We start from the raw sequence: 144,179 nt of genomic DNA, 5'->3' as shown, positions 1-144,179 counted from the left end.
CAATCTGACAAGGCTATATACTATGATTCTAACTTTAGATTTCTACAATGGGAAATAATTGGTAGAAATTATTTCTAAAAAAGACAAAACTATGGGGAAAGAAAGAAAGAAAGAAAGAAAGAAAGAAAGAAAGAAAGAAAAAGTCAGTAGTTTCCAATGGTTAGGAGGGAAGAAGAAGAACCCAGAAGATTTTTAGGAAAGTGAAAATACTCTCTGTGATACTACATAGGTGAATACATGTAATTATACATCTGTCAAAAACCATAGAATATAGAACACAAAGAATGAAATCTAATTTAAACTACAGACTTGGATGATCATGAAATGTCAATGTAGTCTCATCAGTTATAACAAATGTACCACTTTATAGTGGGATTTTAATAGTGGGGGAGGCTCTGAATGTGTGGGGTTGGGAGGTATATGGCAACTCTGTCTTTTTTTCACTTGATTTTTCTGTGAACCTAAAACTTCTAAAAATAAAGTCTATTAAAAAAAAAAACTAGATCCAAACTAAATGAAGTACTAGCTGTCTATACCTAACTCTCTACTGTGATTCTCTTTAATATGGACTATTGATAAGAAAGTCATAATCACTAATGTATTCAATATATGATTTCTGCCTAACCAAATGGTGATTGATGTGTGTGAATGAAATAAAAATGCTTTAAAAAAGAGAGAGAGAGAGAGAGAGAAGGAAGCAAACTGTAAAACAGACTCATATAGAGAAAACAGACTGAAGATAGCTGGAGGGCAGGTGGGTAGAGGGATGGGCTAAATGGGTGATAGGTTTTAGGGAGGGCACTTGTAATGAGTACCGGATATTAAATGTAAGTGATGAATCACTAAATTCTACTTCTGAAACTAATATTACATTATATGTTTACTAACTGGAATTTAAATAAAATTCAAACAAAAAAAAAATAAGGTAAATGCATTTTAGATATACAGTGTTCCAAAATAACTAGTCACCATGAAAATAAAATAATCTAATATACCTGTAAGTCACACATTTTAATCTTTTTAAATGTTTATTTATTTATTTTTGAGAGAGAGACAGAGAGACAGAGAGATTGAAAGGCAGGGAGAGAGGGAGACAAGAGAATCCCACGCAGGCTCCACACTGTCAGCACAGAACCTGATGCAGGGCTCGAACTCGCAAACCATAAGATCATGACCTGAGCTGGAATCAAGAGTTGGGTGCTTGGCCAACTGAGCCACCCAGGCAACTCCACACACATTTTAATTTTGATAAAGAGAAATACAGAGCCAATCTGTTATTGTTCGTATTTTCATGGATTGATGACAGATTTTTTTTCTCCTATATTGACTTTTATTCCTAGTTTGTGTTGGGTTTTGTCCACTTTCATAATTTTCCTCTGGAATATATGATTAATATTTTGTTATCCATACGCTTCTTCTATATCTGTTATTTATTGTTATTGGTCCATTATGCCAATAAAAAGTAATTGACATTTTGGCTTGTTTTTCCATGCGTGTTTACTATTATTTACTTCTCTCTCACTGCTTCCATTTTTTTTTTTTTTTCGTTTTTGGCTCTGCAATCTGAATAAGTATATTCAGTATTCTCAAACCTTTCCCTTCTTTCCTCCCTCTCTCTCTCTCTCTTTTTCTTTCTGTCTCCTATTACAATGGCTCGAGTAATTCTGTGTCATCTGTCCAAAGAAGAAAATTATAAATCATTGTATTTAGAGGACTCTAGTGTAATGGAGGAGTCCTACCCAATTATGCTATTTGGTCCAATCAACTAACGAGTTTGTACACTCTACTAGAACTTCTGATTAGCTTCTTAGGGAAACAAATAAAAGTGGACAGACAAGGGTAATCAGCTGTCTAGGAAATATCTCTAATTTAAAAAAAAAAAGAGAGAATAAAGCTAATAAGTATGAACAATGGAATTCTAAGTAAATAGATTTAATTTAGAAAAGAAAATTTCAAATAAATTTAATAATATTATTAATTGATAAGAGAATATGTTGACCATATACAGAACATCAGTGATATTCTAATAGCAAGAAAGAGAATCAAAAAGAATTAGAAATTAAGAACAGGGCAGCAAAACTAAAAAAATTAATAGAGTGAGGACTTTTTCCAAGAAGGAATTGATAAACCTTTCCATATTCTACCTCTAAGTACAAAAGAAATTCTGGATATTACCTAAAAGACAATATAAGAAACTACTAACAGGCAGGCAGAAGATGGCAAGGAATCTTATGCCCCAAAAGTCAATATGGTCGTACTTTTCTGGGTTTCTTTTTGCCCCCTACATTCCAGGATTAATACGGAAGAAAGTGGAAACACAGAATTGGGAACAAACTAACAAAAATATAAAAGCCCCAACAAAAGCCAACGGATCTAGGAAAGGGCAGTACAGCATATTTTTAAGAATAACTTTTAAGAATAACTTCTCTAACCAGCTAAATACCGCTTGAAGTAAACTGTCTCTTTGCTCATAGCCATACCAGCAAAGCCCAAGGAGGTAGCCCAGATTTCCACCCCTCCAGGCTGTAACAAGGAACCCCGATCCCTTCACCTCCAAGTGTAGTGTCAGTGAAGGTAGAGTGGAGAGCTGAAACTTTTGTTCCCACTGGGCTATAACAAGATTCTGAGGTACTGGTAGAGACCCTGTGGAAGCCCAGATTGCCACCCACATCTAGTAGTAAGGAAGGGTACTTCCCTTTCCCTCTGGGGTCATGTCAGAGGGGCCTGAAGAATGTCCCCTCACCATTACCCAGGACAGGAGTAAGGAGGCCACTTCTCCCCCTGACTCCTACCTACAGTGTCAATGAAGTCATGTGGACAGCTATAATGAGGCACTCGTACCCTTTCCAGTCAGGGAACTGCCAGAGAGTCTGGCCTACTGGTAAGCCAGAACTCTTACCCCACTGAGAAATAATGAGGACCCTCTTCTTAAGGTGTCAGTAAAGGCCAAGTGAGTAAACCAGGCTTTTAGTCCCACTTGGCAGGAGTAAGGTAGTGGCCTCTGCCTGAGGGGTGACAGAGAGACCAGGTAAAACAGAAAGTTTAAATAAGATCCAGTGTCTTATAACATAATACCCAAATGTCCAGATTTCAATTAAAAACTATTTATCAGACCAGGAACCAGGAAGGTTTCAAACTCTATGAAAAAAATACAATCAATTACATATGAACACTAAGATGACAATAAGATTAGAATTATCTGACAAGAATTTAAAGCAGCCAATCATAAAAATGCTTTGGTGAGCATTTATGAACATGCTGGAAACAAATGAAAAAATAGAAAGTCTCAGTGAAGAACTATATGATATAAAGGAGAACAAAATGAAAGTAAAATAACCAAAAAATAAAATAAATGAAATTTTAAAAATCTCAAAAGATGGGTTCAACAGCAAAATGAAGAAAACCGAATAAATAATTAGTAAATTGGAAACTATAACAGGAAATTATCCAATCCGAACCACACAGATAAAAATAGAGGGAAAAAATGAATACAGATATAGGGATCTGTGAAACTGTAATGAAAGACCTAATATTTGTGTCACTGAAATCCCAGAAGAAGGGCAAAAAGAGGACAGGGTTGATAAATAAGGTCCTGAATAAATCAAGGCTAAAAGCTTCCTGAATTTGGCAAGAAATGCAAACCTACAGATTTAAGAAGTAAGCAAACCCCAAACAGGGTGAACCCAAAGAAATCCATCATAGTCAAACTTCTAAAAACCAAAATAAAAGGTCTTAAAAGTGGCAAAATGGAAAAGACATCTGATGTATAGAGGAGTAGCATTTCAAATAACAGCAGATTCTTCTTTAGAACTATGGAGAAAGAATCATCAGAGACAGAGAAGTAAGTGACAGAACATCTTTCAAGTGCTGAAAAAGAAAAGCTAACGAATAGATATTTTAGAAAGAAAGAACAGAGACTAGCAAGACAATAGTAACTTGATTAAATAACTGAGATGTTTATAATTACAATACAGAAGGAAATGTTTGAAACTTTAAAAAGCTCTGAGTAGCTGGGACAGTGAATGTAAAAATATTAACATCAGGCATAACAGGGTGAAACGTAGAACACAGGGATGAAAGGAAATTCTAAATCCTTCTACAAAAAGAAAAGAAGTTTAATATGTCAATGATCAAACATTAGGAAGGCATGGAATTTTCAATACCTGTTTTCAGCATCTATGCCTGAAACAAGTAGTTGTCATTCATTAAATATTTTTAAATAAACAAACAAAAAAATTATGTAAGAATAATAAGCTCACTCAGAAATTAGCCTTCTTAAAAGTGCAATTTTTAATTTTTTTAATGTTTATTCACTTTTGAGAGACAGAGACAGAGAGCATGTGGGGGACAGGCAGAGAAAGAGAGACACACAGAATCCAAAGCAGTCTCTAGGCTCTGAGCTGTCAGCACAGAGCCCGATGCGGGGCTAAAACTCCTGGACCATGAGATCATGACCTGAGCCAAAGTCGTAGGCTTAACTGACTGAGCCACCTAGGCGCCCCTTGAAAGTACAATTTTTAAAGACCATTAACCTAAAGTATTGTAGAGTGCAAATATTTTATAATCTATTTTTAAATATGGAAATTAGTATTGCAAATAAGCAATGAATTATCTTCTACTTTGTAAACAATTAGGTGTTTGCTTATTTGTCAGAAATAATGCAAATTTGAATATTAAAAAGGCAATAGGTATGGTGAAAAATTACTATGACATTTACCCTAGGCAAACAAAAGTATAAAAGAATTTAACACTATTAAAATCAGATAGACAATCAACTGTAAGACAGTTATTAGAAAAACAAAAATCTATCATTTGGAGATAAATGTCATGTCCTAAGGAAACAAGAAATACACAATGGCTGAACGTAGTTTATTTTGACTTTGTAATTAGTCTTGGGAGCCAAAATTAATGGATTACACTGAAGAAGCCCAAACAACTGCTTAGTCTTAGAGGACTAAACATAATTGATAATTCACAGAGCAAATTTAGGCCAAAAGGCAAAGAACAGAAGTACAAGTGTAAGTGATACAGCAATACATTAACGTTTTCTTATTTTACATTTATTGTTGCAATGATAATATTATTGGCTACAGTTCATTTATTGCACAGGAAACGTACTCATTTAATGAGAAAATAGCACTGAAAATGACTTTATTTAACATTGTTTAAAAGATAGAACAAAATGAATAGAGAATTTTCCTTTTTTTTAAGTTTATTTATTTTGAGAAAGAGCAGGTGTGCATAAGCAGAGGAGGGACAGAGAGAGAGAGAGAGAGGGAGAGAGAGAATCCCAAGCAGGCTCCCTGCTGTTCATGGAGCCTGAGGCGGGACTCGAACTCATGAACCGTGAGATCATGACCTACGCCAAAACCAAGAGTCGGATGGTTAACTGATTGAGCCACCCAAGCACTCCTGAATAGAAAATTTTCTTACTATGATATTATTTATCTAGTCTTTTTGCTAATTTTCCATTCAAGAATATCTAGTGTTGCTTTAAACATACATGTATACATACACACACAACAGATTAACTTATTGAACAATACAATTGAATTGTTGAGAAAATATTTCCAAATTACATATATATAATAAAGAGCTAATATCCAAAATATATAAAGAACTCACACAACTCAGTAGTGAAAAAGAAACAGCCTGATTTTAAAATGAGCAGAGTATCTGAGTAGGCATTTTTCCAAAGATCTACAGATGGCCAATAGGCACATGAAAAGATGCTCAACAGCACTAATCATCAGAGAAATGTAAATCAAAACCATAATGAGATATCATCTCACAGCTGTTAGAATGGCTATTATCAAAAGACAAGAAATAACAAGTGTTGGTAAGGCTATGAAAGAAAAGTAAACCCTTGTGTACTGTTGGTGGAAATGTAAATTGGTGCAGCCACTATGGAAAACAGTTCAGGGGTTCCTCAAAAAATTAAAAATAGAACTGCCATGGGGCGCCTGGGATTGAGCTTCCAACTTCAGCTCAGGTCATGACCTCGCAGTTTGTGAGTTTGAGCCCTGCTTCAGGCTCTGTGCTGACAGCTCAGAGGCTGGAGCCTGCTTTGGATTCTGTGTCTCCCTCTCTCTCTCTCTCTCTCTGCTCCTCTCCCACTCGTTCTCTCTCTCTCTCTCTCTCTCTCTCTCTCTCTCTCTCTCTCTCTCAAAAAACAAACAAACAAAAAAGAAAATAGAACTACCGTATGTCCTAGCAATTCCACTTCTGGGTATATATCTAAAGACATTGAAAATACTGATTTGAAAAGATATATGCAACCCCATATTCATTGCAGCATAGTAGCCAAGATGTGGAAATACAACTTAAGTACCCATGATTGGATAAATTGATAAAGAAATTGTGTGTGTATGTAACACACATGCATATATAAATGCATATACATATATACACATACATATATATACACAAAATGAAATACTATTCAGCTATACAAAAGAATGAAACCCTGCCACTTATGACAACAGGGATGGCTCTCAAGGGCATTATGCTGATTGAAAAAAGTTAGAGAAAGACAAACACTATATGATATTTTTTATATGTGGAATGAAAAAAAAAAAAAAAGCTCATAGCTACATAGACCCAGATTGGTGGTTCTCAGAAGCAGGGGGTGGGAGATAGAAAAAGAAAATCTTGTATATCTTTGGCGAAAAAAAGAAAAGAAAGAAAAGAAAAAAAAACAGCATAGCATTTCTTCCTCTGCTTTAATTTTTTCACTAATTGATCCTTGAATGTGAAAAAGTTATCTATTGATTTATCAAATGATTTTAATCATGAAAATTTTAAATGAAACATAAGGTCAACAATCCGTATTTATATTTAACTTTCATTTTCATTAATTTAAAAAAAAGAATACTTGATGGTACTTTAAACACAGACATAAATGTACACAGACATGCACACATCAACGGATCAGTTTACCGAACGGGGCAATTGCCATATTCCTACCCTTACCTCTTTTCTTTCACTAGAGCAAAACATACAAAAAGAAACCTGTAAGTAATGCTTAAAAAGTAAATAGTAGTGTATCTTTAAAGTGATTGTCCTGGGAATATTGATTCTGGGTATAAATGGGGGAAAAAAAGAGTAATAATACATTTTTGATGCCAATACTGCAACAGTCAACAAGATATACCGCATGCTCTTTAGTTTCAAAAAGTTTTTTATGTCTTTTTTTCCATGTGATGGTCAATGGACTTAGCTGGCATAGCTCAGAGCAGCAGGGATTCACATTTGAAACCACATTGTGGACAGCCTAGAAATCAAGCTTGCTTGGGCAAACTTGCCTATGAAGGAATTCACCCTAAGGACAAAGTAAGTAGAATCTCACAAATCTGGTTCACGGTCGTTATGTCAAAGTTGAAAACAAGGGTAATTCTAAATATCCGAAAGTATCCATTGTCTCCAAGTTTGTTCTCTAGGTAAGTTCTCATGGACTTATATTTTAGTCACAATGTAAAAAATCCAGCTAAATGGAAATAAAAGAAGTAAATAAAGATTTGGCACATTGAGTGTTGATGCATCAGCACTATTGATATTAATATATTCATAACCCGGGAAAGATATCTAAACTCAGGACATCAGCAGCAAACAGCTGCATCACTATCTTAAATGGATATTCATGGCACTGCTGCCATTGTTAACAGCGACTTTGGCAGCATGAAAGAATGATTCTGCTTTTATGGCCTCACACAGAAGACATAAGAAGTGACAGACATACAGGTATTTCCACGTTTTGGAAGTTTGTTACACCACTTCGCTTTAATGGGAGACCTAATTTGTACCTGTTTTTGCTAACTGAAAGAAATCTGAAGAGGACTTTTGATTTTATGAAAAAGACTGAAAAGCAAAAATTGTATTCTGTGTTTGTTTCATAACAAGCCCTTATAGAGGCCGTGAACACCCAAGCTACAAGAGCGGCCCCTCCAGGCTCCTTCCCTGGAAACTACACTCAGTATCTCAGCATCAAGTGCCTATCTTTGGACTGTTTCAGTTGAATATCTCGATTTATTTTGTGCATCTGTTAGCAAGAGGTGTCCTAAGGTATCAGAAAAGTCTAAGATTGTTTTGGGGGTTTGATAACACTAAATTTTTTTTTTCATATAAATTAATGGTAATTGCTTCTTCACTCTGTTATTTTGGCTTATGGAAGTTTTCATAGGAACGCTCTACTTTTAGATAGCAGGAGAAATCTGTAATATGGCAGGTAAGAAAACTAGATCATGAAGCACAGTTGAGTTTTAGCTACACATTTCCAAGAACAATTTGTAATAGTATCTCCTAACTGATATATCCTAGACACACGTAGTGAAAAGTTTAAGAAACGTGGACCCTACCATCATGACTTACCACTCTGTATAGTGGAGAGGTATTGTCAGGATTTGTTACTTGGTTCATTAAATAGGAGCAATAGTTAACAACTTTACTCGGAAAACAATTTTTTTTTCATGTTTTCTTGAGCAGTCAGCAAAAAAGCACAATTCTGCTACCCAAAGTGTACTCAAATATCAGAAAAAAACTTCAATACGTAGGAATTGTAAACTGGCCAAGATAACCACAGAGGAGTGCTCACTCAAATAAAATCATATCTAAATGACTCTATCATGATGATATTGTTACCCAGTGTAAAAAGCATTCATTTTTATGTTTTATTCATTTTTTATTTTATTTTTGGGGTGGTTGTGGGGAGAATGACAATATATTGTGTGAGACCAGCCAAGTTCCAGAATTTTAGGGATATAATCACAAAATAAAACATTAGTAACTAAGCATATATAGATATACTCTATTTCCCATAATGTTCTCATGCAGTAAGGAATTTCAAATCTGTTTAGTACTACACAGCTATGAATATTTCAGTTTTCAAAATCTTTGAATTATGATTATCATCAACTCTGTTCTGTTAACACAAGAAATGGCCATATAACTGTGACCTTTTAAGAATAACCTTGGCTTCCATCCTACTTACTCCCAATTTATCACATACATACATACAACAGCTTACTTTTTGTTAAATGTCCCCATCCTTGCCAGTGTTAACTTAGCAATCATAGATATTTCCTTAAGCATCTTTCTAAATGACTAATGCTAGACCACTAAAGACAAGAAAATATTGAACTGCACATATTCATATTATTTTTACCTGAGCTAAATTATTAATCATACCTTAAAAGTTTCATCATTCCCAAAGTCTCTGCTACTCATATAGTTATTTGTGCTAATTTATGCTTATTTTCTTTATATTATGTGAGTGAATTAACAAAATAACAGAATATTAAAACATTTAATCATCCATCTTTCTTTTAAAATAGATTCACAGAGTTTTGGTGTTATATGAAGCAGGATTGTTCTTTATTCAGGTGTTCATATAAAATGTATGTTGAAAACATATGCATTAGTTTTTACTGGCATCTCTTTGGCAAGAGATAAATTAGCAAGTATATATGGATAGACTTTAGAAATTATGGACTATTTCATGTACAAAGTGTTGATCTTACTCATATCTCTATTTGCAAGGAAAGATTAGAAATTTTGCTCTTTAATCTCCAAAATCAAATGCAGTAAAATCACAAGGAAACTTGTGCAACATTGACAAACTTCATCATTTTAGAAATTAGATAAAAATACCTTAACAAATTTCATCAGAAATTTGATCTATATTTGGGTGGTACTTGTTTTTTAAATTTCTGACAGGAAGCTCATAACCACTTTCTACTCTTAATCATAACATGCCCAATCTTTTAAATGCCAGACTAGGTTTCAATGAACCACATCAAAATAAAATGGCATTACTTTGAATTCTGACCCTAAGGAAATGCCCTTAAAATGTGATTTTAGGAGCTTCCCCTCATTAGTTTAATGAATGCTACTGCACTTTGTCTCAGTTGACTCTTTTCATAAATAACTCTTGCCCAGCTTAATCCTTTCTTCAAAAATTTTCAGGCAGTTAGTGGTTTTAACTCCTATTTTTGTCACTGATGATTAGTACATACTGCTGAGCTTAGCCAATTAAGCAATGATATATTTTCATGAATCACTAATTTCAATCAGAGCACATGCTAAAGGAAAACCTTATTTTTTAATATACTTCATTAGACCACAAAGTAATCCATTTCAATATCTAAGTTTTGGGACTTTCCCATATATAGTAAAAAGTTGGCTGTTGGTATGTTTATTCCTTTATATCAATTTCAAAAGATTTTGATTAAAAAATTCCATTTTCTCCTATCTTCTCAAAAACCATAATACATTTTATCATGCTCAAATTCAATACATGACACATTGTGTTGGAAAACATTAAAAGTTTCACACAATGCAAATATCTTAAAAAAAAAAATCTAAACATCCTTGGAATGAAGCTTTCCAGAAGTGGCTTTTGAAAGAAAGGACTACATTTTATTGTTACTAATTTACTCAATAAGATTAAGACAAACAGGGGTGGCTCAGTTGGTTGAGCATCTGACTGTTGATTTGGGTTCAGGTCACTATCTCCTGGTTGGTGAGATTAAGCACCACGATGGGCTTTGCACTGAAGGTTAGGAGCCTGCTTGGGATTCTCTCTCTCCCTCTCTCTCTCTCTGCCCCTCTTTCTCTCTCTCTGCACATTCTCTTTCTCTCTCTCAAAATAAATAAATACACATTAAAAAAAAAAAAGAACAAACACTTTGTGTGGAAATTGAGTGTACCAAAAACAAAGAGTATGGACTGGTAAAGGATTTAAGGTGACATGTAAGGCAGAAATAAAGAACTTCAAGTTCAAATAGCATGAATACAAGAAGAGTTTGGATATTGAGGGAAAAATAAAATATATGTAGGTAGAGACTGGTAAGCAAGTTATAGTTGGTAGATATTAGGCCAGTTGAATCTCACTGATCATGGTAAGTAGTTTAATTTTTTTCTTTTAATTCAATGAAAATTCATTGAACAGGATAGTGACATAAATCATTTTACATTCTAAAAATATTTTAGGGGATATTTAAATGTAACTATTTTTCTGTGATTCAAAATATTTTGTTTTAGACACAATTATTCTGGGAAATGACGCATAGAACTACCTCAGGAGAAATGTTAAGACCACCTGGATGAGTTAAGAGTTTGGAAAAATGGCAAGCATAGGGACAGCAAACAAACAAACAAACAAAAACAACCAAGCTAAATAAAAAAAACACCCAACCACAACAACAAAACCTGAAACTCTACTACAATACATCAGAAATGAGATAATGACAAATGATACTTTGGCCTATGATGGTTGCACTAGAAATGGGTATAAATCGATAGATTTAAAATGTATTTTTAAAGTAATGCTAAAGGATTTGTTAGTAGGTTGAATCTGGAAATGAGAAAACACTCAAGTATGACTCATAAACTTTTGTTGTGAGCAACCGTGTGGTGACACTTACGAGGTATTCTTTCCATACATTCCATATATTACTTGACATTTCTTTCAATAAAAATAGAACAGAGAAAATAAAAGTTTGGGAGAACAAACGTGATAATTTATTTTATTTTTCTGTATTCTAAAATGATCAGAACCAGAACAACATGATCTGATATGATGATATTCAGATTCAGTTTATTCAGGTGGAATTTACCATATCTGAATTAGCACATTTGAGCTAGCTAGAAAACAAGTAAGTGTGTCTATATACAACTGATATAAATCTGTCAAGTTTTTTCAGTCACACATTCAATTATTTTATATTGAGCATCCAGCAATCATGTGGTTCTTTCCATTACTTCCTGAATGTGTAGCACTCTAAGAAACTTGCAAATGCCTTTAGATTATTATTTTTCCATGTTTCCAAATAGGGAGAAATCACAGGTGCCAAGATGTATTTAATTTTAAATGGGGAATCACAAGGGAGAAATGAGAGCTGCTACTTGGAGAAAGAAAAGAAATCAATTATAAAGTTAAATGTTAATGCATTTAGTTGGAGGAGACAGAGGCAAGTCAGAGATGAGGAAGGAAATGCAAGGAGATTTTTATTTTTATTATTTTTTTATTTCTCAACTTTTTATTTCTTTTATTTTTTTATCTTATTTTTTATTTTTTTAAATTTACATCCAAGTTAGTTAGCATATAGTGAAGCAATGATTTCAGGAGTAGATTCTTTAATGCCCCTTACCCATTTCGCCCATCCCCCTTCCCACAACTCTTCCAGCAACCCTCAGTTTGTTCTCCATATTTATGAGTCTCCTCTGTTTAATGCAAGGAGATTTTTAAAGAGCATAGGGATGGACAGTTAGCAGAAGTCAGGTTTCACACACAAAAAGATGCAGACTGTAATGATGAGGTGCCAAAATGACAGGTGTGACAGGCACAAATTGGTAATGGAGATATTTACAGAGGTGCACTACAGCTGTCGGCAAAATTTTGAAATAGGCCAAGTTAGTTTTCAGTGCCCTCTCACCTCCCTTCCAGCATCCCTCAATCCGACTTGAAGCATTCAGTGTCCTCACACTGACCTCTTGATTTTTATGCTTTCCCTGTTCCTGTGTCCATGAAAGTCAGCGATTTTTGGTCAACACTCCATAACTGATACAGTAAATTTACCTCACTTCTGTTACATTCATTCAGGTCCCCACCCCTTCATGACAAACTAATTCAGGAAAGTATATCCATTGTTGCTAATGGCTAGATGTGTTAGCAATCTAAATGTCTTGTTTGTATATGGCTTCACATATTCAGAGACAAAATAATAACTGGTCCTAAAGATGACGATTAAAGCAGGATATGGGAACAGAATGTCAATCTAGCAGGTAAGATTATCTGTAGCAGATTGGCTTTTTGGAGAATGCAGAAATTATATCAGCTAGATGTTTGCTGAGTATACATGTACATAACAGTAACCAATAAAATATCATCCTACCCCATTGTGTGTCCAACTAAGAACAATTTGTCAAAAAAGTATAAGTTCTACTTTCTCAATAGTCTATCAGTGGTAAAATGAATTAATAAAAAACACAACAAGAGAAAGGATTAGTAGAAATTTTCTTAATGAAATAATCAGAGTATATTCAGAACTTTTAAGAAAAGCTTCATTTGTATTAATCCAAATGTAACATTTTGGTAAGAATCGTATTTTACACTGAAACTGTTTATTTTATAACATGTATTTACCAAGCAAGCATATAATTCCAAGTTTATTTTCTCCAAACTATTGTAACATAATAAACCAGCACTGAGACACATACACATAATTGAATAAATAAAATAAAATTGTATGTCAATGCTTTACAGAATAACACATAATGTTGTGCTAAAAAATACTGTAAATATTATTTCTGTGCAAATCAAAATATAATTTAATCACACCTTTAAAGATGCATTGCATATGGGTTTCAATATAGTATTGAAGAAAACAGACACTATTTAAATAAGTAAATAAAATTTTTATTAACTATTTTAAAATAGAATAAATATGTTAAATATTTCACAAACTATAATGACAAAGTCAACATAACCATTATCTACATTAGCCATGTATCAATAAAATTCTTATTTTTAAATCCTAATAATTTAGCTTTGAAATTGAATTGCCCAATTAATTTGAATTCTCTATTATTTCACTGGCTTTACAAAATATAAAGCTATAGTACATATTGAGTCCCACTGTTTCGGAAACTGTTTCTTACAAAATTTAATGTATCATTCAGATAAGCATTTATGTAAGTCTCAGTGATCTATTTAGAATAAACAGAAAACAGGGGGTGGGGGAGAGAGAGAAAGCAGGAGCTTGTGTAGTGGCAGAAAGTGTGTGATATAATTTGCAAAGGAGATAAAATACTCCTTAAAGTAGTGTGTGATCTAGATAAGCATATTTCCAACCAGAGTGTTGAATGTACCACCAACTTTCTTCTTGACAATTATAGCAAAATGCGAGAGAATGGTGTTTAAAAAGAAAAAGAATTGTTGAACATAAGGGAACAACGATCTCTGGATTGAAGATAGCCAGACTCTCCAGGTGGCAAAACACGTTAAATTTAGGCATGTCATCTGGGCAGAACCAAATCCAACACATATTCAGGAAAAAACCAGTGTATTAATTTCCTAGTTCTGCTGTAACAAGTTATCACAAACGTGGAGGTTTTAAACAATACAAATATAGTATCCTACATTTTGGAGGTCAGAGGTACAAAATGGATCTTACAGGACTGAAATCATGGTGTCACCAAAGCTGTATTTCTTCTGGAGACTCTAGGAGAGAATCAGTCCCTTGCCTTTTTTAGCATCAAGAGCTGTCCACAGTCCTTTCTCATGGCCACATCACTCTGACCTCTGGTTATGTCATCACATCCCCTTTTCTGAATCTGACTCTTCTGGATATTTTATAAAGACCTTTGTAATTACACGAGGCCCACCCAGATAATCCATTGATAATCTCCCTATCTCAAAATGTTTCATTTAATCACATCTGTAAAGTCCCTTTTGCCATGTAAAGTAACATATTCACAGGTATCAGGGACTGAGACAAGGACATTTTTGCAGGTTATTATTCTGTTGTCTATTAATAAACAGTCTAATAATAAAACCAAGGATCTGCCCATAAATCCTTTCTTAAAACCTCAGGCACACCTAGGGCAGTCCCTCAAACCATTCATATGCCAATTAATAGCTTCCAAGAATGCAAGGCAGTGTTGCTCAGCAGCCTAAACAGAAGCACATGCAAAAAAGTATTTGTCTCAAAGTGATTTGCAAGTGTGGCCTTTGTTTAGCGAATTTAACCCAGTAACACTCATAGAAGACCCAAAAGAGCTTAAAAAGAATTGCACTATACTGCCAGCTTGAATTGAAAAAGACAAGACAGAATCAGATAAAAAATGTCCTACCAACAATAAAGAAGGGTTTCCTTTTCTCCATATCCTCACCAACACTTGATGTATCTTGTTTTCTTGATGATAGCCATTCTGACATGTATGAAGTGATATTTCACTGTGGTTTGATTTACATTTCCCTGACTATTATTGATATTGAACATCTTTTCATGTACCTGTTGGCCTTTTGGGTGTCTTCTTTGAAAAATGTCTATTCAGTTCCTCTGTCCATTTTTAAATTCAATTATTTGTTTTGTTGTTGTTGTTATTGAATTATATTAGATCTTAATATATTTTGGATGTTAAGTTGTTATCCAAAATATGGTGTGCAAATATTTTCTTCCATTCTGTAGGTTGTCTTTTCATTTTGTTGATTTTTTTGGCTATGTAAAAGCTTTTTAATTTGATATAGCCATATCTCTACATTTGTTGGTTTTGCTTTGTTGCTTGGTTGTGTGTGTGTGTGTGTGTGTGTGTGTGTGTGTGCATGTGATGTCCAAAAAATAATTTCCAAGACCAATATCAAGGAGGCTCTTCTTTATATTTTCTTCTAGTTTAATAAACAATATGCAGCTTCCTCAAAAAGTTAAAAATAGAACTATCATATGATTCAGCAATCCCACTTCTGTGTGTTTATCCAATGGAAATTAAAACAGGGTGTTTAAAAGATATCTGCACTCCCATATCTTCCACAGCATCATTCACAATAGTCAAGATATGGAAACAATTTAAGTGTGTATCAATGGATGAATGGATAAAGAAGATGTGAGATAGATACACACACAATGGAATATTATTCAGCTATGATAAAGAAGGAAATCCTTCTTTATTTGCACATTTTTGACATGTACAAAAATATGGAGGGACTTTGAGGGCATTATGTCACACAAAGTTATTATGTGATGTAATTGAAGTGTTAGCTATTGCAGTGGTGATAATCATTCTGCAATATATAAATGCACCAAATCAATGTGTTGCATGCCTTAAACTTATACAATGTTATATGTCAATTATATCTCAATTTAAAAAAAAAAGAAAAAATTCTATAGGAAACCAAAAATTCTGTAGGCAATAAGAAAGCGAAGAAATCCCTTCAGCAGCAAACATGGGCTATATTTCATGAAAAAGGAGAAATTGCTCAGAGGACGGTTCCTAGGGCCACAGTATATCATTCTCAAACTTTTGAGCCCTAATCTAGAAATAGGTAACATGTGTCATTTGGAATTCAGAAAGGAACCGTGAGTGCCATCTTTTTCCCATTCCCCTGCTTTATTAATAAGAAGGCCTATGGTAGTAATTCTATGCCTACCCCAATATTGTATGTTGAATTTATGAGGGATGGGATGGAGTGGAGCAAATAACTTGTGTCCTTAGGTAACAAGTCCTCAAATCAAGAGAACTTCCATTCCAAGGACCATACCTGAGATGTCTCACCCATGCCTGAAGCTGATTTCAAAGGCAGGATCCTGTATTTGAATGGATAATAAAAATGAACGTGGGGGCGCCTGGGTGGCTAAGTCGGTTAAGCGTCCGACTTCGGCTCAGGTCATGATCTCTCAGTCCGTGAGTTTGAGCCCCGCGTCCAGCTCTGTGCTGACAGCTCAGAGCCTGGAGCCTGTTTCAGATTCTGTGTCTCCCTCTCTCTGACCCTCCCCTGTTCATGCTCTGTCTCTCCCTGTCTCAAAAATAAATAAAAAACTTTAAAAAATTGTTTTTAAAAATGAATGTGAATTTGGGGAGTCTTTGGAAAAAACAGGTGGATTTTGCATGAGGAGTGGGCATGTAGACATGAATCATTGCGAGGCCAAAGGATAGACTGACCTTACCATTCTCCAATGAGTCTCACATCTTTGTATTTACATGTTTGGGTTGTTCCTTCCCTCATTGAACAAGACGGATTTGTGGATCAATTAGATATTGTGGACATGATGTTATGTGACTTTTGAGTATAGGTCCAAAAATACATTAAAACTTCTGCCTTTAGCTCTCGTATCACTCTGGGAGAAGCCATCCAACATGTCATAAGGACACTGAGGCAGCTCTGTGCAGAGGCCACTTGTGGAGGAACTGGGACCTCTCATCAACAACCAACACCATCTTGCCAACCAGATACATGAGTAAACTTTGTCACGGATTTTCTAGCCCCAGGTTAATCCTTCAGAAGACTGCAGCCCTCTTTAATGTCAGTGAGCAGCAGACCCAACCCAATGGAATTAACTGCTCAGACAAGATGCTTTAGGCTTGCAAAAGTTATGAGGTATAATAAATATTTATCATTATCTAAGTCACTCGTTTTGGGATACTTTGCTACACAGCCATAAATAACTGATACAAGCAGTTTTGTCTCAATATGAAAAAGTGTAACTTTAGTTTCCATTATGTTTTTCACATGCATATAAGTAAGCAATTCCATTCTATTTTCCCCATACCAGAGATATAACTTATACCAGAAAACTTATATATGGTGCAATAATTTCTTCTGACTTTAGCAGTCCACCACAAAAATCTCCTTATTTCATACATGTCAGGATATGTAATGACCAGTTTCATGTCCTTGCTTTATACAAAGCTTCAGTTTCAGAAAAACAGTTGGTTTTGATATATAGTCAACTTCAGTTCTATTTTCTTTTATCCAAATAAAACGTTCAGTTCTAGTAACCACATCCTCCAGCAGGCGACTCGGTGAATTTCTGTAGTATGCACCTGTAGCTAGGGGATAACTAGCCTCCACTAACTCTCAAGTGTCTGTCAGAGAAAAATAGCAAGAAGAAAGCCACTCAGCTGCACACATGTGTATATTTCTTGAAGATGGAGAAATTACTCAGAGACCAGGTATAAGAGCTACAGTGTATCATTTCCAGATTTTGAGCCTTAATCAACGAACTGGCATTTTCAAAATGCCGCCTTCGGAGATTTCTCATCCTTTTTATTGTTGCAGTACGCCTGAACTGAACTGTACTCTGCCACTTAAGAAACCTGAGCTTATCATGTTTTTTAACAGTTGATAGGTGCTTCACTGATGATAATAGTAACCGCGACTTCTATTACTTTCAATTTTATCCATTGAGTATGTCTAGGAAAAGTTGAGGTAATAGAAGCGTTGGTGGAATGATGTAGGATTCAAGAGATTTCACTGACATAAAATTTCAGAAACCATCATATTATTTGCTTCAAGGTATATCATTTTAAAACATTTATAACGTGCTTATATTATTTGCTTTGTAGGCAAATGCCAGGAATTAGAATGAGTACAAAGAATTTCAATATATGAAAACAGGATTTGAAAGGTAGTGGTGGAATTTATATGAAAATGAATTTTTATTGTCTGCATATTGCACAAATGTCTATATAATATGCTAATTAAGGAGGCTTTCAAGGCAACAAACTATGAATAATGTCAATTTTCCTTTCTTTTTAAAGACTCAATTATGTCACAAAAAAAAACATGAAGAAAAAGTAGAATTTTCTCCTGTAGTTACTATGAAAATTAAGAATTCAGTTTGTAACCTAATGTTAAAGTAAAATTTTAAATAAGAAAGGTAAAACTAGTTAGTTGGGCCCACAGAAGCCTCGTATCCATCAGTAAGTTATTTCACAGTCCAAAGTTTTGCCCTACATCGTTTAGACACTGAATTTTCTCACAAACTAAGAATATTTCTGTTCCTTAGGGAGGGATTTGCTTTTAAAAAATATTCTGAATTGACATATAAGTCATATGCCAAATTATCCATATTCAAGAACTGCAAAGTTATAACTTCAAAGGAAATCTGGACACAAGTTTTTCTGCTGGAAAATTTTCTCTTTGTGGGTATCTTCATGGGCAGTCAATTTGCAAACAAACATTTATTTGGGGAGAGTAGAATCTGAGTAAATAGAGAATGTAGAATACTCTGAAATTTTAATATCATCAAGCTTACAAACTCTAAGGCATCCATCTGGAAAATCAGAATATATTTCCCACAGCAAGCAAAAAGGTCACATTGTTGGGCCAGTACATATTTTGGGCACACATTTTGTACTGACAAATTTAGTGTTCTTTCTTCTGTCATTATTGAGTAGGAAATTGAGATCATTCTGTGCACTCAATGTTGTATCTGGAATCAGAATTATTGGGTAGCAAATGATTAACATAAATTTTTTAAAAATCTCTAAATACTGATCAACATTTTCTTGACATTTAGTCTTTTAGAGATCAAATCTGAATATAATTTGATATGGTTTTTCTGTTTCATAAGTAAGCTGATAGTTTTTGCATGGTAGTGTATTGGTAATGTTTTTCTTTTATCATTGTAACTCAAAATGTAATGCATGATTCCCTTTTCACTAATTTTGTCTAAATTTGGTAAGCACTTTAAGGATAGCATCCCAGTAATTTGTCAGATCAGGAAATCATCTTTCTTCTGTTATGTTTGATTTTTTTCTTTATGCTATGAAGCGAATTATATGAGTTTGTGCCTCTTTTTTTTTCTTTATCCACAATGCCAACCATCGCATTTTTAGAAAGTTTGTGTTACTGGCCTTACACCTGATATTCTAGGAGAAATTCTCAAAATGTCCTGAGAATCACTGCTGCAATTTTTCTCAGTGTATTCTTCCCAACCTCCTAAGTGAATGGATCATAATTTTGCTATTACATATTCAATTACCTGTTAGTTTCTCCACTTTCACTGGAATGCTTGCATCTCAATAGGATGTTATAAATCTTTGGTCTGCTATCATTCTTCCAGATGTTGCTTTATGACTTCTCACTTTATTTTCATAGAGGTGATACTTCCTTGTACCTTTTTAAGAACATAAATTTAAAGTCTCTATTTTTTCCTTTATTTGATGAACTTCCATCAGCTTTTCCTACAAGTCTATAATCTAATACTGCTTTTCTCTTATTTTTCAAAATATATTCTACATTTTGGATTTTTAATATTGTTCTGCTTACGTATCTTGGATAGAATATAGGTCCAAACAGACCCAATGTTTGCCAAGGAAAAAAAAATGGGGCCATTCCTCTGCTATTGCCACCATTTATCTGTTGCTTATAGCATCCTGCTCTCCAATCTACAGCCTGAGATGAATGAATACATCTCTTAACATGAAGCCTGACATCTTTAGTACCTTTGCTCAGGACAAATCTCCTAGACCGGGCTGCTATTGCTTCACTAAGGCCTGCCTTTTAGATATTTTAATTTGAAAATATATTGCCCTATGGCTCCTTTGGATTTTGTTTTTCCTTATAAATCTTATGTGGCGCAACTACAGCTCCCAGAAGAAAACCTTGGCCAGCAGTACCTACTCAACTTTCTGACAGATGGAATATAAGTGAAGAAGTCTCAGAAAGCTTTTTTGGAAAGGTATAAACTGATAAAGATGAAACTGTACTGTACTTCTAGTTATCCAAGTTTTCTAGTAGGTAAAATAAGGCATCTCTAAACCAGCAAGGGGGCAGGTCTGAGCCTTTGTTAGCTACTTCCAGGAAAACCATACTTTCCTGATAGTGTTACATCTATGAGTCACTAGTTACGTTTCTTAATGTCCCTACTTGTTTTTACCCAGTGAAACGTCTCCGATTTTAGAAATAGGTTGGTCAAAGCCTTAGTTTTCACTGACTTAATTGTATTTTTCAGTCGTTGTTTTTCCTGACAGACAGGTATTTTAGTGGGATATTAAGAGAGAACATACAAGGAACTCATAAAAATATTTTGCAATCCACTGATTAAGCTCCATTTCCTGAAAACTTCACTAGCACTAGGATTCTTACGGTATTTGACTAATCCATTTTCTTTGTTTCCTATTAGCTGACAAGATTTCATTGATATAACTTTCCCCCCAAAATAGGCAGCACCAGTATTTCTAAATAGTTAATTTAGTAAGTAACTTTCAAAGTGGGATCAAAAGCTGAAGGGTCTGTTTAACAAAGTTTATACCAGAGATATGTATTTATCTAGAAAAAATGCATTAGTCATGAGCCAATTACCAAGGCTTAAAGTTGAAGTGCCCATAAAATTCAATGTATTGGGAATCACATCTACAATATTCTGTAATACTTCTGATCAGCTTATATTCAATATTTTTAATATTTTCATATATTACGACCATCCATGCACTTTAAAAGACAGCAATGAATTTAAGTCACTGTTTTGTTCACTAATGTATTCCCAGACTAGAAATGTGCTCAGTAGATATTCAGTGAGAGAATAATTCTACAGACCACATGGACTAAAAGACAAATTCATTCCAATGAGGTCGGTGGTAGACAAAAGCGATTTGCTGACTGATAGATGATTCTAAGTTGCTTCTGGGTAGACCTAAAGTGGAAACTATTTTCATAAAACACTAAGGCATTATTTACCCTTTCTTCACTGTGCTAACATTTACACCAATGATACAAAAGCAATGGTGGGTGAAATTTCTGGCAATGACACCAAACTTTACTCATAGTTATTACATCTTCAAAGTCATCCACTTGCAGGAGAATAAAATGCCAGTTTCAAGTTTGAATGTCCTTGATGAAAAACATTGTGTCATTAATTTTATTCAATTTAGACAACTAAAAACATATCTTCTTAAATATCTTATATGATAAAATGGGGAAAATATATAAACTTTTTTCTTTGTAACATCACTGTTGTTGAAATGACTGACAAACAAATTGGTTATTCAGGTTTGATATTATAGAATATGGTAAATTAAAATATAGCAATAATATCAAAATGTGTCAACAATTAATGAAAATAAAAGAAAATATAGGACAATACCCAAATATAAAAATATAATATGGTATATGCTAAATAAAAAATTTCATGTAAATCATTTTAAATATCTGCTTAACCACATATAAGAAGGCTCTTTGTCATTTTTTTTTTAATTTGGAAAAAATTTAAGGTCTATGTTAGAAGTCTGTTTATCAAAATTATGGAATGTTAAAACTTAAAATATATACAGCCCTATCTAATGAAAATGTAGTTATTTGCTTCTTGATAAAGAAAGAGTAATAAAAAATATTTACTAACAAATGCAAATTACAGAACAGAGTGCGTTGTGATGTCAGTAATATATCAACACAAAATCATGGGAAAAATATCTGAAAAAGTTTATACGAAATAATAGGACTGCTCAACCATGTGTGGTTGGATTTAGGGTGATGGATTTTTTTTTTCTTTTGTTTTCCTCATCTGTGTTCCTTGATTTATTTTTTAATATAATGACTGACTGTGCCTTGGTTAATAAGTATGTAGGGTGAACAGAAGAGTATATATATATATATATATATATATATATATATATATATATAATTTCAGTGTCTGGTCTCCTCAATCTTGTGACTCTTAGTCCATTAGAGAAAGGACGTGGCAATAAAAATTTTGGAAACTTTTTTGGTAGATCTTGATGTGCTCACTGAAAACCTTCATTGGACTCTGCTTTTTGGGGCTTCATTTTAATCACATGATTAGCTAATGTTTTAATTGGCAAAAACAATTTTCTTCATTTCCTGGGAGAGTAGTCATCCATATGACTATCCATATTAATGAATGGAAGAATGGCACTCATAAAGACAGATCAGCTAATCAACCAGTAGGAGTTTTCTTAATGCTTATTAGGTGTTCATTACTTTGCCGTGAAAACATTGTTTTTCTGAAATCCAAGAGGAGGCATGCCCTAAGGTTGCTGAAAATTACTTGTGTTGCTAAGTGTTTGACAGAATACAATATGAAAGGATGTCAAACAGCTACTTCTCCCTGATGAACATTCTGTTTTAAAGGTAATGTGATCTGCAATGCTTATTTTCCTTAAGTTGTACATTAGTGTACATTAAATAATCGAATTTCTGCCACTTGCTAAAATAATTGCTATGACTTTAGGTATTTCTTAAGAAAATGCATTGTTCTGTAGGAGAACCATGTTGCTTAAGGCACATTTATTCAGATGTTGTCTCCTCTTAGATAAGTCTAGCTATGTTCTGAAAAGAGAAATAAGGTATTCACTCAGCCAACATGCAACTAGCAATAAAGCAATTGTAAAGAAAATTTACAAAAGTATATATTACTTCTTTAAATGAAATTTGCTTTTTCAGTGTCACTGCCCAGAAGACCTTCAGACGACATTCAGACAACATATGATTTACAGACGTGTACCTGAAAGTTTACTTGACCTACTTCTGGTTATGGATTTGCACATCCTGACAAGGAATGAAGAACCATGTTGCTGCTGAGAGATACTATGGCTCAAGTGATTGATACCCCTTAAACCAAATAACGAGAAATACATTCAGACAGTGGGCAGCATGACTGAAATTGAGGTGACCTCATCTTTATATTTATGGCCAACCATCCAAATCTACCTAACCCAACATGATTTTCCAAAGTATTCCAAAAAACTATGGATATTTTGCAAGTGAGGCTGGAGTCATTACATTAAAGCCATGTAAGTGGGTAGACAGGGTGCCCTAAAACCTCTCCTTTGTCCTTTATTCTTTTAAAAATCATAGAGTTAGTTTGGAGTGGTTAAAATTACAATATCTGTTTTTGCCTTCAACATAGAAACTGTGCACCTGTGACTGTGATCTAGTTTGGGCGATTAAGAGCTGGCTTGGGTCAGTAAAGGTTAAGACAGACAAATATATTTTTTGCGGCAAGTAGTACTTTCCTAGCAAGAGGCAAGGAAAAGGCTGAATGACATATAAAATGTTCAGCAATTATGTGAACTATAACCCTTCACAGTCAGAAACTACAATGACAAGCTTTCATATCCCGAGGGCTTGTCTCACTCAAGAGGAAGGTAGTGAGCAGACATGTCAAAATTAGAGTTCAGTTAATTAGGTGACAACCATTTGTCTAATTAGGAAGCATATCTCGAGAGCAATGGATATAGAAATGGGAATAGAAGAAAGGTGATTTTTCCTATTTAAAGGTAAATTTATTATCTGAGAAAAAGACATTCTCAAGAAAAATAAAACTATGCAATTGCAATGTAGATGCAAGAACAATAGTTAAGAAATTAAGAGTGCTTTTAAATAGCAATGCTGACCACTGGAACCTCTTTAACTAGTAAGGAGTACATAGGACAAGTACACAGGATATAAAACAAGAGGATTTAAAAAAATCATTTCTTAATATAGTGAAGTCAAGAAAGGCAGCATAATGTGGCAGAAAGTGCAAAATCTTTTTTTTTTTTTTTGGAAAGAGCAAAATCTGAAAGTCAAGAAACCAGTATGCCGTTATTTTAGGCTGTGCCACTACCTCATTTTGAATATTTAGCCCAGAATTTCTTTTTGAGCTTCAATTTTTTTCTCTACAGCATTAGATGGTAGGAGTAGATAACTTCATAGCCTCTGAGATTACTTTTTTTATTTTTTATGGATGCCTGTTTTTGTCACTAAAATAAGAATGTTTTTTCTCTGATTAAGCTATTATTAAGTCAGATCACTTTGGAATTCTTTAGATGAGAGAACTTTTTCTTTAAAGTGTGTATACCATAGACCTCCAGTTTGAGAAGAAAATGAAAAATCAAGGCAGTCCCCAAAACAAGCATATTTTTCACAGGAACACTAAGATCTCCTTAAGCTTTTAAATTCAGTTTAGACCCTCCTTCTTACAAACAATACTAATGGAAACACATGTATTTTGTGTTTAAACTTCTAGTAATCATTACATGGAAGAGTATGAGTAAAAATAGGCCACAAACTACATTTACCTGGTACCTAACATTTCTATGTGTCATATTAAAAAATAATTGGACAATTGGATTAGGAGATAAAAAGCTAAATAATGGCTTTCTTCTAAATTTGAGGGCTTATAAAAATCCTTCAAAAATAGGTTGATTACATCAAAACACTAAAGGAGAAAGCAGGAAAAGACCTCTCTGACCTCAGCCGTAGCAATCTCTTACTTGACACATCCCCAAAGGCAAGGGAATTAAAACCAAAAATGAACTATTGGGACATCATGAAGATAACAAGCTTCTGCACAGCAAAGGAAACAATCAACAAAACTAAAAGGCAACCAACGGAATGGGAAAAGACATTTGCAAATGACATATCGGACAAAGGGCTAGTATCCAAAATCTATAAAGAGCTCACCAAACTCCACACCCAAAAAACAAATAATCCAGTGAAGAAATGGGCAGAAAACATCAATAGACACTTCTCTAAAGAAGATATCCAGATGGCCAACAGGCACATGAAAAGATGCTCAACATCGCTCCTCATCAGGGAAATACAAATCAAAACCACACTCAGATATCACCTCACGCCAGTCAGAGTGGCCAAAATGAACAAATCAGGAGACTATAGATGCTGGAGAGGATGTGGAGAAACGGGAACCCTCTTGCACTGTTGGTGGGAATGCAAACTGGTGCAGCCACTCTGGAAAGCAGTGTGGAGGTTCCTCAAAAAATTAAAAATAGACCTACCTTATGACCCAGCAGTAGCACTGCTAGGATTTACCCAAGGGATACAGGAGTACTGATGCATAGGGGCACTTGTACCCCAATGTTTATAGCAGCACTCTCAACAATAGCCAAATTGTGGAAAAAGCCTAAATGCCCATCAACTGATGAATGGATAAAGAAATTGTGGTTTATATACACAATGGAGTACTACGTGGCAATGAGAAAGAATGAAATATAGTCCTTTGTAGCAACGTGGATGGAACTGGAGAGTGTTATGCTAAGTGAAATAAGCCATTCGGAGAAAGACAGATACCATATGTTTTCACTCTTATGTGGATCCTGAGAAACTTAACAGAAACCCATGGGGGAGGGGAAGGGAAAAGAAAGAAAAAAAAAAGAGGTTAGAGAGGGAGAGAGAGCCAAAGCATAAGGGACTCTTAAAAACTGAGAACAAACTGAGGGTCGATGAGGGGGTGGGAGGGAGGGGAGGGTACGTGATGGGCATCGAAGAGGGCATCTTTTGGGATGAGCACTGGGTGTTGTATGGAAACTAATTTGACAATAAATTTCATATAATAAAAAAAGACACAAACTTCCAGTCATAAACTAAATAAATACACTATAGAATGTACATCATTGTGAGCATAATTAATAAAAGCGTATTGCAGATTTGAAAAAAAATAGGTTGATTAGAGAATGAGCAACTTCTCAAGTAATTATGAGTATCTAACATTTAATTTATATGATACTCTAACATATTTTCTGAAGAAAAGTTACTTATCATATGCTTTATCATAAAATATAAAAATTACCATAAGTATAAAAAGTATTATAAACTCCAACTAATAAACTGTTATGATTATACTTAAAGCTAAATTAATTAATTCAAATATGCTTCTTGAAATACTCCCATTGTTATAAGAAGAATTTTAATGTCTATGTATCAGATAAAAAAATAGAGTCAAGAGACAATTTGTTACACTTGAGGGATATCTTAACGTCAAATTTGAAGTAGTTTTGTGTCATTATCAAGAATTTAGTCAGGGCACCTGGATGGCTCAATCAGTTAAGCATCAGACTTCAGCTCAGGTCATGATCTCATGGTTTGTGAGTTCGAGCCCCACGTCAGGCCCTGTGCAGACAGCTCAGAGCCTGGACCCTGCTTTGGATTCTGTGTCTCCCTCTCTCTCTACCCCTCCCCCACTCGTGCTCTGTCTCTCTCTCAAAAATAAATAAACATTAAAAAAAATTAAAAAAATAATTTAGTCTCTGGAGTCATATTGGCTTAATTTAAGTCTCAGCTCTAATATTTACTATTTTGTGATCTTAGATTAATTATATAGCCTAACTGCCTTGGTTTCCTCAAGATAATAGTAATAGCATATAACTCTATTATTCTGCAACAAAGTACAACAAACTGGGTGGCTTAAAACAAGATTCATTTGTTGCCTCATAGTTCTGGAGGTACAAGTCCAAATTGTAGGTATTAGCAGGATCATGCTCCCTCTGAAAGTACAAAAGAAGGATCTGGTGCAGGACTTTCTATTCAATTCCTGTAGTTCCTTATCTATGGCACAAAACTGTAATCTGCCCATGTTGTTCTCCCGGTGTGTGTGGTCTCTTCACATGGTGATTTTTTATGAGACCATCAGTCATCATTGGATTAGGGGCCCATCCTGTTCCACAATGACCTGATCTAGACCTGACTAGATACCGCAACAACCTATTTCCAAATAAGGTCACATTCTGAGGCAATGAGGGTTAAAACTTCAAGCCATGAATTTATGAGAGGGTTGCAACACAACCCAGAATGAACTCATGGGGATGTTATAATCATAAAATGGTAATGTATAAATATATACACATTTATATAGAACATTGGCATATGGAAAGCACCCAGCTGAAAATATGAGCAGGCCTCTACTTCTAATGGGGAACCAGAAATCAATTATGGTACCCAAGTAAGGAAACATTAAGAGAGAAACATCTGTTTCTCTTAATATCTATGAATCATCATCTTAATCTGCATCACCATTTTTTTTTACCTACACTACACTTCTTGCTATCTCTCTACTTTTATCTACACAGTTTCCCATACAAAAAGCAATGTGAGTAATATTTTTTTAGTAGGCTTCTTATGCCCATTGTGGAGCCCAATGCAGGGCCTGAGCTCAAGACCTGAACTGAGATCAAGAGTCAGATACTTAACTAACTGAGCCACCCCAGCACCCTGAGAGTAATATTTTTTAAAACCTAAATCAAATCATGACCACTCCACTACATAAACTCATGCAATGGTTCTTGCCACACTAAGAAAACAATCAAGTTTTCTACCACGTTCTACATGTCCTTCATGAATGATCTTTATATTGTGTCACCTACTTTATCTCAAATTTTTACTAACAGTATGCTAACTTCATCTCTGTGACTCAGAAATGCTCTTGGTAACTCAAGCACGTCTCAGCTGCAACTTTACTTGCATGCTTTTATTCCAGTCTTTGCACAGCTGATTTTCAACTCTTAGATTTCAGTTCAAAGGCCCAATTTAATAAGCATTGTTCTTAGAGTCATAGAATTAGCAATAGATAACATTTATTGACTGCTTATTATTACTCTAGTGGCTCTACATGCTCTATTTTAATTAAATCTCAGTACAACACCATAGGTTACATTCTGTTATTGTTGCCATTTTACTGATGATAAAGCTGAGGCTTCGTTAAGGTTATTAATTTAACCAAGTTCCATTATACTTCCTATACTTAAACCCAGATTTTCTGAAGCAAAGCTTGTGTTGTATTAGTGACTATTAGATACTAATTCTTAGTTATAAGGAGAAAGTTAATTTGGTATTTCCTAATTGAACAAAATGCCAGAGATTCTGAAAAACTGGTACAGAATGCGCAAATCATAGAAGTTTAGGGCTAAGTGTAGGAATAGACAATTTTACATACCTCAGTAATTTTAGAGGTATTTTATTTAAAAGAATGCAATAGCATCCATAATTAAGAAAAACATCAAGAAAAGGTTTTCATTAGTAAATTCTTTCCACAATGGCATACAATAGTGTAATTTAAGAAAAATGCCTATGTCTATATAAACACTAAATTTGGGGCTTAAAGGAAAATGTTCAGATACTTGATAGTTACTCCATTCCCTGATTTCAAAAAAAAACAAAAAAGAGTGAATAAAATGTTTGCCAGTTCACGATCAAACTTGCTTTCTTAAGTGTGTTTTCCTCTAAAAATCATTCACATGACATGGCTTACATGATAGCATCTTGTGAGAAATACAAATGTTAGGAAGAGGAAACCCAAATCCATATTCAACATTTGCAACTGAACGTAATACAAGGGTTGTGTGTTGTTGTGTTTTTTTAAGGCATAATGATGTAATTAACATTTAATTTTCTAAAAGAATACACATCAAGATAATAATTTGTCCTGCAATGTATAGTAAAGACAGATATCTAATTATGGCTAATATAGAAGTAGAATTTTAAAGTACCGAGTAGCACAAGTGTGTAGGAAGTATGATGAAAGACTTTACTTTTCCTAACATAACCTGCTTAAAATCCAAGGATCAGAACTTATCCCACAGTATGCCATCTTAACCACACCAAATATCTTTCAAATTTGTAGCCAGAATCATATTGATAAAACCGGCTTAACTTCTGAGTTCCCCAATTTCATAGGAATCTAAGGTAAATGAGGAAGGGTGCATTAACTTCTGTTTATGCATTCCTTCTAATCAGATTATATTATTTAATTTTATTTCAGAATTTATCCTCTTATCCTTGAGAATATAGATAAACTTATTTTATTTTGCAACATTTGTAATGCCAAAATATGACTCTTTCTAAGGAATATAATCATTAGAAGCTATGTTTGGTCCCAATGAAATTTCCTGGTAACTTTCCTACTAGACATGATCATAGCCTTGGTTTTTGTTAGAAATATGTCTTTATTTTATTGTTGTTATTGCCATTTGGCAATTCTTGGAAAAGCTACAAAGCTCATGTCTTACCACATAGGTGCTGACCGTGTAAACATGGATCTACACCAGCTCAGACTGCTGTTGTTATTAGCACAGCTGAAATAGTAATACCCTGAGTTTTCAACTGAAATAACAAACCTTTATGAATATATTTATGGCCAAAGATTCCATTGCAGATTTTGTTTTCTCTTGGTCCTTCTCAGCAACCTTATTATAATAGGGTAGCAGTGACCTTTTTTTAGATTAAAGTCATCAAGGAGTTGAAGCTTGAGACAATTTTACAATCTCTTAAAATGGGAAATCTTCCTTTTACTGAAAAGCCCCATGGGCAAATCATAGGAAACAAATGCAATTCTGAAAACTACTTCATTGATGAGATTTTAATGATAATGTGTGATGTCTCTTTGAAGGGAGTTAATCAGCATATCCACTCATTTTGTGAAAGTCAGAGGGGGAAGAACAGAACAAGAGACACCAACCATAGCAGATAGTCCAGCTTCCAGTTCCAGAGAGTGTCATAAGGGACTAAAAAGAATGAGATTATGAAAATGGTAATGTTATAATGGAAAAAAAATCACTTCTGTTAATGGCATGTAATAGCATCCTTACAGATCTAAGTAAGTAGACAAGAGGTGGGTTATAAAGTAAACTGAATTCTAACATGTTCTATTACCCCTATGATCTTTTCAACAGTGCTGGAGTCGTAATAAAAAATTAGTACAGAAGGCCTTGGGGAACAGTCATGCCCACACTTTGCAACTTGAAATTTATCCACCTCTATACTTCCTTCTTGGTGAGGACCAAGGAAGTACAACTGAATAAAACTAAGCATAGCATCAAAGATTGTATAGCTAAATCACAAAAGAAGTACATTCTGAACTGGATGATGCCAGTTGGGAAAAAAATATTCATGGCCTGTAGAATTGTCTAAACTGAAACTTTTTCATGAAATAACCATGTATTAATCAAATTTAAACATCTCAGATAGGCAGCAGAATACTATTCCTTCTCGTCAATGTTTCAAAAAAAACTATCAAATGATAATACACCCATTCAGAACTAGAATGCAGCTTTCTTCAACATGGCTGAAATTCAAGGAGGAAAACTTAGGTTCATACTGATATTTAGAAATACATTTATACTGTATAATTAAAATTAATCAGTTCCTCTTCTAACACAGCAATTGAAGGCAAGGTGAGCTCAATTAGAATACAGTGATTGTTGAAAGAGTAATTTACTATGCACAATCCACATTGTGGATATTATAGTGCCAAATACAAATTTTATTAAATATTGTTGAGTGATGTTGTCTACCATAGGCAAAAGATCCACTTCCATAAGTGGAAAATCACTCATAGTCTTCTGTCAATGTCTTTGTTATCAATGTTTGGTTTAGAAAAAAAGCAAAGGTCTAGCTTGTTGTCAAGAGACAGTTTTATTTTCTGAGGCAAATCACTTAACCTCTTTAAACTCAAACATCCTCATAAAATGCAAGGGTTGTCTAGTTGAACTCTACAGCTGTGCCAGCTATGAAGGACTCTGAAATAAATAAATCAGATGTTGCCCTTATGCTATTCACAGACTGGGGAATGGCAGAAATGTAGACATTTGCAATCCACTGTACGGTCTAAGCTAAAAAGTGTAAGCAAAGAGTTTGAGAGCAAAGAGGCATAATAATGCAGAGCATGTGACCTAGGTGCTTCCCAATAAAAAGGATTAGTGATATTTTTGCCACTTAGGACAAATTTGATTATAAATTGGCCACACGTTTCAAAATTTTTGCAATGAAAATTTGAAATAGCTCTCTTCAGCAGTAGTTTTCTCAAATACGCACACTAATATTCTAAATGTGACCATTACACTATATCTTTACAGGCATAGCATGTAGGTATAGGAATACCAGTTAAACAGTTGGTCAGTCCTATCTTAGTTTAATAATTAGGGAGTGAAACCATTATACAGATAGTTCCTTAAAATGACTTTATTATTGTGGATTAAAAATCTGGGTTTTGTCAAGTATTTCTGGGTTTAAAAAGATAGAAAATGTGCTTAACTTTATAATCAAAAGAATATCAAAAAATAATGACAGTTAAGTCAGTTTGTAAATGGGGGTCATGATTTGAACTTGTAGAAAGGAAGTAAAACGTGATCCAAAAGGGAATTGTGAGTACAGCTAGGAACAGAGTGAGGGAATATACAAAAGCATTGACTTTGTACTGGGCCAGTGGCCATCAAGGAATTATATAAGTGAATCCATGAAACCAAGACATGATGCCCCCATAGAAATAATTTAATAAATTATAATTAAACCAGAGTTTATATTGTAGCTGCAACTTAAAATTATACCCCCAAACACAAGCACACAACAATATCAAATACTGTAATTCAAGGCCTCATTAACTTAAGAGCCTCTAATAAAAGTTTTAAGGATTTTCTTCCCAGCATCACTAGCTCCAAAAGCAAGTTTAAATGTAAATAATTAGCACTGTGGTAGGTTTCAGTTTGATATAGTGAAGATGGTAGGACATCTAAACATTGGGTGCTAGCGTTAGCAGTATTGATTTAAAAATAACTTTAATTTGGGAGGCGCCTGGATGGCTGAGTCGGTTAAGCGCCCGACTTCAGGTGGACTTCAGGCCATGATCTCGCCATTCCCGAGTTTGAGCCCCGCATTGGGCTTTGTGCTGACAACTCAGAGCCTAGAGCCTACTCTTCTGTGTCTCTCTCTCTGCCCCTCCCCCCTCACACTCTGTCTCTCTCAAAAATAAATAAACATTAAAAAAAGTTAAATAACTTTAATTTTTACCTGTTTGGAAATACTGATAGACTACCATTCCAAGTACTATTTTGGTGATCTGATATATAGTCTAAGAGGCACTTATTTGTTTTCTATATGAAAAATACTGTGAATTGGACCAAAGAACTAAGGATCCTCATCAGAATTGCATTCTCAACACCAAAAAGGGAAACATTCTGATTCCACTTAATTGTTTCTTCATCCTCATTCAGTGCCTACCTTTCATGTTAACTGTACCTTTGACATCATCTTTGACAAAAGAATGAAAAGACTTTAATAAGGATAATCCCTGAGGGATTTAACCTTGGGAAATGGGGCTACCTGCTTTCACCTATTCAGATTGAGCATGCCCGTGTCCTTCCGTGCAAGGGGATGATATACATTTGTTAAAAGAAGCCACATAAGACTGTAACAATTTAAACACAGGCCCAATGACAGGAAGTTTATTACAGTTGATAGGGAGAGGTAAAACACCAGAAAAGACAGGTGTTTTAGAAAATAATCTCCAAGGCAGCAGTCAAGCCAGAATATGATAACCTCCCTGCTGAAGGCCATAAAAGTCAAGCAAGCACCCTCTAGATGCAATCTCGGCACAGGGACCTGCCAAAAACTGCAAAAAGGTGCAGCTGACAAGTGTGCTTGGTGCTCTGTGCAGGTTTGCTCAGTAGAACTTAGAAATTCAAAATAGTGGGGCACCTGGGTGGCTCAGCTGGTTGAGCATCTGACCTCGGCTCAGATCATGATCTCGCGGTCAGTGAGTTTGAGCCCTGCGTTGGGCTCTGTGCTGACAGCTCAGAGCCTGGAGCCTGCTTCAGATTCTGTGTCTCCCCCTCTCTCTTCCCCTCCTGTGCTCATGCTCTGTCTCTCTCTGTCTCTCAATAGTAAGTAAATGTTAAAAGAAAATTTAAAAAAAGAAAGAAATTCAAAACGGTGAATAGAAAAGAATGGTTGTGTGTGTGTGTGTGCCACTATTTTAGGACTGATTGTTACAAGTTAGAGAAAGAGGCACTGAACACTCTTCGGTTCACATATCAGCAAGTGATTCATCTAGTTGGGGATGTAGAAGTAAATCGTTCATACCAAAACAGAATAATTAAAAATTAGGAAAATTAAAAAGTGAGTCAGAACAAAGAAACAACTGTCCACTTTAAAACTCTAGTTTAGGTCAGGCATTCCAGTAATCTGTCTCTGTCTATATATACATATATTTATTACACATGTATGGCTATGTGTATGTGCATATACATACACATAAATGCAAGTATAACAGGCAACTGACAAGTACAATATATGCGTGGCATATATATGCATATACATGTATGCATATATATGGCATATGTATGTTTACACACACACACACACACACACACACACTCACATACAAAACAAGTGTGTCTGTACTCATAGTAGCCATACTGTCTTATTTTAAGATAAGAACAACCAGAATATATATTAAAGAGGAATCAATTTTTATTTCAGATTCTCACAACCAATAAAATATTGATTTTTTCATATCTCCTGACCTTATTGCTTCAATATCATTTAGCAAACTTGCTTATTTTGTGTGATTTGCAATTGTCTACGTGCTTTTCCGATCTCCCATGGAGATAGGAACTGTAAATTCCTCAGATACCACTTAATTTTATTCACCTCTGCATCTCACATGTCTTGCTTAATTCTTTGGGAAGAGTGGGTTCTGGTAAATTCTTCTCATACTCCAAGTTGGTCACATGCTGAAACACAAAAAAAACTTTCCTGCTGTATTAGTTTCCTAGGGCTTCCCATAGCATAGTATCACAAACTGGTTGGCTTAAAACTCAGGATTTTATTTTCTCTGGGTCCTAGAAGTCTGAAATCAGGTGTCAGCAGGGGGGCCATGCTCCCTCTGAAGCTTCCAAGGAAGAACATTCCTTGCCGCTTGAGCTTGTAGGAGCCCCGGGGAATTCCTTAGTCTGTGGTAGCACCACTCCAATCTCTGCTTCTGTCCTCACACAGCCTTCTTCCTGGTGTATCCATGTCTTTAACTTTCTTATAAGGACACAGGTCATTGCATTTAATGTGACTCTAGGGGCACGTGGGTGGCCCAACCAGTTAAGTGTCCGACTTCAGGTCATGATCTCACGGTTCGTGGGTTTGAGCCCCACATTGGGTTCAGTGCTGACAGCTCAGAGCCTGGAATCTGCTTCCAAATCTGTGTCTCCCTCTTTCTCTGCCCCTCTCCCACTCATGTTTTCTCTCTTAAAAATAATAAATGTTAAAAAAATAAAGTCACCTTAAATCCAGGATGATTCAATGTCCAGATGAGGTCACATTCTAAGGTTCTAGGTAAGCATGAATTTTAGGAGGACACTATTTAACCCACTACACCTGTAAATCAGACATTTCTATTTTAATGTCAATAAATTCACCATTTCTTCATCCAACAAATATTTATTGAGCTTACTATTTATTGAGTTACTGGTTTACCAGTGAACCAAACAGATAATTCTCCGCTCTCAAGCTGCTACTCACATTTTAGTAAAGTGGAGGGAGGAATAGCAAATATAGATAGGCAGACAGAAGGGTGGATACATATACGGGGAGGTATACAGATAGAAACAGAGCAATAGAAGTAGAGCTAGAGATAGAGAGGTGACGAGTATAGTGAAGAAACACAGTAAGATAAGGAAAATAAATGTTGCATCATTAAGGTTCTACTTCCTTGATTTGTGTTGGCAAAATCTACATAAGCCTTTAAGTAATATTTTGAAGTGGAGTCAATTTAACCTAGTATTACTGTAACTTAAATGGCTCCTCAAAATGAATTATATCATTCTCAGAGGACCCTTCTGTGCAATGACTTATGGTAAATATAGAGTTATAATTTTTAATATTTATTTTTGAGGAAAGAAAGATTTCACCATGCTATTTTTAATGGTGGTCTGTGAAAACTAATAGATATAAGGGTTTTAGCTTATTTGTTTTGATGAAGAGACAGAGAACATTAAGCAGGCTCCACACCCAGCATGAAGCCCTACTTGGGGCTTGATCTCATCACTGTGAGATCATGACTTGAGCTGAAATCAAGAGATGGAGACTTAACCAACTGAACCACTCAGGCGCACCTAGACCTCAGGTTTTTAAAGAAATGTAGTTTAAAAACAGAGTCATTGACTAACAGTGGTAGAGAAAAGTCACAGATTTGCATTTTAATAACTATGATGAGATTCAGCTTCCTTACTTGAAAATGGGGACAGAATGGACCCTTCAGTAGACGGTTGAGAGGATTCAACCAGATAGTGTATGTGGGGGTAGCCACCTAGCACATTATCTGGAACATACTGGGTTCTAAACAAACATTAGTGGAACATAAATACCTCTTCACTCTTTCTCTTAATATTCATCATAAAAATGTAATACAACCTTTGTTATCATATAGCTATTGGATGTTTCTTGTAATTGAACTGAATGTATATCTTTGCCTCATCTATAATAAGAGCTATTATTAAGAAAACCTAAAAGAGTTCAGCAAAATTGCATTCTCTGTTAAAGAGGACTTTCCAGACCCTCTTTTAAATTATTTTAACCTATTGAATTCAAATCTTCCTTTTAACTAATGGTATTCATCTATGAGTTAAACATACTGCAAGCTAAATTGTTTTAATGCAGTAGACAGTTTTACCCTATCTCCAGGAAGTTAATTCACCATACAAATGCCATGCACTGCCTCTTCTGATAGTTGCAAGCAAATGGATCCTGAGTAACATCCTCAGTAGTGCCCCCATACTATGATAAGTAGCTTGCTTATGAATAATGTGAGTAATCAGAAGAAGCAGCTGCATTAATTTAAGGATGGGGGATGGTGCCATTCTACCTTTAAAACTGTATCAGTCTTTTAGACTGAACAACTGCTTTTGATTAAGAGTGAATATTTCTCTCCCATCTCTGAAGTGATTTTTGCTCTAATCAAACTGATGCCAATTCTTTTATTTTTAATTCAAGTCTAGGTATTCCTCTACTTACTGTCAAGAGATTTAGATGAAGTATCTGTTCCTTTTGACAGAACAAACCTGTAAGAGTCCTTGCCTTAGTTTGTCATGCAGTATTTAATAATTCCCTCCTTGAATTCAGAATTTCTTGAAATGGGCTGAAATCTAAAAATATTCCTGGCAGAAGCAGTTATACCAGACATCTTAATTATTATGTTTCCAAGGAAATGACAGACTATGTAAGGGAAGCTGACATGTCTCCCCGCAGCTATGTGCTTTTTATATTGGAACTTGAGGCTATTATAAATTACCTAGGCCAGAGACTGGCATGAGCACAAAGCCTCAGATACAAACCAGCTGCCACATAATGAAGCTGGTGTTAACCCCTTCAGATTTCCCTTTTCTGCCTTGTGGTACACTAGCCAAATAAATATAGCACCTCCACGAACATACAGATTTCTCAAACGGCAGGAAAAATATTTCATTGTCTCATTTTCCCCTTTTTCTTGAACGCTTGCTGTTTATTGTCCGTCCCACTGTTGGAATCATTCCTGAGGATCAAATTGAACAGGAAGGTGGAGTAAACTGGAGGTGAAGAGGTTGGGATCTGAGGAGGGCAGGAGGTAGGCAGTTGTTCTGTAGGGCTGATGCTCTTGACATCTATTGTTTGATTGGAGTCCCTGTCCACTCTGCGGAATGCCATGTTTCCACATCAGGAAAGGAACTTGATCTTTGCCCCTGCTGCCTCCTCATTAGGGGGGAGGAGAGAAGCACATGGGCTATCTTTAAGTTAAGCAGCTGACAAAACAGCGCTGCACAGTAAACTGAACACAGCAAACATGTTAAACTGTTTCCTGTCGGGAAGGTATTTTGAACTGTACTGCCATACTCTTTAGCTTGCTTCTTGAATTTGGGCCACGTTACTATTATTCCATTGCTAAAATCCTCAGCCAAGCCTAAGTCCTGCTGCTAACAATTGAAAAGGCAACAATTAACAAAATTGTCATTCTCCACATACAGAGAAGTATCACATGGGGCCTGATTAACTTTGTAAGTGTTCTTAAGTTTCTAGGATTATGTGGCTGATATATTTCATTAATAAAATGAAAATACCGCTATGTATTTTTTTACAAATATATTTGCAAAATGCTTTGTTATCTACAGAGAGAAAACAATGTACCACTAGAAATGCTAAAAGACTTTGGAGATCGCAGGAAATGGGCTAGAGCTTGGTTTTGGATCTAACACTTCCTTTCTATATTGCCTTGGATATGTTTTAATGTCTATTTTTTTTTTCAGGAAAAACAGTAAGACACACAAAAAATTTAAAACAAACCAAAAATCCAGATATGGTATGCCCTGCCAACTTCATCCTGCAGTTGCAAAAATCAAATGAGAGGAAAAATGTGACAGTGGTTGAAAGATTGTACATTTTTATCAGCATTTCATGGGCTTTCTTTCATTGTTAGAAATTGCTCTGGGAACACAAATCAGCAAACACTGTATGGATGAAATAATGAGTGGTGTGATTTTGGTAACGAGTGCCTACTTGATAAATCCAGTGGAGAAGGACCTTCATTCACAATCGAGTATCTTGTCAGTCTCTCATTACAAATAAAACCAAGGGAAATCCATCAGGATACTGACAGAGGCTGTTAGTAGGGACTCCTGCTTATAGACAGCTGAGTCCGATTGAAGCGTTTATAGAAGTGCAGCCTCTACACTGCTTCTTTATTAGTTATTCCAGAAGATTTTCCAAAGAATTTATATTTAACTTCATTTATGTTATTTTTATAGGTAGTTTATCTTAACATAAACCTTAGAAATAAGGTAATATTATTTTCAAATAAGATCATTAACAATAATTATACAAATATGAAATTATAATCAAGAATATTTCTGGGGTACCTGGGTGGTTCAGTTGGTTAAGCACCTGACTTCGGTTTAGGTCATGATCTTGTGGTTCGTGAGTTCAAGCCCCGCATTGGGCTCCGTGTTGACAGCTTGAAGCCTGGAGCCTGCTTCAGATTGTGTCTCCTTCCCTCTCTGAACCTCCCCCACTGGTTGGTTCGTTCTCTCTCTCTCTCTCTCTCTCTCAAAAAATAACATTTAAAAAAATTTTTAAAAGAGTATTTCTTAGGATCCATGCAAATTTTTTTCATTATGTAGACTATTTAGTTTTGTACCCAAAGTAGACAATTTCAAGATGATTTCAATATTACCAATGTTTTATGCACTTACTGGAATTAAATATTCTCTTTGCTAATTATAATATAGATAATAAAAACCTTGGATTATACAAAGAAGGGTGGGGTGCCTGGGTGACTCAGTTGTTAAATGTCTAACTTCAGCCTACATCATGATCTTCTGGTTCGTGAGTTCAAGCTCGGAGCCTGGCTCTGTGCTGACAGCTCAGAGCCTGGAGTCTGCTTCAGATTCTGTGTCTCCCTCTCTCTCTGCCCCTCTCCTGCTCACTCTCTCTCTCTCTCAAAAGCAAATAAACATTTTTTAAAAAGAAGGAAAAATTACTATATAATATCATTTTAAAATATGTTTCACTGGTCAATTCTGAGTTGACAGGCAATGAAACATATCCAGTATAAATATTTCTATCCCTTTTTTTTAATGTTTGTTTATTTTTGACAGAGAGAGAGAGACAGAGCATGAGCAGGGGAAGGGCAGAGAGAGAGGGAGACACAGAATCTGAAGCAGGTTCCAGGCTCTGAACTGTTAGAACAGAGCCCAAGGCAGGGCTCAAACTCACAGACCATAAGATCATGACCTGAGCTGAAGTCGGACGCTCAACGACTGAGCCACCCAGGCACCCCTCTATCCCTTTCTGATAAAATAAAATATCAATTACTAGGTAGATTGCAAATTTGAAACTGTATATCAATTTCAAAATTCAGCTCTTCACTCTTGCCATAACTCACTTGTAGCAAAGTTACCAGTCACATTTTCTGAGCCAATACACCCATTCCCCAGCTGTTGTGAGTGTTGATGGCTAATGCCTCATAGATTCCCCCCTCTTTGGAAAGTTGTCTTGGGTAAAATAGAACCTGCATCATCTGATTGGTTTTGCCCACCCAGGGGTAGCCTACAGCCAAGGACTGACTAAAGGCGGACACAAAATCCCAGTCCACTTGCCCGAAAATGGGATCAACTTTGTCTTCCAATTCATGCAATCAGACTTCAGCTGAGACCACATCCTTGCATACATCTTCACTGCGTCATCCTGCTTTCTCCTAAGAGTAAACCTTTTCTCCTAAGAGTAAATCCTTGCTAAATCATATGTTCCCAATCTTTGTCTCAGCCTCTGCTTCTAGGGAACCCATTCTAAGACAGTTTTAGGTACCAGGAATGGCTATAAGAAGACTCTGGGGATTCTGGAGTTTGTTCTCTCGCCAGCTAGTGAACAACGAGAATCCCCTCACTGCATAGTTAGATATTGATGTTTCTTAACATCCCCTAGCAGGCAATTGCTAAGATTTTCATCTGTGATGAACTGGGGTGAGTGGGAGAAGATGAACTCGCTTATCTCTGTTATTTCAGAAGTATAGGGCAAATGATAGTCAATGATTGATAAAGTGGTGCTTATTATGGAGTAGTACCAATGCTTTGAAAAGAGAAAGTTATCAGTTTAAACAATTAAATGAAAGTGTGGGCTGCTGTGGAAGAATTTAAAGTAAACTTCATAGAATATAGCCTGGAGGCAGCTAACGTGTGGACCAGGATCAGGACCCAATCCTAAAAGTAGCAGAAATATAGAAAATTTTGAAATCACAGTTTTGGCAAGTGTCCAATAGCAGGACCCTGATAAGAAAGTAGGAACCTTGGGATTTTAATATCTGGGTAGATGCTCTTGAGATTTTCATGAGTCTTCTAGAATAGAGAAATGGCCAAACCCTTCTCATTAGGAAAAAGCTCTCTCCCTTGTTGAAGATTACTGTAAAACTTCAAATGAGAGAGGTAGGAGGATCTTCTCCTACCTGTCCTCCTGCCCACTAGCATGGACTCACTGGGGAAGAACTGAGACTAGTATGGAAGGAGGGGTATTATAAACACTGCAAGCCATAGGTTCTGGCTTTTAGGTACCAACAGGAACCAAGAGCATATGCCTAGGAGTGAATCATGAGGCTTCTGAAATAAGGGTGGCATCATATAAAATTGAGTATGTGGGGGGTGCCTGGGCGGCTCAGTCGGTTAAGCGTCCGACTTCAGCTCAGGTCACGATCTCACAGTCTGTGATTCTGAGCCCCGTGTCAGGCTCTGTGCTGACAGCTCAGAGCCTGGAGCCTGCTTCAGATTTTGTGTCTCCCTCTCTCTCTGCCCCTCCCCTGCTCATGCTCTGTCTCTCTCTGTCTCAAAAATAAATAAAGACATAAAAAAATTTTAATTGAGTATGTGAGTTACCAATAAGGGGACTTTCTTCATGACGCACCTCGATTTAGCACTCTGGAAAGAACCCCCAAATTCAAATTCCTGGAATGCTCACGTTTGTACTTTTGAGGATGTCACCCTCCCTTCATTACCTACAATTTGAATCCATAAAACCCTGGTAACACTTCAGAGCTCGGTCTCTGCTTTGATTCTCTTCAAATTTAGTATGTCATCTCTGTGACCTGTGTCACCTTATGCACACCTGTATCAGCAGTTTTCAGATCTGTACAGTTCTCTTCTATTAGCAAGGATGTTGGCTTTAATGTGGTAAAAATGAATGCATTGTTTTTACTTATGAGCCAGGCTTTGTAATATCGCCCCAAAATGGCTGCTAATGGTCCAATATCCACAGTTCTTATATGGTTCCCAAGTTTGCCTTAGAATCTGCTTGACAGATCCTATAGGATCAGGGGCTGTTGCTAGCATTATCACTTCCATGTGGTCTGTTTGTTATCCTCTGCTGGAGAATGATAATCCCCTTATGTTCTTCTAAGCTGACACCTTCACCAAACTCTCTGATGTCTCTGGATCTTAATTATAAACAATACTGTTAAGAGAAGTTTCTTTCTTGTTCAAGCAATAACAATAACTCTCTAAGCAAAGGTGCAGCTAATATCACAAGCTTGAAAAGTTATTTATGGTTTTGAGGCTAGTAAGTGCCCCATTTCATTCTTCTGCATGCTATGCCCAGAGCCAAGTTCCTGGAGAGAATATACATCAAACAGTCTAAAAAGTATGATATGGAAGTCTGTAGGTAGGTGCCATGGGCAAGCTAATAATTAGGTTTATTTTGAAACAGATATTTTTTAATTATTTTTAATATTATACTGAATGTATTAAATACTGTAAGAATGAAAAGAACTCAACATGTATAAATAAAAACTATATTCATAAATAAATTTAACAGTTAACTCCTAATTGATTCATAGACAATGTCATGAGAAAATATTAGTAAAACATTTCACACTTTTCTGTAATACCTGATTATTCCCATTTGTGTGTGTATGTGTATAGATGTGTATGTATTTATTGCAGCTTAAGCATTTTCAATTTTCTTTTTGCTCCTTATATAAAGAATTGCTTTTAAAACCTACAGTTAAATGGCACTGGATTGTAATCCATTCCCTTGATGTTTTAGAAACCTTTATATATAGTCACCTAAGGCAATTACCTGTCTATTCTACCCAATCATCAGGCTCAGGATTAAATGGCTTTACAAAAGATGTAAAAGAAAGTAGAAAATCAAAGAGGCTACATTTCTTTTCTCCACAGTTGTTCATGTATCCAGCCCAATTATTTTTTATAAATGTTCCCCATTGGTGAATTTTTTTTTATTAGAAAAGTGTGAATTATTTAAAGAATACAAATTACCCAGAAGTTTGTTAGTGATCCAATAAACAATGAATTTTATTTCCATATGCAAAAAATATATTAAATAAGAACTGGTTTGAATAATTGTAAGGTGAATCCACCTTCCCCATTTTTAGAGTATTGTTAAACCTTTTGGTTGAATGGTTGTTATTACAGTCATTCATCTTTTCCTCACTATGGTTTTACTCCCCATCAATAAGTTTCCCCAAAACAATACTGAATTCTAATACTTTGGTTTATAAAATCTATACATGAATAAGTAGGAAAAATTTTTAAATAAACTTTTGTATTAAAATAGATCACATAAAAATACACAAATAGCAAGTGTACACATACATGAATTATGACAATAGTCATATACCCAGTTAACCTCTAAACATGATAGAAAATAGACCATTACTTATATTTCAGAAGTTTCTCACATAAACCTTCCAATTACCTCCCTCCTTCCTGTTCAAAGCTTAGTCATATTCTGACTTCTAAAATCAGATAGATTTGTTTTATCTGCTTTTGAATTTTATATAAATAAAATTTGTGTCTAGGTACTTTCACTCAACAATTTATTTGGGAGGCTTATCCCAATATAATTTTGTATGTAGTAGCTCATTTTTGTTTATTGTTATAGCATATCTCATTGACTATATAATTATTCTTCTGTAGATGAACATTTGGATGGTTTCATCTTTGGCTATTACAAAAGTATGCTGCTATGAACATTCTTGTACATGATTTTAGTGGCCATTTGTATGCATTAATCTCATGCATATACATAGAAGTACTAAGTGAATTTAGAAAAAATGCAGTATACAAAGTAAAAATACATAAATCTATTGCATTTCTCTGTACTAGCAACAAAAACTGTATGATGAAATTTTTTTAAAAAAAGGTTTTTTTTTAATGTTTATTTATTTTTGAGAGAGCTAGAGAGACAAAGCACTAGCAGGGGAAGGGCAGAGAGACAGGGAGACACAGAATCTAAAGCAGGCTCCAGGCTCTATGCTAACGCAGTGCTCAAACTCACAAATCATGAGATCATGACCTGAACTGAAGTCAGGCACTTGACCGACTGAGCCACCCAGGCGCCCCAGGATGAATATTTTTTAGAACTCATATACAATAGCATCAAAACCAAAGTAATTCGGAATTCAAGTTTTTAAATATGAGCCAGATCCACACTGAACTACAAAATATCACTAACAGAAATTAAGATCTAAAAAAAGCAAGGATACACATGTTTATAAATTGGAAATTTCAATATTTTTAAGCTGTCAATTCTCTGCAAATTTCTCTATATATTAAAAGCAATTCCCAAAATCATGTCATCAGTATTTATTTTTTAAATTTCAAATTTTAATCTAAAATGTAAATGGAATGCAAAAACATACAATATAAATAGCATTCTTGAAAAAGAACAAATTTGGAAGTCTTACATTACCTGTCTTAAAGACATAATACAAAGCTACTGTAACGAAGACAGTGTGCTACTGAATGAAGGATCAATAGATAAAGAATCCAGAACTAGATCCAGACTTATACAATTATTTTATTTGAAACAAAGTTTTAATATTATCCAACGGGAAACGATAAGGTATTTGTTTGTTTTCTTTCTTTCTTTTTTCTTTGCTGCTTCTGTTTTTTATTCCAAGTTTGTATTTAAATTCCAACTAGTTGACAGACAATGCAATATTACTTTCAAGTATAGAATTTAGAGAGTCATCACTTACATACAACACCCAGTGTTGATCACAATAAGTGCCCTCTTTAATCCCCAACACCCATTTAACCCATGCCCCCGGCCACCTACACTCTAGTAACAATCAGTTTGCTCTCCATTCTTAAAAGTCTATTTCTTGGTTTGCCTGTCTTCTTTTTTCTCCTATGTTCATTTGTTTTGTTTCTTAAATTTCACATACGATATGTGGAATAGCATATTTGTCTTTCTTTGATTTTGCTTAGCATAATACTCTCTAGATCTGTCCACATTGTTGCAAATACCAAGATTTCATTATTTTTTATGGCTGAGTATATATATCATCACATATTTTTCATCCATTCATAAGTTGATGGACATTTGGGATATTTCAATAATTTGGCTATTGTAGATATTGATGCTATAAACATCAGAGTACATGAATCCCTTCAAATCAGTACTTCTGTATTCTTTGGTTAAATAACTACTAGTACAATTGCTGGGTCACAGGGTACTTCTATTGTCTATTGTCTATAGTCTCTAAATTTTTGAGAAATCTTTATACTGTTTTCCAGAGTGGCTATACCACTTTTCATTTCTACCAACACTGTATCCTACTCAATGCTTGTTTCCTGTGTTGTTAATTTTAGCCTTTCTGACAGGTATAATATCTCATTATAGTTTTGATTTGTATTTCCCTGATGATCAGTGAGGTTGAGTATCTTTTCATGTGTCTGTTGGTCATCTAGATGTCTTCTTTGGAAAAGTGTCTATTCATGTCTTCTGCCCATTTTCTAACTGGATTATTCATTTTCTGGGTGTTGAGTTTTATAAGTTCTTTATACATTTTGGGTAATAACCCTTTATCGGATATATCATGTGCAAATATCTTCTCCCATTCCAAAGTTTGCCTTGTAGTTTTGTTGATTGTTTCCTTTAACTGTGCAAAATTTTTTTTATCTTGATGAAGTCCTAATACTTCATGTTTGCTTTTGTTTCCTTGCCTCTGAAGACGTGGTCTAGTAAGAAGTTGTTACAGCCAATGTCAAAGAGGTTACTCCGTATGTTCTTCTCTGGTATTTTGATGGTTTCCTGACCCACATTTAGGAATTCCATCCATTTTGAATTTATTTTTGTCGCTGGCGTCAGAAAGTGGTCCAGTTTCATTATTATGCATGTTGCTGTCCAGTTTTCCCAACACCATTTGTTGAAAAGACCATCTTTTTACCATTGGGTATTCATTTCTGCTTTGTCGGAGATTGACCATGTAGGTATGCATTCATTTATTGGTTTTCTATTCTGCTCCATTGATCTGTGTGGCTGTTTTTGTGCCAGTACCATACTGTCTCCATCACTACAGCTTTGTAATATAACTTGAAATCCAGAATTGTGACGCCTCCAGCTTTGCTTTTCTTTTTTCAGATTGCTTTGGCTATTCAGAGTTTTTTGTTGTTATTTTTTTTATGGTTCCATACAAATTTTATGATGGATTGTTCTAGATCTGTGAAAAATGCTGTTGGTATTTTGATAAGCATTGCATTAAATGTGTAAATTGCTTTGGATAATATAGACATTTTAATAATACTTGTCTTTCCAAACCATGAGCATAGAATGTTTTTCCATTTCTTTGTGTCCTCTTCAATTTCTTTCATAAGTCTTCTGTGTTTTCTGAACACAGAACTTTTATCTCTTTGGTTAGGTTTATTCCTAGATATCTTCCGGTTTTTACAATTGCAAATGGAATAAATTCCTTGATTTCTCTTTCTGCTGCTTCATTATTGGTGTATACAAACACAACAGATTTCTGTACATTGATTTTATATCCTGTGACTTTACTGGGTTAGTGTATTAGTTCTAGCAGTTTTTGGAGTTCTTTTGATTTTGTATACAGAGTATCATGAGGTCTACAAATAGTGAAAGGTTGACTTCTCCCTTGCCAGTTTGGATGCCCTTTATTTCTTTTTGTTTTCTGATAGTTGATACTAAGACTTCCAGTACTATGTTACATAACAGTGATGAGAGTGGACATCCTTCTCTTATTCCTTTCTCCCAATTGAGCATAATATTAGCTGTGGGTTTTTTATATAGGGACTTTACTATATTGAGGTATGTTCCCTCTAACACTACTTGTTGAGGGTTTTTATCATGAATGGATGTTGTACTTTGTCAAATGTTCTTTCTGCATGTATTGAGAGGATCAGATGGTTCTTATCACTCTTTTATTAATGTGGTATATCATGTTGATGGATTTATGAATATTGAACCACCTCTGCAACCCAACAATAAATCTCACTTGATCATGCTGAATGATTCTCTTAATGTACTATTGGATTCAGTTTGCTAGTATTTTATTGAGAATTTTTGCATCCATATTCATTAGGGATATTGGCCTGTAGTTCTCTTTTTTACTGGAGTCGTTGGTTTTGCTATCAGGGTAATGCTGGCTTCAGAGACTAAATGTGGACGTTTTCCTTCCATTTCTATTTTTTGGAACAGCTTGAGAAGAATAGGTATTAACTCTTCTTTCAATGGTAGAATTCCCCTGTGAAGCCATCTCGTCCTGGACTTTTGTTTACCGGAAGGTTTTTGATTACTGATTCAATTTCTTTGCTGGTTATTGGTCTGTTCAACCTTTCAATTTCTTCCTGTTTCAGTTTTAGTAGCTTATATGTTTCAGGGAATTTATCCATTTCTTCTAGGTTGTCCAATTTGTTGGCATACAGTTTTTCATAATATTTCATTTCTACAGTGTTGGTTGTTATTTCTCTTCTCTAACTTGTGATTTTATTTATTTGGGTCCTTTTTACTTTCTTTTTGTAAGTCTGACTAGGGGGTTGTCAATTTTAATTTTTTTTTCAAAGAAACAGCTCCTAGTTCCATTGATCTGTTCTACTATTTTTTAGTTTCTGTATCATTTATTTGTGCTCTAATATTTATTATTTCCCTTCTTCTCCTGACTTTAGGCTTCTTTTGTTGTTCTTTTTCTAATTCCTTTAGGTGTAAGGTTTGCTTGTTTATTTGAGATTTTTCTTGCTTTTGAGGTAGGCCTATATTGCCATATAATTCTGTCTTATGATTGCTGTTTTTCTGCATCCCAAAGGTTTTGGGACATTGTGTTTTCATTTTCATTTGTTTCTATGTGTTTTTTATTTTTTTCATTGATTTCCTGGTTGACCCATTCATTCTTTAGTAGCATGTTGTTTACCCTCCATATATTTGTGGTTCTTCCGGATTTTTCCTTGTGGTTGCCAGTTTCATGGCACTGTGTTAGAAAATATGCATGGTATGATCTCAGTCTTTTTGTACTTGTTGAGGCCTGATTTATGACCTTCATTCTGGAGAATGTCCCATGTGCACTTGAAAATCATGTGTATTCTGCTGCTTTAGGATAAAATGTTCTAAATATATTTATTAACTCCATCTGGTCCAGTGTATCATTCAAAGCCATTGTCTCCTTGTCAGTTTTCTGCTTAGATGACCTATCCATTGTTATAAGTGGGGTATTAAAGTTCCCTACCTTTGTTTTATTATTATCAGTGAGTTCCTTTAGATTTGTTACTGTTTTCCTTATTTTGGGGTTCTATGTTGGGGACATAAATATGTACAATTGCTAAATTGTCTTGTTGGATAGTCCCCTTTATCATGATATAGTACCCTTCTTCATCTCTTGTTATAGTTTTTGGTTTAAAATCTAGTTTGGGGGCGCCTGGGTGGCACAGTCGGTTAAGCGTCTGACTTCAGCCAGGTCACGATCTCGCGGTCCGTGAGTTCGAGCCCCGCATCAGGCTCTGGGCTGATGGCTCAGAGCCTGGAGCCTGCTTCCGATTCTGTGTCTCCCTCTCTCTGTGCCCCTCCCCTGTTCGTGCTCTGTCTCTCTCTGTCCCAAAACTAAATAAATGTTGAAAAAAAAATTTTAAAAATAGAATAAAATCTAGTTTGTCTGATATAACTATGACTACTCTGGCTTTCTTTTCACATCTATTTTCATGATAAAAGTTTCTCTATCTCCTCACTTTCAATCTGCAGGTATCTTTGGGTCTACAATGAGTCCCTTGTATGCAACATATAGATGAGTCTTTTTTTTTTATCCATTCTGACACCCAGTATCTTTTGATTGGAGCATTTATTCCATTTACATTCAGAGTAATTATTGATAGATATGTATTCAGTGCCATTTTATTCCTTGTTTTGTCATTGTTTCCGGAGATTTTCTAGCCTTTGTCACTTTTGGTCTTTACTTTCCACTCAAAGAGTCCCCTTTAATATTTCTTGCAGGGCTGGTTTCGCGGTCACAAACTCCTTTAGTTTTATTTGTCTGGGAAACTTTTTATCTCTCCTTTTAATCTGAATGATAGCCTTGCTGGATAGAGTATTCTTGGCTGCAGATTTTTCCCATTCAGTGCATTGATTATATCATGCCACTCCCTGTGGTTTGCCAAGTTTCTGTGGAGAGATCTGTGCTAACCTTATTGGTTTCCCTTGTAAGTTAGGGACTTTTTTGTTTTGCTGCTTTTAAGATTTTTTCTTTATTGCTATATTTTCCAAATTCAGTTACAGGATGTCTTCTTGGTTTTGCCTACTTTTGTTGATTTTGATGGGAGTTCTCTATTCTTCCTGGATTTGAATGTCTGTTTCCTTCCCCAGATTAGGGAAGTTTCCAGCTATTATTTCCTCAAATAAATATTCTTCCCTCTTTTCTCTCCTTCTTCTTCTTCTGGGAATCTTATGATAGGAATGTTATTACATCTGATGGAGTCACTGAGCTCTCTAAATCTATTTTCATGATCCATAATTTTTCTCTCTCTTTTGTTCAGGTTCATTATTTCCATTATTTTAACCTCTATGTCACTTATTCATTCCTCTGCTTCTTCCATCCTCGTGTTCATTACATCCAGCTGTTTTGAATCTCAATTATTGCATTTTTCATTTCTAATTTTTAACTCTTTTACCACAGTGATAAGAATCTCCCTGAAGTCTTCCATTCTTTTCTCAAGCCCAGTGAGTATCTTTATGATTGTTGCTTTAAATTCTCCATCAAGAATATTACTTATATCTGTTTCAATTACATCCTTGGCCATGAACTTTTCTTGTTCTTTTACTTGGGATGAATTCCTCTGTCTTGGCATTTTGTCTAAGTCTCTGTCTTTTTCTCTGTTAGAAAAGCCTGTTATTGTTAAATGAGAAATGATGCTACTTCCACTAGAACTGAACCATTGAAGAACTCTCTTGTTAGGACATGTGGTGTGTGTGTGGAGGGGGGCGGGTTCTGGTGTTTTGGGGAAGGGGCACACAGTGCTGAGTCTCAGGCATACTTGCCTGAGATAAGCAGTACCAGCAGAGCATGACTTGGTGTAAGCAAGGTGGGTAGCCAGTGTTGGCACTGTGCTGTTTACTGAAGCTGGTTTATGCTGAGGGGCAGGGGAGGGAAATGACACCAGCCAGCTCCTTTATCCCCAGAGAGGGCTCTCCATGCTTGCAGCTCTCAGGGAAGAACTCCCAGAAGAGTGAACAACCGCCCCCCCCCCCATTCATCCCAGGTGTTTTTCAGATTGCTGTTTTCATGTTGTCTATTTCCAGGTTGCTTGCCTGCCAGAAGCAGCACTGTGCACTTTCAGCTGTATCCCAGCCAAGACTACTGATTTTTAAAACTCTAAACTTTAGAGATGTGATGTGGTAAAGACTTGTGCTGGTGTTCTGGGGGAGGGTCTTGCAGCACTGGGATGGATGCAGGTTTGACAAGGAAGGGCAGTCCCATCAGAGAGCAGGGACATGGGACTAGGAGGAAGCAGGCTAAATGGCCAGTGTTCAGGTTAGCCATCCTCAACAGGTATCTCTGTGTCAAGGTTAAGGAGCAGGGGAAGGAAACGGTGCCCACTGGCTCTCTTATCCCCAGAAAGGCATCTGGGGGAATACTACCTCACACAGATGTTCTCTGAAAAGGGTGAACAATCTCTCACCTGTAAGCCTTAGGCATTCTTCAGATTGCACCATCTGCCCCCAGGTTGCTTCCCTGTCTTCTATCCAGAAATAAGGCAGTGCCTCAGAGCTCTATCCCAGCCAAGCCCACTGACATTTAAAACATCAGTCTCCAAGCCCCATTGGTTGCAAAAACTCATGAAAATAAGACATTCTTATTTTCCCTGCCAATGGCTTTGGGGAAGTGATATCCCTGTGTGATAACTCTATGTGCTACTCTCTCACCTTTCTCTGTCACCAGGGATTCCTACCCTCTGCAGTACCCATGATCCATTTCTCTCCCAAACCACATCTCCAAAGTTCCTACCTCCTAGATGTGGCCTCTTCTCTCCCTGTAGTTGTGCAGTTTGTTCGGTCAGTCCTCAGGTCGATTTCTTGGGTATTCACAATGATTTGATAGTTATTTAGTTGTTTTCCAGGGATAAGATGAGCCTAGGGTCTTCCTACTATGCCAACATCTTAGCTCCTTACCAAGGGAAGTTTTTCTTAAAAAGATGCCAGAATAGCTGAATGTTCATTTGAAAAAATTTAACTTTGACATATTCCTCACATCTTATATCAAATTCAATTTAAGATGATCTATATCTATGCAAAAAGCTAAAACCATGAGCTTATAAAAGAAAACAAAATATCTTTTTTTTTAATTTTTTTTATTTATTTTTATTTATTTATTTTTATTTGTTTATTACATTTATTTATTTTTGGGACAGAGAGAGACAGAGCACGAACGGGGGAGGGGCACAGAGAGAGGGAGACACAGAATCGGAAACAGGCTCCAGGCTCTGAGCCATCAGCCCAGAGCCTGATGCGGGGCTAGAACTCACGGACCACGAGATCATGACCTGGCTGAAGTCGGACGCTTAACCGACTGGGCCACCCAGGCGCCCCAAAACAAAAAATCTTTTGACTTAAGAAAATGAAACAAATATTAGATCATTGAAAGCAAGAACTATAAAAGAAAAGTTGATAAATTGGATATCGTCAAACTTAAAAACATCTGCTTATCAACTCTTGAAACTCAGTAATAAAAAGGGCAAAATTTTGAAAATTTTATGAATTTTGAATTCACAAAAAATACAAAAATTTTCAAAAACGGGTTGAAAAAATGCTTAATATGATTAAGTCATCATGGAAATTCAAATTAGAACCATAATAAGATATCACTACAAAATTTACCTCTTCATAAATAGCTTCTGACTTTTCCCCATATGAATTTGCACTTTAGATTCAATGCTAAATCAAAGGTTCCCTAAGCAATTTTCTGAAACTCTTTTTCTACATTATTTCTTCTCTCTGTTATTCTTTCCCACAAATTTCAGAGGCCTCAGTTATTACAAAATGGATTTGCATCTCTTCAACACAAAATACAATTTGAAGTATGATTTTACCAAACACAGGCAAGAAGTGGAGTAATAGAAAATATCATCCATTTTTGGTGATAATGTAAAATGATGGAAATACCTGAATAAAGTTCAGGCAGTTTCTAATAAAACTAACATACACTGAACACACACCCATTACCTAGCAATTTGAATTCTAGGTTTATGAAGGAGGAATACAAATATATGTCCTTAAGATTAACTGCACAAAATTTTTCATATCAGCTTTACTTACAATAGCCAAGGACTGGAAACAAACCAAATGTCTATCAGTAATAGAATGCATAAACAACTATTGTGTATTAACACAATGGAATAGTACTATATAATAAAAGGAATAAACTAAAAATATATGCAATAGCATAGATAAATCTCAAAAAAAATCACTATGCTGAGTGAAAAATTCTCACAATAATTCATGAAATACAATTCTATTTACTTGAATTCCAGAACATGCTAAACTATTCTATGATGAAAAAAATAAAAACAGTGATGACCTCTGGGAGGATAGGGCTGGGAATTAACTGGGAAAGAGTGTAAATAAGTTCCCTAAGTTGATGGTAATATTCTATATCAACATGGGGATTAAATACACACATGTATGTATTTATCAAAGCTCAATTAATATATACTTAAGATTTGCCCATTTCATTGTATATACAAACCTGCATATAATAAATCTTTAAACCAATACAGAATCCTAATTAATGGTATACATTATTGAAGTATGTAGCAGGAAGTGTATAAATGTCTGCAATTTCTTTTAAAGTACATCAAAATAAAATATATCAATGGATGAATACCAGGATGAATATATGAATAGATGTGCAAAAAAATATGAATGATAGAATCTAGATGATGAGTATGTAAATGTTAACTATAAAATTCTAAATTTTCTATATGTTTGAAAATTTTAGTAATAAATTGTTAAGAAAATACTTATCAGGATCTTTTTTGCCAGCCATGTTGGAATAAGTGTTACCAGACTTTCTCTCTTACTGTAATAACTGGAAAACAGCAAAATATATGAAACAGAATTTTTCCAAGAATGGATGACAGAGAGCTGTGATCCAGGAGAACAGGGAAATAAATGACAGAAACATACATCTGTCCATGTTTTCTGGCTGGAGTCATTTTCTAGAATGAAGACCAGGGAGGGCAATACTAAGCAGTATGCAGTGAACCCTCTGATTTGAAGAGATGGAAACCCAGTTTGGAATAACTGAGCAACTGGAATTGGTGGGAGAGAATAACATAGAGTAGGGAATAACGCAGGAAAAGAGTGTCAGAAAATTGCTTAGGGTCCCCTTGATTTCACGGTTGAATCTACAGTGCAAATTCATAGCGTAAAAGTTCACAAGATCAGTCAAAGAACTAACCAGATCTGCAAACTGAATTATTTTATTTTATTTTTTAAATTATTTTTTAACATTTATTTATTTATTATTGAGAGACAGAGAGAGACATAACATGAGCATGGGAGGGGCAGAGAGGGAGACACAGAATACAAAGCAGACTCCAGGCTCCAAGCTGTTAGCACAGAGCCTGACGTGGGGCTTGAACTCATGAACCACAAGATCATGACCTGAGCCGAAGTCAGATGTTTAACCGACTGAGCCACCCGGGTACCCCTAAACTGAATTATTTTAGAGCTCATATTTATAAAATGTTTGTGTTGCCACTAAAGAAACTCCATGGACAACTCAAAACATTCACTAGAGATACCTAAAGGGTTAAACATAATAGAGACCCTGAAATAACCCTTCTCTACAAAACCTACAAGTCCCAAATGAATCTTCTCTACAAAATCTACAAGTCCCAAATGAATCAAGCAGATATGCAAGTAACCTGCATGCCTCCCAAAACAAACTTCAACACTCATTAAAGTGGGATTTTAAAAAAATAAATAAAGAATCCAGAAACCAAAATGCCTAATATTTACAACGCCAGGATGAAATAAAAAATTACTAGATGTGTAAAGAAATTAAAAAAGATGGCCCATAACCAAGAGAAAATCAACCATTGAAACGAATTCAATAATGGAAGAGATGATAGAATTAATTAGTAGAAAAGGACTTTAAAGCAGGTTAAAACCTCAAAATTCTTAAGGAAAACAGAACTTAATGTGGAAAGAAATAAAAGATATAAAAGGAACCATGTAGATTTTATACCTAAAAAAATATAACATTAAAAAAAGTTACTGGTTGACTTAAAAACAGGTTATGTTAGGTAGAAGCTAGACATGAACAGTGGAAGGAATGCCCTGAGGCAGAGTCCCAAATCCTTGAAGGGAAATGATAGACACATGAGCTGGAGGGAAGAATGGTGATAAATAAGCTACACATTAAAAGACCAGGAGTACAGCATCCTGACCTTGTGCCTTCCAAGACCCTGAGAGTGACAGATCAAGAGCTACAGGTGCAGAGAAAGCACTCTTCTCTTCCTCCTCTGTCCCTGGGTAACCTTTAGACTCATTAAAATGAATTTGCATTGCAGTCATTTGCATTGCAGCCTACCACAGAGATGGTACAAGATGCCATGCTACCAGATGCCATGATGGTTCTGGTACAAACATTGTAGGATGAAAAACTCCCCCACCCATGCTGTGGGAAGAGTCCCCAAAATGATTGGAGGCAGCCTCCATTAGAGACCACCTTGCTGTATGTAACAGCTCTTCCCAGCCCAGAGAGATCCCATAATATCCAATCCTCAAACAACCTAGGAGTCAGTTTCACCCCAGGGAACCTACCTTCTATTCCATCTTCAGAATGTACTTTCTCTTTAATAAACTGCTTTGTGCTTGCTACTTTTCCTCTGGCTATCTTTATTCTGAGTGCAGATCCCCACATAAATCTTCTCTTGGGAAGGAATCCAAGGGCCAGACCTCCCTTCACACAATATAGACTCTCCCACCAGTAACAGCTACATATTACAGAATAAAAGATCAGTAACCTTGAAGACATAGCAGTCTCAGTGGCCCGCAGAACAGTATTACGTCACCTAACATATACATATTTAGAGTAGTAAAAGGAGATAAATGTGGATAGAAAACATTTCTTTGAAAAATTCTCACAAATTTTCCATATCAAGGCAAATTTTAGACTTACACATCCAAGAATGTTAACAAAACCAAAGCAGGACAAACAAAAAACTGCATAGAGTACATCAAAATCCATTTGCTGAGCACCATTTAAATAAATAAATAAATAAATAAATAAATAAATAAATAGCAGCCAGAATACAGAGTAAAGAGATATATTATATACAAAGTACAAAAAAAAATAGAAAAATCTTTATCAGAAATTAGACACATGAAAATGGAACATCAGTAAAGTACATAGTGAAGGAAAAGTATTAAAATGCAACTAAAATGCTATATCTAGCAAAAATACTTTTCAAAATTGAAAGTGAAATACAGATGGCTTCAGAAAAATGAATGCTTAGAAAAGTCATCAAAGGTAAATTTTAACTGCAAGAACTTAAAGTTTTTCAGATTATAAGAAAATAATAGAACCGCTGACAGGTAAGTAACTTGAAGTGGTCACGCCCATCCTTACAAGAAGAAAAAGATGAACAAACTGAAAATCAACATTATTTGGATTTATCAAAGAACTGAGCTTGCAAAAGCAAATCTGAAATCTGAAAAGGAAGGCAATGTAGACAATCACAACTGAGATCAATTTATCCGAAACTGGATCCTCTTGGGAAATAAATGAAGAGGAACAGTTAAATGGTAATTTTGATGACTTACCAGAAGCTGAGTGTGGAGTACCATGAGAGTGAGAAAAACCCGGGGACTGCAGAATAGGGAGTCCTTCAACTTCCATGGGTTTTACTTCCAAATTCCCCACCAAGCTATCACAGTAATGATCTGAGAATGAACTCTTCCTGGCTGTGGAAGGAAGAAGTAAATGCTAATCATTGCAAAATTTAAAAATTAAAGAAAATCTCCAAGAGCACTCTCCCTTAAAAGTCCTATACTTCAAAGAGATTTTAACAGAACCTTATCCACATAGAGAGAAGAGAATTCCATACACCCTATCCTCTTTAAGCTTATCGTCTCACCTAAAGGAGAAGAGCAAAAAAAAAAAAAAAAATGTTCTAGCAACCACAGCGAAGGCAATAGCCAAGAAGCACAGGGATTGCAAAAGACTGAGATAATATAATCATAATTATGTAGAACATTTCCCCTCTCTCATTTTAACACCACATCAAGAGGGTCCCAGTAATGAAAATAGTAGACTGAAACCAAAGGGTATATTTTGCAATGTCCCTGAGTGGGATTTATCTGAGGTTTTTGTAACGATTAAACAAGCTTATATGTTTTTAGAAAGATGATCACAAAGGAAAAGTGCCATTTTTATTAGATCATATCAAAGATTATCAACATGACTAACACTATTGATATAAATCAATCACCTGGCTGAGTGAGGCTGTTTGTCAGATGTCTCCGCTATAAAGCTACTTTTTTCCTCCTTTCTATACTAGACTACTTGGCAAGAAGTCACCATGCTTAACCCATTTTCAAGGAGTGGTAAGTTATGCTTCATCCCTTTGAGGGCAGAATTGTATGAAGATTTATCTATGTAGATATATAAATTGTATGTATTTTCTTCTGCATGGGAAATTTGTCTCTTTTCCTACACATATTCAATAATTTATGTACACCAGTGTGGACCCTATTTATTTTGTACTTTGGGTTACAATCCAATACTATGTTGTTTTTGTTTCTCAAACTGTTCCAGCTTTGCCCTTTGATACCTTTTTCAATAGGTTTCTTTTTCCTGTTGACATATTCCCATTATAAGTTGTGTGTGTTGTTCTTTTCATTGTCTTTCTTTCTTTCTTTCTTTCTTTCTTTCTTTCTTTCTTCCTTCCTTTTTCTTGCTTTCTTGCTTTCTTGTTCTTTCTTTCTTTCTTCCTTTTTTCTTTCTTTCTTTCTTTCTTTCTTTCTTTCTTTCTCTTGCTTTCTTGCTTTCTTGTTCTTTCTTTTCTTTCTTTCTTTCTTTCTTTCTTTCTTTCTTTCTTTCCTTCTTTCTTTTGTTCATTCATTCATTCTTCCTTATTTTCTGACACTACAAGATACTCCAAGCTCATCTTGTACATTCCTTGTCCTAGTCCTTTTCATAAGGATTCTCAGTATATTTTATTGGAAAATGGTTTTAGAAACTAATACATGTGTGTTAAGTGTGCTAGTGGGCTGTCATTGTTTCTAGGTCTGTCAGCTGACAGAACAAGGAAACATATGTGGGTATATTAACTTATTATACATATATATACATATATGGGCTCATGTTGGACTTAAATGTAAATACATATGGTTACATACATACAGTATTTCTGTGTGTGTAACATACGTATTTAAATTTAAGTCCAACATAAGTCCATGTTGATATCTCCAAGTGTAATCTGTTATCACTTAGATATGTCAATTACGTATTTTGATATATCATTCCAGATGAAATGAAGATATAAGGATCATTTATTCTACAGCTCAAGGAGCTTAAGTGATGTTGTGAATTATATTTCTATTAGGATTGTTTGCAGATGCAAAATACAGATGAGGGGAGACATAAGCATCCAGTTGTTAAAATAAAATTATCTTTTCTCTTGGTTCTATTTTGAAGGATTAATACTACAACAGTTAATTTGACTATCATTCTCTGTAGAAATTTCTTTTATGAAATGAGTAGCCACATAGAACATCACACCAATTTTAACATCATTAAAATCACACTAATTCATGTTGTGCCCTCCATGGATATAGCACACTTAGAGAATTATTTCCATTTTTCTGTTATTCCTCATAAGGATTTAAAATTATCTACAGGTTACATATTTTGTTGTTACTATCTTTAGAGATGGAAATCTTTCATAATGTCAGGTGACATTTGGTATATATACTGCATACACACACACACACACACACACAGAGTGCAATATTACTCAGCCATAAAAAAGAATGAAATCTTGCCACTTACAATGACATGAATATAGCTAGGGAGTATTATGCTAAGCAAAATAAATCAGTCTGGAAAATACGAATGCCATGTGTTTTCACTCATATGTGGAATTTAAGAAACAAAACAAATGAGCAAAAGGGAAAAGAGAGAGAGAAGCAAACCAAGAAATAGACTCTTAACTATAGAGAACAAACTGATGTTTCGGGAGGAGGGGGGATGGGCTAAATAGGTGATGAGGATTAACGAGTGCACTTGTGAGGAGCACTGGGTGCCATATGGAAGTGTTGAATCACTATATTGTATACCTGAGACTAATATTATACTGTATGTTAACTAACTGGAATTTAAGTTAAAACTTAAATATATATATATATATATATATATATATATATGTATACATATATATACACATATATATGTATACGTATATGTATATATATATGTATACGTATATGTATACATATATGTATACGTATATATATATATACATACACACACATATCAGGGCATGTATGTTCTCTAAAATTATGTCATAACATTGGTTATACTTTTGGAGAGGAAGGCTATTATTATCTATGAATTAAGTCATATCATTTCCATCTGTATTTCAATATTCTGCAGTAACCGATTTTACCTTACCTATCCAATCACATCTCCTAATTATACAACAGAAACCTTCCCTATGAGTGAGGTAAAACTCCAAAATACTATCAATATCTATCAAGGTCACATGACCTATGTCCATGTTCTTTTTACAACGAAATGTCCTCATATTTCTTCTCTGCCAATAAAAATATGTCATTTCTTGAGGCATCTGGGTGACTTAGTTGGTTATGCTTCCTCCTCTTGATTTAGGCTCAGGTCATGATCTCATGGTTTGGTCCAGCTCCACATCAAGCTCTGCGCTGTCAGCATGGAACCTGCTTGGAATTCTCTGTCTCCCTTTCTCTATTACCCTCCCCCACTGGCACACACACTCTCTCTCTCTCTCACACACACACAAAATAAATAAACTATATATATATATATATATATATATATATATATACATATATATGTATATATATACATATATATATGTACATATATGTACATATATATATATATAATTTCTTAAAGATTTTTCCCCAGTTTCAATGTATCATCTTCTTCCATCTACAGACAAACTAATTTTTCTTTCTCTGAATTCCTAGGGAATTTACACTTTGCCATGCTTCTAAATTGCTTGGTCCCACATTTTAATTTTTCTTAGATAATTTCCTTATACTTACTTGCAAAACTAATTCGCATCCCCTACAATTTCCAAATCTTTTTCTTTTACACACTACACATATGATAAGACAGCAGTGATGAATATATAAAAAAGACTAGGTTTATGAAAATATGCTCATGAAACTTTGAACAGTAAATTGCATTATTGTTCTCAAGAATTCTGTCTTCCTTCTCTATAGGCAGATTATACAATCCTGCTCCCATTGACTTCAATCATGAATTCCTTACTTTCACACAATTATCTTGTGTTAACTAATGGAATGGAACGTATGGCACATACAAGCTGACATTTAAGGGGCATTGCAAATTCCCACCTGCTCTTTTGGTCCTGTGCCCTTTACTACGGGAAAAACATGTCCCAGATGCTCTGTCCACTGGGATAGCAAAATGTGAAGGCATATCGTGCAGACCCCGACCTGGACTGCATCCCAAAGCAAAGCTATAACAAACACAACTGACAGAGAAAAATAGCTTTTTGCTGTTTTAAGTCACCAAGAATTTTAGGTTGTTTATTTTATAGCATGTCCTAGCAATATCTAAGAGACCCAACTCCAGCATTTAGCATCTGAAAGTCCTTGGGAAAACATAAACTTTTCAAACCACATTTTTGTAATTTGTATAGAAGGTGAAGCAAGCTCCACCCTGATGTAGCTACTTAGGAACTGACATGGAAAGCATTAAGTGAGATTTTTAAAAGTCTAGTGAATCTTTTGATTTATTTTTTGACAATATAATGATGTAGTTTTAAAGTATGTAAAATACTTAAAGTAGTTCATGCAATGAAGCAAATGTTTTACTATGTTTAAACTTGAAGTATATAAATCGCAGAAAACTATACAACTCATTTATTATTTGGATGATATTGAGAACTCAATAATATTTTGTTATTTCGATTTAAATTTTGTTTCAGAAGTCAAGGAATCTTCAGATGATGCATTCAAACCCAATTCTCAGTTATGTATATTATTTCTTTATTCTGTTGACTCTGTCTCTTCTTTGTAAAAATTTGAAATACATATTAGTTTGTGACTGAGAGGCCATCTTGGCCGTTGCTAATTATATATCTTGAATCACTTCATCCTCATAGTCTGCTTGGAGTTTCCTACAGAAGAATACCCTAAATAATATAAATAATTAGGAGAATTAGAGATTTAAACATGTGTTTTTAAGTATATTTAGCTTCGTCATATACACTTTCTTAGTACTTGGCTAGTAAAATGCTATGATGAAGAAAATTATAAGATTTACTAAATTCTATGACACCTACTTTAAATAGTAGTAGTACGGTAATAAATGAGAACCCTATATAGTTAAAAGTCAAATCTGTTGTTAATGGCACAAGTTTTTAAAGGTATGTTAGTGAGCAAACTGACATAATTTATTATTAGCTTCCATAGAAGCTTTCTTTTTTCAAGATTTAGATTTTTTAATTACATATTAAATATGAATTGCAGTGTTAGCTGAGATTATACCAACATCTTTGGTGCTATTTATTCAAGATATGACCTATTACACATTTTTGTAAATAACCAGTTGATCTCCGTGATATTTTTTTTATCTTAAGCAGCTTAAAAATCTAAGGCTAAGAAGAAAGCATTATTAAAAGAATCTTTTCCTAGCAAAATAAGGTTATCACACTTCCTAACAAAAGTGAAGCTGTGACACATTTTTTTGTTTAAATTTTTAAGTTTTTAAAATTTTCAAAATTGTTTACGCAGCCTAAAAATTTGTAAGCAAAACAATTATATCAACTTACAAATTTATGTAACATTAAAAAATTTCCCCAGAAATTCTTATATCTAACATAGCTATCTCTATTTATTCTTGTCAGCAAGGAATACATGACCCACTAGGTATACATTAAGTAGGGATATTGCACTTTGATGTAAAAAGGATGAGAGATAAATATTGCCTCAATCACTATAGATATGATTTAATTGCCTTCATAAAATCAATTCTTATTTTGAATCTGTTAGAAATTCTTAAAGTTCTAGCAATGTTAATCATTCAGTAAGACTAATATATAATCTTTAATTCACTTTACCTGCATAATTTAGCTCATTTTACATGACAACCAGATTAAATAAAATTTAATATCCTCGTATATATGAAGTATGACAAAGATTCTTTTGTTTGACCAAACTTTAATCAGACTCCTGAACCTTCTCCTAGGCACATCTATCTGTTCATTTCCTTGTAAAATCTAGTTTTAGTGAGAACCCTGATAAGTCAGTTTAATCAGAACCTCTCACTTTTCATACCTGATTACCCTGACTACCCTAACAGGTTCCTCATTCTCCACATCTCCCAGATGATGTCTGATCACTCTGGCCTGTCCTCAGCAACAATCCTGTTAGGTAAACTTAGCCAGAAATTCCCTTATCCCTGATGTTTCCTCTTACTAATTTTCTATCCACTGACCACCCTCTATCCTGCTCCTTAGCTATAAATACCCACTTGCTTATGTTGTATTTGGTATTAAGCCCAATCTCTCTTCCCCACTGTAAAATTTCATTGTAGTGGTTCCTATACCTATTGCAATGATCCTGAACAAAATCTGCCTTACTATCCTTAATAAGTATCACCAGATAGATTTTTCTTCAACAAATTTATCAAGTATAGAAAAACCTTGAATTGCAAGTAACTTGTCCTGTGAGAGTGTTTGCAAGACAAGCAAACATTTCTAATAAATTTTAACTTGATAAGCGAGCTATGTCTTGCAATATGAGTAGTGCATGATGCCAAAAGTCACATGATCACAACTGAGCCAATGGGTCTTCTCTCTCTCTCTCTCTCTCTCTCTCTCTTTCTCTCTCTCTCTCTCTCTGTTGGATTGTGGGTGATCATCTCCCATGCTTAGATGCCTGGTCTCAGGCCACAGTGTTTGGCAGAAATCAGTGATTTTCCAGAACACTGAAAGGTGCCCACAACTGATACTAGTGTATTTTTTGTCACTTCAAAGCACCTACGACAGTCCTTTGCTTTTCCATTCAAGGGTAAGTTTACGATGTTTTGCTTCATTGTAGGTCTGGCTTACTGCAGATAGAGACCTTTTCCTCTGCTGCCTTATTGTCAGTTACATTAAATACAGTATATGACAACAGTTTATCAATACTGGAGTGTAGTCAACATGGCTGTGAGTGTATACAATGGCCCCCATGCAGAAAAAGGTTGAAGAGAAAGGCAGTAAGATGGAGATGATAATGGCGGAAGTTAGGGAAGTCATTGAGAAGTACGAACAAGGTATGTGAGTGGCCAAAATTGCACGATATAAGTCTACATCTGTATCTCATCTGTGTAGGAAGAGGAGAAAAAGGTGAGGAATCCCTCACTTCAAATGAGATTAGGGAGATGTATAAAATGTAGGAAACAGTGCAAATTTTGTAAAAAGCACCACCCGAATAAGGCTGTAGCAGTGCAAGCAATGAATCTATTTAATGACAATACAATAGCCCATTTCCATGAAATCCTCAAAAGGGGGCAAAAGCAAGTGGTATTGGATAGGTTCCTTGTTAAAGTTACACAAAAGGAAAAAGAGTCTATTGAACCAATAGATGGCAGTGATTCTTTTCGTGATAGTGAAAGTCATGCTATACAATAACCCTCCTCTCTCCTGTCTCCCTCACACCAGCCACAAAGGTTTTCAAAGTTAAGTGCAGGTTAATTTATTTATTTTTCTTTATATTTTGTATTTTCTTTATTATTTTGTATCATATAATAGTATCGTAATAATTTTTATATGAATATTTTTGGTTTTCCATTATTTCTTTTTTTTTTAATTTTTTTTTCAACGTTTATTTATTTTTGGGACAGAGAGAGACAGAGCATGAACGGGGGAGGGGCAGAGAGAGAGGGAGACACAGAATCGGAAACAGGCTCCAGGCTCTGAGCCATCAGCCCAGAGCCCGACACGGGGCTCGAACTCACAGACCGCGAGATCGTGACCTGGCTGAAGTCGGACGCTTAACCGACTGCGCCACCCAGGCACCCCGGTTTTCCATTATTTCTTGTAGGGAAATTCACTTTGATACACAAGTTCTTTGGATTACAAGCATGTTTCTGGAATGAATTATGTTCACAAACCAAGGTTTTACTGTATATATATATATATATATATATATATACACACACACACACACACACACACACACACACACATACATAGTTGATATAATATCTATCCTAAGTTATTCGATGTTAAGAACTAAAAATAATATTATCTTGCCCATTCTGAAAAATATAATAGATCTAAATGAATCATCAATGACAATATCAATTAAGCACCTTCTATAATGAAGCACTGTACTGAGTATATTACCAAGGATTTATCAATTATTGAAACTAATAAAGAGCTCTTTGAAGCAATATTCTTCATAGCATGTGTTTTTGACCACCTGTAAATTCTTCACAGAAATATAGATTAAAAGTCACATATTATACCTAGTATGTCTTTATTTTAGTTTTAGAATCTCAAGAATATAGGTGATTCAAGGTGCACGAAAAGTTCAGAAACCCAATGATAATTCTGAAAACTCAAAGAAGTCAATTCAGAAAATCAAAGAATGACTCTAGATATCTACATTTCTAACAACACCCTGGTGATTATAATATAAGTAACCAATGGAATACACTTGGTCCAGTAGCACAACAAAGCACAATAAAGATTAACTTAACACAACAAAGATTCCCGTAAATTCCAAGAAAGGTTTGGTATCTGCCTAGTTTCTCTTTTCTTATATTCTTTGCCCTTGCCATTAACATATCTCAAGTCCACAGATTTTTAATTATTTGGAATTGAAAAATTGGTACAAATTTTTAAGAATTAGAGTATTATTTTATTGGCAGAAAGATAGAAGTCATAAAGAATTATTCTTATCATAAATTTTGGTACAACACTTCAGTTATGTTCAAGAGAGAGAGAGCTGGGGCACAGGAACACTGTACCTTTTCCAAGTGGACTGTGACTTACAAGTCCATCATAAAAATCAACATCTATGGTGAATCTGCTGCAATAAAACTGCATGGAATTTTAGAGATGATCATCATCTTACTTGAACTTCTTCATTTTAAAGATGAAAAAAATAGACTCTAGAGATATTTAATTATTCAGAGAGGCACTGCCTAAACTTTATGTAATAAACTTAATTTACAATCTACTCAGAAAAAATATTTTCAATTTGGAAATGACCTTTGGCTTCCTAAAATCTATTAGATTTTCTTCACTTTTGCTACTGTCACAAGGATTCTAAATGCATTTATGAGTATTATTAATAACTCTCTCAGTTAGCTTTAGTTTCATAATAAAGTACTCTAGAAGTGAGTGGCTTTTTTTCTCTCTTGAAATACAGAATTTTATTTAGAAACTGCTTAAAGTGGGAAAAGAAACCCTGTCAAGAAAGACCAGGTAGAAAATGAGTTTCCAATAAAATGGAATTTTAGGGCAACAAAAGTCTAAAAGGCCACAAAAGAGAAACAGCACCACTGTTATTTGAACAATGGCTAGTTACTTGCATTTTTTTGGCATTGTCAATCACCGAATCTGTGAATTCCATCAGAGCACACACTACACAACAATTTTGTCATAAAATACCTGCTTTCTACACACTTGTTAGGAGAATCTACCACCAGAAAGAAATCAATACAAATACATCGGGGGCTGAACAATATCAGTAGTGGGTGACACACATTTTGCAGAATTCTGCCAAACAAAAGAAGTGAATAGGCTAGGGGCAAAGCAAATGAGCAATTGTTAAGAAATGGAATAGTTTAAATATTAATAAGCAATTCAGACACAGTACTATATTTTCTACAGAAGAAAATGAACACTTAGTAACACACTAATGAATTTATCTCCACAGAGATTAGTGCACTGGCAAAGTATTCCAGTAACAGTGGATGGCTGTGGACAGCAGGTACCAAGAATACCCAGCTTTGCAGGTCCCAAGGTAGCTGTGGCTTCACTGGTCACTGTCTTTGCCAGAGGTCCAGAAAGAACTTGCAATGTGACCATCTGCCTGATGAACTTACACTCTAAGTGGCCAACTTTAAGGAGCCAAAGAGGAATCCCGATAGGCAAGGGAAACAGAGAAGAGAAACATATTAAATGTAGACTTAAAAGACAGAAAAATGGGACACAGCCCCCATTCAAATCCAAGAGATGTGAGCAAGTCTCCAAAAGTAGCTGATATGCCCAGTCTTTAAAATGTGGACACACCTCATTTCCCAAAAAGCACAATATATAGAAATTTCAGGGATAACTGGAAAAATCATCAGAGAAATGTCCACTGAAATTCAAGCTCTCCAACTCAGATCTCAGGGCTGAAATATGCCCTCTATTCATTCGGGCAACAATGCCTCTTGCTTCTTAAAGCAGCAGTATCATTGGTAAGGACACCAAATGGCTTTGCAGAGCCACTATTTCAGCTTTCCTTCTGGGCTAAGGTCTAGGCCTTTGCAGCTTCAAACAGCCCTGCAAAGCCTATGAACAGCAGATTCCAAAGATCCAGAGGTCTGGCCCTTCCTTCCCAGACACAATGTCAACCATGTAAAATCTCCTGTGGTGTTATATTTTATATTTTGAAATATGGAAGCATATTTTAAATACTCTGAAGACATTTATTTATTAAAACGTTCTCTGCCAAGATTTCACATTAGCTTCGAATTCAAGCCAGTCTTTATATTTCTCTACCAAGGTCTCAACCTCAGTGTGTTACATAAAAACACCTTCTCCAGCAATCAGTATTACCAGGGTCCACATGGGGAGCCCATGGCCAGCCTCTTTGTTCCCTGGATGAACAAATTGGATGTTAATACTGCTCTGCTACAACTCCTAACTCAAACTCATTGAAAAAGGAGTGAAACTTCTATGAAGTGCCCTTTAAAAAGAGGTAATTTTTGCTTATGAAAAACAAAACAAAACAGTGAGTCGTCTAAGAATAATAAAATGGAATATTTTACAGTGAAGCACATGACCTAGAGTGAAGACTTTGAATGCTCCTCTGCTGGTCCAGGCTGCTAATACTCTTCTTGTTCTTCCGTGGGCCCCCTTCATCGGTACCACAAAGCCTTCATATGTAGCATAGAGAACGTACATGATCCTCTGCAATACAGGGTTGTTTCCCCCCTCAACCTCCAGGCAACTCAATTGAAAGTTCCTTAGCTTTCAAAGCAAAAGTCTCTCTCTTTCTCCAAGTTTTCAATGATAAGTTTCAATACACTGACCTGCTGCATCAATTCAACTGCTTGCCATCCCTGTTGCCTGCAGCAGGATCCTTTCATACCACGCCCCAGCCAGCTTTAGGGGCTGTGGTAGTTCTGAGTGTTGCAATGGGCCTCAGCAGAGCTGCACTGCTAGAGCTGAGAGGTTTCCTGGGTTTGCTCAGAGCTGGAACAACAGGGGAGGAAGCCGCTGAAGTTCTTCCTTACCGGCAGTTACAGGGTCGTAGTGTTTTCCATCACAGCTTGCATCATAAAACTTCTTGAGAGGTGCCTGGGTGGCCCAGATGGTTAAGCCTCTGACTTTTGATCTCGGCTCAGGTCACAATCACAGTTCATGGGACTGAGTCCCATGTCCAGCCTGCTTGGGATTCTTTATCTCCCCCTCTCTCAGCTCCTCTCCCACCTTGAAATCTCTCTCTTTTATTCTCTCTCTCTCTCAAAATAAATAAATAAACAAACAAAAAACAAAAAAACAAAGGCCAAAAAAAACCTTCTTGAACCACTGAACAAATTCAAAATTGTCCTGAAACTTTCCTTTCACTAATTTGTCCACAGGAATTATTTTGTCAACACCCATTCTTTTAAGACCTGCTTGTAGTGTCTTGAACTTCCGGATGTACTCAGCTTAGCCTGGAATTTCACCTTCTTCAAGGCCATGGAGCCAGGGAACAGGCCATTCATAAACTGACAATAGGCAGCCCCTGAGGGCAACTGTTCAATCTTCCTCAGATTCACCTGCAGAGAGAGACTCCCTGATCCAGTCCAGCCTGTCATGTGGACTCAGGTTGTCACTGGTGACTGACGTTGGGAATACCTTCACTGTTGTCTTTGGCTATCAGCGGTACTGCAGCCACCACCTGTGCCCAGCTTGGGTTCAGTCTTTGTTTCCTCTCCTTCAAACCAACCGATCCTGCCTGCCACCAGCCCTGATGACTTCACACGCATTCCCCCACACCCATCATGCACCAACGTACCTAAAAGTGAGTGGCTTTAGAGATCCGAAGTTTATTAACTGGTCATTCTGTGGGTTAACAACTTGCCTTGGGCTCAGATCTTTGTACTGCTGGTCTGTGCCAGGCGCAGATGCTCTCAGCTGGGCTCACTCTTGTACCTGCAGTCAGTGTCTAGTGTAGTGGAGGACTGGTTCATTGCCCCTAGAGCACATCTATTTTCTGTGGGGCCCCCTGTCTTCCAGTAGGTTAAAGGGTAAAAAAGGAAAAGGAGACAATGGAGCCTGGAGTCACTGAATACAGTTCTCTAGTGTGTACCTTTAGTAGGATGTAATAACTGCCATAAAGATAGAATTGGGGGATATACCCAATCTTTATTCTCTTAACCTCATATTTCATGCCGATGCCAGTTAGCCGAAGCTAACAAGGGTCAAAGGACAAGAATGTCCACGTAACGTCAGCCTCCTGGAATGAAGAACAGGACAAAGAAAGGCAATTCACCTATCTAGAACATGACAAAAACAGAGTAAACAACATAGAACTTTTAAACTTGTTTACCATTGTTTTACTGGTTATTGCAGAGATGAAAATATGAATCTTGACTTATTTTGGTCTACGTTAACCACAAGTTTTGTGCTTTATTCCAGACAGAACAAGAAACTTCAGGCATTTTAACTCTCTTCACCCTTCCCAACACACTGTTCTTATACATATTAATTATGAATTTAAACTTATCAACACTTTACTATTATTACTATTTTGGTAGAATTAATATTTGGATTCACCAATATATTTATAGCCTTAATTTCTGTCTGTATCTATAAGCTTCTATTCTCTCACTGTTTAAAAAAGCAATATTTAGTGTTTCCTTTACTTCATTTCTATTATGGTAAATTCTTTCAAGTTTTGTGTGTCTGTAAATGGCTTTTCTCATTTTCATTCCAAAAGAATTTTTTCTCAATCTTTAAACTCCTAGATTGACAGTTATTTTATTTCAGCACTTTAAAAATATAATTTGTCTTCTAGCTTTTATCATTGTTGTTGAGAAAATAGACTTAAGTTTTATTGTTGTTATTTTGAAGGTATCATGTTGTTTTTCTCTGGGAGCATGTTAAAATTTCTTTTGTCTTTGCTCTTCTTGCAATTTTAGTCTGTTGTGTTACTACATAGATTAATTTTGTTAAAATCCTACTTTGGAGTCTTAGGTTTTCTTTAACATATGGTTTATTTTCTTCAGCAGTTTTGGAAATTTTCAGCCATTCCCTCTTCAAAATTTTGTCACCACATTCTTTCTCTTCTCCTTCTGAGACTCTATAAACATATCCCAGGTTCTCACCACACTCAAGGAGAAGGGATCATATAATGTGCCCATATCAGAATGGGAATCTTAGAGGATATCTTGCAATTCTACCTATCACAGAGAGCAATATTCCTGACAGTGCTGGGAACACCATTACCTTCCATCTTGTGGTTGTAAGAAGCTACTGTTATTTTTCAATACTAATGACTTAACATCTGTATTTTTTTTTAGAAGACAAAAGGATATTCTAATGGTAAAATTCCTTTTTAATGGGAACTACTGCAACTATACTAGAGCAAAGATAGAGTAAATTAATACACGTTTGTAAGAAATCATACATAGTAAGAAATGTAAGAAATTATTTTGGATAACAAGAGGGGTGAAGCTTCTTACAATGCGTTGTTTCAGGAAATAATTCTCACTTATTTGCTCTATTTGTGTTGAGCTGGTCCCAAGTTTACATACTTGTTCCCGAGTCAAGTACATCTACTTGGAACTGATATAAAGCAATAAATATAATTCAAATATCATTCAAACAAGTCTGTTTTCATAAATTTTAATTAATTTTTGTTACTAACATAACTTTAAGTGGAATAGAATCATAGTGATTATCCAGCACAAATGACAGTGCATCAATATGAATAGGTCTATTACATGTTCTATATGTATATATAAATCTACATGTATAATGCTGTTTCTCTTTTCTTCTTTATGTCTTTGTCTACCTAATAAAATGTTTCACACATTGTACTATGTTGATATTGCTCTCACTCTTTAAGCTATTGAGAACTCCCGTGGCCACTGTCAGGTGGTATAGTGATTGAACTGTTAATAGAGATTCAATTTGCGGTTCCAATAATAGCTGCAAAGATGTAAAATATCCTACGTATGAAGAAGATTTACAAAATACAAAATAGGTATGCCATTCAGATTTTATAATAACTTCTCCTGAGGACTAGGAAGTTCAGAAAAATTTTAATATTTGGCTTTATCTTTAAGATCTACTTTTATTTTAAAGTGTGTGAAGCAGCCGTTTTTCTTTCCATTTTATTACATTACATGGAATACAGTCAAAGAATACAATACAAGGGAACCAAGATGTTGTTAGTTAGATACATATGAGTTGAATCTTATATGATAAAGGCATTCAACATACACTCACATTTCAATTGTTCTCTCTTGCGATTTAAACATCTCAATTCAGATCACCTTACCCATTTCAGGTCATGAGCTCTGATTCACAGTTACCAGTCTGATCTCCTATATGAACATAAAAAGTTGACTTGTAAAGTAAATACCAATTCATGTACGAAAATTGTTATTTATTAGAAAATAATCCAGAATTCTTAGGTTGTCTATGTAACAAATTTATTTCAGGATATAGAACTGGAAACATATTTCTGGGGGCACCTGTGTGGCTCAGTTGGTTAAGCGTCCAACTCTTGATTTCAACGCAGGTCATGATCTTGTGGTGCATGGGTTCAAGTCCCACATCAGGCTCTGTATTGACAGTGTGGAGCCTGCTTGGGATTTCCTCTTTCTCCTCTCTCTGTGCCTCCCTCATTCTCTCTCTCTCTCTCTCTCTCTCTCTCTCTCTCAAAAAATGAATAATAAGCATAAAAAATAAAAGCATTTCTGGGTTAGTATAGAATAATAGTAAGAAGAGAAAGATTATCTTACTTCTACTATCATTATTTCTTTGTAATTGATGACTAATAGAAACTTCACAAAACTTAAACATTTTACCATTTTGCTATATTTATTTAGTGAGAGAAACATAGCTTCTAATAATTATTTCCCCCAAATTAAAAAAGTATACAACATATAGCATAGTTTGGTAGAAATATTGAAATTTTAAGGCAAAAATGCCGGGGTTCTTGTCCTAACTTTATGTCTGTGATTTAAATCAAATAATTTTAAGAACTTCAGTTCTTTCACATTCTAAAATTATGTAATGATTTTTAATTTTACTAATTAACCTCATAAGCTTTGGGAATCAAATGAAATAATATACATAAAATTATTTTGTATACAATAGAGCTCTAATAAATTTAGGTTTAACTATTGCTAATATTATCAAAATTATACCACTTTGTAAGACATGCTAATGAACCCTAATTCAGTATAGTTGTGAAAAACATCATTATTAAGAAACAATTAGTTTCTGTCTATTGAAGGAATCTAATATATGACCAGTACATACCAATCTTAGGCCCTTTTATTCTCTAAACAATATTTATATTTGTTTGGTAAACTATATTTTAAACATTTTGAGAAGACAGAAATTGAGACCTAGAGGTATAAGTGGTTTGTCCAAGAAGCACAAATAATAACATCCAGAATCTACATTTAATTCCTGTTTTTGAATTTGAATTCTCTCAGATCACCCTGATAACATCAGTTTTCCAGTATCTCACATACATGTTGCTGGGAAAAATCATAAAATTATATAAAAACATTCACAGAAACTAAATTCTATTACTCAAATTCCAAGGTCAAGTCTAGTAATGCTTTAATCACCTGACTGTGGATTACCCATCTTGCAGATTTTCTGTTACATGGTTATATTTCTGGCTAGTGTCAGTAATATTCTCTTCTCTCAGTGGGTTTAGTGTTTAGTGTTAAAAAATCTCATTGTAATTTTAACCTCATTTTTTATCAACTGACCTTTCTTTTATTGAAGGTAACCTGGAGCAAGTTCTATAGAAAACATGGAGGTAAACTGATCATAAATCATGTTAGAGACATGAACTATGGAGAGGAAAAAATAGCATTAATTCATAAAACCTTAAGATAGCAAGGGGTGTTGGGGTTATATATTATAAAGCAAAAATCCTCTCCATGACCTTCCTGACAAGGGACCATTATAGGTTTTCTCTTTGAAGGATATCTTTTTTTATTCCACAGTAGGATGAGGAAATTTCAAAAAGAATCTATTAACTGTGCTGGAGAGCTTGACTTCTAAAAGACAAAATCCCAGCTCTCTAAATTGTATGCCACTCCTGGCAGAAATGTGGCAAATGTGACTTTGTGGGTTTCTGTGAACAGCTTTTATTGAAGAGGTTAAGCCATTGTTCAACCATGACTCTAAATCCTCTCAAAATGAACACATGTTTCTGAACTGATCTTTAGTCAGTCATGTACCCTAGCCTCTTCTACTTTTAAAAAATCCATGACCTTCCCAGGGTGCACATCAGCAGAGAATAATGTTTCTCTCATATATGATGTTATACACCATAAAACAATATATACATTTAGAAGACTTTTAAATATATGGGACCTAAATCAACTTACTCTTAAAATTTCTACGCCTTTTATTTTTAAAAAAGTAATTTATACTTTGTATACATTCAAATACGGATTGGAAGGTTAAATAAAAATTATGAGATTATATAAGAATTATACTTTTGATCATTTTTCTTGTTTTATTGTGTTAAAAATATTTATAAAGAACCTACACTTTCAGCAGAAAATGCAATTGAAATTTAAGCACATTGTTTCCTGGGATGCAGATATGACCATGTCATGTAACCTGGTGGACCAACCGAAGCAGAGCCTCTTGATAGGCACATGGAAGGGCATGGCTGAGTTACAACATCCACAGCATGAAAAAGGAATGTTGTCTCTGAGAAAAGCAGAATTCTGCCTTTCACAGTGGTTCAAATTCAACCCCTCAAGGACTAACATGCTTTTTCGAGAAAAAAAGAGAGAGGTCTATGAATAAAAGCATAAAAGATTTTATTTTCAAGGCAACCTGAGTAGCTCAGTTGGTTTAAGCATCTGACTTCAGTTCAGGTCATGATCTCATGGTTCTTGAGTTCAAGCCCTGCATCAGGGTCTCTGCTGTCAGTGCAGAGCATGCTTCAGATCCTTCATCTCCCTCTCTCTGCCCTTGCCCTGCTCACTCTCACTTTCTCTCTCAAAAATGAATGAATGAATGAATGAATGAATGAATGAATAAATAAATGTCTTTTTAAAAAAATTACATTTTCAGATAAAGGTGCTATAAAATTCCCAGGTATAAAATAGTGTTATTTTTTTTTCAATAAAATGAAACAAAACAAGAAATATGCTGATTTTTCCACATTCTCATATTTAGTGGGCACTTTGAGGACTATAATTCAGCAGTAACATCTATAGTCTGTTATGTCCCATGGGAGCTGACAGATTAGTTTCATAAACTCACATGGGTCACTCCTAAAGAATACTCAGAAATACTGGAGGAAATTTTGGAGGATGCCACATCAGTTAAGTAAGGTCCTAAATATGGGGATTAGAAACAGAGAAATATGAGCTACTTATGCTGCAGAAATTCAATTTTTACTGAAGGCTGGGGTGGCCTATGTTATATATAAATATTACAAAGAACGACAGCCCTTGTAACTTTTTCTTCCCAAAAGTCAGGTATTTTCCTGTGAATATTTTTTTCAGTTGGTAAAATTATAAAATGACTTTTCAAAGTGTTCTGAATTGGTCTCATACAAAGAGACTTACTAAACGGTAGCTTTAAAATTTTTTTTTTAACGTTTTTATTTATTTTTGAGACAGAGAGAGACAGAGCATGAACAGGGGAGGGGCAGAGAGAGAGGGAGACACAGAATCCGAAGCAGGCTCCAGGCTCTGAGCCATCAGCCCAGAGCCCGACGCGGGGCTCTAACTCACAGACGGTGAGATCGTGACCTGAGCCGAAGTCGGACGCTTAACCGACTGAGCCACCCAGGCGCCCCTAAACGGTAACTTTTATACAATATGAGGAGCTTGCATGATATTTTAAGAAGTTTAAACAGTGGAATCTTTAGGAAGTTCACCACTGCAGCAATGAGAAAGATGGAAAAAGGGAAAGCAAGACAAGCAATAGAAAAGTCAGTTATGAAGGTACTCTGGCACTTAGGTGGGGAAAAAAACAGGGAAATGTGTAGAGTTCTGGGGAGAGTTTGGAAGGCAAACTCAAGAACTAGTTGGAAAATTGAATCAATAGAATTTGTTGACAGTTATCACACTGAACAACATGTGCCAGGGCTGTCATGCATAATTTTCTCTCAAATTTCTCAGTCTAGCATGGAAAATATAAATACAGATAGTTATAAATATGTGACATTATGCAAAGAAGTCATGAGACAATACAGCAGACACTGCAAATTCTATGCCTTATATCAGCTCAACCCATCTAAATTCAGTTAGAGCTACAATCGTAAGTATCCAAATGAGGCTGATAGCTTCATGTGAAATACTTTATCTCAAGACTTCCTAGCACTTTAGGAGTTTACTCCACCTACCACTGTAGACCTGAAGTGGAAACGGGGAATTAGCACACCAACACCTGAAGAAACCCTCAACCAATAAGGGATAGTACTGGTAGTCCTGTTTTCTGTGGAATATTGTGACATGTGTGTCCTCTAGAGATTCTTAGAGTGCCCCCATTATTAATTGCAGCCCTGTTTTCCACATGGTAAAATGATGACACATTCTTTACTTTCATTGTCTCACTACTCTACTCACTCACTGTGCTTCCTAAGACTGCCTCCCAAATTAATAAGCTAAATTTGTCTGTTTCACCATCCTTTTTGCTTTGGTTGAGGGGTAAAAGGATTACAAAGTAAGAGAGTTGTAATGAGAGGTGGCGTTAGAGGGCAGCCTTCAGAATGAGCTTTAGGAATTGTGTCACTTGGTCAGATGTCAACAAGGACTACACTGTTAGTGGTAAATAGGATGGTGACAACCCCTGGCAGAGTGCTAACTTTTGGCAAGGTGTAGCTTCCCAAATGACTAAGATCCTCACCATAGTAGATAGGGATGAAGTATAGGTGGAAGCACACTGTCATATACAAATTCTCCAGCTCTTGGAAAGCATAAGACAATAAAAAGTATGGTGGAGCTCACTGGCATTTTCTGGACAAGTCTTAACAAGAAAGACAGACAGGCAATAAGCTAGCCTCCTCTTGGAGAAGAAGATCCCTGATGGTTACTTGGAAGAGATGAATACATATTAAGCTGTTAAATGGAACTGACAAAAACAAACATTTCAATAGTACAAGTGAGATTCTTCACTGTGTTGGGGGAGAACTATAAGCAATTCCTTGGAGGCTAGAGTGAGGGGCTGGTGACAGATCTGGACAAGGTGTCCAAGGCCAGGTCAATGAGGCTTTTATGTGTCATTTTAAGAAGGTTGGATTTTATCCTATAGGTAATATGGAGTGATTCTTGAAGACTTTTACAATGCTACCAAATACAGAAAATGATTTGATTATTTTATCAATTTTTTCAAGATAGAACATAACAAGTACCATTATACATGCACAGGAAAGCAGTTAATTTATTATATATATTTTTTTGAAATAGTTTTATATGTTTTTGTATTTATTTTTCAGAGAGAGAGAGAGAGAGAGAGAGAGAAAGCATGAGTGGGGGAGGGGCAGGGAGAGAGGGAGACATGGAATCGGAAGCAGGCTCCGGGCTCCGTGCTGTCAGCACAGAGCCGGACGCGGGGCTCGAACTCACGGACCGCGAGGTCATGACCTGAGCCGAAGTCGGACGTTCAACCGACTGAGCCACCCAGGCGCCCCTTAATTTATTATATTTAATGGATGCTTAAGGACATTAGGGCTTACTTCTAACAGAAATTGATTTGAGAAAAGCTTAAGGGTTTCATAATGTATCTTACTACTACTTTAAACATACCACTCTTTACTTAAACTTGGATTCTTTGAAATTAATACCAAATTGAATGAGACTATGTATTTCACATTCCCTCATGTTCAGAAAGAGGATCAAACTAGACTACCTTAGACAAAATAGAATTCTTAACAAAAATATCTTAAATATGTCATGAAAAATTACTCTACTGCCAGAAATAATGAGGAAGGAGTTCATCTCTGCTGTTCTTTTTTAATTATGCATCTAACCTTCAAAGCAACAACTCATACACAAACATAGTTTCATAAATTATGTTCAACTTAGTATTTTAAAATCAAAGTTTTGACTGTGATTTGAAAGTTGGAATTCTGTCCCTTAAAATTACACGACATATGAGAAATTTGGTTTTTTATTTGGTTTCCTTGTTTGATTTCTATAGAAATTTGTCTATACAAATTGGGTGACCAGAGACTTTGAATGAGGAACAACAGGGTGACATTGTTAAAAGAATTTCAATTTTAGGTTGAATATAACTGTGACTAAATTTGCAACCTTTTTTGGTAAGTCAACACATGACTGTTTTGTCTCTCTGATTCCATAATAGTTATTAGAACATTATGCCAAAATACTATGTTAAACAAATTAGTAGCTACATGTAGAACAATAAAAGTTATGTAAGTAACATTTATTTATACCTCAAATTTTCATTATATTTGTATAAACTAATAATAGAGAAATTATTGGATCCACACCAGAAACAAACCATAGATAAGATAGTATTATATTCAAAATTTTTTTCTCAAGGCCCCTGGGTGGCTCAGTCAGTTTAGGCATCTGATTTCAGCTTAGGTCATGATCTCATGGTCTGTGGGTTCGGGCCCCACATTGGGCTCTGTGCTGACAGCTTGGAGCCTGGAGCATGCTTCAGATTCTGTGTCTCCCCCCCACCCCCCGCCCCTCTCCCACTCATGCTCTCTCTCACTCTGTCTCTCAAAACTAAATAAATGTTAAAATAAAAAATAAAAAAAAACAACTCTTTTCTCTATAGTATCAGAGACTAAAGTTAAAAATAAATAAAACTTAATACTTCAATTATTTCAAACTGTATTAATCAGAATGTTAGTTTTGCTACCAAAAAAATTAACAAGCTTCAAAAATCTCAGTGTCTTAAATCAATAAAGCTTGTTTTTTTTTCTTCTCTCATCAATACTATATGTCCAGTGCAAGAGAGTTGGACAACGGTTGGGGACAATGCTCTAAGTACCAACCCATAAATCCAGGTTGACTGGGGTTCAACAATGTGATTGCCATCTTCTGCAAGTTGGGAAGAGAGAATATAAAAAACTCCCAACTATTGTTGTAAAATCTAGAAATGACTAGAAACGACTCCTACTAATTTTTTTTTTACAGACTATTTTACAGAAATAGTCATTTCTGACTCTCCCAGTCATGGGAATCCACCATGCTGCAAGAAAACATGCTTGCATGCTTAAGAGAAGCATGCTTGGATTCTTTGAAATTAATATCAAATTAAATATACTTCTCACTCCCTCATGTTTAGAAAAAGGATCTACCTGAGACAAAATATCAGATATCTTAACAAAAATATCTTAAATATGTCATGAAAGATTACTGTACATAAAAGATTACTGAGAATCTGGATACCCATAAGCATTAATTACATATGCCAAATTACTAAGAACTATAATTAAATTATCAAATTTTAAAGTGGAAACTATAAATATCACATCATTGTTACTATCATAAACTAAAACAATTTGTTCAAGCTGTATGCCTTGAAGCGTGCTTGTATAATAAACTGATTTTATTTACTGTCCACAGACTTCTTTCAAAGAGGTTCTGTTGGAACAAGTAGATATTAACACAACTACCTTGAATTTATGCAAGGTCTTATTGTCAAAAAGCCACAAAACATTTATTCAGTTTATTGTTCAGATTTGGTTGAGTAATGCATGTACTCACATTTTCCTTGGAAACTATTTTTTATAATTTACATTTCTTCATTGATTATCTACTTAAGCACTACAAATGGAGTTTGTTGCAAGATCTGAATACATAATAATGATATAGGTTATAATTGCATAATGCAACTTATAACTATGACTTGATTTTCTAAAGCTTTTGTTTCTCTCTATTCCTGATAGGCTAGGAATAATACACAGAATAAAAAAAAAAAGATTAAAAGGTAATGCACTCCAAATCAGCAACAACTGTCATTTCTGATTGGGAGGATTAAGGTATTTATTCCTCTTGGAGACATTTTTCTGTACTTGCTTCTGTCTCACTTTTTATCATTCTTTCCCATAATAAAGTTGGTAACCATAACATATAGTTTAAAATTAAGCCAAATGTAAAGTCATCAAAATTTCTAAGTTAAAATTTTTTTTCTGTAGATAAACATTATGTTTGAATGCACTAGGCCATTTATTAATTGTACAAATGTTTGCAAATTATAATTTTCCACCCCACGATTATGTCCCCTAAAATATATTGATAAATATGCTAGTTATCCAACAATATCTATTTTTTTCTTCCAAAAAGAAAATTCTTTTCAGGATATAGGATCTCCCAAAATGAAGACTATATTTCTTAACTTTTCCCTCCTTTGTATTTTAGTATGTGGCTGAGCTCTAACAAATGAAATCTGCCATGTATTTCTGGATATCTCTGGCTTATTTCCTTTTGCTTTTTCCTAATCCATTTCTTCCTACCCTTCGTTTTCAACCTTAACCACCCCACCCCACCATCCTACCCCTCACCATGGAATAGTCAGTTAGAAGGAGCCTGAGTCTATAAGGACTTGATGGAATAGAACCATCATATATATTCTTCAGTTATGAAAGAAATAAGCATCTGTTTTAAGCCACTGCTACTTTTAGTTTTCTGTAAATTTTATCCACACAAAATCTTAATTTGATATATAATACCTCAAAGAACTATTGTGAAAATTAAATAATATTTCTTGTTCATTAGCATGCTGCCTCTTATTTAGTAAATGTTTAGCTAAATGTTTCCTTTTTTTAAATGTAAATCCAAGTTAGTTAACATATAGTGTAATAATGATTTTAGGAATAGAATTTAGTGATTCATCACTTACCTATAATACCCAGTGCTCATCCCAACAATTACCCTCCGTAAGGCCCATCGTCCATCTAGCCCATCCCCCCATCCAACACCCTGCCAACAACCCTGTTTGTTCTCTGTATTTAAGAGTCTCTTATGGTTTGGCTCTCTCTCTCTGTTTTTATCTTATTTTATTTTTGCTTCCCTTCCCCTGTGTTCATATGTTTTATCTCTTAAATTAAACATATGAATGAAATTATATGATATTTATCTTTCTCCGACTTCTTTTGCTTAACAAAATACACTCTAGTTACATCCATGTTGTTGCAAAAGGCAAGCTATCATTCTTTTTAATATATATATTAATTTTAATATAGATATGTAATATATTAGATATAATATATTATATATATTATATTTAATACAATATATTTAATATATTGGATATAATATATATATTATTAGATATAATTATATTTAGAGTAGATTTAATATATATATTATATATATGTGTGTGTGTATGTGTGTGTGTATATATACATATATATATATATATATATATCTACTACATCTTCTTTAACCATTCATCAGATGATGGACATTTGGGCTCTTTCCATACTTTGGCTATTGTTGATAGTTCTGCTATAAACATTGGAGTGCATGTGCCCTTTTGAATAAGCATTTTTGTATCCTTTGGATAAATACTTAATAGTGCAATTGCTGGGTTGTAGGGTAGTTCTAATTTTTTGAGGCCCTCCATAGTATTTTCTAGAGAGGCTGCTCCAGTTTGCATTCCCACCAGCAGTGCAAAAGGGTTCCTCTTTCCCTGAATTCTCGCCAACATCTGTTGTTGCCTGACTTGTTAATTTTAGCCACTCTGACAGGTGTCAGGTGATATCTCATTGTAGTTATTATTTGTGTTTTCCTGATGGTGAGTGATGTTGAGCATATTTTCATGTGTCTATTAGCCATCTGGATGTTTTTTTTGGAAAAGTGTCTATTCATGTCTTTTGCCCATTTCTTCACTGGATTATTTGTTTTTTAGGTGTTGAATTTGGTAAGTTCTTCATATATTTTGGATCTTATCTTTATGTACTTTTAAATTTCTTATATGTACTTTTTCTTATATGTACTTTTAAATTTATCTTATATGTACTTTTAAATTTCTTCTTTAATTTCTTGTTTAACCCATTCATTAGTAGGATGTTCTTTAATCTCCAAATTTTTTCTGGTGGTTGATTTTTAGTTTCATAGTGTTGCAGTCTGAAAATATGCATGGTATGATCTTGATTTTTTGTAATTGTTGGGGGCTGATTTGTGACTCAGTATATGATCTATTCTAGAGAGTGTTCCATGTGTACTTAAAAAGAATGTGTATTCTGCTGCTTTAGGATGAAATATTCTGAATATATCTGTAAGTCCATCCAGTCCAGTGTGTCATTTAAAGTCATTGTTTCCTTGTTTATTTTTGGTTTACATGATCTGTCTATTGCTGTAAGTGTGGTATTGAAATTTCTCACCATTACAGTGTTATTATCAATGAATTTATGTTTGTGATAAACTGATTTATATATTGGGGGTTCATGTTGGGGGGATAAATATTTACAATTGTTAGATCTTCTTGGTGGATAGGCCCCTTAATTATGATATAATGCCCTTCTTCATCTTATTGCAGTCTTTATTTTTAAATCTAGTTTGATATAAGTATGGCTACTCCAGCTTGTCTCCGATGACCAGTAGCATGAAAAATGATTCTCCCTCCCCTTTCTTTCAATCTGCAGGTCTCTTTAGGTTAAAATGAGTCTCTTGTAAGCAGAATATAGATGGGTCTTATTTTCTTATCCATTCTGATACTCCATGTCTTTTGATTGGAGTCTTTAATACATTTACATTTAAAATAATTTTTGAAAGGTGTGAATTTTGTGCCATTGTGTTGCCTGTAGAGTTGGTGTTTCTGGTGATGTTCTCTAGTCCTTTCTATTCTTTGTTGCTTTTGGTCTTTTTTCTTTTGTTTTTGCCTTTTCTTCACTCAAAGGGTCCCCCTTAAAATCTTGCAGGCTGGATTAGTGGTCACGAACTCCTTTAGTTTTTATCTCTCCTACTATATTAAATGACAGCCTTGCTGGATAAAGGATTTCGGGCTGCATAGTCTTCCCATTGAGCATGTTGAATATATCCTGCCAATTTTTTCTGGCCCGCCAAGTTTCTATGGATAGATTAGTATCTGCTGCAAACCTCATCTGTCTTCCCTTGTAGGTTAAGGATGTTTTTCCCTTGCTGCTTTCATAATTCTTTCCTTATCTGCATATTTTGTGAATTTGACTATGATATGCCTTCGTGATGGTCAGTTTTTGTTGAATCTAATGGAAGTGTCTGTGCTTCTTGGATTTTGATGTCTGTGTCCTTTCTGGATTAGGAAAGTTTTCTGCTATAATTTGGTCACATAAACCTTCTGCCCCTTTTTCTCTCTCTTCATCTTCTGGGACTTCTATGATTTGGATGTTATTCCTTTTTAATAAGTCATTGAGTTCTCTAAGTCTTGTGTTGTGATCTTTTACCTTTGTTTCCCTCTTTTTTTCTGCCTCATTATTCTCCATAACTTTATCTTCTATATTGCTGATTCTCTGCTCTTTGTCCATCCTTGCCATCATGGCATCCATTCGAGATTGCATCTCAGTTATAGCATTTTTTAATTTTGGCCTGGCTAGATTTTATTTATCTCCACAGAAAGGGATTCTCTGATGTTTTCTATTTTTTTTTCAACCCCAGATATTATTCTTATTGTGGTTCTAAATTCTAGTTCAGACACCTTACTTATATCTGTGTTGATTAAGTCCCTGGCTGTTATTTCTTCCTGTTCTTTTTTCTGGGGTGAATTCCTTCATTTTGTCATTCTGGAGGAAGAAAAAAGTTAATGGAATAAAACATTAAAATTAAAAATTAAAAACAAAACAAAAAACCAAATAAAGGATGATAGATCCTAGGTGTGTTTCAGTCTGCAAGTTGAAAGAAGCTTGATAGAATAGAGAAAAAAGGGGAAGGGGAGAAAAAAAGGTAAGAAAAATTTAAAAATTAAAATATATATATAGAGAGAATAACATAAAATAAAGAAAATGAAATAAAATTAAAAAAATTTTAATTAAGTAAAAAAATAAAAATAAAATTTTCTCTTTTTGTATCCAAGAAAAAGAAAATAATTTAATCAAAAACAGAAGCAAAGAAAATGAACAAATAAGTGAACAATCAAACAGAATGAAACCTGCATGAAGTTACATCCAGTTTATCCTAGAACTGAAACTCTGAAGCATTTTATAGTCTGTACACTAAGCAGATGGAGTGACTTGTGCTGGTCTTCTGGGGGATGTGATTGGAAGGCCCTCAAGTGTCAGACTCTGTGCTTCACAGTTTATAGAGTCCTAGTGGTATTGAAACTCTCTCCTTTCTCCTCATCAATGGTTTAGGGGAACAGATTTCTTCTTCAGTCCTTTGTGAGTGTTTTCACTCTTCTTCTCTCTTTCCCTCTGGCTACTTTTGGGTGAGTGCTTTTCTTGCACACTCCTGATGCACAGCACTCTCCCCTTTTCTCTCTTTCTGACCTCTCTCCATGAAAATAGCTCCCTACCCTCTCTGGCTTTTTTCTCCCCCAGTTTCCCCCTCCATGCAATGTACCTGCCTAGTTGTGTGGCTCAAGTTATGCAGATTGTTGCATTAATCCTCATATCAATTTCCTAGGTGTTCAAGATGGTTTGGTGCTGATCTAGCTGCATTTCAGGGACAAAACAAGCTGGGGGTTTCCATGCTGCTCGGCCATCTTAACTACTGCCTCTTTTTAAAAATTTTTTTTTTCCAACGTTTATTTATTTTTGGGACAGAGAGAGACAGAGCATGAACGGGGGAGGGGCAGAGAGAGAGGGAGACACAGAATCGGAAACAGGCTCCAGGCTCTGAGCCATCAGCCCAGAGCCTGACGCAGGGCTCGAACTCACGGACCGCGAGATCGTGACCTGGCTGAAGTCGGACGCTTAACCGACTACGCCACCCAGGCGCCCCTTAACTACTGCCTCTTAAATGTTTCCTCTTTTATTAATTATTTAAGGGATGTCCATTCTCACCATTAATATTTAACATAGTACTGGAACTCTTAGTCTCAGCAATCAGACAACAAAAAGAAATAAAAGGCATCCAAATTGGCAAAGAAGAAGTCAAACTCTCACTATTTGCAGACCATCTGATACTCTACATAGAAAACCCAAAAGATTTCACCAAAAAATTGCTAGAATTCATGATCAGCAAGGTCGCAAGATATAAAATCAACATACAGTAATCTGTTGCATCTGTATATACTAATAAGTAACCAACAGGAAAGGAAATCAAGGAACCTATCCCATTTATAATTACACCAAAAACAATGATACCTAGGAATAAACCTAACTAAAGAGATAGAGATTTATACTCTGAAAACTATAGAACACTTATGAAAGAAATTGAAGAGGAGTCAAAGAAATGGAAAAATAGTTATTTAAAAATATTTATTTTTGTGTGCTCAAGCAAAAGAGGTCAATTTGAGGAACAGTTATTGAAAACCTCTCTTTCTAAGCCTTGCAACAAAGAACAGAAAGCTAAGCTTCTGCTCTAAAAAAAATAAAATAAAATTTATTGGGAGTAAATACTAAAATAGTTATAAGAAAACAAAAATTTATGCAACTTACCACAATTCAGTTATAAACTAGAAGCTGTTTGGATTAAAAGGAATTTTATTCAATCATTGTTTCCAGACAATGTTTATGTAAATTTAAAAATCTAGAAAAAAGTTCATAGGCCAAATACTTCATCAGATAGATATATAGATAGATAGATGCTTGATTATAAAACTTGACATTTGAAAATATTTTCTTCTGACCCTGAATTTTATACCAATAATAAACTGTTAAACTAGCTCTTGACTTTTAAATTCAAATTCTAGCATTAAAGATTCTCCTCCAAGTAAAAGCTACAATAATATATTTAAAGCAAATATTTTTCTTCTGAAAGATTGATTTCAAAGATGAAATTGTTCTTCATATTTATGTCACATATCTGTTTGTAACAATATACCTTGTTAGCCCCCAAAGTTCAAGATTGCAAATTTTAAATATTTGTCGTATTTTCCCATATAATAGGTTTTTGATGGTCATGTGTTTTTTGAGTCCCTATTTGCCAACGTAAGTCAGAGAATGTAGTTTGAACACTGTTTTTGTTTATATTTAGTATTATGGTCTATTTACAGTAAGTACTTAATATTTATTGTCTTATAGGACCACCAGTTTCCTTAAAAATAAAGGTCAACCAGCCAAATTTTATTCCTAATTAAAATTATCACGTTTATGATATTCAGGTCAATGAATATATTTATTCCATTGGAAAGTCAATAAATCTTTTAAGGTAATGGTTGAAGGCAAACAAAATGATCAGATTAGGTGAGACAGTATCACTCTTTAGTTGAAAGTTAACTTTCAACTAAACATGTTGTAGTTAGTGTTAATTGATAATTTAGACTACTATTTAGCTTTTATATTCAAACTAAAATACTGAAGAGTATTTTCCAAGTAAATACTCCTATTGAAGTTTGGAAGGTGATCTTAAATTTGTAATAATAAATATTTTAAATGATAAAAGTATATAAAATGTGTATTTTGACCTAAAATATATTAAATGTATTTGAGTTTTTGTGGATTTTTTTCTGCTAAGGATAAGTAATAAAAAATTTTCTATGAAACATATACAATAAGAAAAATATTGAGTAATCTTAAATCAGTTTATCCCAGTAAGTTTGGTGATTTTTACAAGCAAATTGAATTAGACATTTGTTAATATCCTATTCAACAAAATACTTGAAAGTTTTTTTGAATCTTTCAAGGTAGTCTCAGGTCATATTTAAATGCTGATATGTTTTTTAACAGTCATGGAAAATAGTATTATATCATTTACTTTCAGCATTCTCAGAGACTAAGAAATGCAACTTAAAAGTACATTAACATGCATATTGATTATATGTGATTATAATAAAAACTAGCAAATTATATTCATATATATTTTTCCAGTGCATAGGAAATTGTTATATTAAAATTCAGCAAAATTAAAAATCTACAACCTCTTCACTTTTGATCCCTTCTACCTCAATTTTCCTATTTTAGGTAGGTTAAAAGACCATTTAAAGGGCAATTTCAATTTTTGCTTGGATTCTATACAGTGGTGTATCAGAGTGAACATAAGTTTCAGCCCTGTTTAGCCAACAACATATGAACTTCTTTCTTCTAAAATTTTGAGGTTGTTGAGAATAAAAGTTTTACCTGGCACCATGTCACATTTTGAACTTCCTTATTAGAATGGAAATAAATAAATAAAAAAGCAAAGAGACTACATTTCCAACTGCTTGTGTAAAAATGTATTCAAAACAACAATGGGAAAAGAATAGTGAGATATATAAAAACAAAGCTGGCACAAGTGATAAAATATTGGTAACGAGAACATTCCTTCAAATCAAACAGAATAAAAGGTATGATTATTATGTATATTTTAATTTTATGGGCATAATTTACCTCTCCACTTTTTAAAGCTAAAATTTTTAAAGCTAAAACTCCCTCAGGGCTGCTAAATGACTTATCTGAATTTATCTAGGTAAATAGTCTAGGATATCTGTTGTTGCAATTACATAAAGGTTTTAATCATTTTAAGTTGCATACCACTGCAGGACTTTTGCTCTGTGACTAGTTGCTAGGCAAGTACACTTTAACAGAAAATCATACATAATTTAAATGACTATTTTAGAAAATAAAACTAAGAAAATTGCCAAATATCAAAAATATAGAAAAAAATATTAATGGCATTACTAGTTCATCTAAATCAAATTGTTATTAATACTTTGCTATATTACCCCCATTTTTCCATTAGTAATTTATTTGTAGTCAAACTACAGCAATATTTTTGCATTTTTTTATTTGTAAATTTTTGTACTGATGTGTAGTTGAAACACAAAGTTATATTAGTGTCAGGTGTACAAAATAATGATTCAACTCTATATGTTATGCTATGCTCACCACAAGTGTACCTACCATCTATTACTATATGGCACTATTACAATACCATTGACTATATTCCCTATGCTGTAATCTTTACTCTCATGACTTATTCAACCCATAATTGGAAACCTGTATCTTTCCGGGATTTTTTTTAACCACTTAAACCATATTTTTTTCTCCTCTGTGATATTTTTCTCTTTGAATACATCTTGTTGAAAAGCACACATATATTCATTTACATACCTTATTTTTATATGTCTTCAAATAAAATGGATGTTAAGTATGTTTTTGGTGCAGGGCATTATTTTCATTAACCTCTAATATGTGACAATGTTTTGCATATTTATAATATTATTATTAATAAATGAAATAATAAAAAATGATACATTCACATATTTCAAATAAAGTTATCCTTTGTTATTATCTTTCAAAAATAATAATAAACTTCATTTCTTACAGATATTGCTACAAATATCTTAGAACACCACAAGTCAACTGTGATATAAGAGACTTTTTACTATTCTCTAATAAAAACTTTAAAAGCTGAACTTTGGAGTATAAACCCTTCAGAGTAATTCTTGATTCTTACCCACATCTATTTGAACTTTTTATGTCAACTTTCTCTGTTTGTTTTATTTTATATGTTGTCTTAGATAGACTCTCAATGTGTGATGAGAACCTCATTCTCTGTTTGAACTGGAAAGAAAAATGCTTCTCTAGGTAATAAAAGAGATCCACTGGTAAGCTGTGTTTTCTGTGACTGGCTATGGCCAGAGCTTACCAGCTGACTGATGGCCAGATTTGAATGTATTTCATAGCCTGACTATTAGATCACAGTGGAGGAAGAGATGATAAAATCAGCCTGCTTTCTTAAATGAGGTTGGTATATACTTCAGCTCTGTTTTTAAAAAAACTTATTCTCTTCCTTCCCTTTAACTTAAACTATGGAAATTAAAAGTCTTTAAAATTAGAGTCAGTTTATATAAGTAACAATATAAAATGAACTGTGCTGTTAGTTCAGAGCCAGATATGGGGCTCAATCTCATGACCATGAAATCATGACCTGAGCCGAAATCAAGAGTCAGATGCTTAACTGACTAACCCATCCATGTGCCCCTGAACCCTTCAGCATTTAGAATCAATTATTATGTGACCGCTTTAATTCTGCTTATTTATGAACTCATTTTTCAGCAGATCTTTTTCTTTTGGTCTTCCATCATGGCTGTTTTTCTTGATAACCAAGGGTAACTTCTCACAGTCACATCAGCTCACAGAGACTAGATTTACCTATTATATTTCCATAATTTTTTTTACAAAAATAGCATTTTTTCTAATTTTTCATATACTACATCTTTTATGTTAAATGAGTTCAAGTATCAAAAAATTTTAAGAATGAATGTTAACATTTCCTGAAATGCTACAATACTAAGATATCTGCAACTAACATTCTGGAAAAACCTTTCATATATTTTTAATGTTTGTGTATGTACATATTTGTGAGTGTGTAAATATTTTAATCTGAAGCAAATCTACTTACAATCTTATAGTAATGTGTACATACGCTTGTATTTATTTTTGTCACTTTGCACTTTACAAAAATGGGATCATTTTTGTACCATGGCATTATGAATGCATTAGGGGTTACATAATATTTCACTAAGTGGATAAACCAGGATTTATTCAAGCATCAGTTAATGAATGGACATTCACTATGTTTCCAGATTTTGCCTCTATCAATAATGCTGCAATAATCATTGTTTTGTATATATTCTTATGTTTTGGTGTTTACACATCTAGGAAGCAGATTTCATGAGTGTATCTGTTGGATCAAAATATATATATTTATATCAATCTATATTAAAAAGCTGTTTTCTAAAATTTGCATTCCTAATAACAATCTATGAGTTTATTAATTTTGTCATGCCACTAAATGTAAAGTATTTTAATTTTATTTATTCCTACCTGCATTCATTCATGCATTTATTTATGCTTTTGGTCAATCTGAGTAGTGGAAAATAATATCCCATCATTTCTTTACTGTGTAATTCCCTGATTACTGGTATATTTGAGCAATTATTCACATATTTACTAGCCATTTTGGTATTTTCTTTATTGAAATGCTTATTTATATGCTTGCCCACTCTTCTATTAGTGTCTTTTCCTAATTAATCTGTAAGCTTTTGTTGTAAAGTATAGATGGTATCCCTTTATTTCCTATATTATCTGAAAATATTCTAATTTATCATGTTACTGAATTATTTTACATTGTATTTTCCCAAATAATTTCTAATTGTCACCAAATTTATCTTCCAGAGTTATATGTACTAGCTAAAGTTATCACAACTAAAATATTAAGATGTTTATTTTATACTTATTTAATTACATTTGACAACTGAAACTATTTATCTGAAATTCCAATTTACTTGGGGTTTGTTGTAGAACTGAATTCTTTTTCTTCCCAGTAAATAACCCATTATTATGGCCCTGTTTATAAGTAAATTCACTTTTTCTGCTCAAATGAAATACAACCTTTGTCATATATTAAATGGTCATACATAATCAGATAAAATAGTCAACATTGTTCTACATTTTTAATCTATTTTTCTCTTCATAATGTAATACCCTTATATTTTAATTTGGGTAGATTTACTGCAATATAATATCTGGTAAGCTCCTCACATTATTCAACTTTTTCATTGAGTTAGTACATATTATCACATATATCTCCTTCTGTATAAAATTTAATATTTTATTCAAATGTAAAAGACATTATTGTCATTGCATTCGAAATAGAATTAAATTGATCAAATAATAATTTAAGAAATATTCACATTTTTATTTAGTCTTTCTACCTAAGGATATTTATAGAAATCACCTATTTAGAGGTTCTAGATAGAATACAAATGGCACTATGACTGTAAGTGAAGTTCTGAGAATCTGTACTTCCAAATTCTATTGCACATCCCCATATTGGGACAGCTTCTAAAAACCTCCAAGGTCATGGGTAAACTCAGCCCTGATCAATGGGAATCACTATGTTTCAAATATTATATGTCAGGAACTTTCCCAAGATATAAGAAACTATTCCCAAAAAAACTATTAGTGTAAAATGTGATGATGAATGATTCAATGATGGCAAAATAAAAATCATCCTTTGTGCTCATAAATAGACAGTTGAGCATGCAAAAAGAGTACTCTGAATGTCTGTAAGTAAATACACATTTCACTGGTAACTCAGAATTTCCATGAGAAAGAGTTCTTGTGTTAAATATATTATGGGGATTATACTAAAGTTACTTTAATAGGCTAACAACTGGGTAAAGAGATCTCATTTAAGATTTTTGCCTTATAAAACAAATATTTTACTTAATTATTTGTTGGAACACTGGTACCAACCCAGTTTTCATGATTGTATGAAACGTCTTTATATTTCCTTCAACACTCCCTTTCTCTCTTAAAATAAAAAAAAATTACAGTAGTTATCCATTAAGCCTTTTTAGCCCTTTGATAATCTAACTTCATAGCCAAATATACTCTTGACAATCTATGACTATTACCTAATGCTATCTGCAAGGTTTTAACAAAAGTTTTCACTTCCTCCTAAGAAAAGGGTGAAAATCTTAAAAACTGACAAGGTTTGTGAAAAGTCTCTATTCCAATCAAGTCCAGATTTTTCTTCATTTTATAATCCACACCATGTGAACTGTTTTTTTGTTTCAGAAAATATTATATTAATTCAATTTAAATTTAATTTTGTGTACTTCTTTTGTAGGAAGAGAGTAGATTTCTGGATTAGTGAATGTTTCCTTTTTTATTTAATGTTTGTTTATTTTTGAGAGAGAAAGAGGGACAAAGCATGAGCAGAGAAGGGGCAGAAAGAGAGGGAGTCACAGAATCTGAAGCAGGCTCCAGGCTCTGAGCTGTCAGTACAGAGCCCGATGTAAGGCTCGAACTAATGAACCAGGAGATCATGACCTGAGCCCAAGTCGGACACTCAACGGAGCCACCCAGGCGCCCCGTGAATGTTTCATTTCATTATGGTTTAATTTTATGTAAATATGGGAATTTGAGAGAGATAAAATTTAAAGTCATTATATCTGTAAAAATCAGAAACAGTCCATCTGTGAGAGATTAGTCTTTGGAGCTAGACAAGGCTTTCGTTAATGCTTCTCTAGTTACAAGCCACTGAACCTTGGACAAATTAGTTATATTTTGTGCTTTCAATTTTCTTACATTGAGGATTAAATGAGTTAACACAGATAATTGCTTATAAGAATGCCAGTATGTTAGTTATCATTATTTTTTTTTACTTGACTCAACAATTTTGAGTAGTTAGGTAAGAATTGCACTTTCTAACACATGTAGACACAGGTGCAATGATTTATATCTATCCAATCAAGAAGCAGTCATGTCCTATTATCAAACCAGGGTTTCTTATTTTCTTATCCAATTCAGTTTCACATGCTGTTGCAGCCAAGTTCCATTTGAATATATGACATATTTAAAATAAAAAAGGAAAAAAAAAACAAGCTCTTGAAGATGTCAGGTTGAGAGAATGGATATGAATCTTGGCATCTTAAGGTTTTTTTTTTTTTTTTTGGGGGGGGGTAGGGTATTTTACTCAACCATCACTACGGCAGTGCTTACTCTGTTCCAGGCCCTGTACTATGTTCCGGGAAGAACCAGTAAAGAAGGTCAGTCTCATTGATAAAATATGAGTTTAGATTAAAGAATCATTAAGGATCACTCTTCTACCTCCTGAATTAGAATAGTTTATGTGTTCCAAGTAAAGTTTTGAATACTTAAAGTGTGGCTATATGTGAAAATTATCTTATTAATAAGTTAATAAATTGATCTTATAAATCAACTTTGTTTCTGAAAATGATTTAGAAATGTATGTGTATGTATACTTTTATGAAAATGTATATATACACATATATACATAACATGTAAAAGTATATATATGTTTATATATTTTCCCTGTAAAACAATTTCCAGAAGACAAGACAGTTCCTAAGTATTATAAGCACATATTAATTAACAAAATTTTATGGATTTGAATGTTGGCTTCATGAGTTAACAGATGTGTGACATTGACCAATTTCTTTAATTTCTTGTGCCTCCATTTTCTTTATCTATAAAATGGGGATAGTAATACTACTTACCTAATCAAAAGGTTATGAAGGTTAAAGAAGTTATTATATACAAAACACTTAAACATTACCTAGGATATAATAAATGCTTTATAAGTGTTAGCTAACATTTTTTCATTATACTTAAACTAACTTTATTTTTTTAATGCCTATTTATTTATCTTGAGAGAAAGAGATAGAGAATGAGCAGTAGAGGGGCAGAGAGAGAGGGAGACAGAGAATCCCAAACCAGCTCTGCACCATCAGCACAGTGTCCAATGTGAGGCTAGAACTCACGAACCTTTAGATGGTGGCCTGAGCCAAAATCAAGAGTTGGACAGTTAACCAACTGAGACACAGATGTCCCTGCTTTCATTGTACTTAAATAAATTTGATCAGTTTACTAATTTCCACCCTGTCCTGATAAAGGTTGCAACAGGTAAATACAAGCATATCTTTCAGTCTTCTTGATCTAAACAAAACTGATCAAGAAGGATCATTTCATGTGCTAAATTCTCACTGTCTACATCTTCTGCCCTCTAGCTTAAAAGATTAACAGGCTCTCACACTTGTGATAAGATTATTCTTTTCCTAGGAAGAATCAAGATTGAGTCCTACATATTTGGAGAAGACATTGCCTATCCTAATCTCCTATATTTATCTGTAGGAGTCTAGTTTAGTCGCATTCCTATTCACTCATTAATTTTGTCTCAATTTTCTTATTAGTGATATCGATATTCATACAAATGATTCTTCCAACATTTTGATCGTTAGTACTTGAGCTCTCTCATCACATCATATTTTTCCTCTGGCTTTAATTAGCCATTATTTTCTATGGTTATACACTACACTTTAAGTGCCACTAAATCAATGTCTCTATAAGCTCAATATCAAGCGTCTCAACTGCTAACCATTATCTGTCCAGCTTACTCTTTCTGGTACCCTAACTCTAAAATAACTTTCACCTCACTACTAAAGTCTGTTAATCCTCTCATCTTTTCACTATCTTTTACTTCGCTTTATATCTTCCCTTCTCTTTTTCTAGCTTACCTTTCAAAAAACAAACAAACTTTTATAAGCATTATCTTGTATGTCCACTTAAGTTTGTCATTTGTTTGTAATCATGGAATAAAATTCCATCCTGATTTAACTCATTCTCCTCTGGATCTTAACCTGTACCCACAAAATTGAAAATAGTTGGAAAAAACACAACTACTTTGACACATGGTTAAAACCATGACATAATCTCAAATGAACCCGTAATGCTGCTTGGAAATTGAATTACATTTCTCTAATCCAACCACTTTGTTCATATATTAGAGCATTAACCATTACTTTATACATTCTTTTCAAACCTGAGTCATCTCCTGATCCTCAATCCAAACTTCTTAGGGTTGCTTGGGTGGCTCAGTTGCTTAAGGGGCCAACTTGGGCTCAGGTCATGATCTTGCAGTCTGTGGGTTTAAACCCCATGGCAGGCTCTGTGCTGACAGCTCCGAGCCTGGAGTATGCTTCAGATTCTGTCTTCCTCTCTCTCTGCTCCTTCCCCCACTCACACTCTGTCTCTCTCAAAAGTAAATAAACATTAAATTTTTTGTTTAAATTAAATTTCTTAATGCCTGAGAAAATCAAAGCAATAGGAAAATATAAGGTCCCACTGCTATATCCCTACCACCTTCTCACACCTTTATTCATTTTTCCGAACTCTCTCCTGTCACTCAAATTGAACTGTTCACTGCTACCTAAAGCCAACATTTTCCCTTCACCTTTTCATTCCCTCTTTCACAATGAAACACAACATTCTGGGAATTCTGTCATCTCTACTGCATAATCACATTTTTCATAGGTGTATCAACATGGTGTTATTTTCCAATCTTAAAAATCCATCTCTAGAAATTATCCTTCAGTAAGTCACTCTCTCTCTGTAGCCCTTTTATATGAACACTTCTTAAATGAGTGCTCTATACCTTTGCTATTCAAATAATGGTCCTTGGACCAGCATCATCAACATTATCTGCGAAATTGTTAGAAGTGCAGAACTCCAGCTAGACCAACTAAATCAGGATCTATAGTTTAACAAGATTCCCACGTGATTGGTATGTACATTAAAGTTTGAGAAGCACTGGTTTATACTCCTCTCCAATTTTACTTTTTCCATTCTCAAATCCTTTCCAGTCAAGATTTCACTCTTAGAGCTCCACTGCAATTGCTCTTATCAATGTCACTGATGACATCCTCATTGCTAAATTCAATGGCCAGTTCTCAATCATTATTTTATTTGAAATATCAACAGCATTTCCTCCTTGAAATACCTTCTTCACTTGGCTTCCACAGAGCTTTCTTATGTGAATTCTACTTTGTTAAGTCCTCCTCTTCTCTGTAACCTCTTTTAAAGCACTCAGACTCTAGAACGTTCCTCTTTTCATTCTCTCCGTATTACAGATCTCATGAATTTAAATGTATTTATAATCTGATAACATGCCTCCTCTCATTCTCTGGACTCACATATACAACTGCCTACTCCACCAATCCACTTGGATGTCTAACAGATATCTCTAACTTAACATGTTTAAATTTGAGTTACGTTATTCCTTCATAAAACTGCTCCATCCACAATCTTGCCATTCTCAGTTAATAACAACTTCACCTTACAATTATTCAAGACAAATGTCTTTAAATCAACCTTGACTTTTTTCTTGCTCCTATAATCTGCATCCCATTCATCAGGCTATCATATTGGCTCAACCTTGAAAATATATCCAAAATTCAATTGCTCAAATCAATTCCCCCATTATCATCTTCATTAAACTACCACCATCCCTTGATGGGATTATAGCAATAACCTAGTTGTTCTTCCTCTTTCCAAACCCCTCTCCACCTTACAATTTATTCTCAACAAGCTTCCAAAGTGTCCCTTTTAAAATGGAATTTGGACCATGTGCTTGTGTGCTTAAAACTCCCAAAGAGTTCCACTTTTATTCATGGTAAAAGCCATGATCCCCAGAGCACTTCAGTATCTGGCCCTTGTTGTTTCTCTGATTTTGTTTCTTACAACTCACCATCTTGCTCACTACACTTTTGTCATACTGGCCTCCCTATGCTATTTGAACAGGTCAGTAATGCTTCCACTTATAGAATGCTTCCACTTATAGAGAGGCCTTTGCATTTCCTGTGCCTAGAATTCTCTTTCCTTAGATATAAGCCTGACTTGCTCACTCACCTACTCCAAGTTCTAAATGGCACCTTTTCAGTGAGACAGAGCTGATCACCTATTTGAAAGTATCTTCCCCAGACCTATTCTTCTCCTTTATGCAGTTTAATTTTTTTTTCATATAATTTTCAAATTATAACTATATCAGATAAGTATGATTTCAGTTATTAAGTATGATTTCAGTTATTAATGATTTCAATTATAAGTATAATTTCAGTTATTGCTTTTCTCCTTTATATGGAATACATTTTTTTTTACTTTACTTTTGGGACCCTTCTATATTATTTAAACCTGAAAAATAGTAATGCTCAAATTATTATTGGATGAATTAATAATAGTCACTATTTATTAATAATGTATCCATTATGAATATATTTTTATTACATGAGAAATGAAAAATTTATGCATTTTATAACATTACCTTGAAAACATATTTAGTAGCAAGAAATATGGTGCCTGAGTAAAATGCTTCGGTATAAATAAATGTATCTTCAGAAAGCCTAGTAAATAAATATCTCAGTGATAAAAATCTCTCCATAAGATGTCTCCTGTGTTATTAGAGCCCTGATCACAAATCATGGATTTGAAGTACATATCTATAGCTCAGCTGTGTATTTATTTTAAGGCCAATATTTCTTAATTTTGTCACTAAAAGAGAAAGCCAGCTTCTCCAAGATGATGACTGACAATAAATAAAAACAGATTTCCCAGACCTTGTGAATTGTTTTAACAATTAGGACCTATGGCTATTCATTGACTTAGGTCAAAATTTTCCTAAAAATAATTTTACATGTAATTATATGATATTTGCAAATTGAACCTGGAAAGTTCTTTGACCTGTCTGCACCCAATCCAACAATATCTACTTAGGAGCCCCTCTCTCTTGCTACCTGAGGTTCTATTTACTATAAGTTAATCTTTACTTTTCATCTATCTGTTGATTACTCTCCACCAGCTCAAATATCTATAAGTTCTTCTCATAATTAATGAAAATAAAGGAAAAAATATTCCACTTAAACCATATTTCTTCTCAGTACTCTTTTACTTTCCAAACTCCTTACTAAATTGTTTATATTCTTTATTCTTTTTCTTCATATCTCAAAATCATTGTTCAACCTACCACAATCTGCCTTCCATCATTTTGTTACCAATATAGATAGACAGACAGATAGAGAGAGAGAGAGAGAGAGAGATCTAATTAGTATCACCAATTAGCTCTACTAAATTTGCAAAAAATATTTTTTGGCAATATTGTACAACCATTCAGGGGCAACCGACACTATTGACAATTCACTCCTCCTAGTGCATTCTTTTTTTTTTTTTTCCGGTTTTAATAGCCTCTATCACACTATCCTGTCCCTCATTGACAATCTGGCTGCTGATTCTCTAGTCTGTCATTCCTCTCCCTTTAAGCTTTCCCTAAGTGCAAATTTTTTTTTTCCTTGAGGACTAATCTTTCAAAATTCACTTTTCTCATGGGCCATTTACTCTCTTAGTTACTCTAAGTATGCTAATGTCAAACAAGACTATGTCTCTTTCAAATATATCATTTGCAAATATCTTCTCCCATTCTGTAGGTTACTTTTTAGTTTTGTTGATTGCTTCCTTCACGTGCAGAAGCTTTTTGCACTGCAAAAAGGGACCCCTTTTTGCATCAAGGGACTCCTTGATGAAGTCCCAATAGTTCATTTTTTCTTTTGTTTCCCTTGCCTCCAGAGACATGGTCTAGTAAGAAGTTGCTATGGCTGATGTCAAAGATGTTGCTGCCTGTGTTCTCCTCTAGGATTTTGATGGTTTTGAGGGTAAGTATTCAAAATCTAAAAAGAACTTATCGAAATAAACACTTAAAAAATAAAAATAAAAATAATTCAGTGAAGAAATGGGCAGAAGACATGAATAGACATTTTTCCAAAGAAGACATACAGATGGCTAACAAACACATGAAGAGATGCTCAATATCAGTCATTATCAGGGAAATATAAATCAAAGCTACAATGAGATATCACCTCACAACTGTTAGAATGGCTAAAATTAACAACACAGGAAACAACAGGTGTTGGTGAGGATGCAGAGAAAGGGAAACCCTCTTACACTATTGGTGGGATGAAAACTGGTGCAGCTACTCTGGGAAATGGTATAGAGGTTCCTCAAAAAGTTAAAAATAGAACTACCCTATGACCCAGCAACTGCTCTATTAGGTATTTATCCAAATGATTCAAAAATATGGATGCATCCCAATATTTATGGCAGCATAATCAACAATAGCCAAATTATGGAAAGGGACCAAATATCAACCAACTGATGAATGGATAAAGATGTGATGTCTATATATGTGATGGAATATTACTCAGCCATCAAAAAGAATGAAATCCTGCCATTTGCAACAATGTGGATGGAGCTAGAGTATATTATGTTAAGAGAAAGACAACTACCATATGATTTCACACATATTTGGAATTTAAGAAACAATAGATAAACAAAGGAGAAGGTGGGCAAAGAACAAAAGAGAGGGAGGCAAACCATAAGAGACTCTTAACTATAGAAAACAAATTGAGTGTTGATGGAGGGGAGGTGAGTGGGGGGGGCAGGCTAAATGAGTGATAGTTATTAAGGAGGGTACTTGTGAAAAGCACTGGGTGTTATATGTAAGTGATGAATCACTAAATTCTGCTCCTGAAACCAATATTGCACTATCTGTTAACTAACTAGAATTTAAATAAACCTTGAAACAAACAAACAAACAAAAAAACTAAAAATATTTTCAGACCCAATGTGAGTTCCAGCTGTATGTACAATTTTTCTATTGGTTCTTATCACTGAAGTGACTCAAAAATACCACTTTTCAACTTGATCAAAATTAAATTAATTAATTCAACCCCTCACTCCATCTCTGACACCTGAATTCCTTCTAATGTTTCTTATATTTTTATATCTCCAACTGCCAAGAACAGAAACCTAAGAGTCATCTCAGAACTCTCCCTTTATTTAACCCAAAATTAATCAGTTACCAGCCTGACCAATTCTATTTCTTCAACAACTCTAAAATATGTCCCCTGGCACTGCCTTGTTTCAAATAATTATGGACCATTCCAACAATCTCATAACAGTTTTTCCTTGGTCTCTTTGGATTCGCTGTACACACTGTAGGAAGAATAATCTTAAAGGCATTAATATAATCTCTATCCTGTTTAACAATTTCAACGTCCTTATTATAAAATAAAAACTGATTAGTAAAATGCAAAATTCTACATCATCTTCCAGCATTGTGTTCCAAATGTGCCTAATTCCTCTCTGGTCTTCCAACTTGCTATTGCACACATCTGTATTTTCACATATACAGTGCTATCTGCCTGGAATGACCCCACCTCTTTGTCCAGCTTTCTTAACATCTATAATTTTTTTTTAAGATCTTGCTTTATCTTTGACTAGGTTAAGAGCTTCTGCTGTGTATATATATATAATCATATATATATATACATATATATATATGTGTGTGTGTGTGTATACATATGTACATATGTTTGTCCATCTATAATCCACTGTTATTATTCTGAAGTGTTGCTGGCGTTGTGGGAAGGTGAATGAGATGGAATGTGTTCAGTATAGTCTTCTGATTAAACCTAAGTCTTTCAGGAGGCCTGTGTCTTGGCTATAACTTTCAGAAGGGTTTCTACCATGTATAGCTCCTGTCCTCACTCCTCAGATATTACAGAAAAACTAGATGGTACTAGAATGTGAGGAATGCCCTTCCCCAACTGGAATAAGGGTCTGGCAGAGCTTTACCCCTAAAGAATAGGTGTTTGTCAAAGAGAATATTCTGGGCTTAATTCATTAATAATTACTCTTCCCATAGCTTTTCCATAAAGGCATGCTATGAAGGTATATTTTTGGATCTTCACTGTGAATTTAGTGAATTCCCAAAAGTAAAACTCATAAGAATTTAGGACTACCCTTAAGATATGGTCCCCAGGATATTCTTACTCTCGAGGGATTCTAGTCCATATTGAACCTCCAGCAACTGACCAATATTACCATTTTCTGGATCCACTGGCTTTTATACCAGGTAACCAGATATCAGCTGTGATTCTCTAGATTTTCCTGTTTCTCAGTATGTTGTAGGCAATGGTTTGCCCTAAAACCTTAATTCTCTGATGATTCTAGGAAAAATAATTGATTTTCTGTTTTTCCAGCTTTCTAATGTTATAAGGATGAGTTTGACAACTTCCAAATTCTTTACATGTTGAAGAAGAAATCAAAAGTAACACAATTTATCCTTATCCCCTATTACTGCCTGTTTTTTCTATTGAACTGTATGTGTTGGAGAATAGTCATGCTATCTTTCTTCTTTACTCAGTGAGCAGTTCATGCCTTAAAACATGCTAAAGAAAATAGCTATTTGTTGAATGTATTTGTAGAATGCATTAATTAATGAATAATGAACACTTCAAAAAGAGACTTTACTTTTACAAAAAATAAATTTTTAAAGGAAAAAATTCTATTTGAATTCCACATTTTTGACAATTAGATAAGAATCTCAATGAAGTTAAATTAATTTATGATCTTGTGGAAAAATTGTTTTAAGTCAAGATTTATTATTTTAACTAACAACCTTAGCTAATATAACATTTTAAATGCTATTTCTAAATATGCTTGTGTTTTTATTAATAATTTCCAAAAGTCTGTAAGTGATGTATAAATTACTGGGAAAAATATCGTCTTTTTCTGAGCTAGATCTACTAATTTTTCATGATACGAAAGTCCATTAGGTCATAGACTGCTTATTCTTTATCTTACTTTTAACTATTTGTATAAAGTAATACAATGCATTTCTTTTATACCACACTCTTAGTCTTAAAATGGATTAAATTTTTCCCTCTTAGAAAAAGTTTTTATGGGTTTACAGTTGTCTTTCCAGGATCTTCCTTTCTCTTGCCCAACTGTGAACCTGTCTAGTGTTATTGATGGAAGTGATTGTTTAGCAATAATATTGTATGGGAAACTCCTAAATTCTTTGGGGAGAATATTGGTTTTGAACTCCCGTTTTAAAACCTTGGCTCTGCCTCTGGCTATTTGAGTAAGTGTAACAAATTGTTATTAAACCTGTAAACTTCATTTGCCTGCACTTCCTGTTGGAAGGAATAGCATCATTTGCATTATGTTCTGGTTGTAAGTGCAGTATCTGGTGCTTAGGAAATGCTCACTAAAATATAGCATACATCCCTTTCTTCTTCATTGATGGCAGCACATGATGTTTATTTACATCTTAGCTATTTGTGTTTGGAAGAGATGGTTTTCTACTGTGGGAAGGAAAACTGCAGGTTGGCTGAGGGGCACCTGGTTAGCTCAGTTGGTTAAGCACCTGACTTGAGCTCAGGTTTTCGTCTCATGGTTCGTGAGGTCAAGGCTTGTGTTGGGCTGTCAGTTTGGAGCCTGGAGTCTGCTTTGTATTCTGTGTCTCCCTCTCTCTCTGCCCCTCCCCTGCTTGTGCTTGCTCGCACTCTCTCTCTCTCTCTCCCTCAAAAATAAATAAACATTTAAAAAATATTTTAAAAACTTTAAAGAAAGGTTGTCTGAAAATGTGTAAAATTAATTCTCATCTGGTATCCAGTCCCTATACTCAATCTTATTAAATAATTAATTTGTATCACTAGATACTAGCTCAAGAGATAAAACAACAGAGTCACACAAAAGCTTAATGATTAAACAAAATTCTAATTTGTCGTAAGAAACCTAAATATTACCCCAGATCTATTGAAAAGCATACATTGATGGGAGGCAAAAGCAATTACTGAGCTAACAGTCAAGAAAAATGAGTAGCTTATGCATTTTTATGTCTCCATTTTAACTAAGAATTTGAAAATAACTTTCTAGGTGTTCTGGCCCTTTGGTCAGAGCTTGGGTAAACCTCTTAATGCCTTTTTTTTTTTTGACACTATGCTAACTAGCTACCTTCTGAAATTAATTTTATTTTTCAAATAATATTCGCTAGAGTCAAAAAGTTTATCATTTTTAAGTTCATTAAGTTCATTGTAGTACTGAGGAAATATCAAAGCTACATTTCAGTCATTGTGAAGTCAGCTATATGTCCAAATGAGAAATTTCTTTCACTATATATTGTTTAAGATAATTTCACAATCAATGAAAATCTAACCTCCAAAACCCCCCAAAAAAGCCATAGGCACACTATATATTCATTGATTATGCATACCACAAGTATTAATTTAAGAAATTGGTAGGGGCGCCTGGGTGGCACAGTCGGTTAAGCGTCCGACTTCAGCCAGGTCACGATCTCGCGGTCCGTGAGTTCGAGCCCCGCGTCAGGCTCTGTGCTGACAGCTCAGAGCCTGGAGCCTGTTTCAGATTCTGTGTCTCCCTCTCTCTGCCCCTCCCCCGTTCATGCTCTGTCTCTCTCTGTCCCAAAAATAAATAAACGTTGAAAAAAAATTTTTTTTAAATAAAAAATAAAAAATAAAGAAATTGGCAGCTGTGAGACATGCTGGGGCCAATAATTTAGGTAACAAACATTCGCTCTTGTTTTAGAAAGGTTTTTTTAGAACTAATTCAGTTTTAGAATTCATTATGCATTAATACAAAATATATGTTAGGCATTGTTTCTCTGTATATATTTCAAATGTGTTGTTTTGTTCCCTTGCCCTGTATTTATTCCTCAGTCCTCTCACTTTCCGGTTCCATCCAATTGGTAACCTCATAATTATCTGTAAAACCAATCTCCACTCTCCAGCTCCACTGCTCCTGCCTTAATTTAGTCTTACATTGATTCTTCCTAAGGACAATTTTAATGTCATCCTAATTAAAGTATTTCTTTCATATTGTTCTAGTAATTTTTCACATAATATTAGAGTCATCATTATGAAACCCAAAAACTCCATTCCTTATTTCAAATTACCTTTTGGCTGATTTTTCAGTTCCCAGAATAAGGAAAGCATTTTCAGAATCACATAATATTTTTCTTCCTAGTGTTTTACTACTTTAATATGAAACAGTTTAAGGTCCAGTTCAGATCTCACTTCTGAATATGAGCCTTCTCTAATTCCCAGGAAGATTCTTTCTACCATCATGTATATATACTGGTTTGACTGACCTTGATCACATCACTTAATTTCTATAACTTGTAGGATGTATGAAATAGATGTAAATATGTTATAGAATTGTCTGGAACTTAGTATGAACTATACAATACTAGCATTATTATTATTATTATTATTATTATTATTATCATTATCTTTTTTATCTTTATTCTCACACAGTTCTGTTGGCATGTCTTTTCCATTAAGCTGTAATATTCCTAAGGTCAGGAATAAGTCATCCTTTTGATCTGTAAAACCAATCACAACACCGGCATTCAGTAGGTGTCCATAAATATATGAAAACGAATAAAGCAAAAGAACTAATAAGTCAATATTAACTAACAAGAAGTTATGCAGGGAGAGAGTGGTGAAACGTGGGATTTCACTCTGAATAAGGGGACATAGCAGTGACTCTGTGCCATACTTCAAGATGTGGAGAAGTTGCTAAATGACGCATTCCCTTGGTAGGAAAAGAATTAAAAGTTTGATAATGGTTATTACACCAGTAATTGGCATCCTCAGTAGAAAACAAAGAGAGAGAGAAAGAGAGAGAGAATTATTGTATTTGGTATCTGTTAACCTCTTGGTGTGTGATAATAGACCTCAAAATTTATCATTTTAAAACATTCAAAATGTATTTTTCTTAATTATTCTGTAGGATGACTGGACTCAGCTACACAGTTCTCTTCCATGTTATGTTTTCTGAAATCATTCTTATGAAACCACTTGAAAAATGCTGGGGCTGTAATATTTAAAAGACTTCATTCTTAGGTCTGGCCCAGTTTGGAGTGGCTAGAATATCTAGAATCTGGCTGGTTCATTCTCTCTCTCATTCTCTTTGTCTGTCTCTCCCCTTGGCCTCCCATTATTCATTAGTCTAACCCAAGCTTCTTTACATGGTGCCCAGATCCCAAGAGGGTGAAATCTATAAGACCTCTAAAGACCTTGGTACAAAAGTCACAAAGGAGGGGCACATGGGTGGCTCAGTCTGTTGAGTTTCCAACTTTGGATTTTGGGTCATGTCATGATATCATGGTTCATGGGCTTCAGCCCCTCACTGGGCTCTGCACTGACAGCGCGGAGCCTGCTTGGGATACTCTCTGCCCCTCCCCCACATGTGCAGGTGCAATCTCTCTTTCTCTCTCAAAATGAATAAACTTTTTTAAAAATGTAAAATGAGGGGCACCTGGGTGGCTCAGTCGGTAAAGTGTCCGACTCTTGGTTTCAGCTCAGGTCATGATCTCACAGTTCCAGCCCCTCATTGGGTTCTAAGCTGATAGTGCAGAGCCTGCATGGGATTTTTGCCCTCCCTTTCTCTGTGTGCCTCCTATGCACTCTCTCTCTTTCTCTCTCTCTATATCAATAAATAAACTTAATTTTTTCTCTAAAAAAATGTAAAATTAAAAATTAAAATTAAAAAAGTCACACAGGATAACTTCCACTGCATTTTATTGGCCAAAACAAAGTCCAAGGACCAGCACGGTTTCACAGGAAGAGATCTATCCTCCACCTATTAATGGGAGGAATAGATAAGGATAGGAAGTATTGTTGGTGGTCATGATCACAGATGATTTACTATAATCATCTTTTTGGCAGAAGAGAGTTACACTTGTTGTGATTGATATTTATTTTAGGGGAGATAAAGATGGTGGCAGAATCATTGTGAATATCTTTCTTTCAAGTTTTTTTCCCCTAAATAGTTCTCAAAATTCTTTCTTGAATGTAACTGCCAAATAATTATAACATGATCAACCATTTTAGATAAAATATTTAGAAAAAGGAAAAAATTACATGGAATAGTTGAGATACACTCTAAGATCTCCTCCTAGACCATGTGAATAAACTACTCCAAATTACTCAAAAGCATCCAGCGCAATTCTTCATGGACCACAATATTAATATCTATTAATATTTATTAATAGATATGAATTTCAGGTATGATGTATTTAGCTAATTAATTTAAAAAAATTTTTTTTCAACGTTTATTTATTTTTGGGACAGAAAGAGACAGAGCATGAACGGGGGAGGGGCAGAGAGAGAGGGGGACAACAGAATCAGAAACAGGCTCCAGGCTCTGAGCCATCAGCCCAGAGCCCGACGCGGGGCTCGAACTCACGGACCGCAAGATCGTGACCTGGCTGAAGTCGGACGCTTAACCGACTGCGCCACCCAGGCGCCCCATATTTAGCTAATTAATTTTGAATTCATTTAGTTAAGTAATATAGAATCCAGTTTGACACTCCTTTGGATATGGACTGAGTACAGTTGGATGAACCCACATCAGGTATGGCAAAGACCAACTATCACTAATAGAAGGGCTGCTCCTGAGAAAGTAGATAGTTGAGATCTCATTTGTCACTTTCAATGTGATGTTTATGTCCAATGCTATAATTAAAGTGTTGTTGATAAATAGTTACTGAGATATATTGGAATTTGAGTTGGTAAAAGCTCTCAAGGTTTTTTTCCCCATAATGGTCAAATGGAATTCTCGAGATGTGAATAGAAAGAATATAGAACTGTAGCCTATCAATAATCATATGCTCACTCAATACAACTAATCTATTCAGCCTGTTCTATAATAGAGTAAAATAATTACAGTGTGATGGAAATCCATCACTAGAATAACAGGGACTTAATCAGCTGTAAGTAACTTGTAGGCAAGAAAGGTCCAGATATAGCAGTAGCTGCAATATAACAAGACCCACAAATTTTGAGAGCAAGAGAAAGGAAAATTAGGGAAGAAAAGAAATGCAGAAGGATAGTTTAACATAGTTTTGTCACACAAATGTAAGCTTCTACTGTAACAATTAAAAACATGAAAATGTATGATGGTATGACACCTAAAATGACATGGAAAAGCAAGCAAGCAGAATCAAAGAAGAAATGTCCTGTACAAACTGCTATAAAAAATTAAATAAATGAAAATTATTTAACACCAGATCTTTAGTATAATATAATTGATATAATCTAAATTTCCTATATAGGTTGCACTATAACCACTGTGTAACAAACAAGACATTTCCAGAAAACAATTACAGTCTGCTCCATTTCAAATAGACCTTTCAGCACAGACCTTGAATAGACTTTAATAGACTAGGTGACATTGGTGCTAGGCTTTCATTTCATCATAAACACATTTTGAAAGGTTGAAATACTTATTGTTGCTCTTTTGTCATCATTATCATCTGCTAAGCACCAGTGACTTTCAAAGTTTCTTCCACGCCCCTTTCTAGTTCTCTATCTAAAGTATTAAAGTTTTCTGAAAATTCAAGCTATATCAGTTGAACAAGTCATTTTTCTTTCTGTTCTTTCATTTCAAAGACAGGATGAAATGTTGAGAATATAAAGACTTTAGAATAAAAGAGAAGCAGCTTTGCATCCTTAACCACTTAATGGTATTTAATTTCTTATTCTCATAGTGTCATGTCCTGATTTATAGTTTTAGGTACAAAAAAACCTCAATCACCACCTCCACCCAATGATGCAAAGAATATATCTTTTACGTGCTCAAATTGAAGAAAATTCAGACCCCCTCCCTCCTCCTTATCTGGCAAAAGTCATCCAGGTGTTTATAAAAATGACAAATGTCATTTCATCCATTTCATTGTTTGCACCAAGATTTAGAATAGTCACTTCCTGAAAATTTGGAAGTTCATAACTACTACCATAAGCAGGTGGCTCAGAGTAATGGTTTGCATTTCTGGCATAGTGACAAATTTGGAGGCATCCACAATGTTGACTATCTAGAGAAATTTCCCTCAAGTACTGCTATTGTCATTACTCTGGTCCTGCCAGGATCACGGTTGCCCCTGCCCAAGAGCCAGCACTGAGAACTTCTGCTCTAAAACAGGGAGTGGGAACTTAGCTCTGCCCTTTAAGGTTGGTAGACATCTCAACTACCAATAACATTCTGCGTGAGCCATTACTAAAGGCAGTCATTGCTGAAAATAGGATATTGAATATAAGATTTTCTGTCCTACACTATGCTGTTTGTGAGCAGTGAATAAGTTGCCATCGCTGCTAAGTGTCCTACAGAAACCTCATTACAGGTCAACATACACAAGGCTATTGTATAATAAAATTTGCTTAGACTTTTAGTTTTAACCTTTGTCCTCACTGACTCAGTTAATTTCCCGAAGTACATTCCTACTCAGAGAGGGGCTAGTCAGGCAAAGTTCTGAGGTCTGCTTAATTTCGGCAGTGAATTTATCCAATGGTCATTTGATTTCATACGTTTCTCTCCTTTGGCTTTACTGACAGATTTCTGAGACTATAAATTTCAGGAAGCAGTGATTATATACCAAGACCATTCCTGCTTATATGCTCCCTGTATGCTTCGTGGAAGCTTGATTCTTTCTGAAAGCTTAAAAATTTGTATTCTTAAAGTTTCTTTCAAATTTTGGCTCCATCAACAATACTTCCACAATATCATCATTAGAATCTCCGTCATCATTTTCATCAGTAGCAGCCAAACAAGCAGCTGTCAATTATCTTTACAATAGGGGTCAGGGCAGGTATGTTCATGATCTTTTCAAACTAACAGTCTACACACTTTGTTCAAGACTTTAATAGCCTTACACTCATCAAAGAATGGACTTCTTAGTATAAAATCAGTGTTTTCTTTTTTTTTTTTTAATTTTCTTTTCAACGTTTTTTATTTATTTTTGGGACAGAGAGAAACAGAGCATGAACGGGGGAGGGGCAGAGAGAGAGGGAGACACAGAATCGGAAACAGGCTCCAGGCTCCGAGCCATCAGCCCAGAGCCTGACACGGGGCTCGAACTCACGGACCGCGAGATCGTGACCTGGCTGAAGTTGGACGCTTAACCGACTGCGCCACCCAGGCGCCCCTAAAATCAGTGTTTTCTAATTTAAGAATATTTTTAGACTAAAAATGAAGTAAATAGCAGTGATTATGAATCAGAATTGTTTTTCATTTTTATATACCTTTTCGCTCATTTAACATTCAATTTTTTAATGTTTATTTATTTTGAGGAAGAGCACACAAGCACAGGGCCAAGTAGGGGACAGAGAGAGAGAAGAGAGGGAGAGAGAGCAAGAGAGAGAGAGAGAGACAGAGAGAGAGACAGAGAGAGAGAGAGAGAATCTTAAGCAACCTCCATGCTCAGTGTGGAGTCCAATGTGGGGCTCTATCTCACAACCATGAGATCATAAAGTGAGGTGAAATCAAGAGTCAGATGCTCAACTCACTGAGCCAACCAGGCACCCAATGTTCACTTTTAATTCACATTTTCAGTATTATTTCCTCTCTAATTGTCTTATTTATAAAATGGCTTAATTTTCATAATAATAATTCAATAAGTCATATGTTGACACATTAACAATGATACTAGGCCAATAAACAAGGTAAGTCCTTTTTTCTAATGTAGCAAAGTAACATAAGTATCTTTTACATGTTTTCAGACAACAAAATTCCAGTACATATAAAAGGAATAAAACGTTTCATAAGCTCTCCATACATTTTAGAATTTGTGTAATAATTATTCAAAATTTTATATTTTCTCTTGTTAATCTTGTGTGATTTCTAGAGCAAAATGCTTTTTTGCTCTAGATAACAAATATGTTATCAGTGAATAATCATTTTGAATGGTATATTGTGATACACAATTTAACTACTTAAAAGCATAAAGAATAAACATTTATGCTTTTTTTAAATGTTTATTTATTTTGAGAGAGAGAGAGCATACATGCACGTGGAGAAGGGGCAGAGAGAGAGGGATAAAAAGAGAATCCGAAGAAGGGGGCATGCTGTTAGCAAAGAGCTCAATATGAGGTTTGATCTCACCACCATGAGATTGTGACCTAAGCCGAAATCAAGAGTAGGACACTAATGGACTAATCACCCTTAAATGTTTATGCTTTTATTTTCTCTTTACCTTTAATGGCTGTAAGAAACTAAACACATTGAGGGGCACCTGGGTGGCTCAGTTGGTTAAGCATCCAACTTCAGCTCAGGTCATGATCTCACAGTTTGTGGGTTTGAGCCCCACATCAGGCTCTGGACTGACAACTCAGAGCCTGGATTCTGCATCTCCCTCTCTCTGACCCTTCCTGCTTGTGCACTCTCTCTCTCTGTCTCTCTCTCTCTCTCTCTGTCTCTCTCTCTGTCTCTCTCAAAAATAAATAAATATTTTTTTAAGAAAAGGAAATCAAATACATTCAAAGTATATTAAAATTACCTTTTAATAATAATTTTTATAAGTTGTTCCTTTTAACAATATATGTATAAAATAGCACTATCTGTTGTGTTTCAAATTCCAAACTCTTAACAAAGCCATCTACAAATGCTAATATGGCAGGAAATTAAAACAGTTTCCTCTCTATAAATATTTTAGTTCATTTCTTGTATTTAAAAATTTTTTGAATGTTTATTTATTTTTTAGAGAGACAGAGTGCAAGCAGGCAAGGAGCAGAGAGAGAAGGAGAGAGAATCCCCAGCAGACTCTGCACCATCAGCACTGAGACCAACTTGGGGCTCAAATCCACAAACCATGAGATCATGACCTGAGCTGAAATCAAGAGTTGGCCACTTAACCAACTGAACCACCCAAGTGCCCCTATGTTTTTAGTAGCTTAAAATGTATGATCTTGTTATATATGCACTTTGTATATACCTCAAAATTAGTTCTTTTATGAGTATGGTCTTAGAGAAAGTTTCCTCTTACTGTATGAAAGAGATTTCCATTTTCAAGTGAGGTCTTCTACTTTAGAGATAACACATGGATTTTGGAAAACAATATAATGTACTTTATAGAGCCACTATATATTGATGCTCTAGAGCATACATGGTTACATATGTAAAGACCAAAGGAGATACATTGTCTAATCAGTTACATATGTATTCCAGCTATTATAAAAATAGAAGGAAAATGAAAATTCTTGTGATTTTCCTATCAATGTATAATTTAATTATTCATTTTGAACACACATCAATAAGCAGTGTCATTTTCCGAGGTCAAATTATGTTTTAAAGAAGAAAATAACACACGATAGTAGGAAACAATGACAAGGCAAGCTTCCCACCAAAGTACCTAATGTATAGGCTTATGGAATAATAGTACATTTAGCCTCCATTGCATAATAAAGGCTCTTGAAAATTTCAGTATGACATTGAAAATTTAAAGAGAGATAAGGAGTAGGACAAAGATTTTGTTGAGAACTTTTGTGTGATTTTGTTGCTATCACCAGTTTTGAAAGTACTGTAACACTTCTTTCAATACCAAAGAAAGAAAACCATATCTATTGTTCAACATTAAAGTTCTCCATCCCTTCAGAGAACACCATGATTTTTGTTTGTTTATTTATTTTTCTATGTTTTACTATTTTGTTTCACTAATATCTCTGGTCGCAACGGCAAAGACTTGAAGCTTCTAAATTTTGTTAAAATCCTAACAATTTCAAATCAGTATTTTTTCTCATGCCAAAAACAAAAACAAAAACTAAAACAAGAATAAAAACAAAAGAAAGTAAAAACAAAACAAAACAAAAACATTCTATCTATTATAATCAATTCTTCACTTCAAGTGTCCATAAATCAGAACCTTGCCAAAAAAGGAGTTTTTGTGTCCCATCACATTTAGTTATGAAAATGTAACAGCATATAATTTTTATAAAGATTTCTTTTATTTGATATAATTCAATTTATGAACAAACAAAAGTCTACAATTATAACTGCAAAGCATGACTTTCAAAAGGTTATCAATTGGGAAACATTCCGAACATAATAATATTAGAGGCATAAAGATTATATAAGAACAAATCATGCTACCTTGCTGGTCTAAAATAATATTTCACATTTTATATAAATATTTGTCTCCAGACTAACATAAAATAGAAAAAAAATCTAAATAAAATGTTACTGTTTAGGAGCTTTTTGAAATCTATCTGCCCATCACATTGGATAGATGGCTATGTTTACGACCTCTGTTTTAGAGCTTTGCCATGTATGCTTTTTCAAACCAAGATCTCTGAAAAAGGAGCTGCCTTCCCTGGTAAGCTTTATTTAGAACCTTGATTTGGCCTAAAAGAAACTTTTCCAGTCTTGAGATTAGAAAAAATGTCAATTTATCCAAAGCCAGTTTGTTTTTTCACTAAATTTTTTTTCGGTGGTTTCGTTTCATAGCAAACTTGAAGAAACAGCACAGAAGACAACGTTAAAACAAATACTGCAAGAAGGACAACTCAGAAAATTATTGAAAATAAATTGAATTTTAAAAAAGTGAAAAAAAATTGATTACCATTACTATGAAATTTGCTATTTAGAAAGTGACCATTTTAAAGTTGAATTTCTGAAAAGTATTCCTCCCTGAAACACTATATTGGCATTTCACTTTCAGGATCCTACATTTATATTTAAAAGGCTTACTGGGCTCCTGGGTGGCTCAGTTGTTTACGTGTCTGACTTCAGCTCAGGTCATGATCTCCCAGTTCATGAATTCAAGCCCTGCATCAGGCTCTGTGCTGACAGCTCAGCCTGCTTTGGATTCTGTGTCTCCCTCTCTCTCTGTTCCTACCCGAATAGCACTCTGTCTCTCTCTCTCTCTCAAGAATAAACAAACGATAAAAATAAATAAATAATAAAATAAGGGGTGCCCGGGTGGCTCAGTCGGTTAAGCATCCAACTTCGGCTCAGGTCATGATGTCACGGTTTATGAGTTTGAGCCCTGAGTCGGGCTCTGTGGTGACAGCTCAGAGCCTGGAGCCTGCTTTGGATTCTGTGTCTCTTCCTCTCTCTGCCCCTCTCCCACTCGTACTCTGTCTCTTTTTTTCTCTCTCTCAAAAATAAATAAACATTAAAAAAAATTATAAATAAATAAGTAATAAAATAAAAGACCTGCAAAAATTAAAAATGAAAGAATCCTCCTCTGTTCCTCATTTTTTGCATCGCAACCATATATATTGCTATAGAACCCCATGAGATTTATGATTTTAATGAAATGTTAAAACTTCCAATAAAAAGACATTATTACTATAATTATTTGACAGTAAAATATTTCCTTTCTGACCATACTCTATGCCCACTGTCAGTTGAAGGAACCCGGGGAAACTTGTGACTTTTCCAGTTTGTCAAAGAAACTCAAAGGATAGAGCCCTTAGGCATAGTCAAAGTAATAATGCAAATTCCACTACAATGGTTTTGATCCACTTTCACTGTTCCCTGGCCTACTAAATGGCTCTTTCTTCCATCACATGCAAGCTTCTGCTTACACTTAGGATAATTTTGAACATGATATAAATGGCTTGCAAGGAATGTATGGACTAGCTCTGTTTTAATTAGGATTATATTTGACTTCTAATCTCAGAAACCAAAGTAACAGTGTCTTTTAAAAAGTCAGAAATGTGTTTAACTCTCATATTCATGTATATACTTTTGAGTCTGTATGTCAAATTCTATAACGCCAGGCTCCTTATGACTTGTTTCTCCATAATGCACAGCCTCTTTGCTGTGCTGTTTAACCTAGTTAAAAAAAACTCTTGCAGTTCTAGCTATTACACCAACATTCCAGACAAAAGGAAAAAGAAATAAGGAAGACAAGAGCACAACCTATCACTTTAAAGACACATTGCAGAATTAGTACACACTACCTCTGTTTAACTTCCACTGACTTGAACAGAGCCACGACTATGCATAAAGCTAAGAGATGTAGTTTTTATATGGCTAACTACCAAGCTGAAAATTGAGAATCCCACAAAGCTATTCTTTTCCAATTATTCCTCAATTGAAGAAGGCTCATCTTCTGCAAGTTTCCTCTTAAGAGATGAGAGATTACAGTAATTCTTGTGTTCTTGCCTGTAAAAAAACTGATCTTCTGGAGACTTGTTAAATGAGGACACCTTGGATGGTTATTCAATTCTTGGCTTACATTTTAGTGCCCTTGAGTTTCTTGAAAATGCATCTTCATTTTTGTCCAGCTTTATACATTGCTTTCAAAATTCTGATGCCAACTTGATTTTTTTCCTCCCTTGTTAATTAATTCAATTTTCATCTTGACCTATGGAATTAAAACTTTACCTTTAAGTCCCAAAAGTTTTACTTACATATTTTGAAGTAGACTATCTCATGTGAGATTTCTCAGAAGTAAGGGGCTTTGAGGAATCTTAGATGGAGAGATCCAGGATCACTTAGCCACTCCTGTATGAAGCCAACCCAGGAAAACTTATGCAATCAACGGTACACAAACAGGAAATGAACTTTTATTTATTTTTTTTTTGTCCAAAAATAAGGATTTATTTTTGTAACTCCTAAGATGAACCCCAGATGAAGATCAGAAATAGAATTCTTTCTTTGCTACATGTTATTTTGCAGAATTGTTTATTCTGGCTCTGAAGGCTTTATCTCAAGGGAAAACAAAACCGAAAGTTAAAACAAAGTGGCAGGTGTGACTTTGATCGCTCTCACTGTTGGTCCTTCAGAGGTGGCTAAAATTGAAGAAGTGTCCCTGGCTGCTTCAACTAATTGTCTCCTTCTTTTCTTTTTTTTTTTTTTTGAACTTTTATTATTTTATCCCCTAAGATTTGGGTTTACTATCATTTTTTTTTTTGTTTATTTACTTATTTTGAGAGAGAGAGCATATGCGAGTACACATGGGGGAGAGCCAGAGAGGGAGGGAGAGAGAATCCCAAGTAGCTCTTCACTACTGTCAGCATGAAGCCTGAGGTGGGACTCAAATTCACAAACCCATGAGATGGTGACCTGAGCCAAGATCAAGAGTCAGACACTTCGCGAACTGAACCATCTAGGCACCCCTGGGTTTACCATCATTAATGATATATCAATCTGCCTTGACATATCAGAATTGAGTAAATTTATTTCAGAGGCTAAAAATATGAAGATATATATTCTGAAGTGGCAACACAACCAACAAAATTTCACAGAGAAAGAAAACTTTATATTCCTTACAAACATAATGCAATTCACATAAACTCTGACATATAGAAGAATAATATATTTCAATAAGTGGCAATTTCTTCAAGAATGGTAAGTTGATTTGATGTTAAAATATCCAAAAATATAATCCATGATAATAGAATAAGGAAGAAAACCCATGTCATAGTATTAATGGATAGAGAAAAAGCATTTGAAGAAAACACCCCTTTAAGTTATAAGTTTTCAGTATATTAGAAAGAGAAGGAAATTTCTCAACCTAATAAAAAGGTATATACAAAAAACTATAGGCAATAACATACTTGACTGTGGAAAAATAAATGGATGCCTTTCTCCTAAGACTGGAACCAAAGAAAGGTTGTGACCTTTCATGAAGTCTATGAAACACTGTTTGCAGGCCCCAGTCAGTATAATTAAACAAGAAAAGAAAATAAATAAAAGAAATAAAGAACTTACAAAATTAAAAATTAAAAAAAAAAGTAATGCTGTCTTTATCTACAGATGATATCCTGTGTCCATGGAAAATCCTAAGAGCTGCTAATTTCTAGAATCTTGGAGTAAGGAGTGTGACAGACCATGTCCCCAGAGAAGCATTCATTCAACTGGTGAAAATCATAAATACCAAATCTTTTAAATGGAATATAGCAAATAAGGAAATATTTACTCAAGAAAATCAACTAAATCTCAGAAGAATGAAAATCGGTGGTACTTAGACTACAATACACTCCTATTTGTTCCCCAGTGCCCTTAACACATACATCTTTGCAAGCTTACTGTGAGAGAAGCTCTACTCCAGGTGGGTAAAGCTAAGAAAACAGCTTCCCCAAGCTCTCAGTAAAGGGCTATGGTTTCACCTTCAAGAATAAGGCCACTAGCATCTCTCACACCCCTCCCATATCTATATTTTAGAATCTCTATTACAGCCACCTGCAGCCCAAAGGACTAGGTTTCCCACTCAGCCTCTATTCAAAGGACAGAAGCTCTACCCCATGCAGTACAGAGTGAGAGCACTGGGGTCCAATCACCTGTACTTCAGCTCCCTGTGAAACAGAGATTCTTTGCCAAAAGGGGCAAGCCAAGACCAAGTGGCTAAATCTCACACCTGGCATGTAGATTATGGTTATCAACTGGGAGACTTAAAACACAAAGATAATGCCAGTAGGGGATAGACAGAATTTAAGAACAGACAGTTCCACAACTCTAAGAGTTCTAAACTAATTCAGAGCTTGGAGAATTCATGACCTAAGGGCATTCTTGAAAACACAAGAAATCACAGAGGTGAGAAATTAAAAGGAGGTTGATAGTTCCAAGTTATTTTCACAATAAGAAAAATGGTAGGCCAGCTAAAAGTTTAACAGAGAAAATGAGGGAAGACAGCCAAGAGTCTTCTTGGAGACAAAGAAAGCCTGAAATTGGAAATACTGTCTCTGAAAAAGGATCTAACTTTAATTAGATCAGACTGTAGAGTGCGATATTGTGATTTATCATAAGAAGTATATATTTGGTCTTTGTCCTCTTTTCTGACACAGAGCTTCTAAAACCCTTAAAATTTCTTAAGTGGTGAGAATGAAAACGTATCTTTTGATATGTTAATGAGGTTACTTTTGGAGAGCTCCTAATGATGGGGGCTGGTTACTAGTGTAACCAACTATGCTATTAGAGGAATGGAATTTCATTCCCACCCTGGGACCTATAAGAAGGGAAAAGGGGCTAGAGACTGAATTCAATCACCAATGGCCAATGATTTAATCAATCATGGTTTTGTAATAAAGTCTCTGTAAATACCCAAAAAGGATAGTTCCAGGTTGGTGAACACATGGAGCTTCAAGGAAAATGGGATGCCCAGAGAGAGAGCAGAAGCTCAAGCCCTTTTCTCATACCTTGTCCTATGGATTTTTTCCATCTGGATGTTCCTGAGTTAGTAATTTTGTAATAAACCTGTGATCTAGCAAGTAAAATGTTTCTCTTGAGTTATGTGAATCACTTTAACAAATTAATTGTAACCTCAGATCTATAACAGATAGATCAGAAGCACAGGTGACAATGTGGACTTGTGACTGCACTCTGGGGATAGGGAGGAGGAGGGCAGGCACTCTGTATTGTCATGGGTGAGAGAGTCTGAGTTGTGTGAATGAAGGTCATGGTCCTTGGATTCCCTGAGACTTATGAGATTCATGTAGTGCTCTGCCCTCAAATAAAGACAGCCAGAAGGAAAGTAGCAAACACAAAGCAGTTTATTAAAGTAAAAGTACACTCTCAAGGTGGGAGAGCAGGCAGGTTCTGTGAGGTGGAATCAGCCCCTAGGTTGTTTTGGGATTGGACATTATTGGGTCTCTCTGGGCTGGGGGGAGCCATGGTGTACAGTGGGGTGGTCTTTAATGAAGGATGCTTCCAATCATTTGGGAAATTCCTCCCACAATTTGGGAGGGGGTGTTTTTGACCCTACATGTTTGTACTGGACCATCCTGGATGTCTTTCTCTATCAGGTGGGGATGTGCCTACAATGCAAATGCATTACAATGAGTCTAGGGGTTACCCTGGAGCAGAGGTGGAAGAGGAGAGCACTTGTTCTTCACCTGAGCTTCTTTTGTCTGTCAGGCCCAAGTCTTGGAAGCCACAAGTTCAAGATGTTGTGCTCCTGGGCTTATGATGTCTAGTTTAAGTATCATCATTCTCACTTCCAGCTTATGTCTCTATCATACCCCTTCAATGACTTGGGACTCTGCCTAGGGCATTCCTTCTACTGCTCATGTCTAGTTCTTACCTAACCATATGACTGAGCCTTTAACCTGTGGGATCTGATACTATCTCCTGGGAGATGGTGTCAGAACTGAGTTGAATTATAGGACACCCTGCTTGTGTCAGAGCATTTATTGGTGTATGTATGGGAAACCCACACACATAGACATTGGAACTGTGTGATCAGAACCCGTTAGGATCAATTCACGCCCAGGGCATTGTTGAAAACATAGATCAATCAGATGTCTATTAGTGGAGGCTAACAGGTAGGTGTGATATCAGTAGGAGATCAGCCAGAAACTTAATGGAGAGAAAAGGGAAAGTTACAGTCAAAAAGAACCTGGCCAAAACCATACTGATCGAAATTCAAGAAAACTGTGTGCAAGCCTAATGCTATGCATTCTAAGAAGTGACATCAGAGGCTAAACTTTACAGTGGAAATTACTTTATTGAAGTAGTTCAGCCAAATCATTTAAAAAAATAAACAAGCTAACAATAACAATAATAACACGCCCCAGGTTGGGAGAAGGTAGTGTCAGTATATATTGCTACAATATTTTTTTTAATTTTTTTAAACATTTATTTATTTATTATTGAGAGACAGAGAGAGATAGAGCATGAGCAGAGGAGGGGCAGAGAGAGAGGAAGACACAGAATCCGAAGCGGGCTCCAGGCTCTGAGCTGTCAGCACAGAGCCCAACACGGGGTTGAAACTCACAAACCGCGAGATCATGACCTAAGCCAAAGTTGGACGCTTAACCAACTGAGCAACCCAGGCGCCCCTATATTGCTACAATATATTATCTAAAACATCCAGTTAAAAAAAAAACCTATAAAACACACAAGAAAAAAGAAAGTATGGGCTATTCACAGAAAAACAAGCAGACGATAAAAACTGCCTTTTAGAGAAACCCAGATACTGGACTCACAAAAAGATCTCAAAGCATCCACTACTATGATCAGAGATGTATGTAGAACCATGTTTAAAGGATTAAAGAAAAATGTTATGAAAATGCCTCATTAAATATAGAATACCAGTAAAGTTATAAGAAATATATATAAAGGACCAAAAGGAAATTTTGGCATTGCAAAGCATAATAATCAAAATCTACAAAGTAAGAATAATTACAGAAAACTAGAACAAAAGTAGAAATAACATTGAGGCCTATCTTAAGAAAACTTTGGCCCGGGGCGCCTGGGTGGCGCAGTCGGTTAAGCGTCCGACTTCAGCCAGGTCACGATCTCGCTGTCCGGGAGTTCGAGCCCCGCCTCAGGCTCTGGGCTGATGGCTCAGAGCCTGGAGCCTGTTTCCGATTCTGTGTCTCCCTCTCTCTCTGCCCCTCCCCCGTTCATGCTCTGTCTCTCTCTGTCCCCAAAAAAATAAATAAATTAATTAATTAAAAAAAAAAGAAAACTTTGGCCTGACACCTTTGAATACAATAATCTGATGCATATTTGGAATAGAATGAACATATTTGACGTACTTGGGGCAGATGCATTGCTATGTGGGTGCCACTTTGGAGGCATAGGATGTAAGGTAGGTTTTTTGTTTGTTCATGCATACACACATACATGTATTTATGTGTTTGTTGTATGCTCATGAAAAAGAGAGAAACAGAAATGGGCAAAATAAAAAAAAATAATTTGAATGAATTTTCAGATGACACTTGAATTATACAGGACTAAATTTACTAAATAAAGTGAATTGATATTAATGACCTTTCAAAACAGTAAGCACCAGGCTCAGATGTTTTCATTGATGAATTCTACTAAATATTTAAGAATGATACAAATTCTCTACAACCTATTTCAGGAAGCAGGGAGAAAATTTCCAGCTCATTTATGAAGGTAACATTACCCTAATACCAACCCAGATAAAATCACTGCAAGAAAAGAAAACTAAAGCCCAATATCTCTCACGAATACAGATGGGAAAACTCCACGATGTAATATTAGCAAATCACATTTAACAATGTCTTTTATATATATGTGTGTGTGTGTGTGTGTATATACATATACATACATATACATACATATGTATATGTATGTACACATATATGTATATATGTATACGTATACATATATGTATATATGTATACGTACATGCCTACATGTATATATGTATACGTATACATATATGTATATATGTATACGTATACATATATGTATATATATCTGTGTATATATATATATAGAGAGAGAGAGAGAGAGAGACAAAAAGTAAAATTTATACCACATATGCGAGGTTGGTTCAACATTCAAAAGCCAATTAATGTAATCTCCCACTTTAATAGACTAAAGAATAAAATCATATAGGCACATCAATTGTTACAAGAAAAGTCACTTAATATAAAGTCCATTCATGTTAAAACTCAGAAAACTAGGAATAGAGGGGAACTTCAGCAACTTGATAATATCTAAAACTAACATCATATTTAATAGTGAGAAACTGGACACTTTCCCCTTAAGATCTAAAACAAGCAGGGCCCCCTGGGTGGCTCAGTCGGTTAAGGATCCGACTTCAGCTCAGGTCATGATCTCACAGTTTGTGGGTTTGAGCCCCGCATCGAACTCTGTGCTGACAGCTCAGAACCTGGAGCCTGCCTCACATTCTGTGTCTCCCTCTCTCTCTGCCCTTCCCCCACTCATGCCCTGTCTCTCTGTCTCTCAAAAATAAAGCAAAAACATTTTAAAAAAACTAAAATAAGCAAAGATTCCCCTCCTGATCACTCTTATTCACCATCATACTGGAATCCTAGCTACCACAATAAGGCAAGAAAACAATATAAAAGTATACAAATTTGGAAGGAGGTAACATAAGTGTTTTTGTTCTTAGATGACATGATTGCCCATGTGGAAAACCCAAAAGAAATAATGACAAAATTCCTGGAATTAGTAGGTGATTATAGCAAGGTTGCAGCATACAATGTTAGTATACAAATGTCAGTTATATTCCTATATCTTGGCAATGAAAACTGGATTTTGAATTTTTTTAGAAAATCACAATTTATAAGAGATCAAAAGAATGGAATTCTTAGACAGAAACTGAAGAAAATATGCACAAGATCTATATGCAGAGAACTGTAAAACTTTGATGAGAGAATTCAAATATCTAAATAAATGGAGAGAAATGACATGATCATGGATTAGAACATAGTACTGATAAGACTGTCATTCTTGATTACTTGATCAAGAGATTCAATGCAATCCCAATCAAAATTCAAGCAAAGTATTTTGCAGATATTGAAATAATGATTTTAAACCTTATATGGAAGAGGAAAAGACCCAGTATGTCCAACATAATACTAAACAATAACAATATTGGAGGCTTAACACAGTATATGACTTCAAGATCTATTAAAGGATATAATAATCAACACAGCATGATATTAGTGAAAGACTAAGCACATAGATCAATGGAACAGAGTAGAAAGCCCAGAAGTAGACCCACACGAATACAGTCCACTGATCTTTGACAAACGAATAAGGCAATGTAAAGAAGAAAGGATAGTCTTTTACACAAGCAGTGCTGGAATATGAAAGAAAGAAAAAGAAAGAGAAAGAGAGTGGCAAAGGAAGAAAGGAGGGAAGGAAGGAAGGAAGGAAGGAAGGAAGGAAGGAAGGAAGGAAGGGGGAAATAAAGAAACTAAACACAGACTTTACACTTTTCACAAAAATTAGCTCAAAATGGATCAAAGACCTAAAAGGAAGATGTAAAATATATTCGACTAGAAGATAATATAAAAGAAAAGTAAATAATTTAGGTTTTGGTGATTAGTTTTTAAATGCAAAATCAAAACAACAATCTGTTTTTTAAAATTTATAAATTGGACTTTACTGAAAGTAAAAATTTTTGTTATTATAAGACACTGAACAAAAAGACAAGGCAATAACTGGAAGAAAATATTTCTAAAATATGTCTCCTATAAAGGAATTATATCCAAATATCCAAAATATGAAAAGAACTCTTAAAACTCAACAGTAAGAAAACAAACAATCCAATTTTTTTTAAATGGGCAAAATGTATGAAAAGATGTCTCAAAAAAGAATATATAGAAAACATGACAAGTAAGTATTTGAAAACATATTTAACATTATATGTCAGTAGGGAACAGCAAATTAAAATAACATGACACCACTATATACCTTTAAGAATGGCTAACATCCAATCAAAAAAATTGACTGTACAAAATGTTTTTGAGGATCTGGAACAGCAGGAGCACTCAGTCTTTGCTGATAGAAATACAAAATTGTACAGCCAATTTAGAAGACAATTTCACAGTTTCTTACAAAAATAAATACCACACCAAACGATCCAGCAATAATCCTTCTAGATATTTAACCAATTGAGTTGAAACGTCTTCCCACACAAACCTACATGTGAATGTTTGCAGCAACATTATTTATAGTTGCCAAAGGCTGGAAGCAACCAAGTTATCCTTCAATAGGTGAATGGGTAAATAAATTATTATGCATGCATATAGTGGAATTTTATTCAATAATAAAAATAAATGAACTATCGAGCTATGGAAAACATAGATGCATCTTAACTGCATATTGCTAACTGAAAAGAGTCAGTCAGAAAATACAATGTAGTATATGATTCCAATTATGTAAATTTCTGAAAATTAAAGAAATATCAGTGGTTGCCAGAGATTTGGGGGTAGAAGTAAGGGAGAGTTGAATAGGTGACATACAGGGGACTTTGGAATGTAAAACTATTCCAAATGATACTGCAATGAGGAATGCATGACATTGTGCTTTTGTCAAAACCCATAGAACTTCACAGTACATGGATTTAAACATAATGTATGCAATTATTTAGGAAGTTGAAGGATGCCAGGATGGAATAATGACTCTAATACAGCAAGCTAAGTGCATTTCATATGTATGAAACAACCTCACTGAAGAGGTCAGGATGTGTGCATGGAGAGATGTGGTGACAAAGTAACTTTGGAAACAAGTGGGTAAAAGAAACTATAAATAAGCACTGCATTCTACTTGATAAAGTTTTCCAGTGGAAAGCAATTCTTATACAGCTATACACATATGTTGAAATTGAACAAATACCCAAATGTATGGTGGATGGAGGAAGCCAGGTTCTTACTGGTGAGGTGAGAATTTATGGATAAGCAAAAGGAGGCTAGAACAATCCATGTGGTGATACATTATAGTTGTGACCATCAGTATGAACTCATATTCAGTTTTATATACATGTAGATTGTTAAAAAAAGAAATATTTATAGATATGTGTATATATACACATGGTAACATACACATATATACCTTCTTGTTCTGTCAGCTGAGCTGGCCTAGAAGCAAGGACACCTTGGTAGCAAAGAGTATACCTAATACCAATACCTTCGTTTCTAACACCATTTCCCAGTAAAAGAAACCATGCTACTTGGAGAAGTGGCTGACTATAGGACTTGAGCAGGAAATACATGTGATGAGAATGAAGCATCTTGTTGAGTCAAATCAAAAAATAAATAAATAAAACCTACATTGATGGGGTGTGAAAAAGACATAGGAGCCACAGGGCACATTTCCCAAAGGCCAGTGTTAGAATGTCTCATCAACAAAATAAAACAATATTAAGCTAATACCCAAAGTATAAAATAAGTATCCATAAGTCCATATGGAACAAACATAAATGATTGAAAAGACAAATCTCCCATGCAGAAGAATTCCAAATAATATGTGAAAACTACATGTAATCCAGTATCCTAAATGGGATCCTAGACCAGAGAAAGGAGCATTAGGGAGAAACTAAAAGAATCGTAATAAAGTATCAACCATAATTAAGGATAGTATATCAAAATTGTTTCACTAATTGTAACAAATATACCATATTAATACAAAATGTTAATAAGAAAAAACTAGATGTGGAATATAGAAGAACCTCTATATTATCTTCTTAATTTTTCTGTAAATCTAAAACTGTACTAAAATGTGTGTTTAAAAGAAATGAAAGATCAGAAAAAGATATCACAAAGACATTAACTTTAGAAAAGCAGGAGGGATTATACTAATATCACATAAATCATGAATTCAATTTATTTTGGACAGTTACATTTATGAATAAAGTTCAAGAAATCAAAAACATAAGGACATTATGATTTTAGTTTCATGCTCTCTATTCACTAGAATCTCTTCCATATACTACTTTGAAATCAACAAATTACCTCCATAACATGTTTCCACATTATGTTGAAATTCTAAAGGTTAGATTTCATGATGAAATGTTCATCTCCCCACATATTCTCTTTTATGTTGTTGCAAATTAGCCAAGAAAAATGCTTCAGGCTCACTCATTCAGAGAAAATAAAAGGTGAAATATTGAGAATTTGGAGCAAAATTGGCTATTTTATGTGAAAGAGTAAAAAATTAGTTTCCCATTTGCAATAAGATATTTCTTATACTCAAAACTCAAGAAAAAGGAATTATCAAAGTGCATAAGCCATGGAAAATGATAACAAAATAATTTTAAAAAGCCTTTTTAACCTATTCACATATAAAATTATCATATTACAATACTTCTCACATTAAATATCACTGTGCTAAAGGTTATTTCAACTGCAAACCAAGAGATAATTCAAATCGGTATACTACGTTCTTGCGTCTCAAGATATTATATCATTATTTTTCATTCCCTTTTATAAATTACTGGAAAAATATTTTAACATCATTTTATTTAATGATTAGTAGCTTCTAAAAGGTGTTTATTCCATAAGAAATAATTCCCCAATTCTACTTTAATAAGTAAAAATAAAATAACTTGTCTATTGTGTAATCTCATCCATTTTATTCACAATATCATTACTTCGTGACTTAGATATTTAATCAATGTAAATCTGGGTTTCTTTAAAGAATGAGCATGGTTTTTATGTTAACTTTTAGTTTGTTCCCCTTAATATTTAGGAATTTAGGATAAAAGCATCCAACAACATACATGGGGATGAGAATCAGGCTGACATGTATAAAACTTCTGTTGATCACATTCTTTAGAAATATATGTCACACTTATATTTTAATTTTAAATCTCACAGAATTGGTATGATTCCAATTATCCACAACTTATATCCATTTTCATTTGATCTTATAATTTTTCCAATGAAAAAGCAATACAACACCTCACCCATCCCAACCCTGCCCCATGCAGAATCATTCATTACTGATTCCTGTTTACTTTCTCTGAGTAATGAGCAGTTTTGCTCCATATAATACCACTGATGAGGACAGAATTCCTAACAGAGTTGGCTTTAGTTGAATACTCTATGGTGCAATATGAAACTATATCCTTAAGGCCACTCACTGTGAGCTCTCAATATGGAAACACACTGCAGCCTCCCATCCACTGACACTCACAAATTTTCATATATCCTCCTACCAATTCCAGTTTTCTTAAATTCAACAATTTAATTAATTAAATGTATTTAACTTACAATGACAATAATATGAAAATGCAATAACAAAAAAACTAGAAATATAAATACCTATATAAAGAGATCATAAAATTCTACTGAGAGACATAAAGAAGGATAAAATAAGTATATGAAAATCATTCTGGGGGTACCTGGGTGGCTCGGTTGGCTGATCATCTGTCTTGATTTCGACACAGGTCATGATCTCACAGTTCATAGGTTTGAGCCCCAAACTGGGCTCTGCACTGACTGCACAGAGCCTGCTTGAGATTCTCTCTCTCCCTGTCTCTCTGCCCCTCCCCAGAAAACACGTTCTCTCTCTCGGTCTTTCTTTCTCTCTCTCAAAATAAATAAACTTTAAAAAAAATCAATCTGGGGGCACCTGGGTGGCTCAGTTGGTTAACCTTCTGACTTCAGCTCAGGTCATGATCTCATGGTCTGTGGGTTTGAGCCTCACATCAGGCTCTGTGCTGACAGCTCAGAGTCTAGAACCTGCTTCAGATTCTGTGTCTCCCTCTCTCTCTGCCCCTCCCCTGCTCATGGTCTGTCTCCATCTCTGAAAAATGAATACACATTAAATTTTTTTTAAATCATTCTGTAAGATATTTCAGCATAAATATAAAATTATAAAATCCCAACAATTGAGTGTGGAAATCCACCGTGATCCTTAACAGCATTCATTGTGTTTACTTTCTTGTTTTGCTTAGTTTAATTTTTGTTATTTTTCTAGACTTTGGAAACATCTAAGTATGAAATTTTATCTAGTAAAATAAATACTTGTAAGTAGCCAGGAAATTTATGTTTTAAACGTTGTAAAGGAGTCTTACTATATGGCATACTAAAAGAGTATTTAAAATTATAGTAATTGAGTAGTAATGGTTCACAATTAGAGTCAACTGAAATAATCAGTAAATAATTTCAAGTAAATACATACTAAGTACTATATCACTCAATTCTTTTCCAGTTCCAAATGACTAACACAAAATAACTCAAGTGTAAGGCTAAGAAGGCCTTAAGGCAAGGTTTAAAGGATGCTCAAATTATATCTTATGCCACCAGGAAGAGATTTTCTATCTCTCTTTCTCATCTCCTTTCTCCTTCCATAAATCTCCATATTTAGCCAGTTTTCCATTCAAGGTAGATATTGTAACGTAATATCCTGTTTCCTTCCCCATTGAAGTTCAGGTAGAAAATCATAAGAATTTCTTCCCCAGAATATTTAGCAAACATCACAGTACATCTTTTTGATCAAATGGCAATACAGAAGCCAATTAATGGGCTGACAGAAGCCTTGTTCATTTGTTCTATAGAAACAGTTTGGAGGTGGAGCTTTATCAGTAAGTTGTACAAGTTAAGTATTCCCCATACAGCACTCCCTAAAATAATTTTTGTCTCTTCAAATGACAGGTCTAGTTTTGAAATTCACACATTCTAATTTTCAAGTTTAGTTTTGTTATTTAATTATTTAATAGTAAAAAGGCTGAATTTCTCTCATGGAGAGAATGTTGTAGAAGTATGTGATGTAATGCCAGAAGAGCTGGAAACGAAAATGTAGATATATTTGTTTTGACTTAAGGGAAAGGACATTTCTTTTACCAACAGAGCAATGGGTAAATATGGAGAAAAGTTGGTAGTTGTAAGCAGAGAGAACACTTGCTTAATGAACTAATCAGGAAGAAAGATTACATAATGGAAGTAAAGAGGAAATTATGAGATAAAAATCTTGAAGAAAGAGTGGAAGGTAGTGAGAAACTAAATAGATGATGGAGTTGCTAGTCCTCTTGAAACTGGAGAACAAAAATTTTACTTGCATCTAGGCACTTTATTATTAGTCACTTTATTTTATCTAAAAGGAACTTTGAGTTACTACCTTGAAACAAATATGCAGTATGTTCTGCAAACCCTGAACAGCTGAACAAATGGATAGGAAAGGCAATAGAATTGCGTATAATGGCAAAAAGATTAATTGATGTCATAGATGATGGGATCTGGGCTGGACAGAAAAGAAAAAGAAGTTTAAAATGAAATAACACCTAGAAAAGGAAAGTGGAGAACTTGGTAGATCTGAAAAGAAGGCTATTAATATTGAGAGAGTGATAGAGAAGCAAAACTTTGTTCAAAGAAAGCAATATTCATTTCAGAGCTGGAGAGATTTCAAGAAATGAATTCTGTGTTGTGACCATAGGAATGAGCTTGCTAAAGTGACATGTGAATAAAGATCATTCAAATTTAATTGGACTGTGTGAAAGTATTAATGTGTCTTTTCTAGGCTTATCCAAGTTTAACCAATGTTGTAATGGAATGGTTCTATGAGAAATGATCAGAAAAATTTAATCTAGCCCTAGATTCTTCATGCTCCATTTTCCAGTAATAGACTTAGAAACACTTTAAACTGGTGTTTAAAGTTTCACTCATGTACGTGATAACTCACCCACTCATCCTTTAAAAAAAAAAGTATTAAGGATCTTATTTGTCAGGCATTGTTATATACATGAGTGATATAAAAATAATATGACATGGTCTCTCTCTGAAAGAACAAAATATATAGAATGGATATTATTATGGCAGAAGACATGAGACACAGTAGCAGAAAGATGGGGGAGTAGAATCGAGGAATTGGATACCAAGAAGAGCTCCATTCTCTAAAGTAACTGGAGGAAAAGAGAAAGAAAAATAGATGTTTTACTCCCGAAAAATTTTTTAAGGATGGACTTTAAAACCACCAATTAAGATGAAACCCATAATCCTCTTAATCAAGGGGAAAAGAAAATGCTTTGACTATCTGAAAACTATCCTAATCAGGAAAATTACTGGAACTGTGCTGATTAATACCATATTCAAATGATTATTAACAAGGAGCAATGTGGTGCATTAACATAAAATTTTGAAATATTAAATTCAATGTATTTTTATATTTTTAGAAATGAATACTGGGAATTTATAGGATTTAAATCTGGGAATATAAATATAACTCAAATGCTAACATATGCTATAAAAACTACTAGTAAAATAATCCATATAATTCTAGAACATATATGTCACTCTTTATTTGCAGTATTTTCCATCTACTGTGTTATTCAAAGAATGATAAAAAATATTAAGTTATCCCAACCAAGAAATCATGAAAACTTTAACACGTAGTTCTTAATTTCACATGTACTGAGAAGCCTTTCAAAACCTAGATAATATGCATTTATTCAAACTTTTCATTTACCAGTATTCGTGTCCATAAATCAGCTTGTCTTTTATACACTAGGATAATGTATATCCAGGTTCTGTTGCTGCTAAGATCCAGGCATGTCTGGACATGTTTATCTCTAAGGAAGCTTCTATTTATACAGAAGTCTTAGGGCAGAAAGAGACAGACAAGACAAAACCTGACCTAATATCAAGCCTTAGTCTTCTGAGTCTATCATACAGATTTAATATTTAGCTTAGCCTTCAATGGAGTTATCTCTCAGTTGTGTAGTAAGCAGCATAGGAATGAAAAGTTGAAAAAGATTATATTCTGAACTCTCTAAAACCTTTGGGTATACTCAGAACTTTTTTGAGATCTTTCTAACAAGACTTTTAAAAAATGCTTCCTCATATATCTTTCAAGAAGTAGGCTATGCTATGTAACAGATAAACACAGAAATCAGTCTGATGTGAGTTGGGAAGTCTTTGTCCAAGTTACAGCTAGAATGTTTAGATCATATGATCTTCTGGGCCATAATATTGAGGAAGAGAGGAAAGATGGCATATTAGCTCTTAACTGTCCTGGCCCAGAAGTGGCGCATATCACCTCCACTCATAATTCAATCTCATAGTTCAATCACAGTGTCTCAGCTAACTTCAAGAGAAGCTAGGAAGCGAAGGTGCTCTCAGGAGCTGAGGGAAAAATAAATAAACAAACAAACAAACAAACAAACAAACAGGATTTGCTGAAAGCTGGCCTCACACTATTCTGCCACACTGATGCAGGTTAATGTCTACTTTCAGCATTAGGTGTCCGGGTGTCAGCAATGTTTCTCAGAGTGCAATGGGTACTAGGTTAGCAGGTGATTCTGGAGGGCAGTGGCAGAGGTTAAAGTACAAAGTTGAACACTACTGGAGTAACAGCTGAGCTGAGTAGATAGGTGCAGCCATATCTACAGGAGGAAGGGAGACATCCTTACCCAATAAAAGCAGAGTGGCCCAAGGGGGAAAGAAAAATCTGATGCCTGTACTATGAACCATGCTAACCAGCACAAGTAGTCTTGTGAGAAATATCACAATATAAAATTAAGGAAAATATGCTGGGAGAAATGGAGACACTAAAGTTACACGTTTATTTTATGCTTTCTAATATTTCCACTTTCATTTGTTTGTTTGTTTGTTTGTTTGTTTTTAAGTGGTCCTATGTTTAATTCTCAGATGCAATCAAAATAAACATATTAGAATTTTCACACTTTTATTGGTGAATTTAAGATGAGTCGGATTTAGGCAGTTTATCTTTGAATTTCCAGCTTGGAATGCTTTTGTTGTGTTCTATTACGTTCTGTAAATATTTGTTGCTTCTTTTTATGTGGAAAGCATTACTAAAGGCATTGAAGGAAATATAAAGTTAAATAAATGTTTCTTCCCCTCAGGAACATTTAAACAAATAGAATGGTGAGTTAAATTCACAAATATTCATGAATCAAAACAAACAATAGTAAGTGCAGTAAATGTGGTACAAAGTGATGTAGAAAATGAACACAGAGAACACTTCTAATTTGGGAAAAAAGAAAAACTGAAAACCAATCTTCTAAAAAAAAATTACCTTCTCTTTAAATTTCCATCCCAACAATTCTAATGAAAGCAATCATAAGCTTTGTAGGGGTTAACAAATCAATCCCTGATCTCTCTCAAACCCCAGATAATCCCCCACTTCCTGCTGAACACATCTATTATCCTCTTTCTCCATCCTCCTGACTGCTACTAGCACTGCTGTTTTTCCAGTCAACTGGCTTAAAACCAATTTGTTATTAACTTTCTTTTATGTATAATTTTCTATATTCAATTAGTTGAAATTTCCTTTTCCCCCTTTACAGTCTACCTTATCCTAATTTGGCATTATCTGCCTTCTGTATCTTACCGTAATATTATTTCTCTCTGTGCTCTATGGTTCCCCTCTTAAAGCTCTCTCTTGACACATCCTACATGACTGCAGTCAGCCACCAGTTTGTCCTTTCAATGCCCTGGCCTCTGTTAACCAAATAGAATGTTAAATTATTCAGAATCTATTTGGTTTATGATGTTTTACTCTATCTAATATTACACTGTTTTGCTTATGACTGGCAATACCTTGCACCTATTAGGTACATTTTGAGCTGAAATGAATTCTATAAACTACACCACTTAAAACTGAAAGAGAAACTGTGAAGCCAGTAGCAAAGAGATACCAAAATACTTTTTGAATAGTTTCTCCACCATTCTAAACTGTATAATTTAGATAATGATAATTAGATTGTATCAGTGGTATATTTCCAATTTAAAATATTTCTCACTGATAATACTTTGTAATAATATAATTCACTAGAATGATAAACGTGGCTTCTTCCAGAGGGAACAAAAAAAGGAACTTTTCTACTTAGGTCCAATAGTTTCTTCGGGTCCTTCAAAATTATAGAAGTTTTAGAAATAGAAAAAGTATTCCTATTTACCACTTTATAACAAAAAATGTTGTAACATTATTAACTCTAGGACGGCTTGCCAAGTCCCATCAGACCTTGCAGGAAAAGGTCAAAATTATTTATACATTATTTTATGCTCCAATATTAGTAATAGGTTAAGGGGAAGCGACTATTTAAGAAAAAAAATGGACCTTTTAAAGATCTCGAGTGGAAGTACTGCCAAGGAAAAAAATTATGAGATCATAGAACTCTAGTAAAAATGTCAACTTGCCTGTTTCAGTGTTTTATACATTGGTTAGTAGTTGTGCCAGGATATCTTTTCACAACGGAAAAGAATAAATTATGCCACCATTATGTGAAATATATGGACCCCCACAGAGAATGCTTTCCTTTATAGATCCTGTGCACTGTGGCCTCAGTTCAGCTCATAAAACATGGAACTGTCAAAACATCTTATGATTAGTAGTGAAGTATATTTTGAGTATTTCAGGGGGAGTACTTGGTTTATTATTCAAAGTGAAGATTGTATTTCAAGGGAAACTGTCTAATACTAGAAACAATAAAATTATGTTGCATGATGTTATATATTGTCTTTTTGGCAGAAAGTAGGTTCATTCATTCTCTCCAAACATATTTAAAATTTTATGAGATTATTATAACAACATAAAACACAAAAGCCTAAATCACCAAAGCTTTTAGTTTATAAAAAATGAAATCTGGAAAAATTCCTTTTTTGGGGGTTCCATGATCTTTATCACTTTAAGACACTATAATTAAAGAATGCTATAATTGATTGTTTACATATATATACACATATATATGTGTGTGTATGCATATATACATATATACTTGTATATATATACATAAATACATATATACACATGTGTGTATATATGTATATATGTACACATAAAAAATCACTGTTCAGTCATTCTTCCATAGCTATTTTCAGTAAAATTGTGAGAAAGATCTAATAGTAAGTAACAAGTACCTAAAGGTGAAATGAGATTATAGAATATAATTTTATTTTCCCTATGGACAAGATGGTATATGAAGCCAAAGTCAGCAACAGGTAGTAGTTTGTACTGGCGGGGACTCTGTCATAAGCAATGGTCAGGATCCCAGAATGAAGAGCTGGCATCAAAGAGAGCTGTAAGGACTCATTTATTCCTTAACATACAAATATTTATCAAACACCTACTGGGTGCATTTCATTTCTCCAAGTACTAAGGAAATAATAGTAAACAAAACAAAAAATACATTCTTAGGGGGGTTACATGACACTGAAGAGAAAATAAACAAATGTACAAATATATAATATAATATCTGGCAATAATAATGCTGTAAAGAAATAGAGTTGGCTAAGGTATAGATGACTTTCTAGTAGCCCCTGTGAATCAGGGATGCTGGAGAGGACTGGAAAACCAGAGGACTAAGCAATGTCAGGCTGTTTCCTTCCTGTTCCTGATAGTGTCAGCTTCACACTGGTTTTTCATCCTGCTCGTGACAACTGAAACCAGCAGCAGCAATTGATGCCAGTTTGTTGTCTTTCCAGCAACCCCAGACATAGTCCCTTTGGGTCCCTTCAGAAACAACAGTACCACAGCTAGCATATTCTACGTGGTCCTGTCCTCACATTGCCTGTCCCCCAACTTCACAACACTAGGACCAGTCAAGCAAGTCTGAGATCTGGAAGTTTGAGATCCAGCTTCACGGTGTCCCCCTTATGCTTTTAATTTTTAATAATTCCAAACTTTTCCATTAGTTCCACAACTCCCAGGAGGGATAGCTGCTTTCTGCAGTTACTATCTCCATGATATCTCAGCATTCATTTTTTTTGTCCTTTTTCTCAGTTCTTCAATATCTAGTTACCATTATCTTTTACTTTTTATATTAAATTCACTGAGTTAACATAACTAGTGTTACTTCCCTCTCCTAACTGGACCTTCAATGATATACTTCTAAAACACAAATATATAATTTGTCTTCCCAGTTGCTCCCTGTGTATATGTATACACACATAAGCATACACACAGATACACAAAGACACACACGCTCACTCACACACATATACACAAGGTTGCCTCTTCCAGTGTTCTTTATCTCAGTTCACACCACCATCATACAACCAGTTTTGCAAGACAGAAATCAAGACACTGCTCTTAAAAACCTTATCTCCACTACAATTCAATTAATTTTCCTCTTAAGTATCTCTAAACTCATTTTTTCTACATCTTTCCTTGCACTTCCTTCCTTCTACATCTTTCCTTCACTGATATATGCCTCCAATCTATATGTACCCCTCACGGTCCTTTACCTGATCCACAGTTATGGCAACCCAATTAGATATTTTTATTCACTCTATATAAATCTTTAATCAATAGTTGAAACCATCTAGACATTTTCTTTTTTTTTGATGTTTATTTATTTTATTTTATTTTTTTTTTTAATTTTTTTTTTCAACTTTTATTTATTTTTGGGATAGAGAGAGACAGAGCATGAACGGGGGAGGGGCAGAGAGAGAGGGAGACACAGAATCGGAAACAGGCTCCAGGCTCTGAGCCATCAGCCCAGAGCCCGACGCGGGGCTCGAACTCACGGACCGCGAGATCGTGACCTGGCTGAAGTCGGACGCTTAACCGACTGCGCCACCCAGGCGCCCCTGTTTATTTATTTTTGAGAGAGACAGAGACAGAGTGCAAGCAGGGGAGGGGCAGAGAGAGAAGGAGACACAGAATCTGAAGCAGGCTCCAGGCTCCAAGCTGTGAGCACGGAGTCCCATGAGGGGCTTGAACTCACAAACCACAAGATCATGACCTGAGCTGAAGTTGGATGCCCAAATGACTGAGCCACCCAGTCTCCCCTATTTAAAGACTTAATTTAATTAATGCAATTATCCTCAATCCTCACTCCTTTCCTTAGGATACAAACTAACATCTTTAACATCATCTATAAAATCTTGAAACATCTAGCCCTTGTTTATCACTGTCAGTTCATCTTTCAATATGTCCTACCTACATTTTGTACTTCATCACGCTTAATCTTCATTAATTTATTGATTGTTCCAGGAATCATTCAAGGATTCTGTATATGCTGATTCTTCTACCTGGAATGCACTTTTTTTTTCTCAAATGATTAATCGTCCATGACTTTATCCTGCATGCCTTAGCTTAAATGCTTCTTCCACATTGAAGCCTATTCTAAATCTCCTCATTACATTACACTTCTTCTAATTCCTTCTCCTTGCTCATTCTAAGTTTCTGGGCTTGAGTCCTTAGTCGATGCATGGAGAAAGCTGAGCTGAAATACCAACAAATTAATTCCTCAGAAAACAATCCCCAAACAATGAAAGTTGGCAGATAAATAAATCAGCTTTTTTGACCTCAGGTATGACAACACTTATATTTCAAAAGTTCCCAGAGATCTTCAACAGGAGTACATCAAAATTGTCCATAATCAGAACCCACTCATTAATCTAGCCAATATACTCTTCTCTTTTTTCTCAGTCTGCCATTCCATATCAGTAATTCTAGTGAGCATCTCACAAACATACTACTTGTACTAAAATCTCTGTCTCAAGTTTACATCAGGTAGAACCTAAAACTAAGACATTATCTATTGTGGGGTCTTTGCCCAAATGTCAGGTGGCTATTGGTAGTCAGTTCACACTAAAATAATGCCATAAAAATTTATGGGGATCTCTGGGAGCATGAAGAATACTTTAAAGCCCTAATACTCAACTAGAGGTGATTTTGCCTCCCAGGGGACATTTGGCAATATTTAGCAACATTGTTACCACTAGTTGGGGAACTACTGACATTTACTAAGTATAGGTCAGGAATACTGCTAAACACATCACGATAAATACACAGAACAAGAATTATTCTGTTCAAAATGTCCATGGTGTTGGTGTAAAGCAATCCCTGTTTTAAGATAATATGACTGGGAGTCAATCATATTGCTGAGGTATTCACAAATCAAAGCTTTAAAATTATTGTATAATAAAAGAAGAGCAGCACCTAGGTGGCTCAGTCAGTTAAGCATCTAACTCTTGATTTGGGCTCAGGTCATAATCTCACAGTTTATGGGTTTGGCCATACATCAGGCTCTTCACTGATAGTGTGGAGCCTATTTGAGATTCTCTCTCTCTCCCTCTCTCTCTGCCGCTTCTGCACTTTTGCTTTCTCTCTCAAAATAAATAAATAAAACTATAAAAAGGGGGAAAAATAAAAAAAAAAGAAATGCCTAAAATCAAAATACCTTAAATCTCTCCTTAAGGAGATTTAGAAAAAAAGAGAAAAGTATATCTAAAATAGGCAGAAGGAAGAAAATAATAAAAGCATAAATGGTTGAAATAAAAAACAGACAAATGACAGATAATGTTAACAAAGCCAAATTTTCTTTTTTATTTTTATTTTTTTTAATTTTTTTTTCAACGTTTTTTATTTATTTTTGGGACAGAGAGAGACAGAGCATGAACGGGGGAGGGGCAGAGAGAGAGGGAGACACAGAATCGGAAACAGGCTCCAGGCTCTGAGCCATCAGCCCAGAGCCCGACGCGGGGCTCGAACTCCCGGACCGCGAGATCGTGACCTGGCTGAAGTCGGACGCTTAACCGACTGCGCCACCCAGGCGCCCCAAATTTTCTTTTTTAAATATACAAACAAAAGTTAATAATCACCTAGGTATAATAATCAAGAAAATAAGAGCAAGAACTGAAATAAATAATATCCAGAATGAAACCAGGGATATCACTACTTCTCATATAGACATTAAAAAGATAAAAGGTAAATACTATGAACAACTCAATCCCAAAAACATTTTGACATTAAATGAGATGGAAAATATTTTCCCAATGCAAGTTACAAACACTGACACATGAGGAAATAGAAAACCAGAGTAGCCCATTTACTATTTAAGAAAACAAACTTGCTATCAAACACGATCATATAAAGAAAACTGAAGGTCCAAATGATTCCACTTATGAATTCTAACCAGCATGTCTTAAACATATTTCATTAACAGTACAGACTCTTCAGAAAATAGAAGATAAGGAAATATCTCCAAACTTATTACATGCTATCAATATGACCTAATATCAAAATGTCAACAGACATTAAAATTTTTAAAAATTGCAGACCAATACCCCTCATGAGTGTTGATGCAAAACTACTTAACAAAATGATAACCAAAAAAATCCAGTAGAAAATAAAAAGGATAAGAAACCGTGAAGGCAAATCTGCTTTAACATTTGAAAATCTGTGTTCAGGAGGTATACCATTAAGAAAGTAAAGAAGAAAAGTCATATGGTTATTGTAGTAAATTAAGAAAAGGAATTTGTAAAAATGCATTATCTATCCATGATAAAAATTCAGAATCTTAGGAATAGATAAAAGCCTCCCTCAATTGATAAAGAAACATACATGTAAAATTTACAGCCAACATCACAGTTAAAAGTTAAATATTGAATAATTCTCCTCCCGTGATTAAGAACAAAGCAAGGGTGCCCATTCTCACCATTTCTATTCAACCCTGTACTGGAGTCTTTAGGCATTGTAATTAAGCAAGAAAAAGAATTAAAAGGCAATCTAAAAAACAAACAAACCAACAAACAGAACTCACTCACTACAAATAGCAATTCTTTATGAGATAAATATTTAGAAATTAACAAATCTGCTATTAAAACTCATAAGTGAGGGGTGCCTGGGTGGCTCAGTCGGTTAAGCATCCGACTTCGGCTCAGGTCACAATCTCACGGTCCATGAGTTCGAGCCCCACGTCGGGCTCTGGGCTGATGGCTCAGAGCCTGGAGCCTGCTTCCCATTCTGTGTCTCCCTCTCTCTCTGCCCCTCCCCCGTTCATGCGCTGTCTCTCTCTGTCTCAAAAATAAATAAAGGTTAAAAAAAATTAAAAAAAACCTCATAAGTGAATTGAACAATGTCTTGAGGCACACAATCAATGCAAAAAGAAAAACCTTGTACTTACTTTCAGTATCTAACGATAGGAAAATAGATGATTTTTAAATTTCCGTTTACAAGGAGTATGTATCAAAAAAACCCATAAAATACTTAGAAATAAATTTAATCAAATATAGCTGAGATCTCTAAACAGAAAAATAAAAGGCATTTCTATGAGAAATTAATAAATACAAACAAATGGAAAGGTATTAGTCAAAGAGGTACTAGTCAGAGACTAGTAGAAACAGTAAACTTAAGATACAAATTCTGAATTGATCTATAGATTATGTAACACCATCCCAATCATACTGCCAACAGATTTTTCCCCAAGAATTTGACAAACTGATGTCCAAATTTGCATGGATAAAAAGGAATATTAAAGAAATCCTGAAAAAAAAAGGATGAAGTTGGGGAACTTATATTACCTGGCTTTATAAGACTTACTGTAAAGCTACAGTAATCAAGACAATGTGGTACCAGCATAAGTAATGACAAACAGGTCAGTAGAAAAGAATAGAGAGACCAGAACTACATCTATATTTTTATAGTCTTTTGAGGGTTTTTTTTTCAGCTTTATTGAGATATAACTGACATATAATATTGTATAAGTTTTAAGGTAGACAAATTATCAGTCTGATATGCATATATTGCAAAATGATTACTACCAGAGTGTTAGCCAACAATTGTATCATGTCACATAATTACCATTTCTGTGTGTGTGTGTGTGTGTGTGTGTGTGTGTGTGTGTACGTACATGCGCGCGCATGTGGTTGAAAACACTTAAGATCTACCCTCTTAGCTACTTTCAAGTATATATTACAGTATTATTAAATATACTGACCTGTTGCATATTAGTTCCCTAGAACTTATTTATCTTAAAGCTGGAGTTTGTACTCTTTGACCGATATCTCCCCATTTCCCCAGTTATTTGTTTTTTAACAAAGATGCCAAACAATACAATATTTAAATAAATGATTTTACAATAAGTAGTGCTGGAACTATTGAATATATGTAAAATAAAAATGACCATTGACTCCTAATGAAGGCCATAAGCAAACGTTTGAAATGGGTCATAATCTGAAAGTTAAATATGTAAAGCTTTTAGAAGAAAGCGTATGAGATGTCTTAGCTATTGAGAATAGGCAAAGTTCTATGAGAGAAACATCAAAGCGATGACTTTAAAAGATAACATTAAAAAAATGAAGGATAACCCGAAGACTGGAAAAAAAATGTTCACAGGACACATAGCTGACAAAAGGTTGACATCCAGGATATATACATAGGTATATACACCTCAATACTATTTTTAAAAAGGAAAATTATTGTAGCAAATACCTCAAAAAGGACATACACATTGTCAATAGCATCTGAAAAATGCCCTACAGTATTTGTTAAAAAATAAACCCACAATGAGGTCTCACTCCACACCTATCAGAAAGGCAAAAAAATAAAAGCAGACAAGCATTACCAAATATTGGCAAGGATGTGAAGCAGTAAGAACTCTCATACATCATTGGTGGAATTGTAAAATGGCAAACCACATTTAGAAAAAGTTTGGCGTTTCTTTTCAAAATTGTTTTCAAAACTCTGACTAAAGCAAAACAATCAAACTAAGAAAAAAATTGTTATCCTATAAGTATAGCAATTCCAGTCCCAGGTACTTACCCAAAGAATTTGAAACATATAATCCAAAAGATTTTTACAGGAATGTTCCTCACAGATTTATTCAAATAATAAAACCTGGAAATATTCCAGGTGTCCATCAACAAGGAATGGCTAAACAACTATGTTGTATTCACACAATGGAATATTATCAGGAATATAAAAGAACGAATTATTGATACATGCAACAAACTGGATCAATATGAAAAGTATTATGCTACGAGTTCTATTAACTAAAACTGTATAGTACTGACACATGAATAGACAAGCAGATTGTTGGAATAGAATAAAGGTCCAGAAATAGATCCAAGTGTATATAGAAATTTATTATATATCACATGATAAAGATGGCATTTCAAATTAATAAGGCAAAGAAGGACATTTTAATAAATGGCACAGGGACAACTGGTTAGCCATTTGGAAAAAGATAAAAATAGATCCATACTTCACCACATACTCAAGAACTTAGTTCCAAATGGATCATCGATTTAAACATAAAAAAAAAATGGAGCCTACAAGTGCTAGAAGAAAACATATATGAATTCCTCTTTAACTTCAGCATCAGGAAAAGACATTCTAACCATAATTTAAAAGCCAGAGGCCTAGAAATGGCAGATAATTTTACTGCAACAAAACAAAATAAGAAAATCCACCATAGGGGCGCCTGGGTGGCGCAGTCGGTTAAGCGTCCGACTTCAGCCAGGTCACGATCTCGCGGTCCGTGAGTTCGAGCCCCGCGTCAGGCTCTGGGCTGATGGCTCAGAGCCTGGAGCCTGTTTCCGATTCTGTGTCTCCCTCTCTCTCTGCCCCTGCCCCGTTCATGCTCTGTCTCTCTCTGTCCCAAAAATAAATAAACGTTGAAAAAAAAAATTAAAAAAAAAAAAAAAAAAAAAAAAAAAGAAAATCCACCATAAACAAAGTCATAAGACAACTGACAAGCTTGGAAGTATGTATTGTAAGCTTGTGATACATATTCCAGATGAAGGGTTAATTTTCCTAACATGTAAAGAACTCTTAAAAGTTGGGGATGCTAGATCAAAAACCCAAAAGAAAATTAGGAGAAGGATACAAAAACAATTAATATTAAAGGTATAAAAATAGCCCTAAACATGTGCAAAGGTATTTATTCTCACTCACAGAGAAATGTAAATGAAAACATCAATAAGACAGCATTTCTCATTTATCAGGTTGGCGAAAATTAATAAGAATGACATCCTGTTCTGTTGACAAAGCTTTGGGAAAACTAGCACTCTCATTCATACATTGCTTCTGGGAAGGTAAATGCTAGAACCCTTCTGGAAATAAATTTCCAATAAGCTAGCACAATTACATATACACTTATTTTTTCATCCAGATACACTTATTTTTGATCCAGTAAATCTAGGGATTTACTCCATTTATACACAACTCCAAGATAAAAATGCATATATACAAGGCTATTCATTGTGACAGTACTTATAATCGCAAAATTTTGAAAACAATAAAAATGCCCATACCCAGAAAAATGATTAAATAAACTATGGAACCCACACAATGGAGTATTATGCTTCTGTAAAAAGAATGAGGAATATCACTACATATAAATATGGAGTGATATCCAGGATGGATATATTGTTAAGTAGAAAAGCAAAATGCAAATTCATATGTATAATAAGTTACATTTCATGTAAGGAAAAAGGAAGAAATAAGAAAATATATATCTATCCACTAATTTAAAACAAAAATGACACAAAGAAATTATATGGATTACCGGTAGGGTGTGAGTGGAGACTGGGTAGAAAGATTGGGGAATGCAAACAGGATGATGTTCTCTTTTTCTCACTTAATCATAAGCAATTAATAAACATAGTTTTCTTTACAAAATCTAAGAGCAAACGATCAATAAAGGTGCTCTCTCCTTTTGTCTGCTAATATCATAACATATATTCCAAACTGTATGTAGAGTTTTTCTTCCTTCTTTCTCTTCTCTGCCTTAAATAAAACTTTAAATGTCCATTTGACTTTACTGAGACATTTTAGATTTTTTTTTCAGGAAACCTCAATTCATTCAGGGTTATAGTTTTCATGACAAAAATTTCTCCCCTGGTCTGTCTTACTTTTACAAAATACGTAGTTTTTAAAAGTCAAAGACTCTGGAGTCAGACTCCTGAGTTTGAACACTGGTTATTACTTAGAACCTTTATTTTCTTCACATGGGTGTTTGGAGATAAATAATGTGTAAACTATCCAATACTCAGGAAAAGTACTCAGAAAATGGTTTTCCTGTCCTTTCAAATTACTACATACCTTAAAGAGTTAAGTGTGTGACTCTCAGCAGATTTGATCACTAAATAATTGCATGGATTGTTCAAGTACAATTAATTGGATAATTTCTTTTAATTCTATATATTTTGGCCTAACAAGATAGTTTAATTAAAAATGTGACATTTAAGAAAATTCTTAGATATTAAGGCAATTATCAGTTATATTTAGTCAAGTTTTTGAAGGGCACAGGACTGATGTTTAAAAAAGAGAACATTCAAAGACATTTAAGTTTTATTTCGTTTTTGGTCAAGTTTTTTAAAGAATCTTTTATATTTTTTTATTCGTGTATTTGTTTGTTTATTTATTTATTTATTTATTTGTTTATTTATTTATTTATTTTAGCAAGAGAAGACTCAACCCTAAGAGATTATCATTTGTGTGCATATTTATCTCACAAATTCCTTCCTTCTCAGGTCAGTAATGAACACTGCTTGTGAAGGAATATATCCATTCTTAGTAAATCACTTGACTTTATATGCATGCTTTAAGAACACATACTTAAGGTGCTTCTTCAATATTTCAACTAGGGTTTAAGTCCACTGCTCCTTTAGTAGATGAACAGTCACTTGACAACTGAGATTACTTTTATGGACATTTTATTTCCAGCTAAGTCTTACACATCTGTTCTACTCACAGATTACAATCTCAAAATGACTGTAATTCAGAATTTGACCATAAAAGAGTAAGATTAAGTGATTTAAATGTATCTGTATGATCTTTGTTCAATGCAGCATATATTCATAAGGCTTCCTCAGGTTTAAGATGTAAATTATGATATATGTGCTCTTTAATTGTAAATTAGATTCACCATAAAAGAGTCCCATGATTATTACATATTTGTGATTATTCAGACACCAGTGTAAGATTGTATTTGAGATCAAATTTATTAAAGTGAACTACTCAAAAATGCAGAAAAATGAATCATTCTTTGATCTGTCTTTCTCTTATATATAACGTCATAAAAAGAGGCTGATTCACATCATCAAAGGGAAAAAAAATAGTTGAGATGGCAATGATTTTTTGGCCAATAAGACTTCAGTCTTCAATGGCATTTACACAGATTGAATTGTACTAAAATTTAATTTGTAATATAATGATTGCTGAGACATGAGTACTTCATTTAAGCTATGTTAATTGACTACAGAATTTGCCTGTACCAACTGAATGAATGAGTGATAAGAGATTTGAGTTTTTTTCGTGTATAAAGCTGCTTCTACAAACTTTTAAAGGTACATACTTCTAAATATTTTCTGCTTCCTGGAAGGGGTTTAATCAAATATTGTAGCATAAATCTCCTCAATACATGGAAAAGACTTTTTCATTATTTAGTCTTCACCTGCAACAGCCATCTGTTCAATTAGAATTCTACTCATATGCACTAGATGTAAAGTGTAAAGTGTCCTCACAATTGTAAAGTTACCAATATGACACTTCATGTTTTCAGTTAATATAACAAACCATGCAGCATATTAAAATCAGTAAAATATGTTTCCGATCTAAGAATAATATATTACCAATGATATGATCAGGAGCTCAACTACATTTTAAGCATCAGGCAACCTTACATAGTAAGTGTGTGTGTGTGCGTGCGTGTGCGTGTGTGTGTGTGCGTGTGTGTGTGTGTTGAATAGTTCCAAAATATTTTGAAAACTTAAATTCTGTGGATGATTTTATTGACAGGTGGACTTTACAGACCTTACCCTGGAATTTAGCTCATCTTTGTAAGCTGAAATAGTCATTTATACACATATGAATTTAGGAATATAGGAATCCAAGTATTAATAAAATCATTTCTGAGACATAAAAGGAACCTCTGAAACTTCTTTTTTTTAATGTTTATTTATTTTTGAGAAAGAGAGAGAGAGAGTGGAGGAAGGGCAGAGAAAGAGGGAGACAGAGGATTTGAATTGGGCTCTGTGCTGACAGCATAGATCCTCATGCAGGGCTTGGCCTCATGAACTGTGAGATCATGACCTGAGCTGAAGTTGGATGCTTAACCAACTGAACCACCCAGGCATCCCTGAAACTTTTAATTTAATTCTCAATTCAGAGTTTGCATGCAGTCCAGAGTATCTCCAACAAGTATTTAACAAGCCTATTTATGAGTCTACATTGGTAGGAACCTTATCTTTCTATCCAGTCAGAGCATGACTGTGTAAAGTTGAATTTTTAGAGTAGTTTGTAAATGTTTATTTACAAAAGCACTCTCTCTGTCATATTTATTTGGATTATGAATAATGAGAGTAATATTAAATACACTAGAAAGAAATACACGAGAGAGAAAGCACTAGCAGGGAAAGGGCAAAGAAAGAAGGAGAGAGACTCCCAAGCAAGCTCCATGCTGTCAGCACACAGCCCAATATAGGCTTGAAAACACAAACCGTGAGATCATGATCTGAGCCAAAATCAAGAGTCAGACACTTAACCAACTGAGCCACCCAGGTGTCCCTAAATTTGAATTTTTGAAAGCACAGATACGACTTGCAAATCCTAGTCACACAATATGTAAATAAATGTTGAAGTGAGTAAATTTTTCTTTTTTATAAAATTGATGAATGTATTTAATATTACTGTCATTATTCATAATCCAAATAAATATGACAGGTATATATGCCTATAAAAGGAGGTTTTGTGATTGGTAAAAAGGAAAGGTGGACTTTTTCTATTCTTGTAAAGATTCAATTTGTTACGCAAGTTATACAAGCTGTCCTCAATTTGTAGGATAGTTGTTTATTATTCCTCCAAGAACTAGATTCCAACCTGAATGATACAAATGTTGTTGACCCACCCATCTGACTACATTATCTTCAGTTTGTTTCTTTATATCAGGAAAAAGATCTTTAACTGAGATAGAAATCTGAAGATTCCTATGTCCCAGGTTTAGAGCTGTTTGTCTTTGGAGTGTTCTTCCTTCCCTCTGGATGCGTAGTTTCATTTTAACTTAAGGGAGAAGGCCAAAAAATTTTTTTTTTCAAATATCTTGTCAAGTTTCAGCCAGGACCAAAAGTAAATATTCCTGGCAGTGTTGAAAAACTCCAAAAGATACTACCTTCCCAAGACAGAGAGCCACTCTCAAAAAAAAAAAAAAAAAAAAAAGACGGAAGAACTTACACAATCCCCGAGAGCTATCAACAGTTGGGAAGACCCTAGCCACAAATGAAGTGCAGCCCACACTTCTGTTCAGCCATATTTTGGGGGCCCCCCTACCTGCATACACAAGAGTAGATCCACCTGCATGGCAAGAACAGACAACGTGCATGCCCCAGACAGACAGAAAGCCAAGCCAACTTCTCAGTACACTAAAAGAGATAAATAAAAAGGAAATAGCTGTCCCTGAAATAAAAACCAAATGTTAATCCCAAAACCAAATTTTTAAGAGTCTGGACTTGGAAAGGAAGGGACATGAAATTTTACCTTCCTTTCTTGGCCTGGCACTCAAGAGATCCAAGAGAACTGACTCAAGTAGAAATTCTCACCTTTCCCTGGCTTCTGCTAGTTTTCCCAAGATTCTATCTGCTGGTGTCTGAGTTAGTAGGTTTAAAGTAGTGAGTGTAGCCCAGGTATCTACCAGAATTTACAAGATTTTCCATTAATTTTAATCTCAGTTTCCCCCTGACTGTTAAGAAGTAACTGGTAGTTTACCAGAGAATCTCCAAGTCCTGCCAATCTTAGGAGGTGTCCAGATGAAGATGCACCTTTGAGGGTAGACATGTGGGCATTTGAGTTAGTGTAGAAGGATTTGACAAAACCTTTAAGGACAATCATATATAGAAAGATTCAATATCATAAAGATAATAACATATCTGCAAAATGAATCTTTAACTTCTGTACTGCTATTATCTTTGTTGAATTTGAATTTTGATCCTAAGATTATTAGGAGGAAAACTACAAATTTTTTAGAAATATGTCAGATTAATTCTCAGCACTTCAGAAAGGTCTTTCATGCTGCCTTCATTTTTCAATGTGTCCTTTATTTCTGTGACTCTCTAGTATTCTTCTACTATATTGCTTATTTTTGTTTAAGTTGGTCTGAATCAATCTCGTTGCTGCAATTCAGAGAATTTTAATTAATAGATTTGTTTAAGCTCAAACTATTCATTTAAGTGTCCATGACTCAATTTCTCCACCTGTAAGAAGATATATTGCTGAATATTTTCCAAAATTCCCTCAAGCACTCAGAATCTTTTTTTCCCCTCTCTGTTATATATATATATATATATATATATATATATATATATATATATATATATATATGCAAAGGGAAATACATATTCTTTTCTCTGGTGTCCCAGTTGATTGCAAATGAGACACCCATTTCTGGGTTGGTGTTTTGATAATGGTCCCTTAGGAGCATGTAATAGGAGAGGTCCAAATATTTTAGGCTTCTGGTCTTGTAACTATCGTAGCTGTAAGTCCACTAACTTGGTGGACATTTGTTTACACTCTTGTAGTCTCTTCAGATTGGAAAGACAACTCAGTAAAATGAGTACTCGAGTAAAGGAGGATACAGAGGAGTAGTGTGAGTTGCATCAGTTTTATAGTTTTTTAGGTAACTGTTGTGTCTTTAATATTTTGTTAGCCTTTTGCAATGAATCTTTTTTATGTATGTATGTATGTATGTATGTATGTATGTATGTATGTATTTATTTATTTATTTATTTATATTAGAGAGAGAAAGAGTGGGACAGAAGAGCAGAGGGAAGGAGAGAGAGAATCCCAAGCAGGCTCCATGCTGAGCATGGAGCCCAACACAGGGCTTGATCCCTTGGATCATGACCTGAGCCGAAGTCAAGAGCCAGACATTCAAATGACTGAGCCACCCAGGTGCCCCTACAATGAATCTTTTAATGAAGCTATTTTGGAATATTAAACCTCTTGGATGTTTCCACATGTCAATTAAAATAGGTATCCTCCTACTACTACAGAGTAGTTTACTGATTTGGGAAACCTTGTTTTCAAGGGCATTTCTTAAATGAACAATCCTATCTAATTGGAAGGTTTCCCATAATGACCATTGTAATTCTAGGTTCTCCTAGTAAGATTTTGCATTTTTGTAGGTATCTACACCCTTGAAGACCACAGTCCTCAGATATAAAGTAAGCCAGTGTGGCAGAATGCAGAGCAATAAATTCTCTGAAACTTGAAAATCCCATTTCTTTAGCTAAACATTAGGGCTCTGGGAGCCAAATTAATACTTAAGAGAGATATGTCATTGCCTCGGGTATTTTGTGGTGTTTTGCAGTACAGTGAACCTTTTCACATGGAAATTTTCTTGAGTTTGGCGGGCGATTTAATGTCAATCTAATGGTTGTTCCATGGCCAACTTATCCTAGCATGGGAAACTTAGAAGTAGGTGGTGAGCACATTAATAGCTTATAAGTGCTCACTCGTGCCCACCAATTTTGTGGCTTTAGCTTCCAAGATATACATTAGCAATAGATCTGTTATTCTTATCACAAGAAGATTTCTTTATAGTGGCAGATTCCTTGATAGTTTTTAATGTCTGACTTGTGCCTAGTTAAATTTTGATTATGCTGGCCAAAACATTCTGATTTCTTGCCTTATTTCTTGAAGTCCAACAATGATTTATATATATATATATATATATATATATATATATATATATATATTTCAAATAAAGTTTGTTTGGAGAGCTGCACACAAGGAAACGGAGCTCAAATCCCAGAGTGACTTACCCACAGCCCTCAATAATGATGACAGGAAAATCAAACTCACAAGGTTCAGTGGAACCATACCTGTGTATCTTGCTATCCTGTAGGGTATTAGAGGTGTGCTTCGGATCCCAGTCCTCATCACCAAAAGCTGTTAAAAAATAATTAAAGAACACAATTAGGTGATATAAACAAACTTTGTTTAACATTCAGGAAGTGGACAGTCTCCTTTCAGAAAACTGCAAAATGGGGCAGAAGGCAGGAAGCTTTTATAGGATAAAAAATAAGGAACAAGAGAAAGACAGAAAATATCTAAAGGCTTGAGATGCATAGTCAATCTTCTTTGGAGTGAAAAGATCCAGAGTTGGTTAGCATTTGAGGACTGGCTAGCTGGATATACTGTTTCTGGTAAGGCAGAGCATTTATAGGGACAAGAAAATTAACTAAGCTTTGGTTTGCTGATGTGGCTAGCATCCTGGACAGGAGTGGCTCCATCTTGAGCCTAGAAATGTATTCCAAACCTAACAACAAAGCCAAATGCTAGTTCTTTGAGAAGACAAATAAATTAAGAAAACCTGAAGAGACAAATATATATATATATATATATATATGGAAAATTCATATATATATGAAAAATATATATATATATATATATGGAAAATGGAACACACACAATCTATTCACAAAGATAATACCATGATTATATAATATAAAGGTAATACTGAAACTTTACAAACTGGATAAACTGTAACATTCAAAGTATTGATTTACTGTTTTAAAAGGCATGAAAATTACAGGTATTTTTATACATCTAGTTTAGTGTAATAGTAATAACAGAAAAAGGCATTTGTGGTAGGTAATTTTAGGTACCAATTTGATTATACCACAGAGCACCCAGATATTTTATCAAATATTATCCTGGGCGTGTCTGGGTATTCTGGAATGAGATTAATATTTAAATCAGTAGACTGAATAAAGAAGATTGTCCTCCCTAATGTGGGTAACCCTTACCAATCATTTGAAGGACTGAATAGACCAATAAGGTTGACCTTTCTTTAAGTAAGGAACAGCTCCTCCTGACTGCTTTGAGTTGGGACATCAGCTTTTTCCTGACTTTAAACTGAAACAAATAGTAGCTCATTCTGGGCCTCAAGCATGGACTGAACTATACAATTGGCTTTCCTAGGACTCTAGCTTGCTGATTTACCCGGCAGATCTCAGGACTGTCAGTCTCCATAATAGTGTGAGCCGATTCTTTACAACGAATCTCTTTTATTACTTCTGTTTCTCGGGAGAACATTGAGTAATAGAGCAGTGAAAGCAAATTGTGGAGTGATTCTCCATATGAACAAAAATGCAAAAAACATAAACAAAATAATAGAAAACCAGTAATATGGATGTATATATGTTTATTTCCATACACATACACCCCATGATCAAGTGAGATTATTCTTAGGAATGTAGAGAACATCTTTTTTTTATGAATTTTGGCAAATGAATCGTTACAGGAAAAAGAAAATCATGATTTTAGCTGTAGATAGAAGAAAAATGATAGATAAAATTTAAAGCTCATTTACGACAAATACTTTACTAAGACAAAATTGTAAGAAAAAAATTTAATTTAATAAAAACTACCTATCAAAACTCTTTAGCAAATATGTGATTAAAACATGTAAATATATTATCTTGAAAAAAAAAACCAAAATTACCCACTATCATGGATTCTATTCAATAGGATATTTACTAAAAGTCCTATGCAGGCCAGCAAAATTGAAAAAAAAAAAAAAAGAATGAGGCATACAGGAATTTAAAATAGATAAAAATGATGTGGTTTTAATTTTAATTTTGTTGTTTTTAAATGTTATAATCTTCTTCAATGATTTTCTACATGGAAAAGTCAATAGAATCCACAGACAAAATAATAAGATGAATAAGCAAAGTTAAAATACATAAAATCAACGTACAAATCATCAGTTTTTATGCTTTGGCAAACTAATTTTAAATGAAATTTTTAAAACCCAATTCACAGAAACAAGAACCTATATGGTATAAAAGAATAAATCTAAATACTCAAAATCTTTACATATAAAATTATTTTTAGAAAGTAAAAGAGACCTCAGCAAATAGACTAATAAACTATA

General features: G+C 34.7%; 1 pseudogene; it reads right to left on the bottom strand.

The window, feature by feature from the left end:
* Positions 1-65,078: 65,078 nt before the first annotated feature.
* Positions 65,079-143,338, bottom strand: LOC125174511 (microtubule-associated protein RP/EB family member 1-like; annotated as a pseudogene).
* Between the last annotated feature and the right edge of the window lie 841 nt (positions 143,339-144,179).

Source organism: Prionailurus viverrinus, chromosome C2, assembly GCF_022837055.1.
Source record: "Prionailurus viverrinus isolate Anna chromosome C2, UM_Priviv_1.0, whole genome shotgun sequence".
NCBI classification, from domain to species: Eukaryota; Metazoa; Chordata; class Mammalia; order Carnivora; family Felidae; genus Prionailurus; species Prionailurus viverrinus.
Note: the sequence above shows the minus strand (reverse complement) of the source record. Positions and strands in the feature narration are given on the sequence as shown.